This window comes from Pygocentrus nattereri, chromosome 9 (genome assembly GCF_015220715.1).
Source record: "Pygocentrus nattereri isolate fPygNat1 chromosome 9, fPygNat1.pri, whole genome shotgun sequence".
Taxonomy (NCBI): domain Eukaryota; kingdom Metazoa; phylum Chordata; class Actinopteri; order Characiformes; family Serrasalmidae; genus Pygocentrus; species Pygocentrus nattereri.
Genome location: NC_051219.1, coordinates 30,469,745 through 30,613,923, shown reverse-complemented (window position 1 = coordinate 30,613,923; position 144,179 = coordinate 30,469,745). Strand labels below are relative to the sequence as shown.

The 144,179-nt window shown below is 38.3% G+C and overlaps 4 protein-coding genes across 11 annotated transcripts in view; 1 reads left to right on the top strand and 3 right to left on the bottom strand.

Moving 5' to 3' along the window:
* The window catches only part of tcf21 (transcription factor 21), a 4,242-nt gene extending 1,541 nt beyond the window's left edge, over positions 1–2,701 (bottom strand). Inside the window, exon 1 of the mRNA XM_017707283.2 lies at positions 1,934–2,701. Within this exon, the coding sequence (XP_017562772.1) occupies positions 1,934–2,392 (459 nt within the window). The 5' untranslated portion in view covers positions 2,393–2,701. The remainder of the gene's footprint in view (positions 1–1,933) is intronic.
* A 44,880-nt stretch (positions 2,702–47,581) lies between these two features.
* On the top strand, positions 47,582–55,930 carry tbpl1 (TBP-like 1). 3 transcript variants are annotated; one of them, XM_017707250.1, is made up of 8 exons: positions 47,582–47,759; positions 49,239–49,332; positions 49,451–49,656; positions 52,463–52,545; positions 52,645–52,708; positions 52,809–52,912; positions 53,246–53,340; positions 55,340–55,930. In XM_017707250.1, exons 3-8 carry the CDS (start codon positions 49,513–49,515, stop codon positions 55,417–55,419), a joined length of 570 nt encoding a protein of 189 aa, XP_017562739.1. In that variant the 5' UTR covers positions 47,582–47,759; positions 49,239–49,332; positions 49,451–49,512; the 3' UTR covers positions 55,420–55,930. The 3 variants fall into 3 exon arrangements, with proteins under 3 accessions (XP_017562739.1, XP_017562749.1, XP_017562758.1); XM_017707260.1 differs by having other exon boundaries at positions 49,235–49,332; XM_017707269.1 differs by lacking the exon at positions 49,239–49,332.
* A 1,845-nt stretch (positions 55,931–57,775) lies between these two features.
* slc2a12 (solute carrier family 2 member 12) lies at positions 57,776–74,505 on the bottom strand. Of its 2 annotated transcripts, none has more exons than XM_017707228.1 (6): positions 74,238–74,505; positions 71,151–71,277; positions 65,664–67,067; positions 63,211–63,333; positions 59,213–59,345; positions 57,776–58,267 (listed from the first exon to the last, which is right to left on the bottom strand). In XM_017707228.1, the coding sequence occupies exons 2-6, from the start codon at positions 71,260–71,262 to the stop codon at positions 58,174–58,176; spliced, it is 1,866 nt and encodes a 621-aa protein (XP_017562717.1). In that variant the 5' UTR covers positions 71,263–71,277; positions 74,238–74,505; the 3' UTR covers positions 57,776–58,173. The 2 variants fall into 2 exon arrangements, with proteins under 2 accessions (XP_017562717.1, XP_017562724.1); XM_017707235.1 differs by having other exon boundaries at positions 71,151–71,274.
* A 6,739-nt stretch (positions 74,506–81,244) lies between these two features.
* sgk1 (serum/glucocorticoid regulated kinase 1) lies at positions 81,245–132,302 on the bottom strand. 5 transcript variants are annotated; one of them, XM_017707207.2, is made up of 14 exons: positions 131,975–132,302; positions 130,620–130,741; positions 124,577–124,807; positions 108,433–108,630; positions 101,629–101,689; positions 85,945–86,020; positions 85,724–85,799; positions 85,435–85,623; positions 84,873–85,004; positions 83,769–84,005; positions 83,404–83,499; positions 83,047–83,202; positions 82,693–82,782; positions 81,245–82,415 (listed from the first exon to the last, which is right to left on the bottom strand). In XM_017707207.2, exons 2-14 carry the CDS (start codon positions 130,695–130,697, stop codon positions 82,248–82,250), a joined length of 1,788 nt encoding a protein of 595 aa, XP_017562696.1. In that variant the 5' UTR covers positions 130,698–130,741; positions 131,975–132,302; the 3' UTR covers positions 81,245–82,247. The 5 variants fall into 5 exon arrangements, with proteins under 5 accessions (XP_017562696.1, XP_017562705.1, XP_037397186.1 ...); XM_017707216.2 differs by lacking the exons at positions 101,629–101,689; positions 108,433–108,630; positions 124,577–124,807; positions 130,620–130,741; positions 131,975–132,302 and adding an exon at positions 88,062–88,320 and having other exon boundaries at positions 81,246–82,415; XM_037541289.1 differs by lacking the exons at positions 101,629–101,689; positions 108,433–108,630; positions 124,577–124,807; positions 130,620–130,741; positions 131,975–132,302 and adding an exon at positions 88,373–88,526 and having other exon boundaries at positions 81,248–82,415.
* Positions 132,303–144,179: the final 11,877 nt, after the last annotated feature.

Sequence of the window (144,179 nt, the reverse complement as noted above, 5' to 3'; positions counted from 1 at the left end):
GGCTTTCACTGTGATAAAATAGGCCTAAGTGTAAAAGAAAGCAAAAACGGCTCGGCTGCGTCAGTTCGAGCACATTAATGACATTTTCTGCAGCTTTTTGTTTCGCTGTTTGAAGAAAAACGGACGGAGATCATTTGTTGAGAAAAACTAACAAAAACAGTGAAAGCTGGTCTAAAGCTGCGCGCGCTGCTGTGCGTCCACTGTAAAGGTCAGGGGCGCGTGAAAGCAGCCGGACTCCACGCACTTTAAACAGTAAATACAGTTGTGCTCTTTTGTTATTGTTGTTGTCCAGCGTCGACCAGAGGAGGATGGGTTCCTGTTTTGAGTCTTGGTTCATCTCATGGGTTCTTCCTCTTGCTCTTAGGCGGTTTTTCCTCTCCAGTGTGGCCACTGGCGACGCTCATGAGGTCTTGAACCCGGATTTTTTCCCCTGTAAAGCTGCTTTACGACAACGTCTGTTGTAAAAAGCGTTATATAAATAAACTTTGACTTGAGTTTTTAAAATTCTTGATCATCTAAGAAGCTGCTAACAAGCATCAGCACCGAGTTCACTTTCCCAGATATCATTCTGCACCAACCACCGGCTCAGCAGAACTCTAAAAACCTCTGAAAACACGTTCCAGAATAAAAACCATCCAATCGAAGAACCTGCAACGGTTTTCTTCACCAGTGCTCTCGTTTTTTACCCTAATCCGTGCAGCGGTGAGGAGTGTGTGTGCGGAATGTGGTCTCGCTGTGTGTTGACAGTGTTAGCACAGTTCATGTTCTTTAGTTCCAAAGGAAGACAAAAAGCCGCTTCTGCGCTGCATGAAGAGCAGATATGCAGCAGGGACAAATAGAAAGAGATGGTAGCAACACTGTACTGTACTGCCCACTGGGATGGTTACAGTAATGCTGGTTGTCCACCAAGTTTACTCCATTTGGCCACATGCTAATCAACCCCACACCTTCCGCCCTCTCTCGTGTACACTGAGGAAAGAGTGTGTTTACAAAGCGTTTAGAGCAGAGGTTCTGACTTAGGACCAGATTCATGATCTGACTGACAGAGATCCTAAATCACAAGCTCTGTGAATGAGAGTCCTGGTCTTTCTCTATCCGGCCAGATATATGAACACAGATTATAGACTTTAGCTCTCCATCAGAAAAAAAACCTGGTTCTTCAAGGATTCTCAGCGAAGAATGATTAAAGGTCCTTCAGTTTGACAGAGAACGTGTTATAAATTCCATATAGCACCATTTATTTATTAAGGAACCCTTGAATAACCATCTTTTTAAAGATCAAAAGGTTCTTTGCATCGTGAAAGAGTTCTGATGCAGAACGTGCTTTAGATGGTTCTACACAGAACCTTTTTGAGGGTTCTATATAGTGCCCAAAGGGGCTCTTCAGCTTGACATATAGGACCACTTACTAAACAAGCCCTGAGAAATCAGTTTTGAGAGTGTAGGAGTTAATAATGTAACGCACGTGCACCTTTCCACGTCAGGTATACGCGTCAGAAATGAGCTGTGATTGGTCTGCGTGACTTCAGCCAGCAGTCTGTCTCTAAAAACATAAATAATGTATTTCATTATTGCATCTGTGACGTAACAAATCGAATTCATATTTTCTAATAATTCTAATCATTTCTACCAGCATCCGCAAACTGAACTGTAGAACAGACTTTTCGGGGGAGCTTAAGAAAGAAAAGAATTCAAAACCATGTTCACTGAAGACCTTTTGTGTCAAATAAAGCTCGTAATTTGCTCCACATGTCGCTGCGGAACGAAAAATGAAATGAAAAGATTCATAAAAACAAAACGAGCCCGGATGTAAACCATGTTTCCCACACTGTGTTTAGAAACACACGAGCCCACCAGTGACCCCTGAACCAATAAGGTGTGCCTGATAATATGTGTTCGGGTGCTCAGCGCGTGCTTCTGTTTCTCGTCGTACCAGGTTGACCGGATGGACGTAGCCGTTCTCGTGCTTGTCGCTCGCGAGGATCTGCCGTAGGTGCGCGATGTAGCTCGCCGCGAGCCTCAGCGTGTCCAGCTTGGACAGTTTGGTGTCCGGCGGCACCCAGGGCAGCGTGGTCTTCAGCCGCGAGAACGCCTTGCTCAGTACGCGCATACGTGCCCTCTCGCGCGCGTTCGCCGCGTTCCTCTGGACCTGCTTCCCCTCGTGCGCGGCCGCAGCCGCCGCCACCACAGCGCTGTCGCTTCTGCGCGAGGCGGCCGTCTTGCGCCGTTTGGTAGCGCACATGCGCGCAGGGCCGCCGTCGCCCGCGCTGCTCTCCTCGGCGCTCTCGTTCGACGCGCCCTGGTCCGCTTTACCGGCGCCGATCCGCAGCAGACCGTCCAGCAGATCCGCCTCGTGGAAATCGTCCGCGTCGCTGATGGAGCCCGTGGACATGACCGGCGCGCGCGAACACACGAGAGCGAGAGATATCCTGTTCTACAATCGATAGACACGATTTAGACACGATTTAAAGAGAGAGAGAGAGAGAGAGAGAGAGAGAGGGAGAGGGAGAGAGAGAGAGAGAGTGAAAGCGAGGAAAAACACAATGAAAAAGAAAGGAAAGAGAAAATGCGCGTGTTTAAAAAGTAGTAATGATTTAAAAAAAAAAAGCGCGGGGTGCGTCAGATCTGGAGCGCTCGCGTCAGAGTACAGCGCCAGCGTCACCACAGAACGCGGGCACCAGCGCAGGATTCCGCGTTTGTAGCCGTGTTGCGCGCGGACCGCTGGAACGCTTCGTTTATTTATGTCTGGTACTCAGAGGGCGGAGACGCAAGTACTTTTCCCACCCGTTTTCCGACAAGCCCCGCGCTCCTGCGCTCTGATTGGCTGCTGCTGCACAGTATAAATCAGGAAAAAAAGAGAAAATAGCCAGGAACCACAACGTCCAGTGACTCCACACACCCCGTCTCACCCAGGCTTATTTTACTGTTCTGTTTTACAGTATTAGGTTATAAAATGGTACAAATACATATTTTCTACATAGGAAACACGTATTTAAGGTTCACAACTGGACATTAAAACCACTGCTGTACCTTTGAAGGGATATTTACACTGTTTGCACCTTGATGAACCAAACGTACCTACACAGAACCTTTATTTCTAACAGTGTAGGTGACAGTCTTCTCTTTTTCAGGAACTTTAGACCAAATTAAAATGCTAAAGAACCAAAGTGCAAACTGGAGCAACAGAGCAGAATGAATTATTTTTCTCACTGTGGTAGACGTGAAAGCATCCCATTAAAAATCTGTAACAGTGCAGCTGATGGACCTCAGTAAATCTAGACCCTACAGATGCTGATTGGCCGACTGTCTGTGAATATCACCTGCTGACCAATCGTAGCGCTACTGGCCAGGTGGGACTTGCCTGAATATGGATGGAGAAAAATGTTCTACTCAGGAGATGCAGATTTTTTTTGCTGAAGAAAAGAAAGAAAGAAACAAACAAACCACTGGGAACCCTAAACTAAAGGTACTTCAGCCCTTTTTGATAATGTAATAACTATACATCAACAAGTAACATAATTATCACACAGATATAGTAACATATAGATATCAAATGATAATATTATACCTCTAAATAATAAAGAACAGAAAAGATCTTTTCTATAAAATTCAATCAAAACCACAAACGCTCCCAATTCGCGGTGCCATAAACACATCTTTATAAATGATGAAGACTTCTGGAGAGAGTTAGTGGTGAGAATGATTCATTCTCCTAATGCAGCCTCTCCTTTCACACTCATAAACACTTCACAAATGAAATACTGATGAAATACAGAGAGAAGACCATTTACTGAGGAATAATTCAATAACAATTCATTCTTATGATGTGTGTGGCAAACAAATGCAAAAAGTGAAAAAAAGCGTAGATAAGAAGTGTAAACATTTAAACAATGAGGTAATATTTATTAACACACGAGCAAGTAATTCATCTTTATGGAATTTAAATGACACAGAAATTGAGAATAAGAGCTCTGAGTTACACTGAATACTAAATGTTTATTTTTTGCAGACAATCGACTAACAACAACATAAACAACAACGATAGTACTATAGTAGTATAACGGGGTAGACATTTTGCATTATTGTTATTATTATTAGTAGTAGTATTATGATTAATAGTAGTAGCAGTAGTAATCCTAGTAGTAATAATATTATTAGTAGTAAGAGTAGTAATAGTAGCAGTCATAGTAGTAGTAGCAGTAGTAACAGTAGTAGTATTGGTAGTAGTAGTATTAGTAGTAGTAGCAGTAGGATTATTACAAATAGTATTTGTAGTAGTAGTAGTAATAGTAGTAGTATTGGTAATAGTAGGAGTAGTAATAGCAGGAATAGGAGGAGTAGTAGCAGTAGTAGTATTAGTAGGAGTATTAATAGTGGTAGTATTGGTGGTAGTAGTAGTAACAGTAGTAGTATTGGTAGTAGTAGGAGTAGTAGTAGTAATAGTAGTAGTAGTATTAGCAGTAGTAGGAATAGGAGTGGTAGTAGCAGTAGTAGTATTAGCAGGAGTGGTAGCAGTAGTAGTATTAGCAGTAGTAGGAACAGAATTAGAAGTAGCAGCAGTATTAATATTATTATTAGTAGTAGCAGAAATAGTAGTACTAGTAGTATTAGAGGTAGCAGGAATAGTAGTAGTAGTATGAATTGTAGTAGTAGCATTAGTAGTAGTAGGAATAGTAGTAGTAGCAGCAGTGGTAGTATTAGTAGGAATAGCAGTGGTAGTGGTAGTAGTAGTAGTAGTAGTAGTAGGAATAGTATTAGCAGTAGTAGTAGTAGCAGGAATAGTAGTAGTAGTATTAGTATTAGTATTAGTTTTAGCAGGAATAGTAGTAGCAGTAGCAGTATTAGTAGCAGTAGCAGTATTAGTAGTAGTAGCAGTAGTAGTATTAGTAGTAGCAGTAGTAGTAGGAATAGTAGTAGCATTAGGAATATTAGCAGGAGTAGGAGTGGTAGTAGCAGTAGTAGTATTAACAGGAGTGGTAGCAGTAGTAGTATTAGCAGTAGTAGGAACAGAATTAGAAGTAGCAGCAGTATTAATATTATTATTAGTAGTAGCAGAAATAGTAGTAGTAGTAGTATTAGAGGTAGCAGGAATAGTAGTAGTAGTAGTATGAATTGTAGTAGTAGCATTAGTAGTAGTAGGAATAGTAGTAGTAGCAGCAGTGGTAGTATTAGTAGGAATAGCAGTGGTAGTAGTAGTAGTAGTAGTAGTAGTAGGAATAGTATTAGCAGCAGTAGTAGTAGCAGGAATAGTAGTAGTAGTATTAGTATTAGTTTTAGCAGGAATAGTAGTAGCAGTAGCAGTATTAGTAGTAGTAGCAGTAGTAGTATTAGTAGTAGCAGTAGTAGTAGGAATAGTAGTAGCATTAGGAATATTAGCAGGAGTAGCAATAGTAGTAGTAGCAGTAGTAGTATTTGTAGTAGTAGGAATAGTAGTAGTAACAGTAGTACTATTACTAGTAGTAGGAATAGTAGTAGTAGCAGTAGTAGTATTAGTAGAAGTAGGAATAGTAGTAGTAGCAGTAGTATTAGTAGTAGTAGGAATAACAGTAGTATTAGTAGAAGTAGGAATGGTAGTAGAAGTATCAGTAGTAGTATTAGTAGGAGTAGGAATAGTAGTAGTAGCAGTAGTAATATTAGTAGGAGTAGGAATAGTAGTAGTAGCAGTAGTAATAAGTGTAATAGTAGGAATAGCAGTAGTAGTAGCAGTAGTAGTATTAGTAGGAGTAGGATTAGTAGTAGTAGTAGCAGTAGTAGGCTTATTAGCAGTAGGAATAGTAGTAGTAGCAGTAGTAATATTAGTAGGAGTAGGAATTGTAGTAGTAGCAGTAGTAGTATTAGTAGTAGTAGGAATAGTAGTAGTAGCAGTATTAATAAGTGTAGTAGTAGGAATAGTAGTAGTAGCAGTAGTAATAAGTGTAGTAGTAGGAATAGTAGTAGTAGTAGTAGGAGTAGGATTAGTAGTAGTAGTAGTAGTAGTAGTAGTCTTATTAGCAGTAGGAATAGTAGTAGTAGCAGTAGTAATATTAGTAGGAGTAGGAATTGTAGTACTAGCAGTAGTAGTATTATTAGTAGGAATAGTAGTAGTAGCAGTAGTATTAGTAGTAGTAGGAATAATAGTAGTATTAGTAGAAGTAGGAATAGTAGTAGTAGCAGTAGTAATATTAGTAGAAGTAGGAATAGTAGTAATAGCAGTAGTAGTATTAGTAGTAGTAGGAATAGTAGTAGTATTAGTAGAAGTAGAAATGGTAGTAGTAGTAGTAGTAGTAGTAGTAGTAGTATTAGTAGTAGCAGTAGTAGCATTAGTAGGAGTAGGAATAGTAGTAGTAGCAGTAGTAGTATTTGTAGGAGTAGGAATAGTAGTAGTAGCAGTAGTAGTATTAGTAGCAGTAGGAATAGTAGTAGTAGCAGTAGGAATATTAGTAGGAGTAGGAATAGTAGTAGCAGTAGTAGTAATTGTAGTAGTAGGAATAGTAGTAGCAGTAGTAGTATTAGTAGGAGTAGGAAAAGTAGTAGTAGTAGCAGTACGAATAGTAGTAGTAGCAGTACTGATATTAGTAGGAGTAGGAATAGTAGTAGTAGTAGTATTAGGAATAGGAGTAGTAGTAGCAGTAGTAGTATTAGTAGTAGTAGGAATAGGAGTAGGAATAGTAGTAGTAGCAGTAGTATTAATTGTAGTAGTAGGAATAGTAGTAGCAGTAGTAGTATTAGTAGGAAAAGTAGTAGTAGTAGTAGCAGTAGGAATAGTAGTAGTAGCAGTAGTGATATTAGTAGGAGTAGGAATAGTAGTAGTAGTAGCAGTAGTAGTATTAGTAGTATTAGGAATAGGAGTAGTAGTAGCAGTAGTAGTATTAGTAGGAGTAGGAATAGTAGTAGTAGCAGTAGTAGTATTAGTAGGAATAGTAGTAGTAGCAGTAGTAGTAGGAATAGTAGTAGTAGCAGTAGTATTATTAGTAGTAGGAATAACAGTAGTATTAGTAGAAGTAGGAATGGTAGTAGTAGTAGTAGCAGTAGTAGTATTAGTAGTAGTAGGAATAGTAGTAGTAGTAGCAGTAGTAGTATTAGTAACAGTAGGAATAGTAGTATTAGTAGTAGTAGGAATAGTAGGAGTAGGATTAGTAGTAGTAACAGTAGTAGTATTAGTAGGAATAGTAGTAGTAGCAGTAGTAATATTAGTAGGGGTAAGAATAGTATTAGTAGCAGTAGTAGTATGAATAGTAGTAGTAGCAGTAGTAGTATTAGTAGGAGTAGGAATAGTAGTAATAGTAGCAGTAGTAGTATTAGTAGGAGTAGGAATAGTAGTAATAGTAGCAATAGTAGTATTAGTAGGAATAAGAATAGTACTGGTAGCAGTAGTAGTATTATTATTAGTAGGAATAGTAGCAGTAGTAGTAGGAATAGTAGTAGTAGTAGCAGTAGTAGTATTAGTAGCAGTAGGAATAGTAGTAGTAGTAGCAGTAGTAGTATTATTAGTAGTAGTAGTAGCAGTAGTAGTAGTATTAGTAGGAGTAGGAATAGTAATAGTTGTAGCAATCGTAGTATTAGTAGGAATTAGTGGGAATAGAAGTAGTAGCAGTAGTAATATTAGTAGGAGTAGGAATAGAAGTAGTAGCAGTATTGTGTTTTTAACTTTTACAATAATCGTCTTATCGTTTTACCAAATAATACCTTATGAAACAGGTTCTATTGATAGTAATATGTAAATAATCCTTTATCTTTTCCATATTTGTGTGTTTACAGGTTCAGTGTAAACTCAGTGTGTGTCGCTGCTGCTCCTCCTAATCCTCGCTCACTTGGCAGGTGTCGCGCGCCCTATCCACCGGAAGCACCATTATATGCGCGCGCTGCAGGTACTAGGCTTTAACCGCGCGCTCTCACATGACACGGCTGGCGCCTCCGGACACTCGAGTGTAATAGATACACCAACCACAACACTCCCCAACGCTAAACACCCCGAGCACCCCCGAGCACTCCCGAGCACTCCCGCGCGAGCCAAAACATCCCGAGCCGCGCCGCTCTAAGGCCTAAGAGCTGCAGCTCCACAGTGATGATTGCTACGATACACGCGTGTGTGTGTGCTTTTGTGTGTGTGTGCGTGTGTTTGCGAGCGCGCAAGCTTACAGGAGATCCGTGATGGTCCTCCAGAGATCTGACCCTTGACCCTTGACATCTCGGACTTCCGGTGTCTCTAAATCAGCGGCTCTTCTCTCCATCAAAACACTCCAAACACTCCTAATCCGGACACAGAGAGTCTGCAGCTCTTCCCCAACACACACACACACACACACACACACACACACACACACACACACACACACACACACACACACACACACACAGAGAGCGAGCTCATTAGTGAGTCATTGCAACTCTATATGCCATCAGAGCAATGCAGATGGTTCCCACCACTGCTGACTTCTGCTAAATTAATATGCAGATTTCAGTTGTAAGTAAAGGCAGAATTCTCAGTCTGCTGCATTATGACTTTAACACAGTTTAAACTTGAGTAAATGCTCAACTCATCAGTGTCCATATCTGACATGTTCAATTTACTAAACATTTATAGTGCTGGGCACCTAAGCATATTTAAAATAATAATAAAAAATCTATCTTGCCAGTATGTGTATTTGTGCCTTTAAAATCAGCATATACCATTTAAAAATAAGTAAAAATAGAAGAGAAATAAAGATAAAGTGGTTGACAATTTATGACCTACTATGGTGAGAATAACCAACTTTGTTTTTGGATATCTCCAACCATCGCATGGATTCCTCATGTTCCATTAGCAACACACCTGATTTAGCTTAACAAAGCACTGATTAGCAAAAACAGGCATTGATCAAAATTCCATAAAAAGTGAGTTTGTATTCATTTTTGCCTTTTGGTCACACTGGACTGACTTCTAAACAATCAACAATAGAAAATTCCCAAAACAACAGCAAAATTTGATTGTGAATAAAAGTATGACAATAGGATAGTAGATAAAATGATAAAGTTTTAACAGCAGGCTAAAATTCATAGTTCAAAATACAAAATTTTACAATGCAGGGGGCGTGGCTTCTGAAGTCTGTAAATATGCAGAAATGCAGATTCTAGGAAAGTGTTTTTTAAATTGAGCAATTACTTGGCTTTTTTTTACTTTTTAAAGTGTTGTAAAAGTGGCATGCAATCTTTGAATGTGAGTCTTTGAATGTAAGATGTCATGAGACTAAAAAAAAAAACATTTGTGGTATTTAAGGCATCACATATTTAAATGCTGTTTAGAGGTTTTATTGGAAGCTTTTAATAGCTAGTTTTAAAGACACCTCACATGTTTGCTGAAGCTACCACTTTGTTGCATTCAGGTCTTTTTGTCTTAAAGTACAGTTTTGGGAAAAAAACACTACACATCAGGTAAAAACAACAGCTTGTGTTTGGCTATTTCACATCTCTTTTCTATTAAAGTAGACGCTTCTTTGCCACATAGAGCAATGAAACACACCAGACTCACTGGCTTGTGAGACTCACTGTGTTGTTCATGTGACTCTGAAAAGTTCCACATTCACTGTACAGCTCTACTTAAAATACCAGGCTTGTAGTGCTCCATTTTGGACACAATGGATCACAAACAATCAACTACACAAATAAATGATGTATCTAAAAGTTTAGACTCCTGCTCATTGAATGTTTCTTCTGAAATCAAGAACATTCATAGAAAGTAACTGTCTCTGATTTTCTTCTAAATCCTTTGCTTTACACAAGATATTAGCAAAAGGATTTGACTGCATTCAGCCACAAGAGCATTAGTGAGGTCAGGTATAGATGTTGGATCATTAGTTTTAGATCACTCCAACTCACTCCAAAGGTATCGGTTGGAGCTCCATCACTCCAGAGAATACAGCTCCTCTCTCCCGAGCAAAATGCTGGAGGCTTTGCACCCCTTTAGCCTAGGCTTGGCACTGAGATTACACCATATGACAGCAAAGGGAACACTTTAAGGTAGATGAATTCTAATTAAAGGGGTTGTCAGACTTTTTTGTGCATATAGTCTAAGTGGAGCAGCTCTTTTGAATCAGTAATTATGGTGAACTTCGAATAAACATACATAATGTGTATGGAAATATAAGGCTATGACATGGTCCATTCACTCTGCTTTGTGTTTATAAAAGAACTCGGATATTAATTCACTGGCAGGTGCATAAAATGTGGAGGTAGAACCATGTGAGAAAAGCCTGGACACGCTGCCTTGTTACAGACCCACATGGACATGAAACAATTGTGAATATGAACAATGTCAGAAGAAAAATTGTGAGAGATGATCAAACTGTTAAGCTATTTTATTAAAGTGATCTCTCTTTCCTTCTCTTTGTCTGTCCTCATTCTCTCATTCTCTGTCTCATGGGTGGGCTAGTCAAAGGAAAATAAAAAGGGATGTAAGATTGATAGTCCCTTTCTGTGTTATATAGATAGCTTAAAATAGCCCCTGTATTTCTGAAGCACAAATCCAGTCACAGCTCTCTCTCTCTCTCTCACTCTCGTCTTCAAATCCTTAAATAACTCTTATAGTTCAAAAGCAAGTAGACCAACACAGTCACATATTCCATGCGCAGTTGCATAGTATGCATAGACATACACTGTTATAATTTAAGGTACTCTCCAGGTACACTCTTTGTTCATCAAGGTATAAACAATGTAAATGTACAACAGTGATTTTTAGGCCCAATTGTGTACTTTAAATGTGTTTTTCCCAGGTCAAAAGTGCATATATGTATCTTTTCATAATCTAATGTTTTAAAATAGAACAAATAAAAAAACATCTGGGGACGAGACGGGGTGTGTGGAGTCAATACAACTTGGACAATATCATTTCAGTGGATTATGGTACAATTATGTTCTGTGACTAAAGGTCCTGAGATGTATTCTTGAGGGTACTACCCTAGTGACAGGTGTAGTACCTTTATTTCTGAGTGTACATGTAGCCAGGGTTAGGAGGGTTACTTTAAAAATGTATTCTGATTACTGTTTATCTGTTAGAAATGTAATCTTTAATCCAATCCAAAAGATTACTATGTTAAGAAAAAATAATGTCTTTAACATACAAAGCATAAAGGTAATAAGTACTTTTGATGCCTAAAGCTGTCTACATGAGATGCTATTAGGACACATACAGTTTGCTATTGAAAGAGAGGAAAACTGGCTCCTTCAAAAAAGGATCAACTGTAATATTTACTAATGGATTCACTTGTTTGCAATATATAAATTACAGAACATCTCCTTGAACATCTTACCAGCTTCAAATGTCTGTCTCAGACACAACTGCAGTTGGTGATATTAAACCTTGTGTGGGAAAGTGAATGCACACCACTGTTGGCATGGAGTTAACATAACAATGCAAATCCTCTAACAGAAATATGCATCACAATAACAATGATAGTCAGAGAAAACAGAAGAATAGAATACAGTATATTCTGAATATGTGACACTATTACATGTTTTCCATATGTAACACCAATCACAACATGAATGTAATGTGAACATACAGAAATGCATAAAAACTTTAAAAAATTTAACATAGAGTTAAATTCACTATTGGAGTTGGTTTTACAAGAGACATTCATATGATATAATTTATTGAAATTTGTTTGGCAGATTAGTGCAAGATAAAGATTAGTACAAGATAAAGATTAGTACAAGATATGTTACTTTCCTCAAAATCCCATGTATAGTTGAGAGTTTAAAGTCATAGTCCAGAACTTCAAGGCAGTGTTATACACCAGGACACATTCAATGACAATAACAACACACTGCAAGGCCGTCTCTGTTAGCAGGTTTTGTTATTGCATTTGCATGAATTAGATTCGAACAGGATTACTAAAGAAGCTCTCACAAGCTCTGGGTTCAGCCAATCACAGACAGCCATTCACCCTGCAATTATTATAGTTATTTCTAGACATTGTACTCCTTGCCTTACAGGAGATCCTTTTGTCCTGTGTATCCCCAATATTCTGTACATAAACAACACTTGCCAGTCCACCAGATCTACAGCTTTTATTAACTGGATAATCTTTAATAGCATTCTAACAGTAGTCCTTGGGTTAACTTACTGATGTCCACTTTGTGATCTAGATATTTGTGATAATTAATTATTTTAATAATTAATAAAAGATAAATATGAGTTTCTCTTTTTGAGTTTTAGTTTCTCTCAGTGGTTCTTCCTCAGGCTCTCAGGGAATTTCTCCTTTGGAGTCTTAGTTCCTCTCACTGTTTCTATCTCATGCTCTTAGAGGTTTTACTTTTGAGTCTTGGTTCCTATCAGTGGTTCTTCCTCATGCTCAAGTCAGGTTAAGCAGCTTTTTGTTTTTAAGGAATGTGCCCTTTGGAGTCTTGGTTCCTCTCACGGTTTCTATCTCATGCTCTTAGAGGTTTTACTTTTGAGTCTTGGTTCCCATCAGTGGTTCTTCCTCATGCTCAAGTCAGGTTAAGCAGCTTTTTGTTTTTAAGGAATGTGCCCTTTGGAGTCTTGGTTCCTCTCACGGTTTCTATCTCATGCTTTTAGAGGTTTTCTCTCAATGGTTCCTCTTTATGCTTTCCAAGAGGTTTTCTTTCTGAGTCTTGGTTCTTCTTCATACTCTCAGAAAATGATTCCTTTTGAGTCTTGGTTCCCCTCTGCGTTCCTTCATAATGCTCAAAGGAAACTGGTCCTTTTGATTCCTCTTGTTCCTCTTAGTTCCTCTTGATTTTAGTGCAGTGCTGATGCATTCTGTCTGTTCCAACTCATTAAACCACAGAAAAGTAGTATTGTGATATACAGTTCATTCAGGAAAAGATGATACTTTTTTTATTACCCCCCCAGTTACTTTTTACAATAACAATGTTGATGTGTTTTATTTAATCACTGTTAGAAATAAAGGTTCTGTGCAGGAACATTTTTCATTAATCACAGCACAAACAATGTAAGTGTACCTCCTAGGTACAACAGTGGTTTTAAGGTCTAATTGTGAACCTTTAACAAGTTTTTCTTTGGGAAAAAGTACATATTTGTACCTTTTCATTACCTAATGTTTTAAAACAGATCAATAAAATAAAAGGCCTGGAGATGAGATGAGGTGTGTGGAGTCAATGCAACTTAGAAAATATAATTTTAATGGATTATGGTACAATTATGTTCCTTGACTAAAGGAGCTGAGATGTACCCTCGAGGATACACCCCAGTGACAAGAGGGTTATTGGCCCAGTGATAGTGTCTGGAAATAATGTACACATTTGACTGGTGAATGTTGATGCCATTACTTTTTCAGTGAGCTCAAGAAAGAGTAATTAAAGATCTTTCTGTCCTCCGAACGTGATGTAGAAGAACAGGTGATGGGGTGATGTTGAGGTTAACATCGTGAATGAATGGCAGTATGATGAAGGAAGGCTGGTGGAGAGGGAATCAGAATGTTAGTCTGCCCAAGGTTTAAGGGGATTTTGCTAATTAGCCTGACAAGGTCAAAGGTTATTGAAACTGGACACTAACAAGCCAGCATCCAGAGAAGAAACTGAGACTTGTGTGCTCTCTCTCACACACACACACACACACACACACCACGGATACACACTCCCATTTAGACATGTACACACACACACACACACACACACACACACACACACACAGAAAAGACACTCACTAAATAGGGAGCATGACTGACTGTAGCAACTGGCAACTGAACACACATTCAAACTTGCTGCTGCATCAGTGCACATACTTTTCCACAAATTGTGCTTTTTAAAAAATACCGCTCTCTGACTAATTATCCAAGCATGCTGCACTGGTGTCAAATGTTTTCAGGTCAGTTGTTTAATAAACTCGTCAGGGAGGATAAGAGCACAAAACACTTGAGAGAGATTTATAATGCAGTGCTGGATCTCAGTCACACAATTTGCCAGTAATGCACTGTGTAAAGTTAATAGTCGGGTCAATTTGAAGTTTTTGGAGTTATTTTTTTGACGTAGTTTAGTCAACAGTACTTTCTGTTTAAAGAGGAAGAACTTACTGCACACTGTTACAAACAAAGGTGCTGTGCAGGTATGTTTCCCATTCTTCAAGGTACAACGGTGGATTTGTGAACCTCAAATGAGTTTTTCCCCAGGTGAAAAGTACATATTTCTACCTTTTTTATAAACTAATGTTCTATAACAGAACAATAAAATACAAAGCCTGGAGATGAGACAGGGTGTGTGGAGTCAATACAACTTAATTTCAACAACATAAATGGATTATTGTACAATTGTGTTCCCTGACTAAAAGATGATCCCTTGAGGTTACCACCCCACTGACAAGAGGGGCACTGCCCCAGTGACAGTTTACTACCTAAGAGTACATCTTTGGTTAGGACAAAAAAAAACAAAACAACAAAAACCTCCTTATAAGCCAAAACTGCTTACATTATGATCAACTCTCTATGACCTTTATACCAACATTAACTCACTGTAAACAACAATATATGACAAATACTGATGTCAATGTTTCCAAATACTGAAGAGACATATAACAACAAAGAATATAAAGAGCTGTCAAGGATGTTATTTCTATCTCTGTTGCTCATTCACACTCTGAAACTCTCACTATAAAGAGAGGTTCATTCAAATTTTTAAAGTAGTTGGCTTTTCAACTAACAAGATAATGTTAGTGTGAGCCTGAACCGAGTAACCAAGTAAAAACCTTATATCATTATTTTCCACAAATCTATACTGTAGGTGGAAATAACTGCTAACTGTTCCACTCTGAGTGTTATAGATTCTGAATAAAGTCTAATGTTTATCTTAATGAGCTTTTAACCAAAATCCTGTCACAGCTGCAGCAGCTGTCACTGGAGAGTAAAAGCTAAGACCCTCCACCAGGTCTGATATGACTGGCCTACAACTTGGAAGGTCTGATATGATTGGCCAAGCTGGGACGACTTCTTTTTGTTAAATCGAGGTTGTTAAAGAGCCTTAATAAAAATATTGATACATACAAGCTAAAGCTGTGTCAATTTGATGTCACTAAGCTACATGAAAGTAAGACGGGCTGTGGTGGTGTTTTGGCGAGTTGTGCTACCTTATCAAAATTAGTTCTACCGTAGCGCATATATATATATATATATATATATATATATATATATATGTATGCTCGAAAATAAAACCTCTAGTAATTACATGTTGATAGCCTAAGACTTTTTATTAAATAAATAAATAAATAAATAAATAATTTAGCTATGAGACTGAACCTTTTCGTCAACTTCTTGTTCGAGTTTTCCTGTTCAATCTTAAATGGTGCAGCAGTTGTGATTAGCTATCACAAACATTAGCAAACAGGACAAAACTTGTTAGTTCCGTGAAACAGCAGAAATAAGTTAATGATGATGATGCTGTCAAGCAGAAATAGAGAAACATCCTCAGCTTCTTTTTCGCCAGCTGCTTATTTGAATTTTCCTGTTCCACCTTAAATGGTGAAGCAGTTCAGAATGTCAAACAAGCTGGCAAATGTCCTGAGAAAATATCCTCAGAAAATGTTACCAGCATTAAAATAATATTTAGAATATTCTAAAAGCCTAAATTAGCTTATCAGGGGGTGAGCAGTAATATTAAGCAGAGTCTTTACTGAATTCACCTGAGTGCAAGTAAGTTTGTAGAGCTTTTCAAATCAAGCTATGCACATAACGGAAAAGTCTATCATGTTTTAGTGGGTATCCGAGAACTGAGAACTGGAAACCTGCTTCTTTTGTTCCGACTTGTTTTTATCTGCCCTCAGTCAGTAAGCTGGATGGAAACACACTACCAAACTGGCAAAGTGTGCTGGTTTACGTAGTTTTTAAGGAGGCAGCCCATCCAATGACGTCAATTGTGCACAGCATTAGCTTACAATTAGCAATATTCACATTTCAACTCTTTAATGTCAGAGGATCCAGTGGTATTTGAGAGAAGAATGTTCATACGACAAAATGTACTGGGATTTGTATTTACCACAGACTACAGAGAAATTCAGCTTAGACCTAGATATCCTAACATGGGCAAAAGATCATGACACTGACTTTGCTTTATCTCCGCTATCTATCTTTTTAGATAATTGTTACTACAAAAGATAGAATAATGGCAAAGACCATATACTGTTTTCCTCACATACTGACTGCACAGACACAGGGATTAAATAAAAAATAAGCGCACAAGCGATTTCTCAGAAGTATAACATTTACACAGATAAAAAACAATGCAATTAATTGCGATTAACTATATGAAATTCCTAGATTAATCACGACTGAATTTTTAATCGTTTGACAGCCGTAATATATATATATATATATATATATATATATATATATATATATATATATATATATATATATATATATATATGGGTTCAGTTTATAATTTCAGGTTTCTCAGGTTTTTTTTTAAACTTTCTCAGTATTTGTACTTTGGTACTTATTGTATTATTTATGAAGTATATTATTTTATTTGAAAAATTAAATTTGATATAAAAGAGCATGTAACATGTCTGTAAATATGTCTCAGTATGTGCTGATGTGGTAGTACAGGCTAAAAATATTATATAAATGCAAAGGCAGGCTTACTTTGCTCTGCCTTAACCTTTAGGTCAGATTTAGCTGCATTTCTCGTGAATCCAGCAGGAAAGTTTTATGTGAAAGTAGAGTTTCTTCCTGGAGAGCCCATAAATGTAAATAAGTCAATTCATCTCCAAATTGCCGATGTTCATCTTTAATCTTTCTCTTTGCCATTTCGTTAGCTACTAGCAAGGCAAGGTTATCTATGTTGCTGTGTGACCGACAGTCTGTGTGTCAGTCTTCCATGTTAACGATTGGTGATTTAGCAGTTCTACTATTCTACGACCCGTGTGTTAGAACTATTAGCAGAGATTTATTTTACAGCAAAGGATTTTTTTTTTTTTACCTAAAAATCTAGAGCTTCTGCAGATCCACAACAGGGCAGTAAAAGAGCCACATGTTGCAGACCCCTGACTTAGCTAAAGCGGGAAAAACTTTTTCGTAGTAGACTATTAGTAACAGCACTGCACAGCGCCCCCTGCTCACAATAATATTCGTCTGCAGAGCCAGGGTCACTGATGAGAATTATGAGGCTAAAGTGTTACTGAAGTTTAATAAAGGATTCTGAAAGTCATGTCTGTACAGATTGTGCTGAAATATTTAAATTGGAGTGGTATTAATTTGACAGTTAGCAAAGTTATTTTTGTTGATTTTTGTTGGTTTTTGTTAGGAAAAACCTGGAAAGTAGCTACAAAGTAGCTAGCTACTAATATTTCAGTAGCTATCCCAACCTTGTGTAAATGTTGTGTTGAATGTGAGAATTCATTAAAATTTTAGTGGCTGAAATAAGTTTCTCACATCTTTAGAGCAGCGCATGCTGTAGAGAGCGAGTTCATTAAGAAACTCATTGTTTCTGTCTTGGTGGTGTTTTCAGTGCAGTGTCCTAACTGGTGAGGAATGGAGAACGTTAGATTGGATGAACTACAAAGAGAACTGAAGGAGGCCCAGGAACAGTTCAAACTGCTTAAAGAACAAGAAAATAAGCAGTGGGAAAAAAATCACATTACATTCAAATGATAAAAAGTGCAGTGGAAATGCAGAGAGAGACATACATGCTTAAAGAGATTATTCAAACAGATGGAGAGATTAGACAGAAGAGCAAGAAGCTGGAAATGCTGAGAAAGAACACAGTGAAGAAGAGAGGAGAGAGAAGTCGCTGAGGAAAGTGTGCCAGTGCCTGAGTGACAGCATGCTGACCAGCAAGGAAAAGAAAGAATTAAAAAAGTTGCAAAAAAGGCAGATGGAAGAACTCCAGAAGCAGAAGAAGGAGAAAAATAAAAAGGAAGAAAACAGCAAAAGACTACAGACAAGAAAAGCATCTGGAGAAAGTTTTTGTGCTGCGTAAAAAGACTTAAATAAAGTTTACTTTTAAACTCACCAATTAATTTGAGTAAACTCATTGATGTTTGTTACATAATGAAATATAAAACCAGTAACTGTTTACAGAAGAAACCTTTAGTCTTTAACCAACTGAAATGTGTTTTACAACAGCTAATACAACAACTACCACAACTACTACTGAATACTGACTACTGACTACTTCTGCACTCTTAAAATAGATGGTTCTTCAAGGGTTCCTTAGTAAAGAGAATGGTTCTATGTAGAACCATGAACGCTCATGATTGTGGTTCTTTGCATCGTGAAAAGGTTCCTGAGATTGATGGAGAATGTACCATAGATGGTTTTGTATAGAGCATCTTTGAAAAAAGTTTTGTTTCTATTGTTATGGTGTCAAGCTTGTTACAATAGAAGAACCCTTTTACTTGAAGTGTTTATGTTTCGATATAGAATTATTTTCTTTATTTTAGAACCCTTGAAGAACACTTTTAAGAGTGTGCACTACTACCACTAACTACTACTAATAATTATTATTACTATTGCTGTTGTCATTATTTTTACTATTATTATTATTATTTTAAATAAATATTTATTTATTTATCTATCTATCTATCTATCTATCTATCTATCTATCTATCTATCTATCTATCTATCTATCTATCTATCTGTCAATTCATGAACCCCATGATGCTTTTCAGTGTAAACAATACAAAAGCATGAACCATGTACAAATAAATACATCAGAAGAAAAACCTTAAAAATGCAAATATATAAACAAGAAATGCCAAAATTAAAATACCATAAAACATCTGTGTAATGTATCTCCACTGAGAACAATGTATTTCATAATCTGGATGTCATAAACTACTCTTAAACCAACAGTTTAAGGTGAAATAGTGCTTTTATCATCCATCCATCCATCCATCCATCCATCCATCCATCCATCCATCCATCCATCCATCCATCCATCCGTTGTGGTGCACTGGGTAGTGCTGTCACCTCATAGTAAGAAGCGTCTGGATTCAATTCCCCGGCTGGGTGACCAGGTCCCTTTCTGTGTGGAGTTTGCATGTTCTCCCCATGTCTGTCAGGGCCAATTAGGCATGCTAAATTGCCCCTAGGTCTTAATGTGAATGTCTGTGTGTCTGCCTTGTGATGGACTGGTGAACTGGGTTTCCAAACCAGAAGGATAAGCGATGTACGAAGTGTGCGTGTGTGTGTGTGTGTGTGTGTGTGCGTGTGTGTGTGTGTGTGTGTGTGTGTGTGTGTGTGTGTGTGTGTGTGTGTGTGTGTGTGTGGAAGCTAATAGCAAAAAAAAGCATGGTGAAAACAGTCTTTTTCCATCAGAAAGCAAGTTATGGTGCCAAATGCATTAAAGAGGCCAATGCATCAATTTTTGTTGGATGTCACACCTTTGGTTGTGTAAGTTTGATTGTTGGTTACACTTAAACTTACTTTTTGGTGATCTTTTTGTATATTTGCAGCTTTTGAATTGTATGTTTCTTCTAGAACATTCTCCCCATTTAGGCCATTGTTCTAGAATGGCCTCTAACTATGTCTCTCTCTATCTCTCTCAGATAAAGGGAGGATTTTAGCTTAGTTATCAGATTTCTCAGTGCATGTAAACTCAGATTCAGATTTCTTTCATATTTCTCAGTCTGCACATGTATAAAAAAGAGACTGCGGTACTGGGTATAAGCAAGCAGCATTGTTGCAAGATGTTAGCAAAACATGTTGGAAGTGATGCTGAAACAAACTATATTCTTGATTAAATTAAGGATTCAGTTAGTTTCTGATAAAGTTTTTTTTTTTTTTTTTTTTTTTTTAAATATGTGGCATAAGGTTTGAGTTTTACATTGCGTTTATGTCATGTTTTATTCTGTGAGTTTAAAGGCCCAGTTCATAAACATGGAGTTTTCCTATTATCTGATTATTAAGTGCATGTAAACACACTGACTGGAGATGATCTTCATATTTCCCATACTGCTGTCTCCTGTAAGAGAAAATGCTGATTTAACCCATAAATAAATTATTATCTTGTAGGTTACTTCTGAAATGCTCTTAGGTTTATTGCAAGTGAAAGTAATTTTGGGCCATTTCTGTTGTTCCATTCATCATGAAATGTTTACACAGTATAAAGGACAGCTGGCTTTTTCAAAATAAAAAAGGAAAAGAAATGGAGTTATGAGATTTTTGTGTGACAGCAATAAATTGTAAAAGCCAAATTTTGTTGTATTAGGATTTCAGCTACATACAATACAAACAATACAAGTTGTATGTTTTTATAAATACTTAACACCATATTATTCAGTTATTAATCAAAAGACTCACTCTTTAACTACTACAAATGATTCCCAACTACTATGAACCTAATATATAAGTTATGTAGCTATGAGAGTGAATAATTGAAGTATGGACGCATGTACGAACGCTGCGAGATTCAGAGGTTAACATAAACATTGCACTGTAGAGTGAGATTAGTGTGCCAGAGGTTTGGAGAGAGTTTGAGTTTGTGTGACTCAGAAGGCCAGTGAAAGTTTCAGAAGGGACATGCACCCAGGACAAGGAGGAGGCGAGAAGAAGGAGTTTGAATGGATCGGTTGTCGGTTGTTATCAAGATGTTTTACAGCTGCACCCTGTATGTGTTTGTGTAGGGTACTCCCTTGCATAGGACCCGCTCATTGCTAAGGTCAGTGTCCACACAAGGAATGTCTGAATGTCCTGCTGACCCTTAGGGAGGTGACAAAAAGCTGGACAGGAAGTGTTTTTCAGAAGAGAAAAGTGTAAACAGGTCAAGTACAATTTCTCTCTCAAACTAAATGGATCTCTACTATTGGAATTGACCGTCCACAAATGCATTCTTTTATGACTGTTGCTACAAGCTTTAGAGAACATTGACAAATTCCCATTTAACCTAACGAGAGACAGCAAAACACTTCACTAAGAGTTCCTACATAATATCAAGTTTCCATTTGAAATGCTTCACTACCAGGTTGTTGTAGCTATTCAAAACTAGGCAGGTTAGAAACTAGAGGTGTTGCACTTGAGTTTCATGACTGACTTGGCACTTGACTGAGGCTTAACCCATAAACATTGCAGGCTTACTACATACTAAGCCTTATTATTCTTATTCATTCACTACAAGGACTTCAAAGCAAATGAATGGAGCTTTGTTATAGAAGTGAGTAAAACACTGAGCCTGTCGGCGGGTCCATGGCTTTGTAAGTTAAATTACTTGCGACCCAACTTGAACTCAAGACTAACGCCATGTGAAATTTCAGCCTGAGAAAAAATTGGATTAATAGTGGCAACATTCATGTGGTAAATGAATAAAACCTTTTTCATTTAGCTTATTATTTAAACCTGTAGATCCAGATGCAGAGCTGCCAGCTTGTAATGCGACTAAAAAGCTCTACTAAAGACATGACTTGGATTCCAACCCCAGTGACTCGAGTCTTCTGGCAGAAGGCAGGATACACCCTGGACAGGTCACCAGTCCACTGCAGGGCAGACAGACAAACACAGACAGTCACACCTAGGGGCAATGTAGCATGTCCAATTGGCCTGCCTGCATGTCTTTGGACTGTGGGAGGAAACCCATGCAGACACGGGGAGAACATGCAAACTCCATACAGAGAGGACCCCGCTCGCCCGGCCGGGGAATCGAATCCAGGCCCTCTTTGCTGTGAGGCAACAGCGCTACCCACCACGCCACCGTGCCACACATTTTTATCTTATTTAATTTTTATTATTTAAAGAAATAACAGATATGATATGATGAAATTGATGTCAGTTTTTTATATTACTGGCTACTGAGCATTACTTTTCAGTTTTTTACAGTGAATTCACTAAGATTCAAAATAAATATAATTTTCTATGTGAGTATATGACACTATGAAATATGAAATTAATAATCAACTCTAAATTCTGGTATTCTTACTTGCTTTTGGACTGAATTGGAGTTTTGTCAACATTCTGCATAGCTTGTCGAACCTCGCAACAGTTGCTATCAAAGGACGCCTTAGTGGGCGGAGCATGAACAGGTCTGTTGTGACGATGTTGTTGAAAGCTGCTGGTGTGTAGTCTAACTCTGTCTCTCTCAGCTAGCTGTCTCACTCACACACCCACATAGATATGGGTTCATCTTAAAGTTGTGTTTATGTTCTGGAGTGAAGCGTGGTGTTTGAGATCCAGCTGAGTGTCTGATTAATCTATAATGTAGGACTGAGATTATTTACACTCCATCCCCACTCATCCAGAAATAAACGACTTTCAGTTCACTCGGCCGCCTGTACCTCCGCTCATCACTCACATTCCTCACACGCACACACACAAAGACACTTGTTTTCATACAGTTTCAGGACGTGGGGTCAAACATGTATCCTAAATGGATTATATAAACAGTACTGTGTAAAAGTCTTAGCACCTGAAAAAATAACATTTAACACCATTTCAGACTGATTACATCCTAAGGTTTATTGTTTACTACTTATAATAAGTAGACAATAAGGGACAATAAGTGCAAACTACAGTAATTCTTAGGATGCAGAAATATGTAATAAACATTTGGATGCACATATGGGTCCATTTGTCATTTAGTCTAATGACAAATGGTGTTATAACTTGCAAAAACACAGGTCTACCCTAGGTAACTGCTATGTACAATGTCCAAAGTGTTTTATATACAGTATACCTGTACATATGTGGTTTATAAGTGTGTGTCCCAAAACCTCATATGTCCAAAATGATAACTTCACAGAAGAAGTAAAAAACATTGTGAACTTTGGATGGAAGCTAGGGTAACAATTTTTTTTCTGAAGTAATTCTGGAGCCTTTCTATTGGCTCACTCATCATGAAATTAGAACACATTATTAAGGGCAACTGCACAACTCATATGTGTCACATACAGAATAGATGTAAGTACCTACATTTAATAATAATGTTCAATTGGTATATTTGTTATTGTATTTTATTCATTAAAAAGTTGCAAAAATATATTGAACAAAGTTTGGCTTCAGATTTCTATTCTATGCTCCCAGCCATCACATATATATATACACACACACACACACACGCACACACACACACAGTACACAGTACAGTACCATGCACAAGTTACATGATCAGTAAGTCATTAATTTGTGCAGTTTAATAAATCCATGTGATGGCTGGGAGCATAGAATAGAAATCTGAAGCCAAACTTTGTTCAATATATTTTTGCAACTTTTTACGGATTTGTCTTTATTTGCATTTATTCTAATAAAATATTGAAATTTTCCCAGCAAATATGAACTTTGCGAAGATAACTGGTTTTAAATAATGTGCAGAACTGCATCTATTACAATAAACCAAGACCTAATCTAAATCACAGCTTTAGTAACCAAAAAGGCATGAGTCTGAAGAGTTTTCTGTCCTAAAAATTTAGAAAAACAAGTGCACACACTCTCACACACACACTTGCATAGTCCAGGTGCCTGAAACTATATACCATATACACGAGTGAGAGAGCGAAACAGACAGAGTGAGCGGAAGGGATGAGCTCATTAATGACTCCATTCTGGTTCCTATCAGTCTGCTTTCTGCCCGGAAAAAGTGGATGGGATGCTATCTTTGAACATGTAACTGTGGGAGTCACTCACTTGGGATTGTCATATCAACATACACACGATGCCAAGGCAGTCTATTAAACAAAGTCATTACATTCCCATAGACAGAGAGCTATCGCCCAGGGATAAAAGCATAGAGCACGGAGGATATTACAACTTACAACTCCAAACTCATTTCCTGTTCAGCCTCGCTCACTGTCCAACAACTTCCCATCCATCCAAATGCAGTCTGGTGAGCTACGCTATCTGAACAGAGTTCTCTATAGCATAATAAATGAGTAAAACCTCTGACTCAATTTTCCAGACTGTGTCTCAATTCAAGGTCATATTGTCTAAACTGAACTTTAATGCAATGCACTAAATGTAAGTGACACTAAAACACTAAATGCATGTCATTGAGTTGTGCCTGAACAGCCTCAATCAAAGTTTGTATTAAATACAAGAAAAATACATAAATAAATACAAATTGATTGATTGATAATTAATTAATTAATACAATGAACGAAAACAACAAATAGCAATGCTGGAATGCATAATCAAGAGAGTCAGGAATTCCCAGTGGGCTGGTTGCATTTTGAGTAAATTACTATGAGCACATGTATAATCTCACACCTTTCAGTACAAGAACGCTCAGATAAACTAAATATTATATCTAAGTGTATATCTGTAGTAATTTAAGGGTTTAACAAGCGGCCCCCACCTCAAGTCATACAGCCCCACTTTGCTTATAGTCTCATACAGTAGATAGTGATTAGATGAATCCGAAGTTAGCTTCTTATTCAGATTTCCTTTTCCACCTTAAACTATGTAGCACTTATATTCAGACACCTGTACAGGTGCTAGAATGTAACTGCTGCTCCATTTAAATAGAATAGAAGTTAACATCAGCCTTGAGAGATTAACGTATCATATTCAACATGATAGTGTGAATCTAGTACTGGCTTATGTGACAGGCAGTGCACTTCAGAGTTGATTACTCCTTTTTGAATAACGTATGTAGTAGGTTTTATATGTGAATCATGATTATGGATAGCAGTGTCAAAAACTGGACAGCAGCAGCAAGAATGAAAAAAAACCCCCAAAAACTAAGGGGCAGTGAGAAGACTAAAGACTACTTAAGGAGGATGAGGACATATCTGAGTGTCATGCCGCTCATTCTGACTTGTTACACCAAGCAGATGGGCATTGAAAAATTAATCTGTAACATATTGACTGCCATGATTGTCTTGTTTAAAATGAAAACTTTTACCAGTTATTTTTTATCACTAGCTAGCCACTGTAGCTATCTCAGTGTAGCACTTAAATAATACATATGAGTAAGAAAAGATGCCCCCCCCCCCCTCCCCCATTTCCTCATATCCAGTTCCACTCACTAGTTAGGACTCCCCAAATTACACAGGACTACCAGCACTAGGAGGGCAAAAGCTAGCACAGGCTTCATGTGCGATGTCACTGGACAGCTGAACACACTCGGAGGAAAACACCAACTGCCAGTTCTGTTACGCTGACTAAAACATGATTGTCTGATTCCACTATCACCTCCTTATCATGACTGATCTCACACTCTAGGACTTCAGGTCAGTTCCTGAAGGCCTAATCAATAAGAGAGCTTGTTTGGCTGTATCTACCCAGATACCAGAGAGATAAAATCCTGACTGTACCCTTTTATTTCAGTACTTAACAACTTTTGACAGTGAAATAAGAGTATTACTACAATACTTGCCGAGTTTAAATATATCATGGTGATTATATTAAAAAAAACAAAATTACATACTTTTCACAAAAATCATTAGGCCTTCTCTGAGGGTGAAGAAGGCCCTGAAGGTTCCCCACTGCATCTTTCTTGATGTGTGTAAAGACTTGGCTTGACTTGGCTGCAGCACTGCTCTCATTGTACTGTATCATAACTCTAGCATGATCTTGCTGCAGCGGTAGCTCAGCTCCTGCCAGACAGCCCATTAGAGACAGATAATGAGAGGAAGAGAGTTGGCCCTACGCTCGAGTGTCGTAATCCCACATCTGCGACATGCACACACACACCAACATCACACTCTCGTCACTCTGTTTGACAAGAATGACACCACTGTTTAAATCTATAAACAGGAATTAAGATCATTTCTCAGATGGACTTGGTGTGAAACTTTTTTCACTCCTCTTAAACGAATATTTCAGCCAAAACTTTTTTTCCGCAGTTTTTTTTTCCTAAGTGTCGTCCATCAGCCAAGAAATGTTTGGTGTCTAAAGTTTGCTTTCTTTTTTAGTTTTACACTCAAGCTACGAGGCTAATCTAGCTAATATGTAACGGGTGGTTTTAGTTGATCATCAATCAGCATTGTGTAAATTGCATGCCCCAATCATCAATCACCTGCACCCCCTGCAACCCAGAAGGATAAGCAGCTTAGATGGATGGACTGATGGATAGATTAAAGCTCTATTATGTACGCTTTGCGGATTTGGAGACCTCTTTTGTGGGAATAAAGCAATGAGCCATGAAAGCCAGTGTGTTATTGTGATTTTATCAGGGGGAAGGTTATCCTTAAACCTTCCCTATGATAAAATCACAATAACACATGGCCTCAACTGGCTTATTGCTTTTATAAAATGGTGGCCAACATAGAATGTGATAAAATATAAAATCTTCAGACTTACTTAGAATTATCTAAGTAATAACTAATAATCAACATAAATAATAATCAACGTAAACAAATACTCTGCCAAGAAATGTAGTTCCTTTAGAGAACAGTATCGTTGCCAGGCAACCATGCACTGCTGAATGAGGAGAACATTCGGTTGCCCACTGCTGTATATTAGACCACCCCCCCCCCACAACAGTGCCAATTCAGTTGTTGTGAAGTGGTCCTAGCTTATCATGGATTTTACAATGGATTTGGATGCATTAGATTTTAGGACCATAACTATTCATTCTATAATTGCATGTAACATTCAGAAGAACATTTTGTAACGTCATTTAGACTTTGGCCCTTTTCTCCGGATGAATCTGACAACAGTCAAAACTTGGTGCATGATGTGTCTTTGTTTTTGACCTAATAATATAAACAAATTTCATGGCTGCTACAGTTTTTTTTTGACCATGCAATGTACTACTGTAATTTTTATATCATACAGTGTCAGAAATTAGCAGTTTTCACAATGAACAACCATTCTAAATGAACACAAGCTAATAAGAAGAAAACATTCTTCCAGCAGTCCAATACAGCAATGGCATGCAAAGGTTACATTTGTATTTGTTCATGCTGGTCTGTGTTTCCGTGTTTGTCTGAACAGTGTAGTCTGCCCTTAAGTATCCAGTATCCTCATGAGCCACATTAGCCTTGTATCTCCAATGTAACTCAAAGAAGCACACTTCAGACACAGAACATGTTTTGATTGACTCCACTTTAAGTATGACTGCAGGAAAACTGTGAAAACTGCTGGATTATTCCTTTAAAATTACATCATATACTTTCACCCACACATCCTCAAACTCCCCCCAGCCTCAGCTCTTATCTCCAGCCTTGCTTGTCTGTGGTCAGGGGTTGGAGGTTGGCTCTGACCTCCGCCCCAAGGCAGCTCCGATACTGGATGGTCTCTGAGGGCCTCTCTTCAGGCTGCTGTAGCATGGATCCGGGCCTGAAGCCGATAAACAGGAGGATAATCAGGCTGGAGCCGGCCGAGGAGCAGTCTGGGATGAGAGGAGGTTGATATTAGCTGGACAGAGGGACGTGACGACAGGCTTGAATGTTCAAAATCTGTAACTCCTACAATAATGATATTAGACATGCCTGCCTCCTCATCCAGAACACACACTGTACGACCAAATACTGCATGACGTCTGCCCCCACACTCCCAACTTTGACGACATAAAAACCAACATATGTAATGTATATATGTATATATGTCTGTATAATGTGTATATATATATATATATATATATATATACAAATACATAAATGATGACATAAAAAATTGGTCAAATTTATATGTTTTTTTTTACATGGGTGGTATGTGAGCACCTATATGTAATAATAATGTGAAACAATTGTATTAAGTATGTATTATCAAGGTTGTGCACAAAATTCTAGGCATTTCTATTTTATCACTTTTTACTTCATTGCATAACTTGAAAACTCCCTTTTACATTGTGTTAAGATTACATTATTTTTATGTGTCTTGTGTATGTTTTATCTAATATGTTATAATAATTTGTCCCTTTGGTATGACATATATTCACTGCAAAACAAAACCTTTCAGCTCTTGATTATGAATATATTATGTTTTTAATAATAGTAATGTTGTTGTTATATTTTTATTTTAGTTGTTTGTTTGTTAAATAATTTGAAAATTGTGTCAGCCAGACTTTACACTCTTTGAACTTTTCATGATGTTTGGATGAATAGAAATACTTCAAAATAACTTTTAATTTAATAATTAAATTAATAAATATAATATAAAAATAAAATATAATATATAAATAAATATAAATGATAATAAATGTAATCATTAAGAATGTTTTGCTTTTCCTGTAAAATGACCATTTCAGAGCTAGACAGTTTTGTTCTGACAGCTATACATAATAAGCATATTATATTCCTAATCCTAACCCTAATCTTAACCTCAGTAACCAATAATGGAGTAAACTAATTTAAATGGACATTTAGTGAAAAAGCACCCCACAAAGTCAGGAGCATTTTGCTGGCCCTGTTTGTCTCTCATAGTGGAATAAAGTCAGGGCATTAATCTGAAAATGTGCAAAAACAAGCATGCAGAACACAAATAAACTCACTAATACACTAATCTTTCTCTTTCCAGGCATTTCATCCTCCACAGCTCTGGGCTTCATAGCTAGATCATGCCAGAACGAGAACAAAAGGTCATGTCTCTCCATAAGATGTTTTCAAACACACGCATCAACTTTTCTGGTTTCTGTGGAATGCAAAAAGTGAAAGATCAGGTTTGTGTCATTAGGTTGTAACAGTGATGCAGCGGGACATCATCCGTCTCTGAAACAGAGTGGGGGAGTAAAGTCTGCAGGAGGATGTTTCTGCAGAAAAGAACACAAAGGAGAAGAAATGGTCCCTAGTGTGTATGTGTCTGTGAATATGAGGGTTGTAGGGGGTTGCAGGAATAGTTAAACGAGGTGTTGAGGTAAGCACATCAGTCACTGCCGCAGCTCATTATGCACACAAATACACTCTTAAAGACTCTCTCTCTCTCTCTCTCTCTCTGTCTCTCTCTCTCTCTCTATGCACTTCAAGCATAATCAGGAGTTTAAGGACAGATACTGGTTTCTGAACTATTCACTACAGGACATGACATGACATACCATTTGGCTTATAAAATGGTTTCTAATATTATAATATATAAATATTATAAGGACTATAACAACAAAAAAGATTGTTAAAAAACTTATATGGCCAGAAAAAAGGCTACTGCACAGGTACGTTTTTGTTTCTCAAACTACAAACAATGTAAATGTACCCTCCAAGGTTCAATAATGGTCTTAGGGTCTACGTTTTTCCTAGGGGAAACGAACACACATTATACAGCCAAAGTGGACAACCCACCTAATTATTGAATTCATGAGATTCAGCTATATCCACTGATTTTACTCAAAAGTGTGTAAAGCAACATCTGCACAAGAACTGTATATCAGGAGCTTCATGTAGTGGGTTTCCATGGCTGAGAAGCTGCAAACAAACCTATGATCACTATGCGCAATGAAAGTTCATCAGCTGGAGTGGTGTAAAGCATGCTGCCACTCAGGAGCGGTGGAAACATGTTCTCAGGTGTGATGAATCATGCTTCACAATCTGGCAGTCAGAGGGAAGATCCTGTTATTGGCAGTTGCTAGAAGAACCTACAGGAATGCATAATTCCAACAGTAAAGTTTGGTAGAGAAGGGATAATGGGATAATGATGTTTTTTTTCAGGGTTTAAGCCCCTTAGTTCCAATGAAGGGTAATGTTATTGCTACAGCATACATACACAGTTTAGACAACTACATGTTTCCAAGTTTGCAGCAAACGTTTGGGAAAAGTCCCTTACTGTTGCACCATGACTGTGATCCTATGCACAAGGCGAGGAGCATAAAGACATGGGGAACTCCAGTGGCCTGCACAGAGCCCTCACCTCAACCCACTGGACGCCTTTGGGATCAACTGTTATCATCGATTGAGAGCCAAGCCTTCATATCCAACATTAAACACTGAATTACACACTTGAAAAACCTTTTGGAAAGCATTTCCAGAAGAGTGAAGATTGTTATGGGGCAAAGGGAAGCAACTCTATATTAGTTTTGGATGTCCAACAAGCTCATATAGCGTGATGGTCCACATGCTTAGCTGTATGGATTTACTGGAATATTTTACAATTATATTCCCTAACTAGAGTTAAGAAGACGCACCCTTGAGGGTAACACCCTAGTAAAACTCAAACTCAAACACACATATATACACGCTCACATATACATCTATACCTTATTAATTTCCTTTTTACTTCCTCTGAGGCCCTTTCATCCTCTCTCTCTCTCTAAACACAGCTCTTGAGTCTGCTGATGAATGAAGCAGAACTACAAAGATCATGCAGATCACACAAGCTGAGGAATTCCAAAATACACACACACGCATATACCTGATGAATGGAAGGTAGGAAAATACACACTTTGCTGTCTTCTTGTTGTTATCTCTGCGCTTCAGGCTTCAGACACAAAACACTAAAACAAAAAGCACCTTCATAACAATCCTGTATCACCTACAGCTGAATATTAATGCAATCTAAACTCGATAAGCAGGAAACTCTATCTTGTAAATTATTCTATCAGGAGATAGCTGTGTGCTGTATGGTTACAGGGCTGGTGAAATGTCAAACTCTGTTTATCTGATACAACCTCATCTTCACTCCAAAAGCTGCAGGCCAGAGTTTTCCTAAGCAACTTCATCTCCTCAGAGCAGATCTGATTAAAAGATTATAAAGCAGATGTAGTTCCAAAATCTGACTGGTTGAGCCTTTGTAAAAGAATGTCATCATATGTATTCACCAATTTTATTTAAAAAAAATTAATGATTAAGATGCATACAAAGTCATTCAGAGTGGTTTGGTGTGAAATGTTAAGTTCTAGAGAAACTTACCCAATCAGTTTTGTTCCCAGTGTTTGTGAAAGGAACCAGACATCTGGTTTAACACCTCTAAAATCTCCCTCACATGAAACGGCTACAAATACGCTGCCTGAAGATTGTTTAAAGGTAGATTTGAGATCCACCCCGTGGTCTGTTATTTTAATCTATTCATAGCAGAGATGTAGAGGGTGCTGTAAAACAAAGTTACACCCAATGAAAATGCATATTGTCAGATTGTCATATGTACTGTGATTTTATTATCAACATTACAAATAAAAGTACAGAAGATGTATCTTCATTGTTTTTTTGTTTTGCATAGTAAACAAAATGGCCATATTTGTATTGTTGTCATTATTGTCTCTGGTTCCTATCACCACCACTATACATTTACATTTACATTTACGGCATTTGGCTGACGCTCTTATCCAGAGCAACTTACAATTTGATCAAAGGTAGGCCAAGGCAGTGTTAGGAGTCTTGCCCAAGGACTCTTATTGGTATAGTGTAGGGTGTTTGCCTAGGTGGGGATTGAACCCCAGTCTACAGTGTAGAAGGCAGAGCTGTTAATCACTACACTATCCAACCACTGCTATAATTATATACTATAATTATAACTAATCTGATGAGTTTCACAACAATACTTTATCACCTTACTAATTCTTGGCCATGCATCAGAATCTCATTCCCATGCCTTACTACGTTGTGGCCATACATAAGGATCTCATTCCCATGCCTTACTAAGTTGTGGCCATACAAAAGGATCTCATTCCCATGCCTTACTAAGTCATGGCCACACATTAACATCCATCTCATTCCCATGCCTTACTAAGTCATGGCCATGTATTAGAATCTCATTCCCATGCCATACTAAGTTGTGGCCACACATTAGGATCTCATTCCCATGCCTTACTAAGTTGTGGCCATGCATAACAATCTAATTCCCACAGTTTACTAAGTCATGGCAACACATTAGGATTACATTCACAAACACCTTAATACATCATTTCCATGACATAATTATCTTGTTCTCATGCCTTACTAAGTCATGGCCACACATTATTTTTATTGATACAGGATGACACCTGTGGGACTCTGTACTATTCCTCATAGCTGAACAGTAGATTGCTGTCTTTTTATAAGTTATGTTAGAAAATCTCAGCTGAGGCAGTGCTGGATTAGAGCAGCAGTAACAGCAGCACCTCCTCCAGTTTGCGCACTGCTATCACAGTATGAATTTGGAGACAAAATGCCTCAGTTAAATAGTGAAGAATAAATAAATAAAACTGTTTTTCGCCCAATGACAACTGGGATAGACTCCAGCACGCCCTGTGACCCAGAACGAGAAGCGGCTTAGAAGATGTGTTGGTGTGTGTGTGTTTGTGTGCAGGTAAAGCACCCCTCCTCACAAACTGGCCCAGTGACACCCCTGAATATCACACTTGTATTTGCAAGCAGAGGAGAGGTGTTTTTAAGATTTGGGTTTGTTTCTTGTTTCAAGTCAGATAAACAGACTTGAGCCTGTTAACCCAGTAATCAGAGTGTCGGTGTAGTTCATTATTTAGTACAAATAATCATGTAACTACACAACTACTTTTAAACAGTCTAACAAAACAATAGTTATAACTCCAGTCCTGTAAGAGCTGAATTGTGTACATATGACAGAGAAGCTTTTAAAACAAAGTGGATGTGTGTGAGGAGGAGAGGGACACAGTATGGAGTTAAGGTGTCTGTGTGTGTGTGTGTGTGTGTGTGTGTGTGTGTGTGTGTGTGTGTGTGTGTGTGTGTGTGTATAATCCATCACTCTAATGGCAGTGTGGTGGTCTTTATCTCTCTTCCTCATAATTAAAGATAATAAACCCACACACACTCTTCTCTGAGACTCTTCACTTACAGCCTTTCATCCATCACACACACACACACACACACACACACACACACACACACACACACACACACACACACACACACACACACACACACACAGCCACACACACACACACACACACACACACACACACACACACACACACACACACACACACATTACACTAAGCTTAATGCATACATGCACTCATTCATGAACACACAGCTGCACAAGTAAATATAAATGAAACCAATACATATACAGAGAGACAGAAAAACAGAGAGTAGTGAGAAAAAGAGACAGAGAGGAAGACAGAGAGAGATAGTAGTGAGAAGGAGAGAGAGAGACAGAGAGAGAGACATACAGACAGATATTAGTGTGACAGAGAAAGAAAGAGAGACAGAGGAAAGAGAGAGAGAGTAGGGAGAAAAAGAGACAGAGAGGAAGACAGAGAGAGACACTTGTGAAAAGGAGAGGGAAAGAGAGAGAGAGAATATGTGAGACAGTTAGCATATAAGTGGTGTTTTGCCTTATCATTCAGTTTGAAAGAAGCAGACAGACAGAATAAGAAAAAAAAGACTGGACACAAGAAAGCACAGATGAAAAGACTAAAGGAGGAAAGGGAAAAAATAAGGAATAAAAAAGATTAAAGAAAGAAAGAAAAAAAGAAAGAAAGCATGAAACTAACTCTGACCTTAACCTCAACATAAAATCTAACCCTAAACCTGGCCCTAATCCTAACTCTGACCTTAACCTCAACCCAAAGCCTAATCCTAACTCTCATGTTTGTGACATGGTATTGATAGTCTGTTGAGTGTTTGTACAACTTAAAGTTAGTATAGATTCTGATTTCAACAGAATGAAGTTCTGTGGTCAATGAATAGACCCTGTCCTCTTTTAAATCAGCTGAGGTGGAAAAGTCTTGCTGTAATTGCTGCAAAGTGCTTGGCCCCCCACTCTGCAATTTAGAACATTTCATCTAATGTATAAAACATGACCCCACACTTAATGACAGATTCACATGATTATTTTGGAACAAAACAAACATTGTTGGTGACAGAAAGACACAGACTGCTGTGCTAGTTATGTGTGCATTAGCTCTCACAAATATACCGATCAGGCATAACATCATGACATTTAACATCATATCTATGCGCATTGTCCATTTTATCAGCTCCACTTACTATATAGGTGCACTTTGTAGTTCTACAATTACAGATAGTAGTCCATCTGTTTCTCTGCATACTTTGTTAGCCCCCCTTTACCCTGTTCTTCAGTGGTCAGGACCTCCATGGACCCTCACAGAGCAGGTACTCAGCACTGCAGTAACGCTGATATGGTGGAAGTGTGTTAGTGTGTGTTCTGCTGGTTTAAACATAGCGGTGCTGCTGGAGTTTTTAAACACTGTGTCCACTCACTGTCCACTCTATTAGACACTCCTAACTTGTCAGTCCACCTTGATGTAAAGTCAGAGATGATAGCTCATCTGCTGCTGCACAGTTTGTGTTGGTCATCCTCTAGTCCTCCATCAGTGGTCACAGGACGCTGCCCACAGGACGCTGTTGACAGGATATTTTTGGTTGGTGGACTATGCTCAGTCCAGCATTGAGGTGGGTAATCCTGTAAATTAAATAGAAGAACAGTAACCATATAAACACCTGTATCTGATTACATTCCTAATGGGAAAGTTTAAATATGTTCTGTGCATGTGCGTCACATCATAGAAAAACATTTAAATGTTCAACATGGAGGGAACGTTATAATATGTAGGACACTGGACTCATGTGATGCTTGTTGTCATTGCATTTATTTATGATTCTAAACTGAGGAGGCCACAATGTTTGGCCTGAAATCAGTACACCTTTTGCGATTTACTTGGGGGAATCAGTCTCATTGTCCTGCACTGTGAGCCAGTCACACATTGAGATGTAACAGAGGAGCTTGGCTGCAGTCATGAGAGTATTTTAGATCAGCAGTGTCTGGTACAGCCTCTGAGAATGAGCACAGCACACTTTTTAGCTGTTTGTTCTAGCTGTATCTGAACAACGGCATCTCTCACACACCCCCACACTCACTCACACACACACACACACACACACACACACACACACACACACACACACACACACACACACACACACACACACACAGACAAACAAATCAGTGTAATATTTTCACTGGGGATAGATAAAATGAAGCTATCAGGGGAATGTACTCCTTTTAACTTTTATTGATACAGCCACTGTCTTTGATGGGCAAGTATGAGCATAAACACAGATAATTCCACTGATTTATGTCCAACAGACAGAAACAAATAACAAGCGAGAGGTTACACACGCTAATGCACACACACACACACACACATACACACACACACACGCACAGGGGAACGAGTCAAAATATAAAACAGGAGTTGAGGAATGGTCTTGCACTGGGGTCAGTACTACAGTCACACTTAACAACTCTATGGCAATGAAGGCTGTGTTATATTTGCCTTAGCTCAGAAATAGAAAGAAAGAAAGAAAGAAAGAAAGAAAGAAAGAAAGAAAGAAAGAAAGAAAGAAAGAAAGAAAGAAGAAATGAAGGAATGAAGTAGGGAAGAAAGGAAGAATGTAAGAAAGAAAGAAAGAAAGAAAGAAAGAAAGAAAGAAAGAAAGAAAGATTAATTGGTTGGTTGATTCTATGTCACAGTGGTGACCACATAAGCCTAAAGACTCTTTTGCTCCAGAATATCAGCTGTATGAGGAGGCAGAGAGGAAGCTGAGAGGAAGCTGAGGGGCAGTCCTGCGCTGAGTCGTATATTTGTCGCTGTTTTATTGGTATTCATCAGGAGTTTATTAACATCCTCAGGTTTAGCCAGTGATTTGTTGTTTGTGAGGAGTTGCTGTGAGCTCGTTTATAAGCTTATAAGTTTATAAGCTAAAACTTGTCCCTGGTTATGGTTACTAATGAGCGCCGCCATGGTGATGATAAAGAGCCTTTTTCTGGGAATCTTATTCCCCTGATGACTAAAAACCCCTGGCTGACTCCTTCAGAACAACCCCCCCACACACACACACACACACACATACACACAAATACACACACAAACACGTACACGCTGCTTGATTGACTGAATGATCCTTAAAAAAGGTCATATACTGGGACACTCACCAAAAATAGCCGCTAAAAAATGTAAAAAGATATTTCTCATGTCCAACAGCCCTTAAAAGACTACTCCTTTTTGGAAGACAGAGGAGAAGATGGAATTAGTTGGGGTTGGAGCACACTTGTGCTTCGTATTACACATGTACACTCGTGGTGTGACGCGATGGTGGCATGTTAGTGTGTGTTGCACTGGTATGAGTTGATCAAACACAACAGTGCTGCTGGAGTTTTTAAGACACTCCTACCTTGTTGCTCCACCTTGTAGATGTAAAGTCAGACACAGTAGCCCATCTGTTGCCGCATCAGTGGTCTAAGGATGCTGCCCACAGGACGTAGTTGGCTGGATGGTTTTGGTGGGTGGACTATTTTTAGCTCAGCAGAGGTGTACTTGATGAAGTGGCTGGTCAGTGTATATATAAGTGTGTGTGGGGTGTATATGTGTGTGTGTGTGTGTGTGTGTGTGTGTGTGTGTGTGTGTGTGTGTGTGTGTGTGTGTGTGTGTGTATGTAACTATAAGTAATGATCAAATCAAACTTTGCTCACCAAACTGGCTTACAGCACAATAATTCAACAATAATGATATATGGTCTTTGAAAAACTCTTATTGCTAAGCCGAATGATTTTAATCAGTGTACATAGGTATATGAAACTATGAAACTCATTCCATGAAGCTCTCTATGCTGTTCTTGAGCTAATCTGAAGGCCACATGAAGTTTGGAGGTCTGTAGTGATTGATTCTGCAGAAAGTTGGCAACCTCTGCACACTATGTGCCTCAGCATCTACTGTCATTTTACTTGGCCTACCACTTTGTGGCTGAGTTGCTGTCATTCCCAATCACTTCCACTTTGTTATAATACCACTGACAGTTGACTGTGGAATATTTAGTAGTGAGGAAATTTTGCACACGTGGAATCTTATCACGGTACCATGCCGGAATTCACTGAGCTCCTGAGAGTGACCCATTCTTTCACTAATGTTTGTAGAAGCAGTCTGCATGCCTGGGTGCTTGGTTTTATACACCTGTGGCCATGGAAGTGATTGGAACACCTGAATTCAATTATTTGGATGGGTGAGTAAATACAATGGCAATATAGTGTGTATATTCAGGGTGTGCGTGTGCGCATACATGCATGTTTAAGATTGAAAGTGTCCATAAGACACACAACACTTATTCTCAGGAGACTCCTATATCAGACGCTTATTTTCTTTACAAACAAGATATCCCGCAGGCTGATGAGTGTGTCCCCCCATATCATATTACTGAAAAAATGCCAAGTCTAAACTGACTCATACACCTTAAGATAACTGTATGTGACTTAAGCTCTAACATATCACACACAGTCCACAGTGACTTGTGTATGAGGTCAAAACTCCCACGATGTCTCTATCTAATACAGAGAAGGTCTCTTGTTGGTAGTTGGGGAGTAATCAGCTGTGTAATTGGACAGATAACTGAGGCCCTCTACACAGAATATGATACCCAGTTGAAATCCTGCCTAAACCTACATTGCACACTGTGTGTGTGTGTGTGTGTGTGTGTGTGTGTGTGTGTGTGTGTGTGTGTGTGTGTGTGTGTGTGTGTGCTCAAGGGAGAGAGAGAGAGAGAGAGAGAGAGAGAGAGAATCAGTTTGCATTTCTTATTACATCTTTGATGTACATTTAGTTTTTAAAAATAATTATTTAAATATAGATCAAGACAGAATGGCTGTACATCCTGATGGACAACTTGAAGCATCTTATTTTTAGCAGCAATAAATAAAAACAGAGCAGACTTAACCTAAAAATTGGCAATCATAGCACAATCTCAATGTGTTTGAAGCTGTAATGTTGTTAAATGTGTAATAGATGTGCATCAGGTTTCCAATAATGTATTCCATTAACTTTTTTCTCATTTTCCAGCTTTGAAAACCAGGTACAGCTCCTAAAAGTATTATTAAACTCAGTGTGAGAAAGTGCTGACATAACATTGCTGTAAATGAGCTAGATGTGATATATGTGTTATCTTGCATTACCAACAACAAAGGCTACTTATAAAGTAAAGCTCACTTTATGAAACACTGCAATTAACTGTGTGACTGCATGTTCATGATTGTATGACAAATAAACTATGTTATGTGGTGAAGTTATTAATCTGGGAAGATCCCTGTTAGAAAAATCAGCATAGACCAGCATGGCTGGTCACCAGCACAACCAGCATATGTTGTATTCTGATGCTGGTGTGCTGATCAAGCAGCATGACCGTGCTGGTATGACCAGCTAAAACCAGAACTCTAAATTGTAGCTTGATTTGTAACTTGATTTGCAAAATAGACTGTGTCTGAAATTTAAAACACACTGAAAACTCAGACAGTATTTTGAAGCAGGAAGGCACCCAATCATGCATGAATGATTTGTATAAATTGCTGCTTGATAAGGTTCTAGCAAAGGCAAATCCTTTGCTACACTACATAATCCTGTGTGTCAGCTAACGTTCTATGGTAAGCTACTGAATAGACATCGTAGCCAAGAAACCCTGTGAAACATTTTTACTTCTTGGGCATTAGAACCTTTTTATTTGAGGTGAATGTTCAATTTATTATGCAAAAATCTATGTAAATTTATGTAAAAGATATTTTTATGGGTCAGGGGTTGGCAACACGCGGCTGCGGAGCTGCATGCACCTCTTCTATTGCCCTGTTGCAGCTCCATAGCAGAATTAGAAAATATTCAGTAAAATAAAGCTCTGCTGACTGTTTTAACACAGTTTAAGGAATAAATGGTCTGAAATGCTAGTTAATGTAGCCTATAACTACTACTTCAGCAACATTTGACCCTGAAGACTAGCGCACAGACTGCTGGTCAGATAGCAATGCAGCAACACAGACAACAGTCTTACCAGTTAATAAAAAAGCAAAGAAAGAGATTTAAGACAGATTGATAATTTAGAGATGAATGGATGTATTTGCATTTATAAGCACTCCAGCTGGTTTCCTCATATGTTTAATCTGCAATGAGAAACTGTCAAACACTAAAAAGTTGTGAAGCTGAAGTCAGATTCTTTTTCGAATTCTGCCGTTCCAGCTTAAATGGTGCAGCAGTTACATTCTGACGCCTCAGGCACCATTTATGGAGGAACGGCAGAATAAAAAGCTGATTTCAGTCACATAAAAATCAAACACTGAGAAAAATTTTACAAGAAACTGTTTTACTTTTGCAGAAAGGTGGAGATGTGAGGAAAGTGACTATAACTGAGCTAAAGTATGTCTGCCTTTTCATTTATATTACAATCTTTAACCTATACTAGTACATTAACACATACTGAGACACATTTACAGCCAAGATGGTAAAATGGACATAAACTGTTGTGGCTTTAGAGGTAGTTAGATTTTTGTTGAAAGGACAAAATGTCTCTTCTTAACATTTGGGTTGCCAACCCCTATTGTGGGTAAAATACAGCAGTGAGCTGTCAGTATGTTTGCAATGTTGTTAGTGTTGTGTTGCTGCCTTCATAGTGCATCTCAAATGCAATTCAGGCTTCTAAGACAGTACACACAACAGTAACTTTTCATTAAATTGTAATAAAATATCTCCTCATGTGCTTACAAATACAGCTGTGGAACTGTTATCGCTGATAAGCGCAGCTTCTAAGAGTGTATACAGGTGTCTGCACTTGATCAAAAACAGATTTTCACTGCGTAGCCTTGTGAAAACAGTGTCCGCGCTCTGAGCTTTGATACACTTAATGACCTCGAGTACACAAATATACAAAAAACCTAACATCCCACTGATGGCAGGAAGAGATGTGACATCACTGGTGTTCTGGAGGTTCCAGAGGTTCTTGAGGTTCAGCTGACGTCATGGCAACAAGACAGGCCACCTCCCTTCTATTATCAGCTTATTTATCTGAGCCACAGAGCTAATGGGAGAGAGAGAGAGAGAGAGAGAGAGAGAGAGAGAGAGAGGGAGAGGGAGAGAGGGGGGGTAGAAAGAGGTGTTTGTGAAGATAGAGACTCTTCTCTATAAACATTTCTTCGCTGCCTCTCTCTCTCAGTCCAAACACAGCCAAAGAGAGACACACCCATTCCTCTCTGTGGAAAGGGGCTGACCCTTCAAGGCTCCTTGACCAAATCCATCCCCTACCTGTTGCTAAAAACATGACCTTTGCTGAAAAATAGTAATTATTGGATTTACTTAATTTGATGTGAATAAAAGAAATTATTAACATTATTTTTAATTATTTTTACTGTATGTTAATAGTAATACAATTTAGAGTGTAGCATCATTTTAATACATGCAAATAACTCACAGTGTTGCTAAATTACCCAGAGACAATTGTCCAATCAGGGTTTAGTTTCTGTACCGTATTTAGATACAGCCAAACAAACTCTTTAATTGGTTAAATAATTAATTGGACAGGGGTCAGCAACATGCGACTCTTTCACTGCCCTGTTGCTGCTCCACAGTGGAATTAGATCGGTAAAAATAAAATATTTGTCCTTTACAGTAAAATAAAGATCTGCTGATTGTTCAAACACAGTTTTAACAATAAATGGGCTTAAATGCTGGAGTTGATGTATAACTGTTAATTCACCCTTTAACCTTGAAGATGACTGCTGGTCACCATAGCAATGCAGACAACAAACTCACCTAACTAGTAGCTAATGAAAATGCAAGGAGAGAGATTTAAGATGAACATCAGTAATTTGGACTAATTTGCTTTTATAAGCACTCAGCTGGTTGACTGATACATTTAATTTACAGCAAGAAACTATCACTAAAACACTAAAAAGTTGCAAAGCTGAAGTCACCTTCTCGTCGCCAGCTGAAATTTTCCCATTCCACCTTAAATGATGCAGCAGTTAAATTCTGGCACCTCAGGCACCATTTAATGTGGAACAGAAAAAGCAAGAAGCTGGCAAATGAGAAGTTACTTCAGCCGAGCGTTGAGCGTTAAGAGACATTTTACAAGAAACTGTTCTACTTTTGAGGAAAGGTTTCATGCTGGTGATGCAAATAAAGCAGCTAAAGCTGAAAGCAGAGCAAAGTAAGTCTTTGTTTATTTTATATGTTTATACTATACTAGTACACCTGCGATGGACTGGTGACCTGTCCAGGGTGTATCCTGCCTTCCGCCCGAAGACTGCTGGGATAGGCTCCAGCACCCCCCCGCGACCCTGACGGAGACGCGGCTTAGAATGTGGATGGATGGATATACTAGTACACTGGCACATACTGAGACATATTTACAGCCAAGATGGTAAAATGGACATAAAATGACCTGGGTCCCAAAGTGGTTTGATTTTTTATTTTTTTTTGGAAGGACAAAATGGCTCTTCTTAACATTTGGGATGCTGACCTCTTGGTTAGCACTTCAGGAGCTTTAGATTTACTACCAACATTTAAAGAATCTAACATTAGAGTCAATCAATCACCTTTTCATTTCCAATGAGTCGGACCAATTGTAAGTGAAATCATCTCTCTAGGACTTCTAGGACTATAAAAGTGCAACATACAAGGTAAAATACTGTACATGATGTCTTTCACAAGTTTCAGATGTCCATGTTTAATCTAGGATGGCCAAAAAATGTTAATGTGCACCATGTTATCTTAGCACAAACATACTATTTGAACTCACATAAGGGTGCTAGCAGAAATGTTATATATGTGGGTGATTGTGTGTATGTGGGTAAATATTAGTGGTACATTTGTGTGTGTATAGTGCTGCACAGTCTATTGTTTGATAGTTGTTATTGTGATATTGGCCTTTGCAATACTGATTTCACAGATTATGCAAATGATCACCACTTAGCATGGTGTCATTTTTTATAATTCTAATCTGTGGCTATTTGCTTCCATTCATTGTGTTACTTGCACCACTAACTTTACTGACTGAACCATCACTTTAACATTTAATAAGTTATATTATAATTGCAATTCATAGCAATAAAATCACAATATAGAATTGTGTCTGTATCATGCAGCCCTAATGCCTGGGGTTAAAGTGTGGTTGGCTGCGAGTGACGAAGGTGCTGCTGACTGCTCTGGGAAGAATGGCTGATATAAACAGATGGAGGTTCCCAGCTCAGTGTTTACGGCCAAGAGCTGAGGCTGAGTCTGCTCTCCCAGAGACACACACTCACACACACGCACACACACACACATGCACATACACACACACACACACACACACATTTAGTTCTCTCATACACAGATGTTCATTTAGAAATGTTCTCTTATATTAAATGTATCATTTTACCACAGTATACATATACATATATGAAGGTACATTAAAGGGCTCATATATTTTATTTTTTTTAACTTGTGGCTAAAACTTAATCTGCTCTTTTGGGCCTCCAGACACTCACTTTACCATCATAAATCTACAGCCTCTAAATCAGACACTACGTAAACCATCACCCACTGCAGGTGTGCCTCTCTTTCCTCTCTCTGTCGTTCTCTCTCTCTCTCTCTCTCTCTCTCTCTCTCATTCTCTCATTCTTTCTCTTTGTCATTCTGAGTGTCTTTCTTTCTTTCTTTCTTTCTTCCTTTCTTTCCCTTTCTGTCTTTCTATTTCTGTCTGTTTTTCTTTTTCTTCTTCTCTCTGCCTGTCTCTTTCTCATTTCTTTCTTTCATCATTCATTTTTTATCTTTCTTTTTCTCTCTTCTTCTCTTTTTTGTCTTGTTCTCAGTGTCTGTCTCAACTTCTTTTGCTTTCTCTCTGTCCCTCTTTTTTCTCTCTCTGTATCGCACTGTATCTGTAACACACTTTCTTTCTGTCTTTTTCTTTCTCTTAATCTCTCGCTGTCTCATCCTCTCTTTCATTCTCTTTAACCTTTTTCTTTTTTTCTCTCTCTTTCCTTCGTTCTCCCATTCTCTGTCATGTTGTGTCTCTATCTTTCTTTTTTGTCCTATTCAATAACTTATCTCTCCTTCTTACTCTCTCTCTCTCTTACACTCAGTCTCTTTCTCTCTTATACACTCTGCCTCTCTCTCTCTCTCTCTCTCTCTCTCTCTCTCTCAGGCATTCACTCCTCTGCTCTTTTTGGCCTTTGTGCTGACTCAAATTCTTCCTCTTTATCTCACTCTCTTTTCCTCTCTCCCAGATGTAATAAAGACAAGATGCAGAGCTGAGACAGATCGAACTCCCTTTTTTCTTCAGCTGGAATCCTGGGACAGAACAGTTTTCATGTATTAAGATTTGTTTTTCCAAACTCAGATGAAAGTCAATATTTATGGCTTAAAGAGTTTTATAAGGCAAACAATCTTGATTTTAAAATCCGATTGGCTGAATCAGGTGCAAAGCCATAGTAAAATACACGATATAGACACGTATGACCACACACATTGACTGAACTGTGTATTAATGTGCCAATCGATTAAAAACATTGTGCTGTTCTTGGGGTAATATTCAGTCATTATATTGCTTGGTAACCACAGTCTATTGTTAACGACACTTCATTGCCTGATGGATGAATGTTTAATTGAGATTAATATTGATAATAAGTTAAAGGATCACTTTGCCCAAAAAAATTGCATCTTTATTTATTAGCCTCTACATCAATGGAGTTCTTTATCACTATAGCAGAATTTCTAATGATGTTATTCTTAAAAAAAAAAACAACAGAACACAAGCACAAAAGATTTCTAACAATGTGAGTTCTGTCAAAAATAGGCTTAATATATTATGATTTCATGCCTTACAACACCCCTGAATAGCGTAAAATCATTGCAACGCATGATCTCTCATAGCTTTATGTTTAGATAGATAAACACAATCCAAGTCCATGATACTAACTTCCAGTTAGATAACACTGACCTGGAGAGTTTTTAAGTAACATTTCAAGTGTAATAAATTGTGGTTTGGCACATACCCTTGCAGACTATGATAAGGACTACATAAAAGCGCAAACATCTGCATAGACACAAAGGATATGAAGGAGCACCTCCCCAGTAGTGATGCTTCCCCAGAATACAATGGGGCAACATTTCAGTTTCCAGCGTTTGACTCCTGTGATGTCGGCCCAATGTAAACACCATGGCTGGGTCATGCTCCACCCCACCTTATTTACAAATCACCCCCATTACCTCAGAAACACGTCCAATGGAGCAAATAACCTTTAATATGACATGGCATCTGAATGTCTCCACTCTCACACCAGACAACCAGGCGTCCAGATGCGTTTGATTTTATGTTTTATAAGGGTCCTGAAGGGCTCCGGAAACTCAGGCGCTCCTGCCTCAGCAAAGTCAAGCACGTGTTTGCCTAGCGCCCCTTTTCTAACCCTAAACACTCCCTTACAAACCCAAGCCTGCTAGCCCCTGACTCCCAAAGCCCCACGTGACCTGTGGCCTTCTCTTTACGAGGACAATATGGACAGAGAGCAGAATGCAGCTAGTCTGAAGCCAATGACTCATGTTTTGTGTTCATGTTGTCTGATAGCATCTCAAGAACTTCCTCAGATTGACCTTTAGCATTGCTCTGCTAACTGAGAAGGCTAGTGTTAGAGGAAAGATTGTAATTGTTTATAAGGAGAAGAGAAGAGAAGAGAAGAGAAGAGAAGAGAAGAGAAGAGAAGAGAAGAGAAGAGAAGAGAAGAAAAGAGAAGAGAAGGGAAAGTAACGGAACAATTGAGAAGAGATTGAGAGGAGATGAGATAAAAGGAGATGAGAAGAGAGGAAAATGTATCACTGAGAAGAGTACACAAGAGGAGAAAACAGAAGAGAAGAGAAAACAGAACATAGAAGAAGAAGGGAGACATGAAAAAGACAGGATAAAATTTGAGAAGAGAAGATTTATAAAAAGGAGAGTAGGAGAAGAGAATGGAAGGAAAGAGAAGAGAACAGACGAGAGTAGGAGCTCTGTGGTCAGGCTGAACTCTCTCAGGAGTGGAGGGAGTGATAGAGAATGTGTTTACTCTCCCTGCTGCCTGTTTATGTATCTTCTATCTTAATGAACACTGCATTATTTCTCTCAGGAAGAGAATTTCAATGACGTTAAGTTCTATTTTATAGTCTATAAACACACTTAAGACTCTGAAGCCTTCAGCAGCAGGGAGGAGGAGGGTGGGGGTCGAGGGGGGACATCGCTTGTGGTCCGACACTGGACTAACCTGCTTTAAATCTCGGGCTTTATAGTAAACAGCTTGGGACATCTCTACAGGGCTTTCCAAGCAGAATTTATTTTATTTACATCAGTATATTTCTGCCAGAGTGGCCCTTGAGATTTCACAAAGCCTATCTGGTAACCAAGGAGGACCCAAACAACAGCACTGAATCACTCCAGAGCTATTGTGCTGTTGTGTTTGGGAAAGGTCCAGTTTAGGAGCAGAGAGAGAGAGAGAGAGAGAGAGAGAGAGAGAGCGAGAGAGAGAGAGAGAGAGAGAGAGAGAGAGAGAGAAAGAGAGAGAGTGAGAGAGAGAGAGAGAGAGAGAGAGAGAGAGAGAGAGAGAGAGAGAGAGAGAGAGAGAGAGAGAGAGAGAGCACTGTGTTTTTGGCAGTTAATTCAAACCCCAAACTTTACTGTCATATCATAACCATATAACCCCAATTTTTTTTCAGCTTTTATTGTTTTACACCATTTGATAACAGCTGCTGCCTTTTACACCATGTAAACATTTTATGATCAATAGAAGCATACATACATACAAAACATACATTCACTGTCCAGTCCATAAAAAGAAGCTAAGCTGCACAAATAGCTTATTCTGAATGCATTGTTTTTGAGCAAAACCTTGTTTCTCCATTTTTATCATTTTTCAGTTTTTGACATAAATTGAAAATGCCTGCTGACCTTTACACTGTGTCTTAATTTCATGATGAATGGACCAAAAGAAATGGCCCAAAATTACTCTGGTTCCATTGACTTAAAAGTATAGTAAGTTTTTTTCCTTCACTTGTAAAGTTACCCCTGCAATGGACTGGCGACCTGTCCAGGGTGTATCCTGCCTTTTGCCCAATGACAGCTGGAATAGGCTCCAGCACCCCCGCGACCCTGAGGGAGAAGCAGCTTAGAAGATTGTTTGTGTGTGAGTGTGTGTGTGTGTGTGTGTGTGTGTGTGTGTGTGTGTGTGTGTGTGTGTAAATTTACCATTTTGGAGATACAAGGTAACGAAATACCTATTAGGCCCACAACCATTTAGCTCCACCCACTCACGTGTAACAAGAAGTTTTTCAGCCCAGACTGCTTTCTGAATGAGACATAATACAGGTCAGCCATTCAGAACTGAGATCATTTACATATGTCTTAAAGACACAGTAACAAAAACATCTATATCTTCTGTGTATTGATTTAATATGTTTTACTAGGGGAAAGAGATGTTTTTAGTAAGGTCTAAAGTGGAAAAAATGTTTTTCATATGACTGCATCACAATGAGTGAACTTCAGATGTCTCCATAAACACATAATTATAACAAATGAGAGGCAAATAAAAGCAATAAGGCAAAATCTCTTAGGAACCTTGCTGATAATATCCTCACCATCTGTTTAAAAGATAATCCATGAGCATGGATGTATGGGCTCAGGCAGATGGAGTTCATTCAGTAAACTCTTCCTGGACTACATTTGCTCTCATTCATGGTCCACTTCGACAGCTGAGAGCGCTCACCACCAGTCTCCCTGCTCAGCCATGTCAGGATCACTACTTTAGATCCTGCTGTCACCTTTCCAGAAACCGCAAACCACAAACAATGCACTCAGACCAGATGTGTCCACTTTGGACAAAAAGCTGTTGACCTCCAAAACTGGACCTGAGACAGGACAAAATAAACACAGCCGTGGAAAGCCGTGAAGAAAGAGTGTCTTACAGCCACAGGCGAGCGCACAAAAGGGTGTCAAACACAAACCTCATAAGTGCTGTGCTGGACGCTGTCTGGATCTGCATTTCACAGCAAAATTGCAGTTTTTACTCATATGTCCAGCCTGCTAGTCTCTGACACATATATGGCCTGTGCATGTGTGTGTTTTATGTAACCAACAAGACAAATAATTTCCTTCACACTCAGGAAAGACATCTCATAAAGGGGGATATCTTAGTAAGGTGGACAACATAAGCCAAATGTGAAGAATGTCCAGTACGAATGTTCCTGACCTCATATTGCTCATGCTTGATTTTTTGGCTAACTGAGAAATCTTTATCTGAGATATTACAGTCATGAACTGACTTTTCCACGCTCCACCCACAAACGTGTTCTTTCATAGCCACTACAAAATTCTTATCACCACCCCCCTCTTTGGGACACCATCCTCAGGTAGTGGTCATTCCATTTTATGGCCCAAAGTTTTTTCTGATTGATTATAACTTTGTCCAACTATGGTGCTGTTGTGAGCTGTTATAAATTAAGGCCTGGCTTTTGTTCATTGTCTTTGTTGCTATTTCTTCCTCCTTCCTCTGTTTCTCAGATTTGTCTTCATCTCTACCGAAGATGTAAAAAATACTATTCATGAAACTAAATTCTTTAGATTAAAAAAAACACTAAAACTTTCACCACCAAACTTTTCAGCATCCGTAAATACTGTGGGCCTGCAACCCATCTGACCCTTAACTACCACTTTTAACTGCATGACAACTCTTCATTGCATGGCGTAAATACATTTATATGCTATATGTGTTGTACAGAATGATAACATATAATTGTTGCTATGTGGCAACAGTCTGCAATAATGGAACTGCAATCTGCAATGCACACTATAAGTTAATGAATACACTGCCAGTCACATTATTTTTTACATTCCAAGCTTGATTTTTCAGTATAGTTTTTATACCTTTCTCTATCGCAAAAAATATGCATTAATGTTTTGCTTTTTGTTGCCATATTCAATTCTTTAGACTAACGTACAACTCTATAGACATAAAAATCACGGGAAACATTTTTTTATGTATATTTCACGTTTCGTGCAATAAGAGGTTAAAATATCCTCCGGGTCCACTGTGGGGCGCTATAGCGTCAGCATGCTACACTTTCGCCTCACCATAACAGGACATGACGGTGCTGACAACAGTCGCCGGGCTGTTTGTTGCCAGTACGGAGCCTTTTGTTCGGTTTAATGCCCACTTTTCCTAATTCCCGCAAATAAGAACGGCAAACAGCATTTCAGTACCGTTAAAGATATCACTAGTACTCAAAACGTTTAAACGAATCTCATTTCCCAAGTAAGTGCTCAATTTCTGGCAAGCTAGTGCTGAAGCATTGTAGTGGAGAGCTAGTCGGTTAGTTAACGTTACGCCTTGTTAACAGTTGGCATTCAGAAACTGGAGCCTAAAAATGGCCATTTAGGCGAAGGCCGTATGGTGGTAAATGCAGGCATCTGCTTAGTTAACAAGGGAATATGTTCATTTTAGCTGCATAGTTGGTAAGAATAGAGAAAAAAGTAGATTGCAGATTGTAAACAGCTGAAATAATGCAGCTAGCTGTGCTAGCGCTGCTGTTGCCGCGCAGCAAGCAACGCTGGCTAAAGGAGAAGTCCACCGATGACAAACAAATTACATAATTAAATGGTTGAGATGTCAGCGATGTCAGTCAGACTGGTTTGTTGTGAAATGCTCCCTTCTAGAGAAGCTCACCTAGTCAGAATGGGTCAGAGTGGTGGTGATAAGAACCAGACGTGCACCGCTAAAAGCGCCTTCACAGAAAGTTATTAAGCTAACCTAGTTAGCTACGTTATATGAAGTGGTTATGAATGCACTGCTTGGTGTCTCAGATCTGAGTTCTGTGGTAAAGTTTTGACTAAAAATGTATTTTAATCTATTAATGTAATCCATTCGTGGTGCAGAATTAGGTTGGGTGCAGGAGGCAAAATAGTCCCCAAAGCAAACCTACGTTTTTTTTTTTTACATTTATTTATTTAACACTACTTTTCCGTAATGAACACTAAACATAAACACTCGGAAGGCACATTTGGGTTCACTGGTGTTTTTTGATAGTAAATACATTTGCGTTGGTGACCCCTGGTTCCTATCACCACCACTGTAAAGAAATGAACCATTTCGCATCGAGACACTGTTTACATTTCAATCACTGAACTATTCAGAATTTTTGAAAAAGTAGTGGATTTTCCCTTTAAATTTGCTGTTATCTTTTTAAACTTTGTTTTCTGAGAGACTGGTGCTACAAGTACTGATGCATTTTAGGTATTTCCAAAAGTATTTTCTTAAGTAATGGTAAACATAAATGCTGTCAAATCATTATGCTTTTATAAACATGGTTATGTGTTACTGTGTGGTATGGCAATATTAATGTCCCAGATATTTAGTGTGGTAAATAAAGTGATCCAACGTATAACTATACTACTACTATGTAAATGTATAAACTCTGATATGATTAGCAGTCACAGGTAAGGGGAGAAATGGGTTCTCTCTCTGGATGAACACACAGAAACCAAACCCATGCCCTCCAGAAGCCACAGTTAACACTTTTCAAGCTGGAAGATGTTATTCGGTAGTTGTGGTATCAATACATACGTCACATTTAGGTTAATAAGTGGCTAAATCTTCATGTTTTTGGAATAAAGTGTTGACAGCAGGTGTGATGCCTTTCGTTCGATCGGGACATGGCTGATGGTTAACAACGTTGCAGATGTTTTATGATCTAGTGCAGCATATTGAAACTCTTCTTTGTACTGTTTGAGAAAGAGTCGAGGAAACACAGCTCCAGAGGGTACAGCAATGGCTACAGCCTCCATAAGCCATTAAAGCCGCCCCGATGCCAAATTACCACCTAAATTTGGTAGGCTACACTCACAGGGCGACCTGCAGTCATGGAACATCAACAACCATGCCATCAGTAACATACTACATAGTCAACATATTAGGTGTATAATATGTCTTTTATTTCTTTTTTCCAGGGTACATGTAAAAGGGGCATGCATTTGTAAAAGCATAAGTTTATTCGGTCCAAAGAAGCCTCATGGAACCTGTGGAACAGAGTAACGATGTGGCACTGGACATTATCATTACGAACGTGGTTTCTGTCTTCAGAACCAGGTGCCACCTGAACCTCCGCACCATTGGCCTGGAGGGGAATAACGTTATCTATAAGCCGGAAGTTGGAGTAAGTAACAGCAAACATTAGTCACATTTAGAGCCTGTTTACTCTTGTTTGGCATGTGTCATATTCAGATTGTGTACAGATAAGAATTATGAACAGTCTATTTACACTTGGCAGCTAAAATGTGTCTATTAGACAGAAATCTGATTGGACAGGAATCGAATTTGCTGCAGTGCTGCCTTTCCCACCATGCATATTTCAGGGAATTCCCTTCAAGAATCTGAAATGATGCTGTGCACATAAATTATGCATTTGTTATGCATTTAATCACAACTTAAAGGAGAAATGGACTTTAGTTTGAGGTTGTAAAAGGCTACAGGAGCTATTATGCAATAGAGTCTGGCTGCAGGAATGCACTCTCAGCCCCAGTGACGTCACGTGCACATGCACTCTCTGCCACAATGGCAAAAGCAGCCCAACGGAACGGTAACTTTTGGCTGCTGCTTAGCGATATCATCACTTAATCTATTTTTTGTCCAAAACTCAGCTAGAGAGTTATATTTAATGTACCTTCCTGATGAAAAAGATCATAGAACCCATTAAATGTCTGTTGGTTCCTGGTGGTCTTCAGTAGTCGCTGGTTTTCTGTGTTTTCCTGATGGGTTGATATCAAAGTGTAAAGGATTCTGATCGTTTAATCAGGTGTTTTGGGACTGATTCCATATACAAATGTACTCCTGACAGCCCTGCAAACACAGTTACGTTGTGACAATGTACCGTTTTGCTGCCCACAATGTTGTCGCCGGTGTAATTCCTAAGAAAGGTAGGAATTTTCTAGGAGATTGTGACAATGTTGACAATACAGCAAAAGTAATCTGTACTAAATTGACAACCTCTTACAATCCCTAATACGTTCAATTTTAGTCAATATTACAGTTTTTGATAACCGGCAAACATCCTCTTCAGCATGGCCTTCATGAGTTTCAGCGGTAACCGTTTTGTTTTTCTGTGAATAAACCTGACATCCATGTCTTAACGTCGTAGTAGGTTTTAATTAGAAAGTTTCCATATTGTATTACCTTATTATCAATATGGCAACGTTAGTATACATTCAGTGTAACTCTTGTTGCCCAGCAATACATGGTTCACTGTTTTTCCTCATAAAACTGACAAAAACACGGTCGTGATAGAGTGTGCACTGATGTCATCAATAGGCTGGCAGTGCATGTCAGGCTGAGAGTGCATGGCTGCAACCAGAACCTTCTCCTATTATGAGCAGCTTTTTGTCTATAATTAATTTTCAGTAACAACATAATTCCATTTGGGAGAATTAAAGATTACATGTGCAGCTTGGAAAACTGATGTGTTGACACATGGACTAGCTGAGCGCTTGAATAGCAGTCAATCTCCACTGCATTGTTATTGCATTTATATTATGCTTTTTCACAATTGGATAGCTGCCTGATCAGCTTAAAGCCTGGTGTTTACTACATCATTTTTTGTCCAATCTGACATATTTTAACACTTGTAAGTGAACGTCCTGGTCTGGACTTAGTTGATCTGGCAGTGTGTGAGGGCGAACCAGTCTTCCTTAGCTTCCTGATATAGTTCTGGAGCGATCTGAGCTTCCAGATAATTTCAGTAATGTTTAACGATTACTACTCTGAACATTCATGCACGTTTAGACTGTGAGAGAATGCATGTAACAGTCCATCGATCTGCATCAAGGTATCAACCAAATAGCAAATGATCCAGTATCATCAGTGCGTTGGTGTTTTTTTCATACTTGTTCCAGTGCTTATGCAACGCAACAAGCTTACACCATATGTACTGAACTCAGGGGTGCTCTGATGCCACAATAACTTTATATCGACTATAGACCCCAGTATCGAACTGAATCAAATCGCGTTCCAGCATAGCACTGAGGTATTGAAAATTGTTGGACCGTTGGTTAAAAGAGTCGATGTAGAATCACATCATGATGAAATGTGTTGATTTACACCCCTATGTGAGATGTGCATCAGTTTGACTGAATGAGTGATTTGGCAGGATCCAATGACAGAGCCTGCAGAGAGGACAAAAGGGTGAAAAAGCAAATATACATGGTGACTGAGGAACAGTGTGTTAAATCCTGGCAAATACACAAATACTTCTATAACCTTAATAAAGTGCCTTAATAACCAGAAGGCAAACTCACATTGGCTTGCCAGTTCATAGTAAAATGCCTCTCAGCTTCTTGCTGCAGAATAGAAAATATCCACAGTTCTCTACCCCATTTTCATTCAAAAGTTACATTTTTTTATGCTCTCTTCATATGTACTCAAGAGTGCAAACAAGTCCAGTGCAGCTGTGGTTTGTTTGTATCACTCTAGAACAGTCAAATCTGAGATTTTGAGTGCTTATTTGTAGCTGTTTGGTTCCCTCTCTCTGACTAATCATGGTGCATGCAGACAAGACGTTCTGTAAAAGAATGACAATATATGTAAGATGTTCTCTGCTTTAAAAATCTGGTAGGATTTTCTGAATTGTGTAGTGTACACTGTGCCACTATGCCTACCATATATGAAGTAGCTGAGTTTAAATAGGCTCCGGGAACCTGAGAAAAAACGCCATTAGCAGCTGAGTGTCAAAGAGAGGGTTGTCTTCTGTATGGGAATGACAACTTGTCAACAACTTAAAAAGACAAGGCCAGTTTTATTAGACACTTCTATAACCTAAGAATAGCTAAGCCAGTTTTCATTGAATTCCCTGTGGTTACTAAATAATAAGCCTTGGTGTGTAATAAGCTGGGGATTGTAAGGGGTTAATGAAGCTATATTTACCGAAAAGTATTTTTACCATCATTGTGTCATTACTTCTGTCACTGCAGAAAGTTCTGATGAAGCTACGGAAACCTCGCATTACTGCCTCCATATGGTCATCAGGGAAAATCATTTGCACTGGAGCAACAAGGTCTTTGAATAACTGAAAACTCTGTATTCTGTATTCTTCTAGTTTCTAAAATGCTGTGGACTAATAAATGCTGTTTGTCGATTTTATTTCTCTTTGTAGTGAGGATGAAGCTAAACTCGGAGCCAGAAGGTTAGCCCGCTGCCTCCAGAAGATAGGTTTCAAGGTTACCTTTTGCTTTGTTGGGCTTTTTACATTAATATTTATACTGAATATGATGAGTCAGGTGGGATAAAACTGCTGTTGCGTGTGTTTCCCTCCTGCAGGTGAGGTTTTCGGACTTTAAGGTTGTGAACGTCCTAGCGGTCTGCTCCATGCCTTTTCAGATCCGTCTCATTGAGTTCACTAAGAACAACCGTCCCATTGCAAGGTACTGCTAACAAAAATGTTAGAAAATCTTTACTTTTACTTTTTTCTTTTTGGACACCAACTGATTTTGCTTTTAGATTTTGCTTACAATTGCGACACTTTAGAGGTTAATTGTTTTAAGGAGAATTTCTCTGATCATTGTAGTGGTAGAGTAACAGCTCCCTCTTGTGCTAATAAGGCAGCAGAGCACACCAGTTGTCAAGAGGCAGATTAGGTCAGTCTGAGATGGACAAAGTAATGCATAAAATAATTCCTGGCCCTTTAATATGTATTATTGTTTTGAGTTAATTAATTTATTTATTGTATTTTGTTCGTTTGTATTACCTTTTTTCAGTTATGAGCCTGAGATTCACCCTGCTGCATCATACAGAATCAAAAACCTCAGGGCCACAGTGCAAGTGTTCTCTACAGGCAATATAACAGTAACAGGTAAAGGCTACACATCAGGATGACGTCTGTGTTTGGTGTAGAAAGAGCACGTTTACTACAAGATATCTGGAAGGCCTCTTTTCTTTCACTGTATGGATTAGCTGAGACTATTCTGACACATCTCATTCAACCTGATAATTAACTGATGTATAGGTTTCCGGCTGCCTTACACACTGTAGTGTTTACTGCTTTAACTTTCCTGCTTCATTTCTGAATGAGCTGATTTGGAACAGGTGTGTTAGGAAAAATGTTAATGTGCTGTGCAAGTGTGTGAGGCAGAAGATTATGAACTGCTGAACTAGTACATTGAATGGGATGTGACGGACTAGCGAAGGCACTAAACTGTGCAGTGCAGTGACCCTCCATGAATGGAATTTAGAAACCTGCCAAGTAAGGCAAGTGAAATCCTGTGATTTAACATAATGTACGTATAATGCTGGATGTAAAGAGTATTTGGTTAATTCCCTATTATTGTGCCTTCTGTGGCCAGCAGATTTAATTAAAATGTATGGAAAATGCTACAGGATTTGTCCTTATTGAGTGTTATTGCTGTGTTTTCCTATGGAGGATAAACCGATTACAGTATTAGCCACATAACTTTAAGACTTAGCCATTGATTTAGCCACAGTTGAAGGCACAGGCTTCCATCTTGAAGTGCTCTTTCTGCAGCTAATAGGCTAACAAGCAGTACTGTAAGCAGCTGAATTTTCCTAAATTATAAACATATATTGCATATGGTACTGTGCAAAAAAAATAGAGACTACTCTTCATTTATTTCATTTTCAATTAAAATGGAACAAGTTGGTCATTGAGGAGATGAGACGCAAGATTTGCATAAGGAAGAGGATAGTCAATAAAAAATACAGCAAGTGGAGAAAACACGAGTTTCCAAAACTAGAGTTTAAAAATTTGTTAAAAGCTACAGCGAAAATGGTATTTAACAACCATGCAAGACTTGTTGGACCACCCAAACTGCCCGCTCAGATAAACAGCACTTAAAGCATTTATCTTTGAGAGAGGAGACAATCAAGCTCCACTCTTGATTCAGGTGTTTCTGTCTGTCCTTCCAATGTGGGAAGATTCAATGCTATGAATTTCAAATGATGTGTAGCTATCGAGAAGCCCTTACTGAGAAAAGATGATTAAACAGAACTGCTGGTCTTTCTCAGAACAGTGGACTGACCATTCCAGAGTCCAGACCACAACATCACTGAATATATTTGGAATTATTTGGATCGTGAGAAGCAGAAACAGCAGCAAACTAAGATGAAAATTTAGAGGTGTGGAAAAATATCCCTGCAGATTTCTTTGAAAAACTGAAAGCAAATCTCCAGAAAATAATGGAAGATGTAATAAAGGCAAATGTTGCTTTTCTTTTAATTGATTTTGAAAAATGAGTTACTTAATGGCTGTTTTGACTGGAAATTAAATGAATGAAGGGTGTTTTCTGACTTTTCCACAGTACTGTATATAATGGTACACTCAGTACACTCAACTGAAGACACATCTCTTTACACAGCACTTAAATGAGCATTGAATTAAGTATTGTTTGTGATATATTGTGCTGCACTTATTATATTTTATTGTATTGCACTGTGTATTGTAGTTTACTAGTATTGTATTGTATTGCATTGTATGGCACAGAGTTCTGTGCTCAACTCTGTTCCTTTTTTCTGGTTTCTACAGTGACTTTTGTATCTAGCAGTATCTGAGCCCAGGACTGTCTTTTTCTCTAACTTATTGGTAACTAGCAAAGATACTTTCTCTAGATAGACAAAGCACTTCTTGTAAGTCGCTCTGGATAAGAGCGTCTGCTAAATGCTGTAAATGTAAATGTATAGGCAGCGTCAATAAGTAATCAGTGCAGCTCCATTACTCCAGTTTTTCAGTAATTCCAAGTGATTTTATCTTTTCAAGTGTATGAGGTACAGTGATGTTTTGCTTTGCAGTTTGAATGTAATCTTTGATCCACTCCCTTTGACTTTTTCTTTCTCTCTAGGACCAAATGTTCAGAATGTTGCCTTGGCTGTGGAATACATATATCCTCTACTGCTTGAGTGTCAGAAAACACTGGTGTAAGATACACAAACACACACACGCACCGTCTGAAATGAAGAAGCACCTTATGAGTGAATGTGTTTGTGTTCCAAGACTTTAAGCTGTTGTACTGTACTGCACAGCTCTTGTCAGTTCAAGTCTGAGCAGGCATGGGTCGGTTGCCCTTTGAGCTCTTGACCTCTCGCAGAACATTGGACACTTTTGTAAAGTTCAGTAAAGGGCCTCGTCATCATGTAGTTCCTGAGTATTTTAGTGCATGGTCACCACAGTGGATCTGTCAATGAAAAGCAGTGACTATATTTTATACAGAGATGAAAGCAAGTTTTAGTGGAGTGATGCCTGGTGATGGATGAGGTTGGAGGACAGAGGTTGAAGGGCAAACACACTAGAGACATTAAACAGGATATGATGTACTATGATGTAATATTTACCTACTGCATTCTGTTGAACTGGTTTGTGAGGCCGTCTGCGGTATACATGTTTATGTAAATGTTCCCATTTTGTATTTTATAATAAAGAACAAATAAAATAACCCTTATGTGTCTTACTTGTTCTTTCATGTCAGAAGTGTGAACAATGGCGTTGTCATATGGGTTTAGTATGAGAAGAGTGAGTCTAAGATGAATGTAAGGCTGGTGATGGGGATGTGATATGAAAACTGTAACAGCAACAGAAAGTAGAGATGGAAGTTCTCCTCTTCCACCTTATACAATAGTGAGATTAAATAGGTCGACTGGATTTGTTGGCAACCCAAAAGTTAAGAAGAGCCATTTTGTCCTTTTAACAAAAATCAAATCACCTTGAGAGCCACAAATTTAATGTCCATTTTACTATTTTGGCTGTAAACATGTGTCAGTATGTGCTAGTAGTTTCTTGTGTCTCTCAATGTTTGACTTTAAAAGGCTGAAATCAGCCTCTTATTTCCCATCTTATTGTTTGAATTAAAAGGTGCCCGAGGTGGCAGAATGTAGCTGTTGGACCATTTAAGGTGTAATGGAAAAAATTGAACGAGAAGCTGACAACTTTTAGTTTTTGGCTGTTTCTTGCTGCAGATTAAACACATTAATAAACCAGGTGGAGTGATTATAAATGCAAATAAGTCCATCTCCAAATTATTGATATTCATCTTAAATCTTTGTCTTTTTGCTAGCTACTGGCTAGGGGAGGTTGTGTGCATTGCTATGGTGACCAGCAGTCTGTGTGCCAGTCTTCAGGGTCAGAGGTTGGTGAATTAGCAGATACAGGCTACATTCACTGATAGCAAAAAGTTAGTGGGCCCCTGCTGGCAAAGCTGGCTGTCCACTTACGTTTCGCTAAGCATTTTCTGGGCGGCCCACTGGTGGTTAAGCACAGTATTAGACAAAATTCCATTTACTATTTTCCACCTTTCTTTAGTAATACTTTGTAAATTAGTTTAACAAATAATTTTAATTTAGCACAGTGCCACCAACACTATTGTCTATAAAATCATTTTATATTAGGCCTAGCCGTAAAGTTTAATTTCTGATGTTTGTCATTTTTGCCTTTAGTTTATTTTCTAAAATATGTCTCTTTAGGAGATTAAAAACTAGTTAGAGCTTGTATGCAGGACAGTAATCTGGGTGGCCAGACGGTGGACCAATGGTGGCAAAGAGTCAGCAGGGTGCCAACCTTATCAAGCCAGCAGACTGATATATGCTCACTATCTGGGTTCACTCCAGCATTTAAGACCATTTATTGTTTAAACTGTGTTAGAACGATCAGCAAAGCTGTATTTTACTGCAAAGGAGGATTATTTTTATTTTTACCTAAAAATTAATTCTGCTGTGGAGCTGTAACAAGACGTTGCTGAGCTCTGCCCTATTGTTATTCAACCCTTCAGAGGGCTTAAGGGATTATTATAAATGAGGGCCTTATTTATATATATATATATATATATATATATATATATATATATATATATATATATATAAATGTAACCAATCTGAGGGCACAAGGAACAGATGCCTCCTAATGAGAACAGATAGCCTGTTGAAGTGACTGGGCCACTAAGCCAATTACAATAACCAAATTTTATCCAACAGAACTACATTTGGCTGGTGTGCTTTACATTTGATACTTTTTTAAGTCAATTCCCCCCATTCATAGTGGTTCTTCATTGCATATACTCAAATCAATAATACGATCATATGAAAACCAACCTGCCCGGCAGCTGCATTTTACACTGAGTGAACATTTCATGATGAATGGACCAATAAAAAATGGTCCAGAATTACTTGGAGCAAAGTTACCAGTTCTAAGATGTAAGGCTTTGGTAATGATCCGAGTTCTACACAGCAATAGGATGATTCATTCAGGATGCATGACCATCCATATACAAACAACTCATAACACATGCTGAGGGAAATGTATGAATCTATTGAAATAATCTTAAAACAAAATCACAAAAAGTCTTATTTTCAAGGCTTTACAGTTATTCCCATACCTGTATCCGTACCAAAACTACACTACATGTTTTTAAATCAGGTGCTTCAAAAAGATTAAGACAATAAACACTTGCATTTTAAACTCCTCTATGTGCTGTGACACAGTGTCAGAAACAGCTAATTCTTAACATTACATCAGTAGCCATTTCACGGACTGTATTCTAGGGTAGCATATTGTGCTCAGAGCAGTCTTGTAAGCAACCACTCTCCTATCTTCTAATAATCAGATCAGCCATTCTTCCATCACTGCTCCATCAAACTCCTGGGTTCATTTCATTAATGTATCATTCTCTCTCTCCTGAGTGCAGATTCAGACCGTAGCTAGGGATTTTTCCTCCAGCGGTAGGTCACTTTTGGGCTTCTTTCGCCATGCGTGGCACAAAAGAGTGCTGTCAAGGTGGTTCCTGCAAAACAAGTCAGGTCAGGTCAGTAAGTGTTTTCATGTGAAATGATTCACTGTAGAAAAATGTACTGTCTATTTACAATGGTGGTGATAGGAACCAGAGGTCACAATAATTTCAATGCAAATATAGCCTTTTGTTTACTATGCAAAATGTCCAGTGGACCTACACGTATTTTCAGAGTTTTTGTAATGTTGATCATGGTAAATCCGAAAATAAATCTGTCTTCTTTGGGGACTACATTTCCTTATAACATGCTGAATTTACTCTCTGCTAAGTACATTTTAGGCCTAAACATTAACAGGAACTCCTTTGGGACATCTAAGATTCACAGCACACAATAAAAAATGTGCAATTTGCATGTGCATACTTCTATACTGTAGCCTTCTTAGATATTAGTATTGCCAAAGCCAGTACTGTGCTAACAATTAACAAATAGTATCTTGTATAATACTACTACTACTATTACTATTACTACTAATAATAACAAGAATAAATATATGTAGTCATACGCAAAAATGAAAATAAATTAGCACCTTCTCTGCAGAGAATACACCTCTGCATGTTTTACTGAACAACTGCTATTCAGAGTTGTTGAATTTAGAATTGGGAGGGAATAAAGCATAAAATATGACCTGTGCCAAAGTTATGGCACATTTTACATGTTATGGCACTCCCATTAGAGGATGTGTTAACTTAGAAAATCAACAACACCAATAAAACCTAAATAACTCAAATAAATAAACAAAATCTCTGACAAATGTTTCCAACACCTTGTTGAAAGTATGCCACGAAGATTTACAGCAGTTCTGAAGGCAAAAGGGGGTCCAAGGTATATCTAATAAAGTGGCCGGTGAGTGTGTGTGTGTGTATATATAAAAATGTATATATATATATATATATATATATATATATAAAATGTGTGTGTGTGTGTGTGTGTGTCCTCACTTCATGGCAAGCTCTTTGGAGATCTGCTCCAGCGATCGTCCCTTCGTTTCCGGCACAAACACCATCACAAACATCAGCAGCACAAAGCTCATAGCAGCGTATATGAAGATCACACTGGGCAGGCCAATCCTCTCTGCAACCACACAACAAGCTTACTAACCTCCACAGTATGTCATAGAGCAACCACTATACCACAAAATGCAGCTTATGTTGAAGTTAAATCTATCTTAGAGGTTTAATATCCATCCATCCATCCATTTTCTAAGCCGCTTCTCCGTCAGGGGGGATGCTGGAGCCTATCCCAGCAGTCTTCGGGCGGAAGGCAGGATACACCCTGGACAGGTCGCCAGTCAATTTAATATTGTCTAAAAATATTCTATATAAATATGTTTAAAAAACAATAAAAATGAACTAATGTACAGATAAAAAGTATGCTTAAAGATGGCTACTACTGTATGGATAGATGACAGTATGCCTGATCTCCATCTGGAAAACACATAATGTAATTTGAGATATTCAACAACTTGACATGGTTTGAGAAAAGACTGTGATGATTTACACAGGCAGTTAGCATGATGCTAATTTCTGAGGTATAAGCTTCCACGAAGCTTGTTAGCTTCATTAGTCTCATAGCTCTAGTGCGAATCTAAGGAAGAAAACTGCAGGCACCAAACATTCTGTACAGTCATGTCATTTTCTAAGTGAAAATAATTTCACTAATTTTCACTAATTTCAGCTGCAAGTACATTCATATAGAACATTATGGGGAAAAAACAATACATCAGTACAATAAATAAAAACTTTGCATGCAACTGTAAACTGTATGATCAACTACATTTGAGTATTTTTCGCTGGACTATCACTTTAAAATATTAGCTTAAAGCACAAAAAGAACTGTTTAGTAATTTGCCACCTGTATCTTCATATATTTTGTGGAAAAAATATTGAATCTTCATAGCCTTACCTCTCCCATTCATGAACCTTTGGCTTTTAGGTTCATTTTCATTAGCCAAGTCACTTTGCATGCATTCACTGTGTACAGACTCATTTTAATGACAGGTTTAACTGTCTAATGTAAGGCGCTGGATGCCTGATGGGTAGGCTGAGTCAGAGCTTCTTTCAAGTCTTCAGATCAACTGTTTCACTTACACAAGCACATCTAGTGACCTGTGTTCTGACAGGAGTGGAGTGTGGATAGCTCTCTGTGTTATCCGTGTAGATAATGCTCAGATAGAAGCGCTATAGCTGGCAGTTGTTGGTATTTATATCCTTTACCCAACATTATCACCTCAAACCCAAACTTAAAAAGTACTTATTTCAATTAAATATACTTCATATAATATACTAAATATACTAAAGGTCCTTCAAGGGTTTTTTTATTTTTGCATAGGCAATAAACTATGAGTTCTATATAGAACCATTTCATGCTTAAATGATACTTTGAATGGTGAATGATTTCTCAGACAGATGGACAATGTGAGGCATATGGTTCTATATAGATTCATCGTTCAGGTATAGTACCAAAAAGGGTTATTATATTGTGACAAGCTGGACATCATAACAATAGCAGAACCCTATTTGTTGCTATATAGAACCATTTACAAAAAAAATTATTTAAAAAATATACAACACATTCTTCATCCATCTGAGGAATCATTTCACTATGCAAAGAGCCATTTAAGCATGAAATGGTTCTATACAGAACTTATGGTACACTTGAAGAACCATCTTTTTCTGTGTACAATAACCCAAGACATGTATGAACATTTTTACTGAGAGCTGTTATCAGCAGCCTTCTTTATTATCATTAAGCAGTAGGTTAATAACACATGGGTGAGCCATTAACCTTCTGGCTTGCAAGGACTATTATGAAAAGGATTATCTAATGAAAGTCATTGCTTAAGATATTACATAACATCCCACCATAAATCTCCAATAATATCCTCAAAAACATCTGAAAACCTCTCAAAGACCACATGATATTCACTTGCTTATTACTGACACTGGTTGATTTTTAATTATTTAAGTTATGGAATTCCGGTCATCCATCATTTCTAAAAACAAAACAAAAAACTGAGCTAATTATTAATTATTGAGGTCAATAATTGTGGATCGCACAAATAATAAGAAGAAAGCTTTGTCAATCCAGATGTTTATAACTTGATCAAGAAAATCAATGAATGTTATTCATTCAGTGATTATCCAATAATTACAATATTCAATTAAAAGAAAAAAAGGTTTTGTTATTATATAGTAAATACCAACATACAGCTCCCTCACCCCATCTCTATGATTTTGCTGTTTATCAGTAAGAAGATTGAGCCTGCTTGATAGAAAGTCATTTGGTGGATCCATGTTAGGGGTATCATAACATATAATACAATAATAAAACTATCGGTTACATTTTACTGTTTGATAAACTGACACAAATTAGTTGAAAGCTTGCATGATGCCAATGCATATTTTAAATTCTGCTGGTCTGTCTAACAGTAAGAAACCTAAGGGACACATCCATTAAATGCATTATATGCAGAATGTTTGTATGTCTTTTTAAATGAAGGCTTCTTAGTTTTTCTTATCTGATGAGCATTTTAGAATCTTTTGGTATGTATGGCTTTTTATTATTAAGCCTGCTTAGTCTTTAAAAGAAAGAAATGTTTTATGTTTATGTATTTGGCAGACACCATGTCCACAATTAATTGTGTTGCAGAGCTATAAAACAGCAAGGTTAGGAGAAGAGACTCACCAATAATGCTTTTTCTCTTCTGATTCTGATACTTAACCTGACTGATATGGAGTACCACTAGTAACTCTAAATTAACTAGCTTATAAGTTCTGACATTTATACAATTCCACTTCTCAGATATTTAGACCATTTTAGATGCTTAAAAATATTTTTTATTATATATCATTAGTATTTATTACTAAATAATTAGTAATAAGAACTATATTAACAGCTGAAGTTTTTTGTGTAAAATAGTTAAAAACAGAACTGGACAACATTTAGATAAACCTGTTGTGTAAGCATACAGCTTCTCATAGCAATGCTAAATGATTTGTGATTTGTCTCATTTGTGCTTCCTGTTCATTCACACTTACATCTCAGACTCTGCTGGAGGTCAGGCAACATTACAGTCATTAAAGCTGTCAGTAGCAGCTATTTTCAGCAGATTTCTCACCTTAATGAAAACAATAGCCTGTTAGTCCATGCTGCTGTCTGATGCAGTCAAATGATGGTGGCACATCGCAGACAAGGCTTGCGCGCACATTAGCAGGCTGATATGCTAAAGGCAAAAAGCAAGACTAAAGACTATCATTACCCCAAGATACCAGCAGTTCCTTTCTTAAGTCTTTCTAACATTCACTCCCTCAAAAACACCCTGGACTATCATTAACTCAGACTGTAACTGACTACACAGTAAGAAGTAAAGGGATACTGAAAGAAGCCTGACTCAGCCTTTCAGATAAAGAGCTACCATTAGCATGTTTTGCACTGTTTATACTTTGCATTATCTGGCTTACTTGCAACATACCACTGAAACTAATAGCTTATGAAGAATTTCAACTGGTATATCACCATTGCATTTTTATGAAATACTGTCAGTAAAACCTGTTAACCCACACTGCCAATGTGTTGCTAAGTTCTGTCTACTGGCATGCATGTAAGCATCACTCAGTAGTGGGTGTGTGTATAAGAAATTACTTTGTGGTATCGGTATTCTAATCGCTCATACCAATACTGTGTTTTAGTGCCAGTATCAGCATCAGCTAATACTGATATGGCATTGGTGCTACCCTAGTTAGGACACTTAGCGTTAGCATGCTGTTCCTGTCTGAGCAAGGAACTGAACCCTGTTCTGCTGCATGGAGGGGAGCAGGCTTACTCATTAGTCTACACCAACTGCTATAAAATGTATTAATCACCAAACAGAAGATTATACCTTTACTTATATAATCAGAAGTCACAGCCCTAATACAAACTGGTGAATGTCTCTTACCTGTGAGTGTAAGGAAGGTCATTGATATGAGCAGGTTCATGGCCCAGTTAAAGGCTGACACCACAGACACAGCTTTTCCTCTGATCCCAGTGGGAAAAATTTCACTCAAAACCACATAGACCACTGCAAACAAACACACACAGACAGAGTGATTACATAATAGAGTGACAATATAAATAACTTGATGTTTGTATTGCAGTTAAGCTTCTGAAACCTTAACCTTGCTATAGACAGATACTGTTGTAGATTGAGAGTACATTTTTTAACCATACATTTTAAGTGTCCTTAATGTCCTCATGGCATTAGGATGGATGCTAGTAAGTCACATTTTGTGTCTTTGCTAAAACTATGCCTAACCCTGTTACTTTCAACCCTGTTACTCCTTTAAGCCACTGTCAGCTCAGAAACCTGGTAAAAACAGAGATGGGATAACACGTTTTTGAAAGGTTTAATGCATGTTTTCTTTGATTCAAAGTTGAACAATTATAATATTTTGTGTTTTAAGGGCTAAATGGTGCCTCAATCATGGAATCATTTTGCTTTGTAGCTTGCAGATGATGTGTTTCTGTACATGTACATGAATAACGGCATTTACATGAGCCAGCATACAGCAACGTAACTCATGTTGGTAAAAAAATGATGCAAGCCCATTTTGAATCACATCACATCAAGGATTCACTGATTTGTTGTAAGTTTCAATAATATGGAATATAATATTTTCCAGTAATCTGGAATTCTATCCATAATGTGCATCTTATTGCTGCTATGTGACCTGCTATCTTCTCATTGTGGACATATTCAAATGGTAAAATACACAAGCAGTTTTGTTAACAGGGTGTTACAGCTGCTCAGCAAAGGCAGGCTGACTTAACTGTGCTGTGTAAAGGCTATATTTAAGAAAGGTAACATTAATTGGAATGTTACAAGAAACTACTAAAAAATGGAGGAACATGCTGCTACATGGGTTATCATTATGTCATTTAGGTTTATGTTAAACACACTGATCACTAAAGTCCCCTTGCTTCCTGTGAGTGCTTCAGAACAGCCTAGTCCTTTTAAGAAAGTTCATTTCACTTCTCAGGTCACTATCTGAATATGCGAAGCCCATCACATACTAGGAATTGCTGGGAAACGGATATCAGGGTGGAAAAAACTCCATTAAGGAGGGACTCAAAATACCCTAAAACAGTCCTAAAGATGGGTTAATTATGGTAGTGTGATGTGTAGTAAACAGTAATCATGCATTAAAAGTGTTGCTTTATTCAGGGAGATTTTTAAGGACTAATGATTACGTAAATTACACTGACTGGGCTAAGACTGTCAGCTAATGCCTTAATGCCTTAATAATAGGGCTCCACAATGTGGACAAAATACCAGGCTGCAACTGTATTGCTACACTTAAAAAAAAGAAGCCTCTTCATAGGTTCTGTAGTAAAGACATAGGTTCTATACACAACAATGAACTCTGAAAGATCCATTTGCATGCTTTGCATGTTCTTTGCATCATTAAATGGTTCCTCAGACTGATGGAAAATGTGTTGTATGTATATATACATATAATGTTATAATATAATTATTAAAAGAATTATACATAGCATGAAAATGGTACTGCTGTTGTTATGATGTCAAGGTTGTAACAACAGAATAACCCTTTCTGGTGATATATAGGACCCCTTTTAAAACATTCTATACAGAACCAATCTGATGAATTCAGCAATCTGATTAACTATTTCACCCTGCAAAGATCCATTTAAGCATGCAAATGATTCTTTGAGTGTCCACGGATCGAGATAGAACCTTTGTTTTTATTAAAGAACCCTTGAAGAACCATCTTTTTTGAGCGTGTACATACTGCAACCACAATATGCTTTGCAGCATATCAAAGTCACACTGGTAACGCCTTGTGGGTTCACAGGAGTTTTGTCAAAAATTTGTCGGATCATGTAAAAGCCTCAAGCTAGAGATGCAGCATTTCTGACATTTTCTGTTCTGATCTGGATTTTGATGCTTGAACTCAGGGTAATGGACACAGTGTACCAGTCCAATAACTTTGCCCTCTTCACTTTAAAATGTGTATATCTATTATAATGTGCTGTTACAATTCAAGAGTTAATTCCAAAACATGACATATAAATTTATATTGTAAGAAATTTTGATAATATTCTTTGGTAATATTAATCTAATTTATTTTAAGGATAATTGATTAAATGGTCAATGTACACACTTAAAAATTATGGAAATGAAAGGGTTCTTCAGATTGATGGAGAATGCGCTATAGATGGTCCTGTATAGAACCTTTGTAAAAAGGGTTCTATATATCACCAAAAAGGGTTCTTCTATTGCAACATGCTTGACATTAAATAAGTAAAAAAATAGCAGAACTCTTTCTGGTGCATTAATAATGTTGTATGAATGTGCTGTGATAGGGTATATATCACAGCAGTGACTCTTACTTGGTCCCAGGCTGAATGAGAAACCGGCCACATATATTAGCAGACTGACCAGAGAGATCCATTTCAGTGAAGGAGACACCTCACTCATGGACATGGATTCTAGTGCAATTTCAGCTCTCTTTCTCCCGGAGTCCTGTGCTGGTATCCCAGAGTTCCTCACTACTACACTATGGTCCTCTGTTGAGTTTAAATCCTGGTGCACCTGAGTGTCGTTAAATGAGCGTAAAATGGCAGGGCTTATTCTATAGTGCGTATTATTCAGTTTGGACCGAAAGTGGGCATTATACAAGCCCTGAAGCAGGTGTGTGTGAAAGTCACTGTCATACCCCCTCCCCTCTGGGGTGTGGTTGAGAAGAACAGGGCTTTGGCACAAGCTGGAGACGTGGGTTTGACTCTGCAAGGTAACTGCTCCTAGCGTTGCAGTAGACAACGTCATGACAACAGCCCCCAAGCACAGGAAGGCTTTGGGCCCAACTCGGTCCACTAACAGGATCGCAGGAATGGTCCCACCAACTTTAACCAAACCCAACCCAGTGGAGGCCAGCGTAGCTGCCTCGTTGCTATGAAAACCCACACTGCGGAGGACAGTGGAGGCGTAGGCTAGCAAGTTGGGCTGTCCTGTCGCCTGCTGCAAAAACACCAAAGCCAAGCCCACAAACAACCTCCTGCGCATGTTGTCCTGCGAACGAAAGAGGTCCAGAAATCGCTGCTGATTTTCAGCCCCCAGTGCGACCCTTATGGTCCGAAGTTCTTCCTCTACAGCATCTGGGCTGGCAGCACCCCGCAAGCGGGCCAACGTGGCCCAAGCCTCCTTCTCCCTCCTGTGGGCGAGTAGAAAACGGGGGCTCTGGGGAAGCAGGGGCATCACACAGACCTGAAGGAATGCAGGTAGAAGTACAGCGGTCAAGGTGAACCTCCAGCCACCCTCTACACTTGCGAATGCCCAGCTCAGCCCGAACCCCAGCAGCACTCCCAGGACCACCATCAGCTCATAAACACACACACAACGACCCCGCCAGGTTGCGGGTGCCACCTCTGCCACATACAGACACGAGGCAGTGCCTGAGAGAGCCACTGCCATGCCCACGAACGTCCGTCCCAACAGCAGTGCCCAGAAGGATGGTACACACACGCTCAGCAGTGTCCCACATGCGCACAGAACTGCCGTCAGGATGATGGAGAAACGGCGGCCATAACGGTCCACGATGGAGCCACCCACCATGGAGAGAAGGAATGCTCCAAGCAGCAGAGCCCCAACAACCTGCTCCTGCTGTGGGCATGAGAGGGCCAGAACCTCCCTAAGCTGCAGCAGAGCTCCAGAGATCAGACCCAGCTCATAGCCCAGCATCAGGCCGCTGAGAGATGCAATGGACACGGCACACAGCACCAGCAATGCACCACAACCTGGAGAGAGAGAGAGAGAGAGAGAGAGAGAGAGAGAGAGAGAGAGAGAGAGAGAGAGAGAGAGAGAGAGAGAGAGAGAGAGAGAGAGAGAGAGAGAGAGAGAGAGAGATAGATAGATAGATAGATAGATAGATAGATAGATAGATATATAGAGAAAGAGAGAGAAAGAGAGAGAGAGTAAAGTAAATGTAACATTTACTATAAAGTCACAAAACAAAGACTATCCCTGAAGAATGAATCTTAACACTGTGTGTGCTTGAGAACCTTCATCAAGTCCAGACTTCAGGTTCTCAATCTCATAATAACATAACTGACATATGATTTTCATAATAGTAAATGAATAGTTTATAGTAGTTACTGAATAATACACTTTGATAACTGAAAAATAAGCTTAGACATCCAGCTACCTCAAAAACGCACGGTGATGATCTAAAGCACACATCCTCGCTGAAAGAACAGATGACAGATAAATATCCAAGAAAACATTTAGTATTTTTTTGTTTTCCCAGTTCTTCTCCAATGTATATAGAACCAATCAGTTCTCTTTCCTGACATGTCAGCACTACTAATGATGGCTCTACAACCATCTCTTTAACCCCTGACATGGCAGCTTCGTCTGGCAAGTCCAAAGTTTTATTACACACTTCTATAACCTAAGAATAGCTCAGACAGTTTGCATTTAAGCCCCTGTAGTTACTGAATAATAAGCCTCAGTATGTAATAAGCCTGGGATTTAAACCACCCACTGAAAAATGTGATGCTTTGAATATACTATAAAATTATTGGCAAAAGTAAACTGAGAAACTCAGCAGGATCCCACATGCGCACAGCACTGTAACATACTTTATTCATGTGGAAAATATACAGTCTACATATATGAATCAAATAAACTGAATGCATCATATTTGTCAGTGCAGGAATCTTATTGGCGTGAACATTCACAGTAAGGTGAGGGTCCATACTTGATTTCTATGCTGAATATTCTTAGTCTGTTCACTGTAAGGCATGTGGCTGGTTGAAATGTGAACTGCCCTCAGGCAGAGCTCACTCATTCAGCTCTTTTCATGGGGTGATGACATGCCTGTTAATAACTGTATGCTTATACATAGCAAAACTATGCTTGCTTCATGTATGTAATTTCCAGTCAAAACAGAAAATATAAAGTAAAAGTTATTTAGGATACAAGGCATTTCTGAAGAGACTAAAAATAAAATCAACCACCTGCAAGGGAGGGGAAACTCAAAGGACGTAAGTGGAAAAACAGGAGTTTCCAAAGCTGGATATAAAGAGGGACTATTAGCAACCACCTGCAAGACCTGAGAGTAGGAGTCAACTGATTATTGGCCCAGCTGATAATCAGAGTCTAGATTTAGCATTTTTGTTATTTATGCACATATCTGACGCAACTCAGACAAACAAAAACAAACCTTTGTATTCTCAATGTTCCACCCACAGCATTACTAGATTGCATTACTTCTTTAGTCTGTCTCTGTCCTGCCTGTTGTGCTCCTAATTTGGTAGAAATGTGTCAAATAAATCTAATCAAACTTCAAGGAGGTCTCTGAAAATGGACTGTAATAAAAGCAACAAGTGGTTCCAAAAAGTACTAAATTATTTGAGATTGCTTCATATATAATATAATTATATGTCTGTATAATTTTCTGACATTAAAAAATAATAAATAACATGTACTGAATAGCCTTTCTTACTGGAAATCTGACACAGCACTGTATTTTTGTGTGTTTGTGGGTATGTGTGTTATGCTATGTTGTTATCATATAGTAACCTAGCCTTCACCCTCAGCACTCTGGAATTGATAATGCAATCATGTTAGACAATAATGATTATGCAATAAAACTGATGGTGAATATTGATTTGGGATATAATAAATTAATTATATAATGATTATAATTATCAATTACTGGTGAAGGAGCAATGAAGTGTCTCACACAAAACTCAGTGACATGTGACAAGTATGTGCTGTGATTTGCTGGCAGCTGAAACATGCCTGTACAAAAACAAGGCCAGAGTCTTTTGTCTTGTTTTAGGTGTGTTTCAAACTGACAGATGTTTTCAGTGTCAGTTTCTTGTAGTTTTGCTTTCTTTGATTCTAACTTACATTGCATGTTTTGATCTCATTCTTCATCAAATGACACAAAACCTCAACAACTAAATATACTGTAATATCAAATATTTCAGTATTTAGTTTATCCAGTCTTTTGCCTTTATTACAACTATTCTTTTTAGGAGTCTTTTTAGTTTTTTTGAGGAAATCTGCAGGGATTTTCTTCCACATGATCAAAGTTCAGTCTTAGAAGTTGGTTGAATTCTTTGCTTCTCATGATCGAAGTTATCTTTTAAAAACGTTTTTGAGCTCCAGTTTCGTCTGTTTTTCACTCATTTTCCTTTGACTTTCCTCCTTCTTATGTGAGTGGATTGTCATTTCTAATTTAGTTAGAAATGCCTCTTGAAAAATTAATTACTTGTACCTAATGATGGTTTTGACAGAAAATGAAATGAATGCAGGTCTCTGATTTTTGCAAAATACTGTATATTAATGTAGTAAGAACTGTCGACTGTCATTTCTTAATTTGTAATGTCTGACAATAATCAAATGACTATTAAAATACCACCGTAGCCCTGTGCAGCAAGGGTTTAAATCATACTCACAAAGAGCATTCCTGACACATGATCTCTGAACCAAAGCATCTGATTTTCCATTCACAGCCACAAGATCCAGGGGTACAGTTCAGAAATCCGTGTGTTTCATAACAGTACATCAGGAGTAAATCATTCATGTAGAAATATTTTCATTAGAGACCTGCATATGAGATGGCTAAAATTGACCAAAAATGCATTACATCAACATAATTCTATATTTCAGTTCACGTACTTTTGGTAGTTATTCAGTGCATTACTGTCCACCAGTTAAGTATTTTCATAAATATAAGGATCCATGCAATCCACCCATGTAATCCACCAAATAGTAGCAAGGGGACACCACTGAATGTAGTAATCATTGGGGTTTATATCTATAGACCACTAGCTCTCAGTTAAGCCCACACATTGTTTTTTTAATAATTCAGCTAGACTAAAGAAGGGAAACGATTAAATTAGAACTAGAAAAAAAAAACAAGTGCATCTCACAGCAGCTGGTGCAATAAACAGAAAAACAAACAAAAATAAAGTTGTTTGCCTAGTATTTTCTGTGTAATATATCTAGGTACCATAAACTTCAATCTTTCATTAGTGGCCATAAAATAGCTATACGAGTTATATATCTGACTATTTTTACTGCTTATAAAGGAAGGTTATTAAATGGCATATGATATAGAAGATTGCAGAAGGAAGGGGAGAGTAAAACCACAGTGAGTAAAACAGAAAGCAAAAGGGAAAAACCTTCTTTAATGTAAGTTAATGTAAAACGATTTTATATCAAGTAATTTTGGAACATTTTTATTGGTCTATTCATCATGAAATTTTCACACATTGTAAAGTGTAGCTGATTTTTTTTAATTATGACCACTTTTTGTAGTGTAACGTGCAGTAAGGTTGTAGAAACTGAAGAGTCTACATTTGGGAACACTGATTATTACAGGCAGAAAATGCAACTAACTTCCAAGACTGAACTTTGGAGGTGTAGAAAAATATCCCTGCAGATTTCTTTGAAAATGTTAAAGAAATCTCCTGAAAAGAATGAAAGCTGAAAAAAGGGTGAATGCCTAAATATTTCTACTTCTGTGAATTATGTAAGCACACATGGCTTAATATTTATTGTTTGCATGTTTTGGTAAAGAATGTAGTTGGCTTTTTTTCTGGAATATCACATTTATATGAATCAAAATGTGATAATTTTGGGTTGGATTTACACAGTTCACAGCTGCACACAGGCAGAGCCATAAAATTTGCCATACCAGATCAGCCGCTTCTATAGCAAAATCACACGAATAGCTGCCAAGCAAGACTGCAAAAATGACCTCTAGTTAAACCTTTCATGTGGTGTGGAGTGGTGGAATGGTAATCTCAGACCCTCAAGAGGCCAGAGGGCAACATCTACCTGCCAGTGCGTGAGACGGAGTGTACCTGAGTGTGCAGGTGTGTTTTTCTCAGGCTGCGTGTGCACATCCTGATTCTGCAGTGCAGACTTGATCTGGGGGTCAGAGGTCATTCTGTCAGTCTCTCCCATAGTGTCCATTCTCTCCCAGACCTGCTGCAGGTACAGAGGGGGAAAAACCCAGAGAACAGTCAGATGCTGCAGTGGAAAAGGGATGCTCTGATGTCACACTTGTCTATTGTTATGAATTATTAACAACATTTTGCATAATACTGACATTTGGCTTATGTTCAGAAGCAGCTTGTTCTTAAAGTTCCACCCACTGAAGCAAACAGAAATACACCAATGCCTTGGACCTGAGTGTGTTTTTCCTCAGGCTGCGTGTGCACATCCTGATTCTGCAGTGCAGACTTGACCTGCTTGTTTGGTTAGTTTAAAGGGCTCATCTCATTAAAAAAACCAAACATTTCTCACCTTTTCTTTTATAAATCAAAGAACTTGATGTTGCATGCTAACATTACCAAAGATCCCAAACAAACAGCCCAAACAAACAGCCCATTTTGAATATAATTTTTTTGTGATGTCACTAAACCAATATGTTTACATATGTGTGCCTTTTCAGCCTAGAGCAGTTTAGCACGTTCTTTTTATGCTAATGTGTTAAGAAGTGTTTCAGCCCAGAATGCTTTTTTTAAAATGAGGCATAGTACAGGCTAGGCCAGGGGTTTTACTGGCCTGTTGTGGCTCCACAGCAGAATTAGATTTTTAGGAAAAAAATAAAATAATCCTCCTTTGCAGTAAAATAAAGCTCTGCAATAAATGGTCCTTAAACGTTGGAATTAACTGTAACTGTTAATTCACCTTTTAACCCTGAAGATTGTCATGCAGACTGCTGGTCACCATAGCAATGCAGGCAGCAGTCTCTGAGATTAAAGACAAATATTGATCATTTGGAGACAAACTGACTTATTTGCATCTATTAGCACTCCAGCTGGTCTCCAGATTAGTTTAATCTGTGATGAAAAACTAAACAGTAAAAAGTCGCGAAGCTGAAGTTAGTTTCTCGTTCAAATTCTCCTGTTCTGCCTTAAATGGCGCAGCAGTTACTTTCTGTTGCATGAAGTGCCATTTAAGGTGGAAGGGGAAAATTCAACCAAGAAGCTGGTGAATGAGAAGTTGACTTTAGCCTCGTAAAAAAAAGTTGAACGTTGAGAGACATTTTACAAGAAAATATTCTACTTTTCTCACAGAGATGTGAGAAAAGCAGCTGTAGCTGAGCTAAAACTTAAAGCAGAGCAAAGTAAGTCTATGTTTTCATTTATATTATATTTTGTAGCATATACTAGAGCATTAGCACATGCTGAGACATATTTCCAGCCAAGATGGTAAAATGGATATAAAATGTTGTGCCTCCCAAGGTTTGGGTTGCCGATCTAGGCAATCAGAATATTTATATATATATATTATAATATATATATATTATTTATATATATTATATAACTTGAATGGTTCTTTTTACCTCAACATTGATATGCAATACATTAAATGATGCCATTCCAGTCATTATCACATTGGCTACTTAAATACAACATAATGTCATATTTAAATACTCAGTTGTATTCAAGCACACACTTTAAAACCCATAGTGTTTTTTAAGGTCAACTTTTATAGTCTCCCCTACACTCCTAACAATAGGGGTGCCAGAATTAAAGCGTTCCCTGGAGCGATGCTATAGAGCAACAATAAAGAAATTTTAATTGGTTCTATAAAGAGCCACTTCTGTAAATAAGATGTGAGTGTCTGAAGTTTCTCTTTAAAGGATAAAGGAGAGTTCCACCAATGCTTCAAATCACTCAGACGTTAAACAAAGTCATTCAGGTTAGTCATTCTGAGTGGGTTGATGTGAAATGTCTCATTTTATAAATACTTACCGCTTTATTATTGTTCACAGTGGGAGAACCAGACATCTGAAACATTTAATATCTCTGTAATCTACCTCACGGAAACTATAACACAAATGATTATGAATACGGTTTATTTTTAATCCAAAAAAGTGAAGAGGTATGTATAGGGCTTTGTAAGGCAAAATAGTACCCAAAGAAGATTAACCACTATTTTACCATTATCAACAATTGCACATAAAAACTTAGAATACAGGTTACAGGTATAGGTTCACTGGTCATTTTGGACAGTAAATGAAATTGTTATATTGGCAGTGTAGACATTGTGACCCCAGGTTCCCATTACCACCACTGTAAAGAAATCAGAGTCTCTACACTCTCAGAAATAAAGATATGAAATTGGGGCAGTGCCCTTTTGTCACTGAGATGGTCCCCTCAAGGGTACATCTCAGCACCATTAATCAGGGAAAATACCTGTACCCTAATCCACTGAAATTATATTTTCTAATCTGTATTGGCTCCACACACCCCGTCTCGTCTCCAGGCTTTTTATTGTATTAATTTGGTTCAAAGCATTTTGGTCATAAAAGGTACAAATATATACTTTTCACCTGGGAAAAACTTATTTATGGTTCTCAAGCGGACCTTAAAACCACTGTTCTAAGGTACATTTTCATTGTTTGCACCTTGATGAATGAAAAATGTACCTGCACAGAACCTTTACTTCTAACAGTGTACAATGAAGCATTTCACATCAAACCACTGTGAATTAAATGTTTCTGTGCCAATCAAGATCTTTTCTGGAACTTCTATCTATCTATCTATCTATCTATCTATCTATCTATCTATCTATCTATCTATCTGTCTGTCTGTCTGTCTGTCTGTCTGTCACAGCACCACTCTTTCCCAACACAGTTCGCAGGAACATGTTTACTAGTAGGCAGCAGTCACTGGGAGAACACACAACAACAAAACTGTCCTCAAGGTCACTTCAGCTGAGCTTCTGACAGCCAAAAGGCAGCAGCCCAACAGACGTGCTGACCACAGGCCACCAGCTTTCAGCGCACCAGGCTGGTGTGAAAAGTCTGAATCACTTCTGAGTGTGTGTGCATGGGCATGCAGCTCCCCTCCAAGCCCACCCATGAAAGGAAGTCCCCCAAAATTCATGGAAAACTCGACCACCGGAAGTAAAGGCAGCAGCAGCGAAGCTCTTACCTGTCACCTGCGCGCGCGTTTGGGCCACTTTAACCCCCGGCTTTACGAGATCATGGCGGTGTTGGGAGCCTTTTCCTTCCCTCGCCGCCCTGGGCTGCAGCCACTTCACTTTTCCGCTCCTTCGTGCCTTGTTTTGGACCGCTGGCTCCCTCTAAGCCCCGCCCACTCCGACAGAAAGGGTGAAAAACAGGACAGCCCAAGTTAGCCAGCCAGCCAGCCGGCCGGCCATTCAAGGCTCCCTGCTTAGTACCAAAGTTTGACTCTCACTGCGCACAGCGATTAGGGGCAGGGCAGCTTTATTGGCTACTTATTCAGTTGTATTCATAATAATTATCCATTGCGCATGCGTTGGTGTTTACGGCTTGGCAGTGGAATGACCACTGGTCTGTGCTTTAAGGCTGTGGTGAAATAGACGCATTTGAGCGCGCGCGCGCTGGTGTTATGTAATATGTGTAGGTCTGCTTGTCAGTTCTGACTGCAATAAGGCTGCGCTCCAAAAAAAGCCCCCCGGCACACCGTGACCACCCTGATTCAGTGTCCAAATAAGCCAGAGAGAAGTGAAGGATCATTCTGTAACACGTGCTGATTAAAAACACAAACCTTTCGTGGAAAACCACACCCTGATTTACAAAAGGACTATTAATAGTCTGTCCTGAAGAAAGAGAGAGAGAGCGAGAGAGAGAGAGAGAGAGAGAGAGAGAGAGAGAGAGAGAGAGATGTTTAACTTCCTAGGTAGCAAGCATGCATTGATCCGCTGGCTTGATAACGTTGGCACCCCACTAAATGTTTATCCACCCTCGGACCACCCAGATCTTACCAGTTTTAACCTCCTCAATCAGATTTTAAATGCACATTGCCTTTCATTTTGGAACAAAAACTAAGACAAAATACTACAAACTTCAAAATGAATTAGGCCTACTATAAAATGTTTTTGTTGGAAATGTTATTACTGTCTCTGTGCTAGCTGTATAACTGGCTTTATTCATGACACTGCTGTTAAAATTCATTTACAAAACTAATTCACAAAAGATAGAAACGTAAGATAGAAATGATAGAAAAGTATGTAATTTGGACTGTCAGATGAAAATGAGTGGTTTTGTATAAAACTCTGCTTAACCACCAGTAGGCCGCCAAGAGTTTTGCTGTCAGCAGGCCAACAGTAGCCCACTCTCCTCTCACTATCTGGGTTATCTTACCAATATAACCCCTTAGCCAAGACACGTTAGGTGTCTGAACCCTGCTGAAGGCTGTGCTGGTCTAACATGCTTATACATTGCCAATTAGCATTAAACCTCAGTTAAGTAATCTCAAATTGATGACAAAAGGTTGATTATTAATAGGTTGTCCTGACAATATTAAACAAAACTGATTACTGATTACCACTGGCTAAACTGAGACAGAATGGACTGACCACTGATCCTTTTATCAGCAACACCTAATTGTTCATTTAGGCATAATTCAATTGTTATGATGCAAACAAAGTAATTCAGAGTGCTTTAATGTGAAATAGTACATTGTAGAGAAACACAGTGTATACTATACAGTGCTAATCATAGGAACCAAGGGTCACAATGCCTATAATACCATTATAATCATTTTAATTGGGCTCCTAAATGATTGGTGAACCAACACGTGTCTTATGAGTTTTTATTTGTAATGCTGATTAAATTAAAAAAGGTTTTTCTTTGAGGAGTAAAATCCAAGGGGTGGCCAGGGTTCTGGCTACCCCTGCAGTCTGAATGTAAAAATACATTTTAAGGCAAAATCTTCTCTCAGAATTATCATGAAGCAATGCCTCAGACATCAGGTGATGTTTTCGTAACCATTTCATCAAATAATAATATTCTATGATGGAGATTTTAGAGTCAATATACTCTTCAGATGTTTGGTTCTTATCACCACCACTGTGAAGAAATTTGATTTGTAAGTTCCTCTAGAATGGAGCATTTCACACCAAACGACTTTGTTTACACCTTAATGATTTGTCTTCCTCTGTGTCCTTATCCCTCTGCTGTCTATTTAAGAAATAGTAACATGAGAAATCAAAATGGACCAAATTTTACATTTTTACTGGTCACATTATTGAATTCCACATACAACACAAGAAAATATCAGTAGTCTGTCATACTGAACATCTGTAAATTAGTAACATCACTGACCATTACACCATTGACCAAATTGCTAAATTTTGAGCTTTTCTAAAAATGTAGTACACTTCTATTCTAGTTTCAAGGTGACTGGACGTAGAGGTTTCCAAATATTTGCTTTCATGTTGTTATTTTATTGAAATTGTTAAGGTTTGCGTAATGTTTTGTGGATGCACTGACAATGCACTGACAATTATATCACTGACTAAGTTACTAAATTCTGAGTTTTTCCTAAACACCTTCCACTACTACTTTAGTTTAGTATTTGCATTCATGTTGTTATTTTATTGAAGTTGTTAAAAATCATTTATGGTTTTTAGCTAACACCACTGACAGAATTCTGTGTGATACATGAAGGTGTCAGAAGTGTGGACAAATTTCAGGAATATCAGGAATATCAAAAGAGACTTCACTCACTGTGGACTTCTCTGAGTTTGTCTTTCTTCCTTGAAGATATCCACACAAGCAGTTATTCAAAATGAGTTTTAAAGAGATTTTATATTACTGTAACACCACTGACAAAAAACATAAAAAATTAAATTACATTTATATATTTGCAACATGACATTTTAATAATGTAAACTGAAAAACAAACCAAAATTCACCCAAAATAATACTTAAGGATCTGTGAAGAAAAAAATTAAAAAAAACATTTTTACAGTCTTCATTAGTTACTTTAGGAATGTAAAAAAGAATACACAGACATTAACATCCTCTGGTTTGTTGTAATTTTAAGCTCATATTCACAGCTTTTAACGTTGGGGGATGTCATTTGATGATTGAATGACTTGTATATTTAGGCCTACCTTCTTAACCATGGATAAAACCTAGTCTTGGACTAAATTGCAGTGTCACCAGTGGGGTAAAACAACGTTTTAAAATGCTGTTTAATGTAGGTTTAGGCTGAATCTAGGTTTGGGAAAGTGTCTGTAAGGGAATATCACTGAGCTATACATGCTGACACCGGGGGGAGCTAGACAACAAGAGATGTTTATGACATTCCCTAAAGTCCAGCCTTGTAGCGAAGGTGCAGAACATCCTCTCTCGATAAACACAAACATCTTTATCTTATCTCAGGGTGATTAACATTAGTGTTCATGTGATGTTTGACCTCTTGAACTCTTGGCTTTTTACCAAGTTAATGAATCAGTCATGATTTCTGTTGTTATGACGTATCAATTTCTCTGAAACTATTACATATGTCCATGAGCCAATGTGTGGAACCAAACACAGCCCCCAGTTTAGAAAGGAACGTTTCACTCAAAAATCAGATTTATGTAATTTCTCCTTTATCATAAAAGTAATTGAATGGCCAAGCCATGTTTGGTGTTTGAAGTTTGCTTCTTTAGTTGTGGAGCGGAGCTATGAAACCTATATAACAGAAGTCTACGTGTCCAAAAAGCTAAGATAATTGTTAGCCTATTAAGCATTATAGCTGCTATAGTCAAACATGTCTTGGCCAGTTGAAAGGCATTACTACACTTTATACAATCATTCTTTTAAGACAAGATTTAGACCTGGTTTCTTAGAACCAAAGTGGACCTAATTTTCAACAAAAAAGACACCTCTGTGGTGAATCCCTACTGATATTACAGTTTAGCCTAATACTAAGCTTCCAGCAAATTCTTAAAGTGGATCAAGGCCTCTGCTATACCTGACTTGTTTAAAAGCCTCTGTTGTTCCTGCATCAAGCTGACCAGCAGCAGTGATTCTATCTCTGAGGTCATTAAATTGTAGAGTCTTTTGATGCACCCAGACTGAAATCTGTGAAATGAAGCTTGAATCCATCAGCCAGCCTGTAGGTGTCAGTACTGTGCTGAAGAATAAATGTACACACAATGCCAAGAATCAGCAGCAGTTTGGAAAGAGGCCTGTATTAGTTAGCTGTTATGTTGCCTTTTCCATACCAGCATGAATCTTTGTTCCAGTACTTTGGTGCTGGTACCCCACTTGTGTTTTCATACTAGCGTTTTGTTGGGTGATTATATGAATCTACATTTCAGGGTAAAGCATATCACTAGTAGTGTTGCCAGCTCGCAGGGATTGGACTTTAGACTCAAGGGGTTGGCAGAGGCCTCCTGGAATTATAAAAATGTGACCCATTTTTAGTATGTTTTATTTTTATATAGTTGCTGTAGCTCTTATTAAAATGATTGCTGTCTCTCAATCTTGCACCATCACTCACTATGAGGTTGCAAACTAGCAAAGGTTGTGGTTGAAGCACATCTGTTGTAGTTATGCTGTGCATGTGATTCCCTGTAATGACCCTGGAGCTGTGGCAGTACTTCATAGCAAAATACTGTAACTTACCATGATGCTGATGATAGGAAGGGTGCTACTAGAGCTTGCCCTCCCATCCCACCAAACCTGGTGGAACTCAGATTTGGTGCCTCCTTGACTCCTCTCTCTTTTGTGGTCCAGTCTGTGATCTGGAAGTCTGCCATCTCGAAAAGGATGGTGATATGGAAAAACACATTTTCCTCACTTCTTTGAAATATGAGTTTCATGTGGTATGTAAATATTGTTTCACAATCCCTACTTCATACAGTCCAAGCTGCAGAAACAGCCTATTTTGAATTCACTGTTTTTGCGATGTCATGAAAACCAGCACATGTTGATATATCAGTCTTTTTAGCTAACAGCGGATTAGCCCAGCCTATTCATATTGAAGTTATAGAGTTTTTCAGCTCAGACTGCTTTCTGAATGAGTCACAATACAGGACAGAGACAATTTACATATAGCAGTCTTAAAGTTATAGTAACAACCACAACCTATTTATTTCTAAGCGATACAGGGACTTTGGAAAATGGTCATGTAAAAATGAAATATGACACAACTTTTGTACAATAACCCATAAAAATATCATAAACAGACCTAGGAGGAAAAATAAAATGGAAAAAAAAAGGTTGATGAAATTTATTGTATATTAACCCAGTAATAGGTGATGAAAATTGAGTGAAGGACAACTAATTTGCCAAGTGCATTTTACATTGTCTCCTCTGTCCATGCATATTATCCATGCCTCTCTTTCTCGTGTCCTCAGAAGGAGGAGCTAATACACAAGGAAAAGATACAAGGAAAGAAAAGATGTGTGCACAGTAAATGATATGAGATGCATCCCTAGCCTTGCAAGGCAAATTTCTGACTGCTTAGACAGAAAAGGGCCTACTTTGACTGAGACGCAAAACAACCAATCAGGTGATTTTGTAATACAAAAAAAAAAACAAAAGAACAGCTGATTGAAACAAAGTGGTATGTACCAGCAAACCCTCTGATAGAGGATGTCATTACACATTAATTTCACAAACAAAATAGTCCAAGAGAAGGTAACTGGAAAACAAAAATCAGATGTGGTAATTTTTGCATACAATATATACACATAAAATTTATATTGCAGAGTGACAGGGCCTGAAACTACTGGACGTCTCAATTCAGTTTTTGTTGCCTGATAGCAATAGTTTTCAGACTTGGTTGCATCTGAGCAGCATTGGTTCATCTAGTCCTGGAATCATCCTTCCATGCACATTTAGGTGTTTTACCTGCTCTAAAAAACTAAAATTTGTGGTACAAGGAAACTGCCGTCTGTTTCCATACTAATTCAGAAAACCCCTCATCCACTTGGCCTCGCCATTTCCCCTAGAGGAAACCTGCACCATCTTAATTCCATTAAGTGTTAGCTTAAGTGAAATATGTGAGAAAATTGATCGAGTGAACAAAAATGTTGACTTCAGCAGAACCTAATCTAAAAATCATTGCTACCTGACACAATTGTATTTTCAAAACCCAGACAAATGACAGGCCGTTGTTTCTAAAATGTTCTCTGTTTCAAAACCGTAATATTGAGTTTGCTGGGCTTTGGGCTGCATACTACTGTGTGTAATACAGAACTACGGCATCATCATCACTTTACTCTGTTAGCTTGCTAGTTACTATGCTAAAGGCTACATGGCTAACAACAACAAAAGACAGTACTCCACGTCTCTACCCCAAAGCCAGACAAAGAAAATATTTACATATTTTATGTACTTTATGCTCAAACCTCTCAACAAACATTTTACATTGCAGAGTTTTCCTGGCTAGCCGATTAGCTGACTGAGGTTAACCTGCTTACGACATGGTGTTGAAAAATGCTGCAAGTGGCCTGGGGCATGCTAAAAACATTGAAACAGGCCTGAGGAAAAGAGTGCCACACAGGAATGCTTGGAAGAAGCTAATTTTCACCGTTGTCTTGCCTCTCTTTGTCTCACTATGAAAATGTACTTAGTATCAACTTAGAAGTTTAAAACTACTTTGTAAATGACTGTGACCTAGTTAAAGGGTTTCTTTGGACTCAGTTCCTGATTCAGACACTCTAATTATTAGACCCTCATATCTAATCTCACAGCACATTCAGAAGGCAATGCTACTTTCAGATAAAATGCTATTCACTGGTGCAATATGACTGAATGACAGGTCAGAAGCAGGCTATAAACATTTATGTTTGTACGTCAGAGGTCTAGGGCTGTGGAACAGTCCTGACGCAGGAGTCTTGTTTTCTAGTTAAGAGCAGAGAGGAGAAAGTCCAAGTGGCGTCAGCTGAGTCATCGTGCACGATCAGCACAGGGAAATCACTCCATAAGCATAACGGTATGTGGATGTATGAGTTATGCACCATATGTATCTAAGTCTGCGTGCTTCCCACACAGAAACGAAAGCTTCTTGAAATCAGAGAAATAGCAGTGCATTTCCCCTTGGAATTTAGCTATGAACTGCAGTCAGCACTTTTCAGCCAGCTAACTCCATTCATACTTAGCCCAAACACTGAGAGCCAAGAAAAGTTAACTGTTTTGGGGAAAATAACAATAAAGTTTTATTGCAAACCAAACAAAGTCACATAAATCAAAACATTTTACAATTTTACAGTACATATTTGAACAGTTTTTTTAAACAGTTATTGTTACATATAAGCATATCTTTAGTTGTTCCATATACATTAAAACTAATACACAGACTCAAAATATACAAACAAACTTAAATAGCAGTACAGTCATACTGAATGGAATGTGGTGTTCGGATGGAATCGGAATGCTTTTCTGAGCGGCATTATTACATCACAGAGGAGGCTGGAAGACTAACATGAGACGAGGCGTCTGATTGGTTGGTCCAGGTGTCTATCTACACTCATGTAGCAGCGAAATCGTCCAGCACTGGCCCACTTGGTCGAGTTAAGCATAAAAAAATTAAAAATGGAGAAAACTGAAATGAATGTTAACGTCATAGTAGCACAATGTGCGACAGACATCTTTCCATAAGCTGTAAAGCCAATAGAGTCACCCAGCCAAATCATGACAGCGTGATTAAACTGAGATCATGTGCTGGCGTAAGCTTGGTTGCATGACCCAGAAGACACGTACACATTTGAGGAAAGGGAGAGAAAAGATGAAGGCACATCTAAACATTTCTGTGAAAAAAAACAAAAAAACATTCTGCACCTCCTGAAAACAACAAAGCCCTCAAAAAAGCAGATGTGTTGAGGGATCAAAAACAAACAAATGTACCCAACAGCAGTCCAACTCTGTCCCTCTCTGCCTCCCTGAACTGGGTGTAAGCGGAGAAGTAACCATGCTCAGCGCAGTCAAAGACGATGATGGCAATAAAGATGAAGTCAGTTCTCTCAATGTGTGAGATTTAGGCCTTAAAATTTAAGGCCCGTGGAGCTGCCTTAGGCCATGTGCAAACAGCCCACCTATCCGTGGGCAGGGAAAATGGGGCTGGCTTCGTTCTCATAGTGATGCACTACAGGTGTGACTCCATGGGTACGGCATTTCCATGGCAATGAGCTACAGGTAAGAGTCTATGGGATGGTGTCTCCATAGTGACAGGCTACAGGTAAGAGTCCATGGTGGGAGCATAGGAGAAGCCCAGGAAAGCCTCAGCTGCTTCGCTGATACTGGCTGTCACCAGAGCACTGTCAGGCGAGCAGCCAATCGAGCTGGGAACTGGCTCGTCTGTAAACTCTGGGTCAAAGTGACGTAGGTCATTCGGGCCAGTCTGCAACAAACAAAATTACCTTCAATAAAGATAATACATGGATTCATGGATTTATTTTTTTTGTAAACTGTGCCAGTGGTTCTTAACTCTGGCCTTACATATTTTATTGCTTTTCCTTCTCAAATGCCCTTCAGGAAGGACTCCTTAATTAGTTGAATCAGGAATAATAGAGCAGGAAAAACACCAAAACATAGACCAGAGATCCAGGGCGACTTTGTGTAAGAGTAGAGAAAGGCTTGGATTTTGAATGTTTATTTGTATGAACAAGTTTACTTACCACATTGGGGTTGAAAGGAGGGGTGAGTTTCTTAGCATTCAGATCATCCCAGTTAATGGGGGAGAAGAACATGTGGTTCTTGATCTCAGTCTGTAAAGAAACGAGGAAGAGCAGAAGTGAACATGAGTGATACTTGAATTTAAAATGTTGCATTTTCCTATATGAAGTCTACACTTCCATCTATAACCTATGTATTGGTTTCACAGTTAGCAAATAATTAATAGTAATTACACAATATTAAAATAATAAGCTTACAGTTTAACATATTAAAAGACATTTCGATGCTAAGATAAACTGTTCCTGGCAAAAGAAAACCCCCCCAAAAAAACAAAACAAAACAAAAAACACACTTACAAAGTCATCAGTGCAGCCCAGTCTCTTGGTCCGGTCCTTCTGGAGCAGGCCCTCCAACAGATGTCGAGCAGCATTGGAGATGTTGGGCTTTAGCTGCAGAGGCTTGTTCAGGATGTTGTCATACATCTCTGCTGTATTCCGGCTATAGAATGGAGGCTGTTGTCCAAACATAGAAAGCAAGTTAAAACCTCACTCTCAGTAAAGGATGTAACATGGCAATTATAAGGCTGATAGTTTAACATAAGTAGCTACTTTGATAGTGACTACTTGTGGTAAAGAATAAATGGTAACCAAAATAGTCCAAACAAAACATACAAAATGGAATTAAGACAAGACATAGGTTTTTGTACTACTCACCAGGCCATATAGCATCTCATAGAGCACAGCGCCCAAACACCACCAGTCTACTGTTCTGTCATACGGCTGCTTATGCAATACCTCGGGAGCCAAATACTGAAAGAGACAAAGAGAGAGAGAATAAGCATTTAAATGAGAGATCACTTGATTTTCTTTTCAGTCTCCACTTCACTGAAATAGGCTGAAGTAGCTCAATTCAATCGAGATGAAAAGAGCCTACCAGTGAGGATTACTACAGAGGATAATCCATCTGAAGCAGTATTAATTTAGCCTTTTTATACCATTATGCGGGAAAGCTAAAAGTGACACGCTATTCTACCTATGATGCTCTCTTTGGTAAAAAGAGCCATTGAATGGAACGCTACCTCTGGTGTTCCACAGAAGGTGGACGTGGTTCCATTGGGCTCGATGTTCTCCTTGCACAGGCCAAAGTCTGTGAGGATGATGTGACCCTGGGAGTCCAGCAGGATGTTCTCAGGCTTCAGGTCCCGATACACAATGTTCAGAGAGTGTAGGTACCCCAGAGCGCTGGCAATCTCGGCTGCGTAGAAACGGGCACGGGGCTCCAGAAAACACCGCTCCCTCTGCAAGTGGTAGAAGAGCTAGAGAGAAAGAGAAAGAGAGTATTTGTTATGGCCTATTGTTTTAATGCCTGTATTCCATTGACTGCTTCTCCAGATAATGTTTACGGATTTTTTCAAATTAGAGATGCTCAATAATATGGGAATCACAGCAGATAAATGCTTGGTACTGGACAAATGTTTAGATTTGACCAATATAATACAAAAATATTAAGATATTGGCCTGGAATTTCCATATTGGTGTATTCCTACTAAAACAAATCTATTACATTATTTAAGTTATCATTTAATAAAGAAGTGTAATCACACTGAATCACCATGAGGTCACAGATTTACAGCCCTAGTCTTTGGATCTACATCCTGAGAGCCATATTTAATCAGGGCTTTCTTCACTCTTCACTTCTGCAACAATGGCAGGAAATGAGAGTGTACTTTAGTGAAAGATCCCCCACAGTACACACACACACACACACACACACACACACACACACACACCTCTGTTCCTCAGAATGGACGAAAAGCCTCACCACCATCACTGCTAAATCTGGCTGCCCCCTCACATACACGATCCCCTCCCAGCCATTTCCCCTACAGTTTCCTTTAAAGAACACAGCCTTTCTCTCCTCATGGCAGGACATCCGCTCTCTCCCTCTGTCTCTGGCTCCACTGTCTGGATGTCTTTTATATTCTCTTCTTCAGCTTTGATATCATTTATATCTATCCCCTCCCCCCACCTTCTCCTGTTAATTCTCTCCATCTTGTGTTTTCTTCAACATCTCCTTTCTCAGAAGAGATACTGATAAAAACACTTTTCCAGTATCCACCCTCCAACTGCGATTCTCACATGCAGATATTGTTCCATAAACAGAACTGATACCACAATCTTACCTCTCCCCCGTTGATGTAGTCCAGTACGAAGTAGAGTTTGTCAGCAGTTTGGAAGGAGTAATGCAGGCCCACCAGGAACGGGTGCTTCACATTCTTCAGTAACACGTTACGCTCAGACATAATGTGTTTCTCCTACAACGCAAAGAGGGGGCAAGGTCAGGGGTCAAAGATGAGTCAGACAAGAACATTCTTCACTCGTATTCTTTAGATAACACGGCTAAAAGCAAAGCGTTGCTATTGTAGCAACGTCTTCTAACTATAGCAAAAGGAAAAAACTCCATTAAAATTTGATGTAATTCCAATTTCTATGGGTCCATTCTACACAAAACGTTCACATTATTTAAAGGCCGGCTGGCCCTTTTAAACGGTGTAGAAAAATAAAGGACTTGATATGACACCAACTATATATAACACCACATTCTAACAAATTAGAAGTACTATATATCCCAATAGGCTCTCTGCATAATGAAGGAGAACAGACAGTGATCCTGTACAAAGCCTCAGTGGCTGACGCAAAGGCTAGCAAGCAGCCTGACCTATTCAAAGAGATCAGGTTTCTTACCTCTTTCTTCTTCAGGATGGCTTTCTTCTGTAGCACTTTGACTGCGTAGAACTTGTCATCACCTCGGTGGCGGGCCAGCAGCACCTTGCCAAAGCTGCCTTTTCCAATGACCTTCAGGAAGTTGAAGTCTGAGGGTTTGGCGGTGGGGTTGGAGGAAGGACCCAGATTTATCTGCTGAGATGGACTGGGCTGCAGTGGAGGGACATTTAGTTACAGTCAGACAACTGCAGAATGCATACAGACATATATAAAGACATGTACATACACGCAGACATGCACAGACACTTACAGGAGGAGAGGGGTTAGCGTTCATCAGCTCGGCATCTTGTGGTGGTGTCAGGTTCAAAATGGACTGCACCTCTGGGCTAGGAGATAAAATAACAAACATAATGATCATGAACAGTCGTGTCAGTGGGTACGCAGTTGACCACAGCAGCTTTGCTACTGTAAACAAGAAGCAAGAGATTAAAACAAGTACAGTATTTGTTGTTCAAAAGGTTTGATACTCACTGTTTGCATGCATAGGAGTTGGTGGCAAGCTTCTGAATAAAATCATTCAGTCCCATTCTCCTCTGTTTCATAAAGGCTGCAAGATGAGAAAGAGAGACAGAGAGGGAAAAAAAGGAATCACTTGATATTCTTCCATCACATCACTGAAGTAGGCTGGCTCAAGTAGCTCCATTCATCTCAGATAAAGAAAGCCTACCACTGAGATTAGCCACTAGTCCCCTTGTCTTAGAGTAGGTCAGCGGCGGAGCTGGGACGCTAGTCTCCGTTTGGATTGTCATTGCAGTACTTTTCCACCGTGGGCACGCACCCAAGAGCACACAAAAGCTTCACTGAACTCCTACACCTCTGTTCCAACTTTAATAGGGGACCGAGAGGGGAAGGAGGAGGAGCTTCAAATCTCGCCTGTCTCTGGGGCGTGGAGCACGGTGACGTAAACAGCCGGGCAACCAACCAGAGGCATTCGTTTGTGAATAATTAACAACCCAACGTACTCCCGGTTCTATTTACAAAAAAAGGCGAAACAACTTCGCACGAAAGCGGCACTGGAAATATGACGGAAATTCACTTCACACAAAACACCACACAGGCGTTAAACAGCGCCAAAACACTTTGTGCACATAATCCAACCAATCCTAGCAACCACACTACGGCAACGTTTCCAAGTCCAGCGCATGAGCACCACATTTTTTGCTTTACTCCAGCCTCAAAAACGCTGTTGCGGGCTGGACTGAAGCGCACAAGCAGAACATCTTAAGAAACCGTGTTTTAGAACACTGACTTCATCATTACAGGCTATTGCATGCGTCACGAAAGTGTTTTTATTGCCCTTCTCGCGTGCAGGTCCCAAATTGCAGCAACAGGTGAACAGCCCAGCCTACCTTAAGAGCCGAAGTCCACCACAGGTCAATGCCTCTGAGTACAAAGCCGCTGGTGTGCCGGTGATCCGCGCCCATGGGTCTCCGCGTGAGCTCTGATTTCTCTCTCTTTCTCCCTCTCTCTCTCTCTCTCGTTCAGTGACGCATGCATCGCGAGACAAAAGCGAGGGAGTCCGTGCCAAAACCACTAAACTCCAGCTTTGATCTCAGTTTCTCTTTAAATATGCTTTCATAGGGTCTTCACGATTATATCCCAAGCGCAGTCACACTGACTTACTCCTACTAGGCGACATTTGCCTTAAGAAAACTCTGGCACGCGCTTTTGCCATGGAAAACCGAGACTCGTGCACGCGCCTCTATACCATGAAAGCGATGCCCTACTTTGGCACGTTTATGCAATGCAAAACCTGGGTGGACTACTAATTAACCAGTGCGATTCCAAGGAATCATCATTCTTCGTTCATTAATGACAATGATGGAAAAAAGCGGTTTAGCTCATTCTCAGTCGTGGCACGAGGCGACAGAGCCAGCTGTTTGTGCGCTGCTTTAATCCAGCTACAGACATGCAGATGATTGATAATCTTATGGCCAGTGATAAGGCTTAAACACAACCAAAGCACCAATCAAGTATCTGAAACCCAGTTTAACATCTTCCATACGTTCACAGAAAAGCCTCTTGGTTCTACAAGGGTTCTTTAGTAAATGCTCAAACGGCTCTTTGCTTCTTTAAATGCTTCTTCATATTGCTGGAGAGGGTGTATAATGAATCTATTCGATATGGAAGCTTGTTGAAAATGGTTCTATATGGCATCAAGAAGGTTCTAGATAGGACCATATAGACTACAACATATTCTCCATCCATCTGAAGAAGCTTCTCACTATGCAAAGAGACATTTCTGCATGAAAGGGTTCTATATTGGACTCATGGTTCTATACAGAACTATTCCTTTTACTAAAGAACCCTTAAATAACCGTATTTTCTAAGAGTGAATAGAAAGCAGGACGGAAAAGACGGTTTCCAGTCATAGAGGTCGTCGAACTGTCTAATAGAAGGAAGCCAAGACGGCTTGACCTGTGCTGTAATCTTTCAAACGTTCCCACCACTCAAGCGAATCGATTAAACTCGATGTCATCATTACCAAAGCATTGATGATACACCGGTCCTTAGGCCTGGCTTACTCTTGCTAGGACTGCTAAAGCCCTGAATGTCTTGAATCAACATAAAGCCTTAAAGGCACAAACCTTTCAGTTCTGTGCTGTTCCTCATCGCCAAACCTGCGAAAATGTGAGTCAGAGCGAGCAAATTGGAGGCACTGGAGCTCGAACTACTTTGCTTTTGTGTACAAGAGTAAGTTCCTTGTCCGTTTTTGAGGTTAGACGGGGATGTAAGCGGCGTTAAAACCCGGTCACAGCTCCGCTGTTGCTCACAGACTGCCGGTGTATTTCCTCCCAACAGTCCACCACCACCATGGAGACCCACCCGCATTTAGTTAAAAAAAAAAACATAAACAAAGTATCCTATTTTCCCTCAGGAGGTTCAACAAGTCACTTACATGCCAGCTGCGAGGATTTGTCTTTCATAGGGATGGTGACAGAGATCAGAAAGTGTTGTGAAAGCGCTTAAGAAGTTTGAAGGAGAGACGCTTTTCTCTTCTCCAGGCGCCGCATTCCGGCTGCCTCCGACTGACTCGGGCTTTCAGCGGAAATGGGCGGGCCTGAAAGCTGAGTTTTAAATCAGACTACTAATCGTTCCACTATAAATAAATACAGCACAGAGCAGGAGCACAATAATAAAAAGATTAGCGTCCGAGCGAGTAATATTCATAAATTACAGACGAAAAGTGCCCGGATGCGCGCAGCGCTGTAGTGCTGGGCGGTTGGACACTGAAGGACCGATACTGTCAATGGTGACGTTTCTTTTTCGGTATGGATCGTCGCTTTGAGAGCCCGATGGTCTAAAATTGCTTACAAAAATGTCTTTTTACAATGAATTGCATTAAAAAATAAAGCAGGTTTTAGCTTTCTGAACATTTTGGATACAACAATACAGTGGTTGGGATAGTGTAGTGGTTAACACCTCTGCCTTGTAGACTGGGGTTCAATCCCCCACCTGGGTAAGTACACTATACCAATAAGTCCTTGGGCAAGACTCCTAACACTACCTCCGCCTACTTGTGTAAAAGTGATCAAATTGTAAGGCGCTCTGGATAAGAGCGTCAGTCAAATGTCATTAATGTAAACAATACAGGAGAGCACAATAACAATTTAACACAGGCTTTTTATGTTGATATACAAGGTCAAGCAGTGTGCGCTTCTGGCCACATTACCACAACTTAGCCGTGGTCTCCTAAAAAATAGAGCATTTTGTCAGCGTTTTAACCCCTTAAATAGCCAGGGCCCACCACAGGCCCAATGTTTTATTACACACTTCTATATCCTAGAAATAGCTCAGCCAGTTTGCATTGAAGTCCCTGTAGTTACTGAATAATAAGTCTTAGTAGTAATAAATCTGGGATTTTGAGGAGTTGAAGAGATCTGTCCCAAAGAGTGTTTTCAGGGCATGTAGGTTTTTCAGTTACTGAGCTGTTTGGGTAAATCACAAAATCCAACCTTATGTTACTTTAATCACCATCTTGTTGCCAACAATGTAGCCCCGTTTTGAAGCAGGTGACAAGCTCACAGCAAGTGCTAGCTAGGCTTAAGTTCAGCCTCCATTGCTCTGTAGGTTAGCTGTTGCACAACGTTACAACTAAGTCACCTTTAGTGAACAGAGATAAGTAGACAATTTGGTCTTTTTTGTTTCATATGTTTACACAGATTCTAGAATAAAGAATGAAAATTAAACTTTCTTCTACTTTATTAGTATTTTTCAGACGTTACTGTTCAGTTTTAAATAAGTGTATTAATAAAATTGACACTAATAGTTGGTAAAGCTGTAGTTCACAGCTCAATGTTCCATATTGAACTGATGTGTGATGTTTTTACTTGCTGTTCTACACTGGACAAAAAAAGGTCATTGTTTGATACAGTCTCATGTCGGTTTTCATGTATAGATCGATGTGTGTGTATCCATCCATCCACTAGCAATATATGTGCGGTATGGGAACTACTTTTCCTTAACCCTTGCAAAAAGGAAGCATACTTAAGCACATCAGTAGTATTTATGAATTACATAGAGAATGCTAGTACTTTTGTATTTTGTGGAAATACATGTGAAATATACTTGTGTATTTTTTACTTTTTAAATGAAAAAGTAGAACTTTAACGCATTTTAAATTACACATTAGCAAGATGAAAGAAAATGTGTTTCTTACCATACTGAAGAATACTTACACAAAATCATCTTTAATTGTTGTCACTTTCGATGTATTATTTAGCAAGTAGATTTTAAAGCAGTTACTTTTAATGTATGCTTCAGTACATTTTTATTGCATTTTAATTTCTCATATAACTCAAGCTAACTAGCAAGTTCATGAGCTCAGTTCAGTTTAGACAAGAAAAGCACTTTTAGACATAACATATGCATTTTGTTTAAAGTATGGCCTTTTTTATTTGTTGAATATTTAAGTGCATCCAGTGATATTTCTATACAATTTAATAACCCTATAAGAAGCACTGAAGTGTATCAGCACATCCAGCAGAATATTTATAATATATTTCAAATAATCACAGCTATATCTACACATTACAATGTTGGTATAAGGAAATTAAAAGACTGGAGCAAAAGAAAACCACGCATCCCTCATATACAAAAGTGCAGATTCTGATGAGATGGCTGTTGTTATTATGGCAGTCATTATCAAAATTAGATTAAGACATATTTTCACATGACAGCCTATGACTAAACACATGAGTATGGTGGTGCTCAAAAGTTTCAAGCAGCTTTGTTGTGGTGACTCCATTCCACTCCCAGGTTGTATTACAGGTTAAGTGAACTGGAGTTGATTAAACTCCTTGAATGTGAATGTCCTGCAATATCATTATCAAACAGCAGACAAAGTGTGCATTGAGAAAACAATAAAAGTCACGCAATAACAGTCATGCAATGACTGATGAGTTAACTTTCCTTTCAACTTCCTCAGATGTTACTGTACCACTAATTTCCCACAGTGTTTGAAGTTCTCTTAAAATGTCTAGAGCAATGTGTAGTTCCACTTTAGGGTGAATGGAATTACTAAAAACCCCCTCACTTAATGTACCACAAAGTAATGAGAAAAAACAATGGGCCTCATTCACCTACTGTTTTTAAGAACTATCTTCTTAAAGCTCACTTATGCAGTTTTTACGTCAGAAGGTTCTGACATTCACTAATGTTTCCTCATTTGGTATTTCTTCATAGGTAAGAACAGAATTTACATACACTCAAGAGTTCAAAGGTGCAAATAACTGTGGTTTAGGAAAGTGTTATGAATCTTATGTCAACTTTTTCTTAGGATCTTTCTCAAGAACACATTTAAGTAGAAACTTAGGACTCTAAAATGTTGTTTTTTTTTGGCAGTGACAGATCTGCCATGCCCCATGCCAAGTGTCAGCTAGAAGGGTATAAATGCCCCCAGCATTAGGCTGTGAAGCAGAGGAAATACATTCTCTGGACTGATGGAGCTCCAGCCATTACCTTTTGGGATCATCAGTACCAGACCTCACCAGTGCACTTGTGGCTGAATGTAATCAAATCCTCAAAGCAATGTTCCTACATCTAGAGTAAAGTCTTCCCAGAAGAGTAGAAGCTGTTACTGCAGAAAAGGCTAATAGTACCCTTGATTCCAGAAGTAACGCTGATGCAGAGCTCCACAAACTAGTGTGCTTTCTAACACAATGACCAGACCATCAACTGACTAAAACAGTCAACCACAACTGCATAACCAGATGAAGGTGAGCTCAGAGCTACATCAGATCTCACCAGACAAACACCAGACCAACAGTAAACACAACTCAAACAGCGATCAGTGTTGTTCATCAACAATACATGTGCGTCATTAGGCCTACTCTGCTTCACTGTGCCTCATGATTTTAATCAACTTGACATTTTTTTGTTTTTTGGTCAGCACCATTTACATTAAATAATAAAATAATAATAATTTAAAAGACATATTGTTGTACACTTTAAATGCACACATTTGTCTATATTTTTGCACAGAAATTGCAGAAACCATGTAACTTGGCTGCAAATAAAATTGCCAGTTAAATTAATCAGGCAAAGCCATTGACCACTTAACTGCAGTTAATCTATATTTTTATGTAAATGAATTTTTTAGCATATTTCATAGAACAAAAATAAGGAAATGCACTCTGAGCTGCTCTTTGATTAGTATGCGGTAGCTTCATTCCATGCATTATATAATAACTTATATGCTGGCACAAGTTCCCCAAAGTCATGAATTATGAAAGTGGTTTTGAAGTTACATACATAAATATAACTGAATGATAGTGTACATGTATAGCACTGTACAAAAGTCAGATACCACCATCCACTTATTACATTTCTATTACATGCAGTATTACATTCAAAGTTTCACCTGACTTTTCAGACAAATTTCAAATTAAACAGACATATGCTTACACCTGTAGAAATTCCATGTAGAAAGACCTGTAAGTCCCGCGACCCTGACGGAGAAGCGGCTTAGAAAATGGATGGGTGGATGGATGGAAGACCTGTAAGTCCTTGTACTTGAGTTTATACTTACATATTTACATTTAAAGGCGCTTATAAATCGAACTTATTATTGTTCAAATAAACATAAACATTATTATAGTAATTACAGATTTTCATGATTTTCCTGAGATCATACTATCCACATACACACACTCTACACTCACACACACAGACACCAGACAGACGATTTCAGGCTCAGTTGTTGCATTTGTCCAGTGTGTGCTGTCTGACCGCTCATCTGTCATCAGCTGACGTCAACTGTCACCAAATAACCGCGCAAAGCGATCATAAATACTGCATCACAGCTGACTCACTGTGCTCACACTAACTGTTCATTCTGTAAGACTCAACACATACATCACTTCCCACCACTGCTGACGTTACACCAGGGGTGCTGTAAGGTGGGGGGAGTGGAGTTTAGGATGAAGGTTAAAAGGTTGAACTTGAAAGTGAAGTAGAAGGTGGTCTGGTATTTTCTTTCTGTCTGTCTCTCTCATCCTTTCTCTCTATCTCTCTCTCCATATGTGTGTGTTTCTCTGTCTCTCTCTGTCTCTCTCTCTCTCTCTATCTGTGTGTCTCTCTCACACTCCATCTGTGTATCTCTCTCACTCTCTTTCCTTTTTTCTTTGCCTGTCACCCTGTCTCTCCTTCTGGCTCCTCTCTCTCTCTCTCTCTCTCTCTTTCGCCATCTCTCTCTCTCTTTCGCCATCTGTGTGTCTCTCATTCTCTCTCTTTCCTTTTTTTCTTCGTCTGTCAAAGGGAGACTTTGGCTTCTTTTCTTTCTGTCTGTCTCTCTCATCCTTTCTCTCTATCTCCCTCTCCATATGTGTGTGTTTCTCTGTCTCTCTCTGTCTTTCTCTCTCTATCTGTGTGTGTCTCTTTCTCTCCATCTGTGTATCTCTCTCACTCTCTTTCCTTTTTTCTTTGCCTGTCACTCTGTCTCTCCTTCTGGCTCCTCTCTCTCTCTCTCTCTCTCTCTCTCTCTCTCTCTCTCTCTCTCTCCCTTTCTTTTTGACTTTCCCTTTCTTTTTGACTCTCTCCCTTTTTGTTTTTATTCTCCAGCTCTCCCCCCTCTCTCTCTCTCTCTCTCTCTCTCTCTCTCTCTCTCTCTCTCTCTCTCTCTCTCACTCTAGTGTGTGAGTAAATGGGGGTCTGTAAATACAGAGAGAAAAAAGATGGCTCAGATGGAGAAAGTGAGGGATGATCTAAGAGAGATGAGAGGATCACGAGCAGCAGGGTTCAGCTCTAGTGCCCAAACGCTGTGTTTATTTGCATTTGAAGATGGAGATTACGTAAAATGCTTTAAAAATGTGCTAAAGCCTTGAATACAGCAACCAGCCATTATGCATACTAATGTGGCTTTGGATCATACAGTGTTTTGGGGTTCAGATGTATTATATAACTATCCATAAAACACGCACAGACACACATAAAAACACACACACGTGGACACACACATGCACACAAACACACAAACATGGACACACACACTCCCCAGAGACGATTCGGATTAAGAAATGCATTACAATTGCTGTGGTTCAGTGAGGTGGATGAATAACACACATTCACACATTCATACAGGTCCCACAGACCCAACTGTGACTTTGCACATTTTGACAGTAACTATTAAGCCTTCAGTTCAGGCTGCAAATGTCACCACATCCAAAAAATAATAAATAATTAAAAAATACAAAAATAAAACACCTCCCTGATAATGCTAATTACTGCTAGTATTACTATAAGATTTCTAGTACTATGTTAGCACTAAGCTAACAGTGGTGCACATGGAATTTTGTAGGCTGTTCTAGACTAAACACAGATATATGAAGGTTGTAATAGACCTTGTAACAGGCAAATTATCATATATTTTACCAAAGTAGCTTTTTTATAGCGATTCTTAGTAAAGAGCCCTGGCATAGAGCTGCTGCCACTGTTTTCCATTTCTAACACGGTATCTCAGTTAGTCTCTGGCTAATATTCACAGTCATATAACATATATAGGACTCATATAAGGCCTAAAGTGATGTTTTCTCTCATAAAATTGGTCCCATCCATTATAAATTAAACCATGATTGGCTGTTTTCTCTGTCACTTCCTAATTATGATGGTTAATTGGACACAGTTAGGCTTTTAGTTCAGCTCCTGCTGTCCTAACCAATAAGAGAACTCATTTGGCTCTATCTGCCTAGCTACCGCAGAGAAAAAAATCGGATAGTAATAATTTCAAGGCTGTTGACATGTAAACTAATAATGTAAACAAACAAATAATTTCAAGGTTGAAGATCAATGAAATACGCATTAGTCCTTAAGCCTTCTTTGAAGGCCAAGAAGGTCCTGAGTGATGCTCACTGGTTTTAGGTGACTTATTGTCAAAAAAGGTTGTCTGTCCTGTTTTGTGGATGGGATTTTGCAAAACAGATGGTTGGAAATAATTAGTTAGACAAAATCTAGCCTCTTTGCCAGTTTGTCCCATATTCAAAAAGTCATCACTTTTATGTCGCTGCTGTCACAACAAAACCTTGTATCTCCAAAATGGTAACTTCACAGGAGAAGGGAAAAACATTTTAGTGTAAGTCAATGGAACCAGACATTTTTCCAAGCAATTTTGGTCCATTCACCATGAATTTTACATACAATGTAAAGAGCGACAGGCACTTTTATATTATGTTAAACACTGAAAAACAACAAAAATGGAGACACAAGGTTTTCTTCCAACTGCAGTGATATATTTCCTTATTACCATTGTCATGTTGTTGTGTTTCCTCTTTTTGCTTGTTTTCATCCTGTATTGCTGTCTTTATTGCTTTATTGTGTTATTTTTTAAATCCCTGTTTCCTCATTCCAAGTGTCCTTTGACACTTGCTAGAAGGTCAGTATAAATAACAACTTGCTTGGTTTAATAATGGGTTAAATAAAAAAATAAATATTGAGCTATGGAATATTTGGTCTGCTTAGTGAAGCCATTACTGCATTTTTGTACAGTTAACCTCTGTGACTAAATGTCATTTTCAAAGTAGCACTGCTAACACTGCATTCTAGTATATATTATAGTTCTGTTTAATTGCTTTGAGCATCCAGCAACACATCATTTATGTAGGAGCAGTATTCAAGACAGTTCAGCCTAGTGTTGTACAATCAGGCAAGCTAGTGGAAAAAATCTGTAATTAGAGATAAGCCCCAGTGGAAAGTCTGCGGGAGCTCATGGAACCCACTGGTGATACACAACAAGTCCACCCACATTTCAGAAATATCAGCAAATATATCTTTTAGGTTCTTTGTATCGTGATCTTTATTAAAAGAAATGCTTCACCCTTTTTTGACCTAATCTCTATCTGCTACATCTGTAGCACTTACCACAGACACTTATTTCCACACTTCCCTGAACTTGGTAAAGACAGAAAATCTATTTACTCAAAACACAGTTATACTTGAAGTCAATGGGCAGATGCTGAAGTAGCTTCCAGTTGGTCAACAGTTACTCTGGTCATTTCAGTTGTTCAAGTATGAGGAAATTACTCTCTGTGGTCACAGAGATACAGGAGATAGAGATAAGGTTAAACAACAATGGAATGTTCACTTATCATAAGATCATAGGAGGAAATAACCTAAGAAGGAAACTCAGTGCATTATCTGTGTGGAAATCTCTCTCTCTCTCTCTCTTTCTCTCTTCCTTCTGCTCTCTACTGTCATTTAGTCCTGGCACCGTGTTGTAACAGTTGGAACGGTAAATGGAAAAACCTAATGAAGTGAGTTATAAATCTGAAGACTAAATTACCATAAGGATTCTCAGAACCATTTAAAGGAGCAATCGGACATAAAGGTCACTCCTCCACCATGTCGGAATTAAACACTGATGTATGACAGGAACAAAAGTCAATCAACCGCACCATTCATGTAAACGAATATACAAAGGACTTTAATTCAGTTGCTAAAAGGGACGAAGTGCAGGCCTGTCTGTTATTTTGTCCAAAGATCCAGCTCAGAATGAACAGGCAGAAACAGGAAGACAATGGGTGACGGGGTTAGTCATGTGCTGCAACTGTACATTGCGTGAGTTGTTTTTGTTTATAAGTGCTGGTTTGTGTGGAAATGCACTGACAGCAAACAATTATTAAAGTTCCTACAACCTGCTGAGGTTTTTAACAATGATTATAAAGGTATGATGAATGAGAGAGAGAGAGAGAGAGAGAGAGAGAAAGAGAGTGAGAGCAAGAGAGAGAGAGAGAGAGAGAGAGAGAGAGAGTGAGAGCAAGAGAGAGAGAGAGAGAGAGAGAGAGAGAGAGAGAGAGAGAGCAAGAGAGAGAGAGAAAGAGAGTGAGAGCAAGAGAGAGAGAGAGAGAGAAAGAGAGTGAGAGCAAGAGAGAGAGAGAGAAAGAGAGTGAGAGCAAGAGAGAGAGAGAGAGAGAGAGAGAGAGTGAGAGCAAGAGAGAGAGAGAGAGAGAGAGAGAGAAAGAGAGTGAGAGCAAGAGAGAGAGAGAGAGAAAGAGAGTGAGAGCAAGAGAGAGAGAGAGTTTTTCTGAGAGAGAGATTTTCTGCCTCTTAAAACTCAAAACCTCCCATTTTATCCACTCTAGTAATTTAAAACTAGGCAAACATTTTGCATTTTACAGTCCATTGTTACTTTAGTATAGAGCTGTATATACTGTGTGTGTGTATATATATATAATCATTATTAATGGTAGAATATAAGAAAAAAGTTATATAATGGCGTCCACACTTTATCTCTATTACAACTTCCATTCTTTTTAGGAGACCTGCTTGAAGTTTTTCAGGGAAATCTAACACCTCCAAAGTTTAGTCTCAGAAATGGATTGCATTTTCTGTTTCTCACAGTCCAAATAATCCCAAACACATTCACATTAATGTTAAGGTCAGGACTCTGGGGTGGTCAGTCCATTGTATTGGGAACACCAGCAGCTTCTTTGTTTGATTTGCAAACGTTCTCATTGGTCTCTTTTTCTCAGTGAGGTCTTCTTGACACCTACTCATCCTTTCAGTTGTCTTCTCACAGCTTGATTTTCTCCTCTCAAAGATGAAAGTTTTAAGTACTGTTTATCTAACCATCTTGTTTTTAATTTGTCATTTAATTTACCCCTTCATTATACAAGTGGATTATCATATATTTAAGGTCTTCAGAAGTATCGCCAGAAAAGTGAATAGACATATAGAATAGATACATAATATATACATACACACATACACACACACACACACACACACACACACACACACACACACACACATATATATATATATATATATATATATATATATATATAGGGATGCCCCCATTCCGACATTCCGAATAATTTAAAATAGACAATATTTTCCTACATAATACTGATGCACAGTGCAGAATTCAAATACATTATATTTATTAAAATATCAATCTAATGTATATGCTTCACAATTGAATAGCTCTGCAGTGGACTAAGAAAAAAATACTTGCATCAAAGCTGTTAATTTATAAATTAAATTCTATTCAGTGCAGCATTGCAGTAGAAAATCTAGAACACTCAAAACGAGTACTATAATTATAATTCCACTTTAAATGTGTTTGCAATAGCAGCCACTGAGGGAAATTCTGCAGCAAGTGCCTTCCAGTACTGTAGTGGATTGTCTGACCTTGGGATGGTTTGCTCTGTGAGGTAACTCTGCACCTAAAAAACTGTTGATGAGGTGCTCACAGACCCTGTCCCTGTCTCACTCTCTTCTAAGACATCTTCAAAGACACTGCCAAGGCTGCTGCTTGCTGTATTTTGATGTGATGACTTTTTCACAGGCTCTGCTTCTGACACTTCACTGGCAGCCCTCCCTACCTCCATCTTCTCCACTCCTAGAATGAGAGCATCCTTAGCATGCCTCAGATTGCCTGAATTTGTGAAGTATCAGAAAATAGATAAATGATGTGTACTTAAATTTAAAAAAAATCTAACCATTAACTACATCTGCATAAAAATTAATAGCTAACAAGAAAAAAACTGGGTTAAATTGATACTGGTGACTTACTTTTGATTCATTGAAAGGCAAAATAGCCTTTTCATGGCATTCGAAACTTGCCCGTCTTTGTATCTGGGATCCACTAAAGTGGCATTGCAGTGGCTTAGTTTCAGTCTTGTCTCCCCATATCATCCATTGCTTTCTTCATATTTCTTTCATTGTTCCGCAAAATGACATAGACCCCTTCTTTATCTGTTTCCCAGGCCTTCAGTATCTCTACAATTGCTTATTTTACATGCTGTTCTGTATGAGACTGGCAAAACTGTCGAGCTCACTTTACATCAGAAGTCAAGTCAATCTAGTGTGCTGTGAAGCTAAGTAATGGCATCGGGGAAACATCAGAGCTCATAAAGTCTGTGGTAAGGCTAATGGCACTAACATCTGATAAAAGACTTCATACATGGTCATGAACTTTGTTATAAAGCTCCGATATGGCTGTGTCTGAAATGTAGTGAGAAGGTAGGGCCTAGCGTGGCTCCAAAAGCTCCAAGATGACAAAAATTATTTTCTTGCCACCACATTGAAAGGCTAGTCATCCAAAGCTGAATTTGATTACTCTCTCAGTAATCTTTTTGGCCATGTCCCTGTCTTGAGAAAACTTCTGTACTCTTGTAAAAGTTTGATCTTGTGTGTGTTGTTTTGGTGCAGCCTTTGCCTGAGTTACCTGAGTAAACTCTGTGTATTACACGGAGTGTGGGAGTGTTTACTTTTTAGGTGCTTGCATTACATACATTACACTTGGCTGTTGGACTGGTTTCATTCTCCACTTTTAAATATTTCCACGTGGCAGACATTTTAGCAGTGTCATGCCATGACAACCATGTGACCGCTGACATAAAAAAAGGATCGGGCATAAATTCATACTCAAGAAAGCCAAATATATGTTTCCACTTTGCTGTTGCTTTTGTTAGTTTGCTGCTTGTTAATTTATCCACAGGTCTCCCACCAACATTGTCCAGCACAGTTTGCTGAAAGCATCACTTTAAAACGCACTGAAAACTGTATTTGAATGAGAGGGTTACAATCATAGATTCTATCATTCCAACATACAAGCAGCTGAGCAGCTGTGCTTCAGTCTGGGATCAAACATGGAAAATGTGTTAACCATGCTAAACCAAAAGTAGAACTGTTATGGCAAAAACTTCATTTAAATGGGTGTGTTCATCTTACAGAATCAACATTTCTTAATGACGTAATCAGTTTAAACTGAGTAATTGTGATTACCTACTATGATCCTTGCTGAGTTTTAATTAGAAGCATCAGTGCTTCTCATTGACCTTATCATTTAAGCAACAGCTGTCATTCATCAGAGAACACAGAGTGGTGGGTGCAGTGGTGGGGACACTAACCTGAATGCCTCAGAGTGTTTTAACATCAGCCATTTCTGCTTTTGGGGACAGCTGTACAGTTGTACCATTTGTTACCATTAAGTTAATGTGAACTTTGCTATTCTGTCGCAATATTCTCACAAAGGGAATGCAATTGGCTGCTGTGGTAGCAGAGATTACAGTCAAGTCATCCTTGTCAATCAGTTACATGGTTCTGCTGCTGTCATTTCCAGTATCTTGCTCTGTCCTAAACATGATGCAGTAGTCAATCGCAAACAGATTGCTCAATGTTGAAATGTGTTACAAAGTGAGTAAGGGATGAACCATTAATCTAACCAGTTCAATATGGCACACATTTATATATATATATATATATATATATATTTTTAGAATCACACCACAGGGTGGTTATAAAAGGCATTTCTGTTTTTCACTCTGGTGAACTGAAGAATTTATTCACATGGCCGCCATTTCACTCATTACGTAACATTATTCAGGGTGAGAGTTAGTCACTCAGTAGCTATGGAAAAGTGTACAAAAACATTTCACAATAGCTACAACAACTGTCTTAAGGTGAAATACAGTTCATGGTCCGACAGTTAAGCTAAGAGTTGGTTTTATAGACTTTAGCCTGGTTAGCTAATCATAGCTTTGCTACTTAAATGAGTGAACAAATATTAACTTACTCTAAAATTTTAAAACTTCCCTCTGAACTTTTTTAAATCCATTCTACTCCAAGTTTATAGTCAGGAAATCTTTTTGTAAGAATTCCACCCCAGAACAATCTGATTAACTTCTTTCCACACGTCTCGTTAACCCCCCCCCCCCCCCCCCCACTTACACATTCACATTGCCACCTCGTTGAAATACCCTGCCACCCCTTTGCCAACCTTGGTAAATTTTTCTGAATCCGCCCCCGCTTAAAAGTAAAATGGTTCTTTACTTGGGTCTACGGCAGGGGTGTCCAGTGTTCTCTGCAGAGGGCTGTTGCGGCTGCAGGTTTTCATTCCAGCAAAGCAGGATCAGACTTGATCAATTGTTTGAAGAATGAGACTAATTAAATGGATGTGTTCCTGCTTGTGTGGACAACATTGGACACCTCTGGTGTGTGGCTGTAGGGGAAATCTTAAACTTCTATAAAGCCTTCACATTATGTGGAGTGGGAGTGGGAAATATCATGGTATTTATCGTTGCCCTGATATGTCACAATGAGCTTAAAGTACTTAAATCAGTACTAAACCCTAAACTGCATGCTTCATTAAAAAGAGTGCACCATTAGTCCTCCTTGATTGGTTTTTTTGCAGTGCAGTGTGTTGAATAAAATCACTGTACTGAAATGTGACACTACTGCTGCTTTAAAACCTTTAAATATTGTGAGGCATATTCTTGCTGTCAGAACAAACCCTTGTATCTACATTTCTGTTGATGTTTATTTACTTTTACTTCATTTTACAATTCCAACAGCCATTTGCACTACATCCAAATGTAACTTTTGAATGAACCAATAGAAATGGTTCAAAAGGATTCAAAATAAAATCTTTTGAATTACCTTACATTAATATTTAAGAAAAGATCTCTTTTGCAGTTATGAGGTTTTGCTCCAACAATATTATGTATCATGATATCATAATGTCATCTTTCTGCTATATCATAGGTTCTTTAAATGTTAACAGTGTTCTTCACATTCTCACATCTCAATTACAAATAACATTCTTAAAAAAAATTCAAAATTGTTATTCCAAACCATTTTTTATGAGAGTATGCTGTGCTGGATGGGCTTATAAACAAAGAAATTTGAAAAAAGATCAAGTAAAACAGTAGCTCTTACTAGTGTCTGAGGAGCAGCTGTAGTCTGGATCTGCATCTCCATGGTAGTAGAGGTCCATGGCCTGGGAAAAGAGCAAAAAAAAAAAAAAACAGAAAAGTGGGTCATCATGGTGGAATCCTTTACACTAGACTATAACACTCACCACTGTGTGATATTACTGCAGCATTACAGCACATCTTGCAGCAAAAGAAAGCTTTAGACCTACACACAGCTACTACACCTTCATTTATTTCCTGCCAGTTATTAGAGAGAAGGCAGAACAATTTACGACTACACACAAACCAGATCATATTGCTATTTTCAATAATGAATTAATATTCAAATTAACAGGCTTTATGCTTTTTTGCATAAAGAAGCCTCTATTACACTACTAGATAGTTCTTGACTTGGGTGCATGAAGCTAAGGCTGGCTGCACATGTTAAAACGTTCATGTAACTTCAGTTGCTTGAAACTTATGTGAAACTTAAATGGAGAAGTAGCATAATGTGAAATCTCCTGCAGTACCTCAACTTCATGTGAAAAGTTTCACGAATCAAACAGCCAATCAAAACAACAAAAAAATACGTGATAGTGTCAAACTGTGAGCTCACTGATTTACTGTGTAGTTGGAAAGTATGTGCTTCATATATGGTATACAACTATATAGTAAGGAATCCTAGATAGATGAATAAAACACAAATATATAGAAATAGAAAAAACACAACTTTATTGGAAATAACATGTAAACATGATACAAGTGCTGCAAATATGTACGTTGAACTTTTGTATATAGATGTGCCACTAACTATTGGAGTAATGGAATGTGTTGTGTGCCATATTGAATGGTTTTGAATACAAAACATACAGTAAGTAGCCATAGGTTCTCTAAGGAACCAAAAGTGATTGTGGTTTTACTCCAATGAATCTTTTTTGGCACCTTTATTTTAATCAAGTTTGTCTGTCAAAACTTAGTCATTTTGAGTGCTCTGAAAGGGAGATTGAAAAGGGAGACTGAAAGATAAAGGTCAAATGTTTCCTGTTATGCAACCTAGCATGTGTTGCCCTTTAACATAAACATGCCAGCTATTAATGATAGCTCGGAACCAGCTTGATAAGAGGCTTACACAAGTTCCTTCAGTGAAGACACACATTTTTTCATGATCTAGTTCAAATACGCTGGTAGCTGGGTTTAGGTCAATGTCATCCTACTTGGCACTGTCAAAAAAACTTTGTTCTTTTGAATCCTAATTATTTTGCAGAAAACAGTTGCTATATTGTAGCTTTACAGAAAATTAGCAAAGAGCATTAGTCTAACCAGTTGAAAGAAAACTAGCTGCATCCCAAGACACAGATAGTACTGATATAATGTAAATTGGATATTAATATGTATGTAAAAAGCTTCAAACAAAACTTGGAATATCTTTTACAAGCTGTTAATGTGTTGTAATGTAATTAAGAATGTGAACTGCTAACATACTAATACAGTACCATAGAGGAGCTAGCAGAAACAATCCTCATTATAGAGGTGCTTTTTCCTCATTCTTGACCAAGTTTTGACAAGTATCTGAAATGTCTAGCATGGCACAGTTCACCACTTCTAGTCACAAAATCCAAGCTTCCTCAAATAGACTACATACCTTCTGAAAAATCAATATTATGTAGAGAATCTGAAGTCCAACCTAAATTCATTAGATTGAATGAGATTTTTGCCAGTGTTGTGTAAAGCATTTCATGGGGCATGGATATTTCAGGATTGGTCAAAAAGCCTGTGTGTAGTAACCATTGGTGACACAGTCTCACTAGTTTAAACTTTATTCAAACCATTCACAAACCCCTTGATCCTGTGCCACAGCAGGGAAGTTGGAATGTGAGAGAGTTTTTTGACTGCTGACCTTAACCCACTTACAAGATATATGATGTACATGCATTCATCTCCCCAGCACCATCTTTCTTTCCTCCCTGTTTCTTTGTCTGGAACTGCTTGCATCTCCCCCACCACTCCCACCCCCATCGCCCTCTGAAGTTTGTTTCCTCACTCCTAGGCTGTATCCATAGCAATAGCAGATGTAGGCCTTTGCCTCATTAATAATGCATGGCAGATTTTTTTCTTTGCTAAGTTAAATGACACACTGTTGAGAGTTTTGCATGAGCGTTTCAAAATCCTGCCGTGAATCAGAGGCTGAATTAAGAAGCAAACAGACTGAAAGCTGTGTGAGTCAGAGAGAGAGGAGAGGGGTGAGGAGTGACAGATGAGGGAGGATGTCAGGAGAGAGATGTTTTTAGTAGTAAATGTAGACCAGCAACAACTTTACAAGTTGCCATGGAGCCCCACTGGACTGTCTGTCTCAGACATGTACATACACTAATACACACACAGACAGATACCATGTCCAAATGACCATGTCCTAATACCATGTCCAGATGACTGTCCAATCAAAATATGGCACAATAAACATAAACATTACTTTTCTCACATACAGTGCCATTTGAAAACTGTTCTCTGAGAAAGAAAGAGAGTAAGAAAAAACAAAGAGGGAAATAAAATGTAAAGACTAACAGAGAACAGGAAAGAAAGACAGAAAAGCTGACAGAGAGAAAAGAAGGGGAGAGAACCAGATAGAAACAAGGCAGAATAGGAAAAGACACTGAGGGAGAGAAAGAGGCAGAAAAAAGAGGTGAGAGAGAGGAAGAGAGAGATAGGAGGAGAGTTTAAAAGCCTTGTGTTTAGGCATCATTTAGAAAGAAGATTACAACTGAAGTGGAAGAGAGAAGGACAAAAAAGGTTCAGAAAAACAGACATAGAGAGAAAAAAAGAGAAAGAAAAAGGCCCAATCCCATTTAACCCCTTGCCCATACCACTTAGCCCTGTCCCTCAGTTTTGCATGTTTACATCTAGGGGTAAAGTGCCCCGATTTTTGTTGAAATTATCTTAGTTTAATATCATATCAATGTATTATGGTCCTTTTCTTCATAACAAGCATAAAATTGCTAGTATCACACTGATGTCTCGGTAGCTCGCTAGCTAAATTTCACATTCCACCTCAAATGGTGCACCAGTACTGATCCCTAAGGCATCAGAATGGTAACCATTTATGGTGGAACATTAAAATTCAAATGAGAAACTGGTGAACAGCTGATTTCAGCTTCAAATAACTGAAGAATTAAGGGTGGGTGATAATAAATACCCCCTAAGAAGTAATATGATTCCATGATTGGTGTGAAAGTAGAGGAGGCAATGGATAGGGCAAGATGGAGGCAGATGATCCGCTGTGGCGACCCCTAAAGGGAGCAGCTGAAAGAAGAAGAAGTAATATGATTCCAAGGGGTTAGGGTGACACTTGAAAACAAGTGGTAGGGGTGAAAAGAAGAAATGGATTGGGCTTTAGTCTCCAACTTTTACCAAATCTATACATCTGTATGTGATTTAGCCTGCCATAGCTGGAGGGGTAGGGGTGGGAGGGTTGATGGAGTGATGAAAGAAGAGAAAAGCCTCTAGGGAAAACAGCTGGCCTGAAGGCTGAAGAAGGAAACTCGTGTGCATGGCCAACATACACCACAGAGCAAAGTCACTGCGGGTGCACACATCTATTTATGTACATGCATGATGGTAAGCCTACTTGCTATCTAGGTCTGCATTTGCAGACATTCAATGTAAGTTAATTCCACTGATTTTATAAAAGTTCTGTATGTCAGTTGTTGAGATGTAAAAAAAGTCATTTGGAGTAATTGTATGTGAAATTGTTCTTTAATGAACTTTTTGGCTTCATTTCTTTACAGTAGTGGTGATAGAAACCTGAGGTTTCAATGTTTACGGCACAAATATAACATTTTCTTTTGCTGTCTACAATAACTACTGAACATATGCATGTTTCTTTTAAGTAATGTTGATGATAAAATAGTGTTAAATCTGAAAATAAGTTTTCTTTTGGTAATATTTGCCCTACAATGCTCTGCATATATCTCTCTGCCATGAATATTAAAAATATAGATCTAATATCACCACCACTGTGAACAATTCTCACTCTATAGGTGTCTAGAATGGATTATTTCACAATAAACCAGTCTGAATTTATTTATTCATATCATAGCAATTTAATTAAGCAGAGAAATTTTGTTAAATTGGTGGAGTAAGGGCCTAGTCCCTGTGCTTGTCTAGGGCCAGAGTAAGGTGTGTGTTTCATACAAATGTTTCTGTACAGGAAGTGTACGCACCATATATGAGTCATATTGTTATCTGTAATCGGTATGTGGCTTGCTTAATTTTAGTGAGTTGGTATCAGTGTATGAACACATGTTTATTGGTGTTAGTTTTCATACATTGGTGTTAGTTTTCAAACAAGTGCTTTTCATCGAAGCGCTTATTATAAAATCAATGCTTCATTTACAGATAAAAGAGCAAAACTCTTTCTTTTTGTTCTGCTGGAGCTAAGATTTGGGTTTGGTTTAGGATTAGGCTTAGAAAATCTATATTAGTATACATACAAACCCATTTCCAAAAAAGTTGGAACAGTAGGTAAAATGCAAAATAAACAAAGAAAAACAGGAAGTTTGTAAATCCAATTTGACTTGTATTTGAACAAAAGAAGACAAGGATATTTAGTGTTTTACCCTCTTTAAATTAATTAGTTTTGTAAAATATAGTTCATTTTGAAATTGATGCCTGACACATTCCAAAAAAGTTGAAACGAGGGCAGTTAGACTAAGAACATTGTGAAATTTTCCAAAATCATCTTAAACAGGTGATGCAGTCACACTTGAGCATGAAACAAGCATCCAGGAAAGTTCAAAAGCCAGGGTCTGCCATGGTATGCTGGTGTATCAATGGGTAATCTGCACATCTGTGAAAGCACCATTAACACTGAACATATTTTGGAACAACATATGCTACATTTTTTGAAAATGTGTGTCTAAGAATATGAGAACAAAAGCCCAGTACAGTTGCACAGATGAAGAATTGTGTAACAACAACAAAAAAAAAGATTTCAAAGCTGGATCAGTTTTTGTCTTCACTCCCTAAATGATTATTAAATGATGTTTAAGGAAAGTTGATGTACCACAATTGATCTAAAACATAGACCTATCCCAACTTTTTTGGAATGAGCGTATATTTACAAACAACAGTGAAGTTTATAAGATGAAACATATAATATTGTTTGTACTGGTTTCAAATTAATACAGGTCAAGCAGAATTTACTAAACACTGCTTTCTGTTTTTATTGACATTTCACACCCTGACCCAAGTTTTTTGGAACTGGGTTTGTAGGTATTTACACATTGTCAGTGTCAGGACAAAAGCTTCTATCTCCAAAAATACAACTTTTTCAGGACCTTCTTAACTTCTGGGAATAAATGAAAACTTCCAGTAATTTTGCAGCATATCTATTGATCGACTGATCATGAACTGTTTATACCATTCATACAATGTAAAGCACAACTGGTATTTTCAAATATATATATATATATATATATATATATATATATATATATATATATATATATATATATACATACATACACACACACACACACACACACACACACACACACACACACACACACCTATACACTCACTGGCCACTTTATTAGGTTGCTAATAAAAGATTGGACGCCCTTTTGCCTTCAGAACTGCCTTAATTCTTCGTGGCATACTTTCAAAAAGGTGATGGAAACATTCCTCAGAGATTTTAGTCCATATTGTGATGATAGCGTCACGCAGTTGCTGCAGATTTGTCGGCTGCACATCTATGATGCGATCTCCCGTTCCACCACATCCCGAAGGTGCTCTATTGGATTGAGATCGGGTGACCGTGGAGGCCATTGGAGTACAGTGAACTCGTTGTCATGTTCAAGCAACCAGTTTGAGATGATAGGAGCTTTGTGACATGGTGCATTATCCTGCTGGAAGTAGCCATCAGAAGATGAGTACACTGTGGTCATAAAGGGATGGACATGGTCAGCAACAATACTCAGGTAGGCTGTGGTATTAAACGATGCTCAGTTGGTACTAAGGGGCCCAAAGTGTGCCAAGAAAATATCCCCCACACCATTACACCTCCACCACCAGCAGCCTGAACTGTTGATACAATGCAGGATGGATCCATGCTTTCATGTTGTTTACGCCAAATTCTGACCCTACCATCTGAATGTAGCAGCTGAAATTGAGACTCGTCAAACCAGGCAATGTTTTTCCACTCTTCTATTGTCCAATTTCGGTGAGCCCGTGCGAATTGTAGTCTCAGTTTCCTGTTCTTAGCTGACAGGAGTGGCACCCAGTATGGTCTTCTGCTGCTGTAGCCCATCTTCTTCAAGGTTCGACGTGTTGTTGGTTTAGAGATGGTATTCTGCATTCCTTGGCTGTTATTTGAGTAACTGTTGCCTTTCTATCATCTCGAACCACTCTGCCCATTCTCCTCTGACCTCTCACATCAACAAGGCATTTTTGTTCACACAACTGCCACTCACTGGATATTTTCTCTTTTTCAGACCATTCTCTGTAAACCCTAGAGATGGTTATGTGTGAAAATCCCAGCAGTTTCTGAAATACTCAGACCAGTCCATCTGGCATCAACCATGCCATGTTCAAAGTCACTTAAATCACCTTTCTTGCCCATTCTGATGCTCTGTCTGCACTTCACAAGTTGTCTTTACCACCTCTACATACCTAAATGCATTGATTTGCGGCCATGCGATTGGCTGATCAGCTATTTGGGTTAACAAGCAATTGAATAAAGTGGCCACTCAGTGTATATACATATGTCATTTATAAACACGCACCCAATGTCATAACAATAGGCGAGCGTCTATGCACATTTATGCACACTGACCTGTGTGCGCTGCCGTGGTTGCCAGGCCTCCTCACTGCTGTAGGTGATGAAGGGGCCACTGCAGACGCAGCACTCCAACAGCACAGGATTACCCAGCAGGGGCGACATGGCCCATGGGCAGATCACCTGACCCTCAGGCTCCACCTCCTTTGCCTTACCATCACTGTGATGACGACTCAGCATCTTCCACTTTCTCACCTGAACAAGTAAACAAACAAACCAACATGCATGCAAATAAGCTTAGACTAAAAGCTTTCATTACTTAATTTAACAAACTTGAGAAACTGTGTTTGAGGTAAAGGTGGGGGGGCGGTTGGGGGAGATATATAATGACTATTTTTGCCAGACCATCGCTTTACCCACATGTCTCTTTAGCCCTTGGTTATTGCTGCAGGATTATATAAATCAGGGTCAGGCGTGCAAAGATCATCAAGGCCAGAGATAAACTTGATTCTATCAGCTACCAACAGCTTTTGATGCCACAATAAGTGTGTGTGTGTGTGTGTGTGTGTATGATCCTGCAGCTGCACACAAGGTTTTGCAGTATTACAGATGAAAGACTGAGGGTTAGAGAAAGACGTCATTGTGTCGATTCAATAACGAACTGGCTCATCCTCTAATCCACAGTAATCAAAAAACACATATATTTGCTCATGTTAAAATACATGTGCAACATATGTGATGTTTTAAGTTATATAAGAGCTTAATATATTTCACCGTGGAATTTTTTTGAACATTTAAATATATACCCATATTCAAATATATGCACATATATGACAATACATTAAAATAAATACACATATGCAGATGTAGAAACATATGGGAAAATATACAAACTTGAGACATATTTTGATACTTTGTATATATGCAAAAAGTCTAATACTACAACAAATACAAATAACCCAGAATTAACTGTAGTTACTGTGCAAAGCCTAGTTTATTACATCAGTCTTTCATTTAATTAAATCAGATGTGCTGCTAACGGAATTTAATACATTCATGCAATTACTGGAGTGCAGTAGTCAATATATGTGCTCTTCTGACAAGCTCACAATATTTATACTTCTTTTTAAACAACCAGCTGAAATACCTCAACATCAATAGGTGTTGATTATAAGTCCACTCTATGATAAGATACTTATTAAACAGCAACACTTCTCCTCTCCACTCTCTCCTCTCCTCTTTTCTTCTTGTTTCCTTATAGAAGGGGTAAAATGGGGCTGATGAAATGTGCAGTAACAGATGGTTACAGTCAGTAACTGTATGCTTACAAAGTGCACCTGTGTGGCAGGTGTTTATGACAAAAAGACAAGGTGCATATTAACATGCGCTCTGTCTGTCAGTGTTGATAATCCTACAGCATAATTCAATCTTAAGTGAGTATCTCTCTCTCTCTCTCTCTCTCTCTCTCTCTTTCTTGTATCCTTGCCCTTGTGTGAGTGTTTGTGTATGAGCCGTCTGTTGATTTGCCAGGTGGTGGAAAGCTGCTATTTTGGAAGCTTGTGTGTGTCTCTGTGCAGAATGCTGGTCGTATTGCAGCTTTGAGAAGGGTTTAGGCCTGAGTCAGTCTCTCATATTGGATAAACATTCTTGGAATTCCCAAGATCCCACATTTCTTCTTTCTGCTGGTTGTCGCCATGGAAACCAGCCGGGGCAGGATGGCACTTGTCGTCCTTCCGTATTTTTTGGTTTGTTTTGGGTTTTGGTCCTGTGTGGGCATTGCTGGCTAAGGGCTAAGCTGCCTAAACGGAGACGCTGTTTTGCAAGTATGAAGGTTTGTGTGTGTGTGTGTGTTTATGGTTGTGCACCAAAGTTTCCAGCAGCCACGATTTTGGCCTCTTTTATGAGCACAACTTGTTAGTGTTTGAGAGCTGTGATGTCTGTACCATTATTGCTTCTTCTTTAGTCTCTTCCAGGGGTATCTCTTACATACTGGTCAGTTTATTAGGAACCCGTACCTTGTTGGTACACCTTGTAGGTGTCCAGTTAGAAATCACAGCACATGTTTTTCCATGCACAGTTTGTGTGAGTCATTTATAGCTCTTTCTTAGTGGTTATTTGGCTGGAGAAGTTTGACTGATGGACTATGCTCAACTCATGTGTGTTTAACACCCCAGCAGTGCTGCTGCATGTGATTTACTCCAGTGAGCAGAAACCACTGCCATGTCAGTGGTAAACAGTGATAAAACACAGGCATTGCTGCAATAAAGCAGCTGGTTTAAGGCAACCAAAGACCACAGTTTAATGCTGAATGCCCCATCTCAGTAATCCCTCAGTGTCCCATCTCAGTAATCCCTTTCTAAAACTGAGACACATGTAAACAAATAAGATACATATGCTAACCCAACAAGGTGCTGAGAAATGAATTTGTGTTTTACAAGCTATTAGATTGGACTACTGTAACACAGCACTGGCTGGTTGCCTGCTGTCACTCTAAATCTACTACTAGTTTAGAATGCAGTAGCCTGCATGTTTACCTGGAAAATAATTTCTGATTATATCTCTGCCGGCCTATTGAATTGATACCAGCCTAATGTTAAATTTGCATTGACTACAAGGCCTTTATGATGTCACTGAAAGCTCTTGGTGGATGAGTTCCAACATATTTAATTATCAGCATGAATTTATTATTTTATTGCATTTTAGTTACAATATTGCTCAAAATAACTAACAACCAAATATGAGTGTCTGTACACTGAAAAGTATACATTTAAGATATGTTTTAGGTGTTGTGGCCTTAACAGTTGCTAAAATTAACTTCATTACAACACAAGTCAATTGAGATTTCAATTTAGAGCAGAAAAACATGTGTGGGCATAAAAGATTTAAACAACATACAATCACCATTGACCACTAATTATATTGTGATGGACCATACATTGCAAAAAATCAAGCATACTTAAGCATATTAGCAGTATAATTGAAGTATATAGAAGATACTAAAAGTCGATTTGTGTGCATTTAAGTATATTTATTCCATGTATTTTATGGAAATACATATAAAAAAGGTTTCTGTGTTTGTTTTTAAATATGAACAAGTATATTTTTGAAAATGTGTTCCACAAAAGTGTACACAAATGTACACTTTTCAATAATATGTGGTCAGTGGTTGGCATTTCTCAGCATTTGGGAGCTATAAGTGACATCCTGCTTGGAGTCCCCAACTTCAATCATATTCTTTTGCATGCTTAAATGTCAAAGAATCAATACTGGATACATTTTGATCAGGAAAATAAGAAAATCGTAACTTTTCCAGAAATTATGTTGGATAAATACAATACATACTGGTATTCCTCTGTGACTTGGGGGCCCTAATTGACTGCTTATATTGCCTATAGCAGGTAAAGGCCCCAGTGCTCCCCTTCCATGGATGGATGGGGTAGAGAAGAGCTGATTAACTGTGCAGCAGCAAACAAGTCTTAAACTGTTAACCTACAAAGTGCACCTCTCTGGTTTGTGTTTCTGATAAAATAGCCAACGAATGTGGATACAAGGTAGATGTTTCTGGCAGCTCAGAGTATACTCCCATGTTTTCTGTCTGTCTCCAGCATAATTAAACCTGCTGTGAGTAGAATAACAAGAATATTACACTGTCTCTCTTTGTCTCAGAATGACTGTTAAACCTCACATTCATGAAATCCTCTCTGCTCCTCTGTGTTGTTATAGCAGTTGCTAGGCCTCAGTGGGCCTCCTTGAGCAACTCTGAATGACTGCAGCCATAAAAATCCTCCTCCAAGGCCGGCAAGCTAAAAATACAAAGTAGGTGAAAGTCATGAACTTACTTAATAGCACCTCTACCCAGCTGAGAGTACCACGCCATGCCAGGAAGAACAGAGAAGGGAGTTGGCACTGCGCCAGATGGCAAATGCACTCCACTTCACCTCTAGGGTGAAGAGTGAGCAGGTGGCACAGACGCACAGAAACACACGCCGCTGAGAACACAGCAGCCATGGACACTACAGCCACTGGTCTGCAAAATGACGTATGGTGTGACTTTGAATATATTTGTGAGTGTGTGTGTGTGTGTGTGTTTGTATTGTTTTACTACCTTTGTGGGTATCAAATGTGTTGATGATTATAGAGAAACATTAAATCCAATGTGGGGTTGTTTGGCGAATCATAAGGCGGCTCAACTCAGAACTGCCCTTAAATAATTCAGAACTCAATTTATACTCCAGATTACGAATCGTGAAATTTGATTCATTACAGAAAATCCTTCAGACTGAATGACAGAATGAAGCTCTACATGCAGTAAAAGCTTGAAACCGTTGGCTAGCATGTAGTTTGGGTAGCAAGTATGCTAGCGTAATAGCTAATACATATGAAGGTGCCAGCTAATTTAGCTGAAGTTTAACAGATTATACTCCTTTAAAACTTCAGATGGACTAGCCATTGCACTAGCTGGCACACATGCCTATCCAAACAACACAGGCTACATCAAATTTTTTTGCTTCTGTTCTGCTTATTCTGTTTATCCCACATATCTTCCTGGGGACCTAAGGCCTATCTCAGTGGTCATTGGACAAGAAAACACCCTGGACAGGTTGCCAGTAAAATTATTTTGAATTCTACTTTATTGAAGCAACATCTATATTTTTTATGTATACTTATATTGGTGTTGAAAAAGTAGTGGCACGTGACTGATGGCGGTATGCAGCAATAAAAACATTGTCTTAGCAATAGCGTGGCAAATATGGAAGATTATCAGAGGAGATCTTTAGCAGTGTCTATAGTTTAGGTAGAAAAGGCAGCAGCATGATCTGTAATATGTATAATGTTGGATTTGCCTGGACTTCAACAACCAGACATTTGGTGTCCATTTCTCACAGAATAATTACATTCAGTTTATTTCCCTACTGAGGTTGTTGACAAAAGTTGGGAAAATCGAACTCTTTACAAAATTTAGCTGCTTTAGTCAGCAGCACGTTGCTGCTGGCAGTGGAACATCTGGTTTACCATCAGCTGTTTACCTCCAACCTGTAAACACAACGTCTACACTGTGAGTTTCTGCTGTGTATTTTACTTTAAGAAGAGTATCAAATCTATTATTAAAGCACTGCTTAACTCACTATTGGAGTTTAGGTGCTTTGCACATTCAACTAAATACCTTCTAAACTGACCCAACCCTAACCTTAACCTCAGCCTAAAACATAAACCCAACCCACAACCTGGTCCTAGCCCCTAATCCTGGTCCAAATCCTCATCCTTTTTAGAATCAACTGTTTTTCAACAGATAGTTTGTTAACAATTTGAACATTTGTAAATAATCTACAGGGAACATTAGTGGACTAGCCAATAAAATGAGACCTAAAATGAAGGTATAAAATTATAACAACTGATATTATCAATTATTGGACTCGTGTTGGTATCAGCCGCAAAATGTTCATATTGGTCAGGTCTCTTTATGATGAGATAAAGTCAAATACCCTGAAAATAGTAATAAGGTGAATTGACTTGATTGAAATCTAAATATAATTTACACATTGAATAAAATGCATGACATCAACACAATTTTCACTTTTGGTTACTTTGGCAATGACTGTGTCACTGTAATATAACTAGTAATTATATTTATTATAATAAATATAATTTATTATATTAATGCATTCCTGTTTTCAGCAGCAAACCACAGAGATTTTTATTTACCTACTCGAGGGAAGGAGCAACTAATATTAGAAAACAGCCACAAGGTTTATTTTTGCTTACTGAAGTCAAATTTAGTTCAGTTTAGGTGTAGGCATTGTTGTATTTAGCTACAGAAAAATATAGTTCATTCTAACACCCACATAAAAGTAGTTGCGTGTGCACATTTTGCCTGACTCATGCTTACCCTTTCATAACCTCATTAACCCTCAGCATAGATACATACAGAGGGACAAAAGACAGAAGGTCCAACACTGCAGGGAGAAGCCAAAGCAAACAGCTGAAGGAGGTGAGAAACTGTAGTGCTGATTCTCCTGCATGTGGCAGCTCTCTGCAGCCTGAGAGGCCAGGCTTATGTAATCAGAGAGTCTTTTCTGCCCATGTGCTGATCTACTGCAGTGAGCTTAAAGGCGGAGGTGGACAGCCACACTGATAAAAAGCACAATGACTCGGCTCATGAGGGTAAGAAGTGAACGATACTATAGAAATATCTTATAAAAATATAGTCCCAAAAATACAGTCCCACACAGTTAAAGGAGAACTACACCGACTCTGAATTTGTTTTACATAATTTTATCATTAAGCGGTTTGCTGAAATGATTAATTGGAGAGATACTTATAGACTTAGATTTCTTTACAGCAGTGGAGATAGGGGTCACAATGGGGTCACAATATCACAATTATAACCCTTTTATTTACTGTCCAAAACAACCAGTTGACCTACACATTAAACAGTGTATTCAGAAGTATTTCATGTAATAACTTTCTGTGAGGGAACTTTTAGAGGTTTTAAACATTTTCTGATGCCAAGTTTACATCGTAATTATGTCTTAATGATTCTGTTATGCAGACAAATTTATGGAACTGCCCTCAAACTAGGCATTAACAGGTATAGTAATAAGCTAAAAATATTTAAAATGTGCGAAATCATAATTTATGGGACACTTTCTAATGGGAGATGTCTGTATCAAGCTCTAACCTTGAAGTAAATGTGTTACAAAGTCTGAAAATCAGTGTGTAACTTTAAGTTTTGTCAGTACGGAAACACATATTTTCTGAAATTTAGTTAATCAACAATATTATGATGTGTGTTTTTTACACTGTTCAAAGCTGTGTTTGCTAGTCATGTCCAGGCGAGCGTTTAAAATGTCTAAAATGTCACTACAGAAACAGTCACTCCTGACATAATCACTACTGAAACATTTGGGAAAGTTTCAACAGTGTGATAGTTTTGTTAGAGGAAAGTCACATGTTTAATCATTTATTTAATGAACATAGTAAAGCTATAGGGTCACTCAAAATAAATTCAGTCTAAAGTACAATTTAGTTAAAGTCCAAACTCAAACTTTGAACCGATTTGGTAGAATTGAAATGATCTTTATATGCCATCAAGCAAACTGTCTTATCACTTAACATAAAACTGATGTTTCGTTTTCATTGTTACATTTGTCTGTTTCACAATCAACTGTGCAAACTAAATAATTGCAATGTCAGTCAGTTGCACATGAATATAAGTAATAACTCTGCTGTTGTAACACACTTTGCAACTGCTTGACACATTTGAATCATGCTCAAGTTCAAAGCACTTCTTATAGCATTAGCATTAGCATTGTCACCAGTTTGACTGTGAAATGATGTACTAGCTTATATATTAGCTTAGCTCTTCAAGAAAACACCTCAGGGGTTATCTAAGACTGACGTCAGATGAGGTGCAGATCCACGAGCTGGACTGTGGACTGAGGACAGTGGGTCAACAGAGCACGTTATGTGCTAAGGTCACTGTTCTGCTCCTTGAAGGCTGAGAATTGGTGTCATTATTGTGAGCTGCTTTGCATGACCTTATTGGTGGAAGGTGAATTGCATCAATGTTTTCCAAATTTCTACATTCCAAAGATAATTCTGAAATTAACTGAATTATGGGAAGAATTTCCACACAAATGTTCCAACTTAATTTACTACAATTGGCTAAACTTGATCTGATGTAACATTTTATACGAAACTCATTGAATCTTACTTAGTTGGTAGAGAGTAACTTATTAGAGTTGATTTAAAAGTGGTCACTGTAGTGCTCAATCGGTTTAGGACCATGTTCAGCAGTAGAGACATCATTGCTGTCCAAAATGGCAACTTTAAAGGAGAGGGCAAACATTGTCTCTACTCTTAGTGTAAGTTAAGGTGTATAGGTTTATTCCAAGCTATTTTGGAGCATTTCTGTTGATCTATTCAATATGAAATGGGTGGCTGAGTGAACTTAAATAATGTATAAAAATGAAAATGGGATACAAAAAAAATTTTGATACATGCTTTTCTGGACAGTGATAATGTGGTAATGTGGTCTTATAGGCAGCAATAACAAGGCTTGGCAATTAATCAAACTAAAGAATATATTGAAGGGAAGTTAAGCCAGAAATGGCAAGCAAAGCAAAGGGAAAGACACGTCCACATGCAAACAGATGGAACCAGAAGCCAATAAAATTTTCCCCACTCTGCCTCTTCAGCTGCTGTGTCTCTCCAGCTGCTAAAGGCAACAGACTAAACAATACTTCAAATTGTTGAATTCGTCAAAAAAAAGATCAGATAACTAATAATAGTTAAATAATGAGGGATATGTCATTCTGAGGTGCTGTGTGCCTTCACTCTTTTCTCCTCCTACATGGCCTACTGTTAGTGTGTGTGTCTGTGTGTGTATGTGTTTGTATATATGTGTGTGTGTGTGTGTGTGTGTGTGTGTGTGTGTGTGTGTGTGTGTGTGTGTGTGTGTGTGATGGTGGACAACATGAGCAGGCTGCTGACTGGCTACAGCTGCTGAAGGAAAACCCTACACTGACCACATATTACTGATATTTTAAACATCTAGTATTTTTACATAAATTGTTTTGGCTGCATTGATAAAAATAAATGAATAAATAACATGGTGTGTCCACCAGACCACTGAGTAACAAATATATAAAAAATACACAAGGGTTAAATTGTCACTTTGGAAAATTACATTCATTCAAAGCTTATATTTTTAAAACAATAATGGTAAAATATTGGTCAATCTGGGTGCTATTTTGCTTTAAAGCACCCTGTATGTACCATCTCGTCGTGATACATATAAAACCACAGCTTAAAATCGTACTACAAAACATTCCTTAAACAATATCTCAGGAAACAGGCAACATATTCACAGCTATTTTATGCAAAAATTCTCCATGATGCTGCTTTCAGAGGCTTTAAAGGCTGAGAATTGGTGCCATTAGTGTGAGCTAAGTGTGTACACTGCTTGACCTTGCTGTTCCAGCTACAGGCCTTAATCAAGAAGCTATCGCTATCCTGACAAGCATATATAATCTCTATTGTGTGCAACATAATCAACAGCCATATCATATTCCAGCCTGCCACAGACTTTGTTAAGTATGATAATTATCCTGAGATCTCCAAAGAAAGCTGCGCGGATGATGGCATTGCTAAGTGCTAAGAGCAAAACACAGCAGAGTCAAATGTGTAACTACATGAATAAAACACATTACATCAAAACAGTTTTGCCTTTTGGTGTTCAGCTTGGCAATAACTGTGTCAATGATAAATGTACTGTTCATATTATTATTGCAGATAAATGTATAAAATAACTCCCTTAAGATACTACCACACTACAGATTCACAGATTTCAACTGATTAGTAGGAATCTGTGGAGAATTAAATGTTAGATGTGTCCAGACTGATGAGCAGAAGATGATTGCATCATCAGTGAGGAAGCTGTATAATAAGCTATAAAATAAATCAACATCCAGAATTTGAAAAAGTGCTGATAGATGACCATGCTCAGTATATTATTTATCATTTAATAACTAATAACATGAAAAAATTAATCAAACTTCTTAAATATCTGATATCTAGTGCACCGTACTCAAATATACACTGTATTAGTTACAATAACATACCAGCCATTATTAATATGGTTCCCAGAGAGCTGCAGGGATATTTTTCTGCTGTTTCCATAGTTTTTCCAACTCCAGTGTCAGAAACTTCTTTTTGTTTACCTTATTTTCCTTTGACGTTCCCCATCCTTATCCAAGAAGATTATCTCTTATATCACATTTAATTATCTTATATAAATCAAAACTTGTACTTAATGGCCATTTTGATGGGAAATAAGTGAATGGTGGTTTCTGACAAACCTGCCATTCTAGAAAACTACCCTCCACTAACGCATTTCTGTGTGTGTGTGTGTGTGTGTGGGTGTGTGTGTATCACAGCAGAGACCCCAGCAATGAGTCATTGGTGCACTCCAACCATGCTGCATCTTTCTGCCACATTAACTCCCTGCCTCAACACACACACACACACACACACACACACACACACACACACACACACACACACAAACACATGCTCTGAGAAAGAGCAGTCTAGCATTCAATTCTTTCTATCTGAGTAAATGTCAAGAAACTCCAGAACAGCCTTTTGCTTAAGCCTCAATGAGTGAGTATTAATGTTGTTGATTTAAGAGAGTAATCTGAGTGAGGAAGGTGTGTGTGTGTGTGTGTGTGTGTGTGTGTGTGTGTGTGTGTGTGTGTGTGTGTGTGTGTGTGTGTGTGTTTTGTGGATGTCAGGAGTGTCGTATGTGTCAGTTTGGTGAAGTCACCATGCCTCTGACATACATTACATAACATCTCCTGTAGGTCAACTAGAGGACAAAATGATGTGTCATCCCTGCCCCCCACCTCTCTCTCTCCCTCTCTCTCTCTCTCTCTCTCTCTCTCCATATATATATATATATTTGACAACTCCTGACAAGTTATAAAACATGTAAGAATATCTCTCTCTCTCTCTCTCTCTCTCTCTCTCTCTCTCTCTTAGAGAGAGAGAGAGAGAGAGATTCTTACATGTTTTATAACTTGTCAGGAGTTGTCAAAATCTATGTATGTAAGTTAGTCACAGCCTTTGTATTATTTTTATTATTTTTCTCCTGTACATCTATAATGTCTAAATGAGATATTTCTGAGGAGATTACACATAAGATCAGGGAGAAAATCAATAAAAAAAATAATAAAAAACTTTAAAACTAGACTACAAAAAATTATTAAAAGCTACAGAGAAAACAAGATTCCTAACAACCACCTGGAACACCTGATAGACAACAAAACAGAAGAGAGTGAGGAGAAAATCAAGCTGCTTCAGATCTGAAAACATTCACAAGTGTTTCAGTCTATCCTTCCACTGTGAGAAGACAACTCAGCGCTATGGGTCTGAAAGGATGTGTAGCTGTCAAGACGCCCTTACTGAGAAAAGAGGCAAAGCAGAAGACAATTTGAAGTAGAACACTGAAGCTGGACATCTGAGGTGTGGAGTGTGGTTTAATTTCAGACCTGGTAGTAACAGAAGGCGATATGTTCACTGCTGAAACAATGAAAGTTCTTCAAACCATGACGACGACCATCAGTCAAACACAGCTGAGGATCAGTGCAAGTTTAAGGATGTAGATCAAAATCTGGAGTTGGTGATTTGTTTTTGATGGAAGGCTGTATGAATATGTTTCAAAAATGAATGATAAGTAATGCTGGCCTGCTAACATGGAGTAAATCACTGCTGTCAGAACAAAACCCTGTATCTCCATTTTTGTTGTTTTTCAGATTTCTACATAATTTCTACATAATTTCTTTACATTGTGTCAAAATTTTAAAATAAATGGACCAAAAGAAATGGCCCAAATGTACTTGGAAAAAATGTCTGCTTCCATTGACTCACATTAAAAGTAAGGTACGTTTTTTCCATCTCCTGTAAAGTTACCATTTTGATGATATGAGGTTTTCTTTCAAGAGCAGTGAAATACAGTTATATCCTGATGTGGGTGGGGTTGATTGACACATGTGCAGAATGTAAATACAAATAGAATGCATTAATATGCAAATCATGTAAACCATATTTTTAAAGGAAAATACTATAAAGTCAACATATTAAATGTTGAAACTGATCAATTTTGTTGTTTTTTTAAGATATGTGCCCATTTTGAATTTGATGCCAGCAATACATTCCAAAAAAGTTGTGACAGGGGCATGTTTACCACTGTGTTTCATCACCTCTTCTTTTAATAACACTCTTAAGTGTTTGGGAACTGAGGAGAATGTCTACTATAGTTTTGAAAGTGAAATATTTTCTTGTTCTTGTTTGTTATAGGATTTCAGCTGCTCAACAGTTCAGTGTTGCCTTTTTCGTATTTTTCATTTCATAAAGAAACAAATGTTTTGAGTGGTGAGAGGTCTGGACTGCAGGCAGCTTATTTTTGCACCCAGTTTATTTTACTACAGAGCCATGCTGTTGTAATATGTGCAGAATGTGGTTTGGTACTGCCTTGATAAAAGTAAAAACTGTGCAAACCAGCCCCACTCTCCCTTACTATCTTATAAAATCTTCTCAAACCCTGTCAGTATACCATGAATCAGGCCCACACCCACAGTAAAAATGTCTTTAAGTGACTTTGCAATGTTCTTCTCAGGCCACAGCATGTTTCAATGAAAATAACTAGCTTTAGTGTAGGTAAACACTGTAATGACACATTAACAGCTCTTATGAAACAAAACTACAGCACCTGGAAACCCTAACCTACTTCTTCATGAGAATTCGTAAGCAGTTCTGCACATATTAATGGCAGCAATGAACAAAATCTCCCCCCGGCAGTGAATTTGCCTGTTGTTCAAGTGAAGTCAAATTTGTTAAAAGTAAAGTCACTTAATTTGAAAGTTAATCATTATAAATTTCTAGCAACCAAGAATAGAAAGACTACAATTATCGGAAAATTAAAATGTTTTTTTTTCTTTTTTTTGTTCTCTAACAGCATCTAACAGGTCATTCCAGGTCAAATCCCCAGAGGAGAGAAAAGTTTTCCACCATCTGTCTCACAGCCTGGAGCTTTGGGTCAAAAGATATGTTGATGGAACTATATGGTTGTTTTGCTTCATTGGGTGTTAACTGGGTGCACAGAAAATGACATTTGTAACAGTCAAATGTGTTTTACAGTCTTTTTGTTGTAATAGTTGGATGACTAATGCACAGTCATTTCCAGTAATAGTGAGTGATTTCATTGTTTTTATTTTAATTTTATAGCAGAGGTTCAGAACTGGGTCAACAGATTTGAAGTCAACAATTAAATCACCAAACCCACCAATTTAATTGTTTAATAATTTAATTAGCATATTATATTAATGAATAACTATTACTGAAATGGCTTGTGTAAAATGCAAAAGGAGAACGTAATGGGAACCAATAATTATATTTTTGCAAAATAAATGTAATCTGTGATTGCATGTAGATACTTTACTAGAGATTATATTAAAGGGCCCATATCCTGTGTTTTTCTTATCTTTTTTGTCTGAGGTCCAATTATGATGTTTGTATTGTTGAAGTCCCCAAAACAGTCATTTTATTATGACCATTTTCCAACTTCTTGTTATCATGTAGAGTAAACAGGCTGCTTTGGTTACTGTGCCTTTAAGACTGATATATATATATATATATATATATATATATATATATATATATATATATATATATATATATATATATATATACACTGACAGGTAAATGACATGATTGACTGCCCTGTATTGGGCCTCATTCAAAGAGCAGTTGAGCTCTTTTTAACATCAGTGTAAATGGGTATGGCTGAACATGTGTATATGTAAATATATTGGCTTTTGTGACATCTCAAATCACAAATAATTTAAAATATTCATTTCAGTACACATACTGGAAAGTAAATGGTACATTTTGAATTCTAACACTATTTATGTAATATGTTTAAGTCTTTTATTTCAGAAAAGCAAGGAGAATTTCTATAATATGGGTCCTTTAAAGAGTAATTATTTAACTTGGACTGAGCTGTAAAATTCCACTGTGATTCAATTGGAGATGATGAGCCTGACAGTGTCGCTTGCCAGTGATTTGAAATGGAATAGCACAACGGTAGCTTCACATGGAAAACTGCAAATACACACACACACACACACACACACACACACACACACACACGGTGGGCCAACATCACTCAAACTAAATACAGAGACTTCTGAGTTTTCTGGAAACAGCCGCAAATAAAAGGCACACGAAAAAGACTCTTTATGAATGAAGATTCCCATCAACAATAGAATAGAAGCTTTGACCCTCTGAATTCTGTTTAAATGTATTTAAGTCAACAATTTTAGATTATTAATTAGATTAAATGTATTTACTTAATTATATAATTCATTATATAGCATATATAAGTATATTATGAATTACATTACCATTTCATTTAAATTCTGTATCTGTTTCTGTCATTTTGTGAAACATTTCAATGTAAAAAATGAAAAATGTGGCACAAATGAAAGCATTGTTTTATACTTAACTTCAAAACACAAGAATAAACTGATAAAAAAATTATAACATGTTTTTTTATCACCAATAATGACTGTGTTAACTAAGAGTTAAAATGCAACGGCACCATTTTTTCAAATTTTCTGTATAATTTGTTAAGATGTAAGCAAAGTCATTCAGAGTGGTTGAATGTGAAATGGTTCACTATAGAGAAACTTGCTGACTCTGATTTCAGAGTCCAGGGGTCACAATATTTACAACACAAAATGACCAGTGAACCTACATGAGTCTTCTAAATTTTTAAATGTAATATAGATAATGTTACATGATATCTATAAAATCAAATAAAAAACATTTTCTTTGTGGACTATTTTGCCTTACAACACCCTGCATGTACATCTCCTCCCAGAATGGACTTTAAAATATATATTTTGGTCAAAACTTTATCTCAGATAACAATGTAAACCATGAAACCATCAAACATTAGACAACATGTTCATAACCATTTCATTTTATAGTTTCCTGTGATGTAGATTTCAGAAGCATTAAACTCTTTGGACAACTGGTTACTTCCACTACTGTGGACAACCTGGACTCAATAAGTTTTTTTTACAACAATGCATTTCACATAAATTCACTCTGGATTTCTTTACATATTAATGCAGGAACTCAGGAAATCCTTCATGAAATGAAACCCCTTGTAAAGAAGTGAATTGGTGTGTCTCATGCAATGGCAGCTCAGTTGCCAGATGGGTTTTGATGTTTTGATGGTCTGATGGCTTTTTCTTTAAATTCAGCTGCCCTGTTCAGATTCAGGGAATTTTTCCCCTGAGACCAAAGCTGAACAAGGCTGGGCTCTACACTGCAGTGAAAGAGCATAAATGATGTGAATAATCTTTCACAAACTGTATGAGACAGTGTTACTGCCACAGCCTCATCTGACCCACATGAACAGAGAGAGAGAGAGAGAGAGAGAGAGAGAGAGAGAGAGAGAGAGAGAGAGAGAAAAAGAGGAGAGTTGGAACCCTCCAGAGCATGGCTAACCCTCAGAGACAGACTGAAGGAACACTGAGGTCTAAGCAGAAATCAAAGCCTTTACGCAATACAAGAAACCAAGCCAGCTTCTCGCACAGATACAGTGAATAGAACAAAATTGCCAAAAATAGTCAGCTGAAGCATGGGCATACATTGAGATGCCACTTTATTAGGTATTCTTATCTCATACCTGTACTCACTGACCATTTTATTAAAAATACCTACAGTATAGGTGCCCTTTGGGGGCATAGAGTTACTGCATTGCAGCTACAGTCAGCAACTGTAAAACTGCTAAGTGCACTTTATGGTAGGTGTTTCTAAAAATGCTAAGTAAGTAGAGGTAGGTGTACATAATAAACTAACAGTATATATATATATATATATATATGTGTGTGTGTGTATATGTATATATATATATATAAACCACTGTAACTCATCTCAGTTAATCACTGTAACATCTCAAAAGCAGCATCAATCAAATCCTTGAATCCCATAGGTGTTTAGAAGAGCTTCATTGGTCCAGCTCATCACAAAAGTGTTCAGTGGAGCATCATTACACCCTATCATGGGTGTTCACAGGAGCTTCATTATATACAATCAAGGGTGGTCAATGGAGCTTTCATATAGCCATTGAAGCTGTATCACTCTTATACATCCCAAACTTGTCCAGTGGAGCTTTATTATATGCAATCAAAAGTTTTTCAGCAGAGCTTCACCACTCCAACTGTCTCCAAAGGCGTTCAACTGTTGAAAGGCTTCAACAATCTGACTCATCACATTTGTGTTTAAATGGGCTTTTTCACTCCATCTCATTACAAAGGTCTTCAGTGGAGTGTCATCTCACTTCAACTCATCCCAAAGGTGTCTAATAGAGCTTCATCACTTCAACTCATCACAAAAGTGTTTAATGGAGCTTCATCACTTTAACTCATCACAAAAGTGTTTAATTGAGCTTCAATACTCACTCCACAGAACATAGTTTCCACTGCTTGGTGGTCTTAGAGTTTTCTGTAGCATCAAATTCTACTATCAGTACTTTTCTATGGACATTATACAGCAGTATTGCATGTTAAATTAGCTAAAGTAATATAGATAATGTGGAAATAAAATGTAGACAGAAAGACTGTCTGACCTTGCAGGTTTTGTTCTTGTCCCGTGAGCCTGCTGTGCAGGGCTGGCAGAGAGGGCTGGGCGGGTGGGGTAGGTAGTATCCTCCAGGGCTGTAGGGGCAGCAGGCGTACGTTGTGGGGAAATGTGTATACCACAGATCCTGTCCATCTTGACACTTGGGACATGGCGAGAGGAAGCCTTTAGTCTGAGATTTCTCCACACTCACCTTCGGATTCCTCATCCACCTCCGCACCTGTCAACACACACACAGCAGTCAGCACATTCAAATACACTGCAGCAGCATTGATAACTAGATGTTCTACAGCTTCTCATTATCAGTGTTGAGGGTTATACTGTCCAACTCAAAGTAACAAAATAAGAGTTTCATTACTTGCATTACTCATATGTTTCTGAGAGAACAATATTAATTATGTGCATTTAAATCATGTCCTTGTTTAAATTTTGAAGTAGCGCAGCTAGAGTGTGGGATGTGCTGTAAACACAGCCTGCTGTCAAATCATCTAATCATGCTAATATGACTCTCATAGAGTCTTCATACTGAAGAAGCCAGACTAATTTAGAAATACAGTAGCTCTGTAGGCTTTACAGATTATTCTTAAAGATTTTATTTCAAGGAGGCTTTTTGACAATTACTACTAGTTCGTTTCTAGGTGTTCAAACAACATCAGCTATTCGTAATTTTAATCAAGCATAATTGGCTGTACATTAAGAGTAAAGTTAGAGAAATGATGTTCACTGTGATTGGTCATTTATTTCTTAGCAAATAGCCGAAAATAGAAAATAGCTATAGGGTTTTCCAGTTGATGTAGATGTTTGAGTTTTAGAGAGTAACTTAGAAGTAAAGTAACAATTAGTCAGATTACTATTTCCAGTAAGTAACAAGTAATCCTATTACAGTTTGAGAGGAGTCATTTTTTGAGGAAGTACTCCAACACTGCATAACAGCTACACGCACTATACAGTTTGTAGTTTATTATGGCTATAATAAGGGTTTTATTATTTTAAAAGTTGTGAATGAGGAAGTGAAAGCGTAGGTCAGATCATACATAGGAAGAACAATGAACCTCACAATTACAGCTTGAGCAAAGAGAGATCTGTGGCTGCTATGTTCTGTGTTATTGCTGACTTGGCTAATCAAAGACGTCAACTACCAGCACTGACCAACAACTGAGTTCTGGTGCCTGCACGCCATCTAAGGTGACTACTGCATTGTTTAATGTGGAAAGAAAATCTGAATGAGAAGCTGACCTCAGCCTTGTGAACGTTTATTTAACAGTTAATATTTCTTTTGATAGGTCATGTGTAAGGCCTGAAAACGCAAATTATTCTTAAGTATATGGCCAGATACAGCACCAGACATTATACCTTTCAGATTGACTGGATCTATTTTGATCAACATGTGTTTCATTTGAAATTTATGAAAATTCCAGGTGTGGCTGTTTTTGTTTGGTTCAACTAAAAACAAAATACCTGCTTACAGAAATTGATGAAAGTTGTGTAAATGTGTAAAGGGCCTGTAGCATGCGTAAAGCTGAAGCAGCTGCCCATTGACTTCTATTTTATGCATTTAATTCAAAGTTTTCAGTGGTTTTACTTAACACAGGGAGAAGTGCCGAAAAGATCATCAATGGCAGGAGACACTATGCTACAAATGCAGAAGACAGAAATTAGGCTGAAAAACTCCTGAGAATTCCTTTAAACAGCTTTATGAAGCACATTTTAGTCAGAGAGCATAGGGAGAGCATCACAAATGTGTCATTTTTTAGTCTTGGGACAGTTTTGATTTGTCTCTCTGGCAGTCAGCAAAGCCAAAATGACAGCTGAATAAAACCACTCATACTTTTCTGCAGTGTGCTCCTGAAGCAGCCTGATTTGACCTCTTCGAGTATCACTTACTTGAAAAAGAAAGTCTGAGCAAATCTGACATATCTAGGACTTGCTCTGGAACTAATACAATCACATCTGAATATGTATTCTCCAACCAGGAACTAGCTCAGAAAAGGGACTTACACTGTGTGAAATGATTGTAATTCCAAGCATAAAATGCAGTAAGTTCTCGAGCAGGGGTCAGGCTCTCTCAGCATGTAAGAGCTGCGTTTCTATTACTGCTGCACCTTAAATGGCTTACATAACCATGTATAGGACGCATAAAAAGTGTAAGGCTTTTTTACTACTTTAACTTAATGCTCTAACTTTCAGTACTTTCAATTCTTTATTTAGATAGCCATCATTTATCTTTTTGCTCATGCTAGTAAGACTTAGATGGGCTGAGACATCCACATCAGCATATTGAAGTCCATTGAACAGTGATCAGACAATGACCAAGTGTTTTTTACCAGTGTGGCAATCTGGCCACCAAATATTATGTGTAATACTGTAGCTGATATTATTATCAGTCAAAAGTCAAAATTCTGGCATTGTGAATGCTCAGAAAAGCACATATAAATTTTGTCCTCAGAATGACTTTTTGCTAGACTTTTAGAGGTAGAGGACTTAAGCTGTTCCCTTAAAGCCAACAACTAGATAAATAAAAAAGGCTTTATCCCAAAAAGTGCTAAATTAACTGGAAAAACTAGGCCATGAGCCTTTCTACTGCAAAATTGTTCAAAAGCATGAACATGTGCACTGAGCATATTCCATTATGTCTAAAAATCAAACTTTAATCTAGATTGAAGACAAAGCTCTTGGGGAAATCCTACAGGCCTGTCCACATGACATCCAAAAGCTTCTTAAAGTCAAGACAGTAGTATTAAAATTGATATGTCTAGGTTGTTCTCTCTGAATAGTGGCTAGAAAAAACCCATCAAAAATACCAATGAGTAGAGTTTTAGGATGTATTTATTGCCCTCCAGACACGACACATATTAATGCAGTGAATTCAAAATTATCCCATTCAGTTTCCTTCTTTACCATTACTATAGTGTTGAGCTTCCTATCTAAAATGCTATGTTTCCTATTTAAAATGCTAATTTACTTTAGTTCATCAAAACCATACCAGACTGAAATGACAACAATGAATTAGCCACCATGCTAACATTATCTTGGGAACAAAAATACATTTGACACAAGATGAATGTTATTTAAAATGAAAAATAAACTCTAAATGGAAGTGTTAGGCTACGGTTTCCCACGGTTCCCGCCAAACTTGCTCAACCTAGTAACAGTTGCTTTGTGGGCAGAGCTTGGACAGGTCAGCTGCAAGTAATGTTGTAATATTGCTCAATTTGTAAGTTTAACAACATCCTTGGTTCACTGAGTGCAAAAGATTTATATATATATATATATATATATATATATATATATAGAGAGAGAGAGAGAGAGAGAGAGAGATAGATAGATAGATACATAGATAGATAGATAGATAGATAGATAGATAGATAGATAGATAGATAGATAGATAGATAGATACACACAACACACACACAGACACACATATACACACTCTTAAGCCTTTGATCTTGTTTTCAAAGATTTGTCATCTCACGCTCTCTCTGTGTCATCTTTGCTATCACTGCTTGGTATTCAGCCTTTGAGATTCCTCTCATCTCTGTCATCGTCTCATTATGCACTGTGAATTCATCTAAAACCCAACAAAGTAAAGCAGACTTTTATACACACACACACGCACACACACACACACACACACACAAGTGTGTACATGAGTGGGGAACCCTCAGGGTCTTTGAGGCCTTGGGAGAATTAAGGCCTAATGATTCCTGTGGAATTAAAAACATCTGTCTGTGCTTTTTTGTTCATTGTCATTGAAGAATATCTTCATGCTTGATGTGTTTAAATTCTGTAAGTGATGTGGTCATACTCATTCCACTATAAAGCTTTGATTGGAAAAAAAGGGCTAAATTCTCAAAACACTCATAGAAAACTGTCCCATCAGAATGTTTTTCTCTGTATCTAGGAAGATACAGCCAAGCGAGCTCTCCCACTGGCTAGGACTTCATGAGCTGAACCAAAGGCCTTATGTCTGACAAAACAATAACATAATTAGGAAGTAGCAATGGAATTAGCCAATCCTGTTTTGATTTACAATGGGAGGGAGCAATTTTGTGAGAAAAAAAGTCACTCAAAGCCTTCTCAAAGACCTAAATATTTTGCTGACAGTGAGTTGGAGTGGTGTCCTAACCAGAATTTCTGTGGGTTGTAAGAAATGGTAAACAGTGGCTCCAGCTCTATGCCAGGGCTCGTTACTGAAGGAGTCCATGTTAAACTGGTACAAGGTAAAATTAGGGTGACCACAGCAGGGTCTAAGCTAATGTTAGCATGAAAACAAAAACAAATTAGGTCCCCAAAACAGGACACGTCCTGGAAAAAGAGTAGATCACTGTAGTAAAAAAAAAAAAAAAAAGTGAATTGCCTTTATTTTAGCACTAAGATAGTACTAGAATCCCAGTGTGAATTAGCATCATCATAGAAGGAATTCCTTCTTTGACTAAATTTTGATATCTATGGGATGAACTGAAGGCTAACAATAAAAGTCACCACTGAATAAGCCTGTCAGACCTCCAGGTTGTTCTGCACTGTAACAGAGACGGAACCTGATACAAAAGTCAAAGACACACACACACACACACACACACACACATATGCACACACACTGCAGTATGCCGCACTGAAAAGCTCTAATGATGACTCAACTCTTCCAAGAAAGTTCAACCACAGAGAAACTCCCAGCAGGGCAGAGAGAGAGAGGGAAGGTGGGGGGGGGTAAAGACTAAAGATACACATCTAAAAGAGGGGGGTGGGGGGTGGAAGACTCACTGAACCAGACTGGCACCCATGCCTGCCCATGCTCCATAGAGGTAAACCTCTACTTTCTCTCTCTCTCTCTCTCTCTCTCTCTCTCTTCTCCACTATTGCTCTCCTTCTCATCTAAATTTCCCTCACACTTTCTCTCAATTTCTTCATTTCTCTACTGTCCCTCCCCATTTCTCCCTCCCTCTCTCTCTCTCTCTCTCTCTCTCTCTCTCTCTCTCTGTAAAGGTGATGAAAGCAGTATTACACTTGGCATAAATACATAATAACCCAAAACTGATCTCACTGAGTCAGCCTCTAACACTCCATCTGCTAAGCGCCTGTGTGTTTGTGTAGGTGTGTGTATGTGTATGTATGTGCATGATTGGACACAGGCTTTCACCAAACAGACAGACAGCAACATTGCCTGCAGACCAAAACAAAAAACATGCGCTGAAATTCTGAAGCCACAGCCTGAAAGCCCTCACTGAGAAACACTTGAGATGTGGATAAAAAACACTTCTGTAAATAGACCTGTTTTTATTCATAATCTGAGATTGCAATGTAACATTAATTCATTGAATTAACTTTATTTAAATGTGCACATTATTTCCTTCTTCCAGTGTACTTGGCAATAATTATATTGATGTGATGATGTACACATTTGAATCAGGTAAATTACATCAAGTTTTTCAGTGTAGATGTTCACTGTTTAGCATTCAAATATGATTAATCTATATTTTGGCTAAAATGCATATATGCCTACATGCATAAATACTTGCATATGCAGTTTCCTGTAATACCTGTGTATTGCTAAATACAGTAGCCAAACCTGAGGTCATTTGCTTGTTTGTTGGGTAACACTTCAGTGTAAAAGGACACTATTATGCGGTTGTAATAAGCCCAAAGCTGCTCATTAACTGGACGCTCATTATTACGTTATTAAGCGCTAACTAAGGATAAGTATTATTTTCTCAAAATAATTGCTCAACTAGATTTGTTTTGAGATAAATTAATTATTCAGTCTTGCTTAAAGAAGTCCTTTTAGCTATGTAATCAGTTTGGGTCCTCTGGCACATTAGAAGTGCATTACTTATTCACTTTGTGAATCCTGAAAATTCTTCCAACCTTTAAAAACTCATACTCTTATAAAAATTGTGCAATAAATGTTTTGATAAAAAGTAAACCTGTTTGCTTTAAATGAGATTCTTTAATACATCCACTTGAATTTTTACAGAAAGTTCTCCTTTAACTCAATGAAATGTATTTTTTTAGCACTTCTAAACACAAACACACACCTTCCTCTTGACGAACTGGAAGGCAGAGCACTTTTTAAAGGAGAAGGCCTGCTTCTCTGTGCTGTGGACCAGCCGCATGGCCTCCGGCCGCCCCGCGCACTCCGCAGACCCCAGTGTGACGCCTGAGAGGGACAGAGAGAGGGAACTATGAGTTCTCTATCACGAAAGAACGAAATCCTTCTTCAGACCTTCTTAAGGTTTACAGGTATGACTATGTGTGTGTGTGTGTGTGTGTGTGTGTGTGTGTGTGTGTGTGTGTGCGTGCGCGCGTGTGTGTGTGTGTGATTGTGTCTGTCTGAGTGACTGATGGTAGGAATGCAGGTTTTATTTTACTTTATTTTGTTATATTTTGTATTTATTTTATCTTATTCCCTATATATGAATGTCTGTCTGATACTGTGCACTGTGAGCTCCTGTAACCAAAACCATATTCCTTGTATGCATAGCATACCTGGCCAATAAAGCTTGATTCTGATTCTGATTCTGAATGACTGCAGACTTCTTCAGTAAAGGCAGGTGTTTACATAGATAACTATGAACACTTATTGTTAAATGAATGCCTAAATGGATCTTCTCTCAGATGGAGAGCCTCTTGTGTATGGTGTTTAAAGAACCTTTTTAAAAAATGCATGTAAAAAGACAGCACCAAAAAGGGTCCTTTTTTCAATGCTATAACGAAACCCTTGTTACAAATGACATCAGCAGATGCATGTGTTTATATGAGAGAGAGAGAGAGAGAGAGAGAGAGAGAGAGAGAGAGAGAGAGAGAGAAATAGAGTGGGAGAGAATGAGCAAGAGATAAAAACAGAAAGAGAAAGAGAAGAGAAAGACAGTGTGAGTGAAAAAGAAAGAGGAAGAAGGTGAGAGAGAGAGAGAGAGAGAGAGAGAGAGAGAGAGAGAGAGAGAGAGAGAGAGAGAGAGTACAGGTCTTGTGACTGTTTTCTGTTTTTAACTCATCAACACCTGTATGTGTTTGTATATGTATGTGTATGTTAGAGAGAGAGAGAGAGAGAGAGAGAGAGAGAGTGAGAGAAAGAGAGACAGAGTACAGGTGTAACTGTAAAGGTGAATAAATAGAGTGAAAGATAGAACTTGAGTCCTGTGACTAATGTTTTATATCTCATCAGCCCATGTATATGTTTGTATATGTGTGAAAGAGAGAGAGAGAGAGAGAGAGAGAGAGAGAAAGGGGGGTATGTAGTAGATATGTAGAAAGAGAAATTAAAAAGAAATAGAAAGAAAGAAAGAGAAAGGAAGAACAAAGGAGTGTGAGAGAGAGAGAGAGAGAGAGAGAGAGAGAGAGAGAGAGAGAGAGAGAGAGAGAGAGAAAGTGCGAGAACAAGCTGTAGTGTTACCGGTGTGGTTGTGTGCGATGCTCCAGGTTGCTGTGGTTGGTCGCTGTTGCTGCTGCTGCTGGTGATGATGTCGCTGCAGCCGGACGTTGCTGGTCCTGATGCTGCTGATAACTGTTGGTGATGATGATGATGAAGGTGGTGATGATGTCGTTGCTCTTACAGCTTGCCCGCGGAGCTCCTGACTCTGTATCGCTGCAGTGCAGCACTGTCTGCATGTGTGTGTGAGAGAGAGAGAAAGAGACGGAACCAATCACTGCACTTTATCAATGAGAGACAGAGCGCATGATGCACCTCCAGAGAAGAGTGCCTTTGCTTTATTGCTCTAGCTCTCTCTCTCTCTCTCTGTCTCTCTCTCTCTCTGACATGCTCGCTTGCTCATCCTCCTTCTCCCCCCTCCCCTTTGCTCCTCTGCTACAGTTGCTGCTCTCTCGCTCTTTCTCTCTCTCTTTTTCTTTCTCTCTGATTGTGTGAATGGAGGTATGGGGCTCAGAGGAGGATGAATGAAAGATGATGGATTGGAGGGGTGTGTTCCATTTGACCATTCCTGTCACACCAGCTGATGCAATGCAGCAACACCAATCTAAACCAGAATTCACACGCAGGTACACAAAGGCAGGAACAGTACAGTAAATAAGATATTCTGTAATTATATTTTGATATTTTATGATGTGAGATTTGGTGCAATTCATCTTCATCTGCATATGTGCTTATCATAATACATAATCATATTTTACCAAATAATCTGACCATATGCAGAGATTATGTAATATATTTTCAGTGCATATATCAACTTCAGATTTTAAACACAGAATGTCTGTTGTCTTTGTACTTTGTAAAAACTGCTAATTCATTAGCATAAACAATAAGCTAAATTTATGCACAAATAAAATTGAAAAGGAAAAATATTCTGACAGCATGTAAAATATACATAATACACACATAAGTTAATCCTTTAAAATCCCAGACTTATTGCACACAAAGGTTTATTATTCAAAATAAATATAAAACAAAATAAAGTTCAACATAAAAAATCATATATATATATATATATATATATATAAAACTTTTTTTCAATATAATTTGAAAATGGCTGTTGCCCTTTACATCGTGTGAAATTCATGATAAATAGACTATGTCTTGGAAAAATGTCTGGTTCCATGGACTTACAATAAAAATTAAGTATGTATTTTCCTTTTCCTGCAAAGTCACCATTTTGGAGATATAAGGTTTTGATCCAACAGCAGCAATTTGTGGCAATTGCCGCTTGTGTAATTACAAACATTTGGGGAACTGAAGAAGGTTTGCCAAGAGTAATGAACCAAACTCTTACTGTAGACACCTCAATGCTATAAGTGCAAAATGGCTTTCCAACAAAGTAATGTTATTCATTGGTAGTGTGAAGAATTGTTCTATCCATTTCATATTATCAATATCTTTTTTGTGCTTATGAATAGATACTTTTCATTCACATTTCTAAGTAGAAAGTCAAAAGACATAACATATTTAAATCTGAAGTAGAAACATATGGACAAAAGCATTGGCGCACATACACATTACACCTACAGGAGCTTATAAGGCATCCCATCCTAAATCCTTAGGCATTAATACAGAGTTGCCAATGTCTTGGCAAGTAGACGCATTAGGGTTCTAGGCCAACCCCTAATAAACAACCCACAGCATTATCCCTCCTCCACCAAACTTTACAGCTGGCACAGTGCAGTCAGGCGGGTAATGTTCTCCTGGCATTTGCCAAACACAAACTCGTCTATCGGACTGCCAGATAGACAAATGTTCTCTACCGCTCCAGATGTCCAGTGGCAATGTGCTTTACACCACTTCATCTGACGCTTGGCATTGTGCTTGGAGATGTAAGCATTGTATGCAGCTTTTGTTCTGATTTTTATGCTGGAGGAGGTTTAGAACTCTGCATTTATTGAGTCAGCAGAGTGTTGGTGACTTTTAGGCACTATGTGTCTCAGCACTTAACGCTCTTTACGTGGTCTGACACTTCATGGCTGAGTTGCTGTGATTCCTAAATGCTTCCACTTTACAATAACACCACTCAATCCATAAAAGGATTCTTCTTGTTACAATGTCTTACTTCTAACAATAGAAGAATCCTTAGTGGTGCTATATAGAACCTTTTTCAAAAGGATTATATACATATGAAATCATACACAACACATTCTCAATCATTCTGAAGAACAATGCAAATAACTGTTTAAGCATGAAATGGTACTATATAGAACTAATGGTTCTAAATAGAACCATTGCTTTTACAAAAGAAGAATAGATAGATAGATAGATAGATAGATAGATAGATAGATAGATAGATAGATAGATAGATAGATAGATAGATAGATAGATAGATAGATAGATAGATAGATAGAACAATCACATTGCATGAAAATTGAGTTGCGTCTATTTCATGACATGCAACTAGTTGCATGAATGCTTCACCATGTAAAGCCATCTAAAAACTCATTCTAACCTTGACCTCAGTGCAAAACCTAAACCCAAGCTCAGTCCCATCCTGAACATTTGTAGACAACCTTTGTGGGACCGTCAAACTACATTGTGACCCAAATTTATTCTGGCAGTTCTTTGGACCCCTGCTGTGATTTATTCAGCTTGCTACTTCTGCTAGCAAACCAGACAGAGTAACCTACAAGCATTGCTATTGCACCACTAGGAATATTTGCTAACATCATCATAATGGATAGCAGAAAGTACTTGAAATTTCATGCACTGAACCAGAGCAATCCAGTTCAGTTAAAAATTGAAGACTCCACCAGTGGCAGCAGCACAGCACAGACAGAATATATCAGTTTTTGTATGCATGGCTTCATACCTCCACCTACACCCAGCAGATACAGTGTATATTTCTCAGCTTTCTTTCTGTTTCACATGGATGTGCTGCCCTCTCTGTAGTGTTTGGATGCCCTATTCATAATTTAGTTGTAGTTCCAGGCCTGGTTCAAGCTACAGTCCTGCACTAAGGCTGCGTACTCCATCGCTGAATAGCTAACTAGGTTGATGACCAGCTAGCTTAATGTTTAGATGATTAGCAAGCACACTGTAAGCACTTCCCAGAATATGTAGAGGTGGGAGAGAAAGGGAGAGAGAGAGGTTGTGAGAACAATCCATCGTTTACTCTTTTCCACTGAAAACCTCAGTGCTTCTTGTTAAGCTTGACCTTTGAGTATATAGGCTAATGATGAGAAGCTTTACCAAACCCTAAGGCCTTGGCCTTCCTAAGGACATTGCCCTGACCCCGGCCTATGTCCATCCTCTAAAGGCTATAACACTGCTATCAATCATTCTCAACAGTACTCCTCATGTCTGTGGACCCATATTGTCATCACAGATAAAAATCCTTCTTGGGGCATGATAGATATACTGCATATGCAAATTGATAAATACCACTGTAAAAATATGTTTTTCTCAAACCCTGCACATATGAACAAATTTACATATTGATATTCATTTTATTTTGTTCTATTTTAGTATATTTCACTTTTTCCTTTAGCTAATATGTCATACACTGCTCAAAAAATAAAGGGAACACTCAAATAACACATCCTAGATCTGAATGAATGAAATATTCTCATTGAATACTTTGTTCTCTACAAAGTGGAATGTGCTGACAACAAAATCACACAAAAATAATCAATAGAAATCAAATTTATTTAACCAATGGAGGCCTGGATTTGGAGTCACACACAAAATTAAAGTGGAAAAACACACTACTGATCCAACTTTGATGTGATGTCCTTAAAACAAGTCAAAATGAGGGCCAGTCCATAGCTTCAATGCCTTCAACTTGCAGGAAACTGCTGACACACTCCAGCCACATGAGGTCTAGCATTGTCCTGCATTAGGAGGAACACAGGGCCAACCGCACCAGCATATGGTCTCACAAGGGGTCTGAGGATCTCATCTAATGGCAGTCAGGCTACCTCTGGTGAGCACATGGAGGGCTGTGCGTCCCTCCAAAGAAATGCCACCCCACACCATTACTGACCCACTGCCAAACCGGTCATGCTGAAGGATGTTGCAGGCAGCAGATTGCTCTCCACGGCGTCTCCAGCCTCTGTCACATCTGTCACATGTGCTCAGTGTGAACCTGCTTTCATCTGTGAAGAGCACAGGGTGCCAGTGGTGAATCCTGGTGTTCTCTGGCAAATGCCAAGTGTCCTGCACGGTGTTGGGCTGTGAGCACAACCCCCATCTGTGGACGTTGGGCCCTCGTACCATCCTCATGGAGTCGGTTTCTAACCGTTTGTGCAGACACATGCACATTTGTGGCCTGCTGGAGGTCATGCTGTACTGTGCAAAACCTAAGAGACTACCCTTAATTCATTTAATTTCCAGTCAAAATGTCCATTAAGTATTTTTTTAAGCATTATAAAAAAGTTAAACAGAAAGCTACCCAGAAGCCTCACTAACCAAGTATAAGATCACACTGTACAGTACTCAGTCATTATTGCAGCTTCCATTCTTTTAGGGACACTTGTTTTTAGTTTATCAAAGGAATCTCTAGGAAAATGTTTCCACATGTCTAAAGTTCAGTCTTAGAAGTTGGTTGCTGCTTCTCACAATCCAAATAATCCCAAATGCATTCAATAAGAGGTCTGGACTCTGGGGTGGTCAGTCCATTGTTCTAAAAACACCAGCAGCTTCTTAGTTTAATGTGTTTCAGTAAGAGCTTCTTGGCAGCTACACATCCTTTCAGATCCATAGAGTTGTCTTCTCACAGTGGAAGGATGGACAGAAACACCTGTGGATTTTCTCCTCTCTCTCAAAAATGAAACTGTTAAGTGCTGTTTATCTGATGGGGACAGTGTTGCTGGTCTTTCAGGTCTTCCAGGTGGTTGTTAGGAGTCATATTTACCCAGTGTCTTTTAATCATTTTTTGAGCTTCATTGCTAGAAACTGCTTTTTCCACTTATTTTTCTTTTTATGCAAGTCATATCTCTAATCTCCTCAGAAATGTCTCCTGCAAAAAAATAATTGTATTTAAACATCATTTTGACTTAATAGTCATTTGGAAATTAAATAAATGAAGGGTGACTTGTGTACAGTATTGTTCATGTGCACTCATTCTATATATCATATGTGATACCTGACTCTGATTATTTTGATCATGTAAATTAAAACTTTGCTTTGCATTGTTTCATTCAGAGTATTTAAGTTGAATCAATACAGTTAAACTGCTTGTCAACATATAGTCATTTCTTTAGGTTGAGCTGACAAATCATTAATTGATTTTTATTTTTATTTTTAATCTGTTTTAATTGATTCATTTACATGTTTTGAGTCTCATTATATCAAGTCATCACCCTCCTCTACACTGATATTAACCAGCCTTTTGAACACTGCCTGTTCCTCAAGTTAACAATGCTGTACCTTCTGGCTGAACAGGCCACAGCAGTAATCTGTATTCCACATACATTAGAACTTTTGGCGTAAACAGAAAAGCCTCAGGAGTCGCGGATATGCTGTTGTTGTTGTACAGCAGCATTCTTTGTCCTTAACACATCCTGCCTGAGACCAAAGCCACACACAGGACAAACTAAGAGCTCATTTCATGCTTATTATTACCATTATTACTATTACTGTGTACTCAGGCAGAGCAAACTCACATACGTACAGTTAGAAAGAGCAGGGCAGCTAGAAATCATTAGGGAGAATGCAAAATGTCTGCATTGGCTGCCAGTCCATTAAAATATCATTTTACATATTTTTCATGGTTCAGCAGCACAATATATTATAGATCAGTGGCCACTGCAGTGCTCTTGGTTGCAAATGTGCAGTGAAATAGCTCTCGTCCCCACTCAGCTCTCTCTACTAGAGACATAAAGGCTGAGCTGAGATTCTGGAATATATATTCTTGTTTTTAGTAGTATATACTGTACAGTTCATAAGTAAAGGACAGTGTTGTTGTTTGTCTGTGCTTAAAAAAGTTAACATCAATTGTGCAAAACTTTAAAAAATGCCTGAACACATTATTAAGATGTAAACAAAGTGTACAACAGAATAGATGACCTGAAGGGTTTTACCAGATACAAACCACAAGAACACCTCAAGAACTGAAAGGGTTTACAGCTTGACAAAAAGTATGTAAAAATAGTTCTGGGACAGTTCTGGGACAAAGTCTTTTGGACAGTTGAGATAAAGATTAACCTGTAGCAGACCAGTGGAATGAAGAAAATGTGGAGAAAGAGAGAGAGAGAGAGAGAGAGAGAGAAAGGCAACTGTTTAATATCCAGATCACACCACCTCATCTACGAAACATGGATTTGTATGGCTGCCAGTGTAACTGGCTCTGCTGTCTATATCAGTGATTTGACATTTGACAGCATTTAGAGTTCAAAGCTGAACAAAAGCATCTCAGCTGCTCAGATCTGAGTAGATTCCTTGAAACTGACTGGAAGGTAATGACCCAAAGTCCATGGCTGTAACTAGTTATAAGGACAAGGTCTGGACCTCAGTAGTTTCAGAGAGGTTTTTTTTTTCACTTTTCTCTATTCATGAGATTAAATGTAGAAACAGCGGACTTAATGATAACATGGCAGTCAACTCGGTGCCACAGAAAAGGAAAAGGTGCAACACAGCTATGTATGGATGGGTAAAAAGGAGCAATGATTTTGTTTAAAAAAAACAAACAAACCTAAAGCAGAATCTTGCAGTCGGTGTAATACTCATATTCAGCAGTTCATTCACTATGAGATGTAGGCCAAAGTGTACTACTAAAGAGTTTTGCGAAATGTTCTTGACTGGTTATACCAATCAGACTCCTCCATGAAAACACTTCATATATTGAAGACTCTGAAATGAATGATTTAACCAGTGGTGACGACTTTAGGCGTGGATACTCAAGTAGGTTTGCTGAGTAGGTAGCTTAATGTTTAGCCAGTCAGCCTGTAATTCTAGCACTTCCAAGAACATGAAGGCCAGTAATGCAGAGAATCAAGACTGTCATTCAGAGAAATAAGTCATTTAACAAAAACCCTGTCTGTGTTCTGCTACATTAACTCAAAGATATGTCCAGTCAAGTAGCCGAATTCATGTAAACAAGAAAAAACGATAAATCATCATGGTGGGCCTGCCGAGGAACTCTGGTTGAACCTTTTATGCTCTTTTATATGCCCGCATCCCACGGCTTATTTAGTACCTACATAACAATGCAAAGCTATTATTATTATTATTATTATTATTATTATTATTATTGTATTGTTGAGATGTCATTACGTAATAGGAGTGGTGAATGGAAATTTTGACTCACCAACTTCCAAGAATTTCAAAGGGGGTTAGCAATAAAAAGAAGGAATATAAAGAGTTCCAAACACACGTAGGGCCTCAGTTTAACCGCAAGAAAGGACTGGAAAATATGACGGTACTTTATCAGAATTAGACCTACAAAAATAAGAAAAATTTGCTTAATCTTTTCTTCTCCTCTCTCTTTTTCTCTGTATATGATAAACAGACCTCAGCTTTGTGTAAAGGCTGGTGTGTGTGTGTTTGGAAGCAGCAGGAGTTTGGAGCAGATTATGTCATTTTTGGACCACTTTGTCCTCCTGACTGGCTCGCCAAATGCCCACAGGAACTGTTGTCACTGTCCAAGCAAATTCCTGCTGTGAATCTCCACTATCATATCTATCTCACCCTAAAGCCAAGAAATAACATCATACAGAGCTCAGCGTAATTTTAGTTCATTTGTTTTTACAATACAGAGATATTTCTAGTGTAATAAACACAAAATGATTATTTGTCAATTTCATATCAATATGATATCCTACCATGCATGTTAAGTTATTAAATCACCAAAGTGCATGTTGAAGCAAGGCATATTGATGTAAACAGCATCTTAAGCCCTGGTTGGACAGGATTAGTTTTACAAGTGGAGGTGGGTTAATGTAATTTTTAGCATTATTTCTTAGTAACTTCACTCCCGTCTGAATGCTCCAAATCAGTCATTTTTACTATCTGTAAGCTCCAGCATCAGTAAAGATTCCAGTGCCTTGGACCTTCTATAAAAAGAGTCATAGAAATAACTCAAGATTATATTAACCCCTTAACACTTCAGGCTTATCACATATTACGGCTTGCTATTCAATAACTACAGGCACTTCAAACTAATGGAGCTTTTTTATGTTATAGAAGTGTATAATAAAGCTTGGTAAGGAGTCCATCCCTTAAAGGGGCTTATTACATACGAAGGCTTATCATTCAGTAACAACAAGGACTTCAATGCAAACTGACTGAGCTGTTTATAAAAGTGTGTAATAAAACTTTGGGTCTGCTGGTAGGCAGTAAAATTGAAGTAAAATGTTTTTGTATTCTGTTTTTTAAGGCTCTCAAAGAAGCAGTTACATGTGGCTAGACTGACATGTTACATTACTGCCCTATCTTACCTGTACAACTGAAAATATTGCTGCTGTCAGAACAAAATCATGCACCTCAAAAATGGTCATTTTACAGAACAAAAAACTACTTTACTTTTAATGTAAATCAGTAGAAATACTTTTTCCAAGTAATTTTGGGCCATTTCACTTGGTCTATTTATCATGAAATTCTTAAACCATGTAAAGGACATAATAAATTATGTCAAAAAGTACAAAAATGACAAAATTGGAGATACAAAGTTTTGTTCTGACAGCAGTGATGAGTAAAAATGACAGATGGAGTGGTGTTGATGGTTGGCTGTGAATACTAACAGTGATGCTAATGATACACAGCAAGATAGGTGGTCAGGATAAATACAATAGTAGGTAAATTTAACATTTTTGCATGTTTTCTTCTCTTTTCTGGACTGAAGGTGGTGTGTAAACCGAGTAGCCACTCCTATGTACATCATTTGTGCTGCGATTTATGATGCCATGCAAATTTTCATAAACATTACAGATGTCCTGTGGTAAACTGGCTCTACCCCAAGAAACACTAATCCTGCCTGAATAGGGCTTTTGATTCATAGCTCCAAATTTAAGGCACCAAACATGTCTTGACCTAATACAAGATACATTTGTATCTGTTGTGAAAATGAATGTTTAGTGAAACTTTAAAGTCCATGTGAATCCGAAATCATAAAAATGTTCCTTCAGTAGCTTAGCATTCTCTCTATGATAGGTGGGAGGGAGAGGTGAAACATATTATTGGTTCATTCACGTTGCCTTGCTTTCTTGTGCACATTGATGTAATGAAAACTCTGTTTTAGAGGCAGTAAAATTCACTACACTGTCCAAAGAAAACAAAAAATGTATCTTTTAAGTGGTACAGTATGATTAATCATGACTAACATGACCAAGTCACAACATAAGAAAGGTCCATTTTGATTTCAAGTTGTCTTAAGCTTGACTTGGTTGTTAGGTATTGACGCATGACACGTCATCAACCAATGTATTTAAACTGAGATAGTCATAGATTAAAAAAACCTGCATCCAAAACTTTCCAGAGCAGTCTACAGTACATTTCAGCTTCTATTCTTACACCATCCCTCCAAAGTTCTACTTTTTTCTAAATTTGCAGGTCCCTTTAGCGCACACAGCCCACAAGACAGAAAAGAAAGAGAGCCTTATGAAATAAACATGGATTTCTGCGAGTCTGTCTCTGATGGAGGAAGACAGCAACGTCTCCCCCGCCCTGTCTCCCAAAAATAGGTCCTCTCACCTCACGTGCCATAAGGTTTTCAAAGACTAATAAACAGAATCAGATGCATGAGGATATGAAACATCTCTACATTCTCTACATTCAAAGTGAGAAACTATAAAATCACATAGAAACAAAAAGAAACAGAGGGTGGAGATGAGGTGGGGGAGGAGCAAGAGAGATGGATAAGGTGAAAGAGACAGAGAAGAGTAAAAATATAGAGAGAAAAGTAGGAAAACAGCAGAGAGTAAAAGAAATAAGAGAGAGTAGAGTAACAAGAGGTAAAAGAAGAAGAGAAAGAAACAGAGTAGAGAGAGAGTAGAAGAGGTAAAAAAGAAAGAATAGACTAAGAGGTGAGAGCAAGAAGAGAGAGGGAAGAAGCAAAAAGAGAGTAGCAGAGGGTAAAGAGAATGAGAGAGAGACAGAGTAGAAGAAATAAGAGAGAGACAAAGAGGGGAAGGTGGATGATGGGATGTGTATGAGTGATGATCTGAAGCGACGGGTGGAGGAGGTGGAGCTGATGATTGACAGGTTAGCTTAATCTGTGGTGTATGTGTGTGTGAGTGTGTGTGTGAACAGTGGTAAAAATAACAACAGTGGGTGATATTCAAGGCCATGATCTGTAAACCCACAACAGATAAGACAATTAATTGGCAAACATTATGACACTGAACGCACACACACACACACACACACACACACACACACACACACACACACACACACACACACACACACACACACATCCACACACAAAATGTAATTACCACCAAGATTGATCAAAGCCCTATATTGCATTTTAAAGTGTACTGTGCACCACCCTACATTTATTTCATTTCCAGCCAAAATTATTATTTTTTCAGGTTTTATGTGAGATGTCATCTTGTACATGGAAGGGCAAATTCAAAGGAAAATGAGCCCAAAACCTCCTCTCAGAGTAGCTGGTGAGTGTTCATGCCCCTGTTGGTCAGTAAAATTTATCAATATGTGGAATTGTGCCATTGTGTTTCTTATCACTGTGTAAAAGTAGCTCCTTGCTGCCTTTGTTGCTGGATGCACTAGTTTGAATCAGTGTGTGCACATATTTAAGATGTATCCACATCACTATATGTTTGCTTGTTCACAATGGTTTCAGGATACAGTAAATAAATAAATAAAAATCTATGAATTTTCAGCTCTGTTAGATCACATTCTTTACATATGAAAATGAATTCTATATTTGCACTGACAAACTATGCTATAAATAGAGAAGAGTTGATTAAGGCTATCAAACCATGCATTTTGTTCTGTGGTTCACTCTCTTAATTTGATGATGGCCCATTAAAGTTTTTAAAACTTGTTTAAATGGCTTTTGCATGTTTACATTGGCCAGTGAAATGATCAGCATATAGCTTTCTGTGAGCTACAGTATTTTCAGTCATTGTATAAAAGACGCACTCATCTTCCTTTATTGCTGGATGCACTATTACTATTTATGAGTCAGCACATGAACGCATTCAGAGTGTAGTTCAGATTAATAAGAGCTTGTTACTAATTTGCTTAACCCCTTAAATGGCTTAGGTCCACCAGCAGGCCCAAAGTTTTACTACACACTTGATGTGATACACCTATGAATACATCAGCCCATTTGCAATGAAGTCCCTGTAGTTACTTAGTAATGAGCCTTATGTAATAATGTAATAAGCCTGGATTTTATTGGGTTAACTAGAGAAATGATAAAATGCCACTGACATGTAACGTAAATTCCTATTTATATTTTCTAAAAGGTAGCGTGTACCACAAGATGAATAAATGTCTACAACTTTTCAACTTCACCCTATCTATAGCACAGAAATGCAGCCACATTAATGAGAAAACGTGATTATCAGAGAAGACCAGACTAAAGGGCAGAAACAAACACGTTTTGAGTTCATTTTAAAGGGTTTAAAGGCAGAAAGAGCTGCTACGTTGTCTTGGCACAGGATTAATTTGAATATTATCTGTTCTGTGTAAATGCACTGTTCTGTGTGTCAACATATCATATTCAAATACACAGTGAGTCATCAGAACTCAACAGAACAGCCAGCCTTTCTGTTTCTTTATATTCCTGTTGAGTGTATTTCATTGTGTGTGTGCTCTGTATGGATTAACAGATGGGAAAGTGTGTGTGGGTGTGGGTGTGGAAAAAGATGGTTTAATGTGAGCTGTGATAGCAGTTTGTGTGTGTGTGTGTGTGTGTGTGTGTGTGTGTGTGTGTGTGTGTGTGTGTGTGTGTGTGTGTGTGTGTGTGTGTGTGTGTGTGTGTGTGTGTGTGTGTGTGCGTGTGTGCTATTCACGTGCTTGCTCAGTAATTAAGTCAAACCTCCCTCCCTTTGGGGGCAGTTAACCGCCCAACTAACAGGCTAATAAACCCCCCACCCCCCGCTGCCACTTATTATTCTGTAACTGCTATTGAGTTTTCTGAACTCCTGAAATATTCAGTAACTACATTTTTTTTTCAACTACTGTGAATTATTGAGTAGCTACTGTAAATTATTCAGTATAAATTATTATACATAATAATAATAATAATATATAA

Coding starts and splice junctions, on each gene's coding strand:
- slc2a12 (XM_017707228.1), bottom strand. CDS start 71,262: ATGGACACTATGGGAGAGACTGACAGAATGACCTCTGACCCCCAGATC. Junction 59,346..63,210: donor GACCTTCCTTACACTCACAG/GTAAGAGACATT, acceptor GTGTGGTTGCAG/AGAGGATTGGCCTGCCCAGT. Junction 58,268..59,212: donor TCCAAAGAGCTTGCCATGAA/GTGAGGACACAC, acceptor CTTGTTTTGCAG/GAACCACCTTGACAGCACTC.
- sgk1 (XM_017707207.2), bottom strand. CDS start 130,697: ATGCGGCTGGTCCACAGCACAGAGAAGCAGGCCTTCTCCTTTAAAAAG. Junction 83,500..83,768: donor CCTTCTGTGGAACACCAGAG/GTAGCGTTCCAT, acceptor TGTCTCTTTCAG/TATTTGGCTCCCGAGGTATT. Junction 83,203..83,403: donor ATGAGATGCTATATGGCCTG/GTGAGTAGTACA, acceptor TTTGGACAACAG/CCTCCATTCTATAGCCGGAA.
- tbpl1 (XM_017707269.1), top strand. CDS start 49,513: ATGGAACCTGTGGAACAGAGTAACGATGTGGCACTGGACATTATCATT. Junction 52,546..52,644: donor ATTTGCACTGGAGCAACAAG/GTCTTTGAATAA, acceptor TTCTCTTTGTAG/TGAGGATGAAGCTAAACTCG. Junction 52,913..53,245: donor AACAACCGTCCCATTGCAAG/GTACTGCTAACA, acceptor ACCTTTTTTCAG/TTATGAGCCTGAGATTCACC.